General features: G+C 42.3%; 2 protein-coding genes and 1 long non-coding RNA gene across 5 annotated transcripts; 1 reads left to right on the forward strand and 2 right to left on the reverse strand.

Moving 5' to 3' along the window:
- Nucleotides 1-18,932: 18,932 nt before the first annotated feature.
- LOC138793590 (baculoviral IAP repeat-containing protein 5.1-like) lies at nt 18,933-24,675 on the reverse strand. Its single transcript, XM_069972223.1, has 4 exons — nt 24,538-24,675; nt 22,902-23,011; nt 22,307-22,424; nt 18,933-19,055 (listed from the first exon to the last, which is right to left on the reverse strand). Exons 1-4 carry the CDS (start codon nt 24,673-24,675, stop codon nt 18,933-18,935), a joined length of 489 nt encoding a protein of 162 aa, XP_069828324.1.
- A 12,958-nt stretch (nt 24,676-37,633) lies between these two features.
- On the reverse strand, nt 37,634-102,989 carry RAPGEF3 (Rap guanine nucleotide exchange factor 3). 2 transcript variants are annotated; one of them, XM_069970260.1, is made up of 29 exons: nt 102,971-102,989; nt 101,047-101,168; nt 100,305-100,878; nt 70,319-70,372; nt 64,610-64,716; nt 58,879-59,000; nt 58,276-58,453; nt 57,972-58,056; nt 56,459-56,519; nt 54,773-54,849; nt 52,951-53,097; nt 52,741-52,847; nt 52,554-52,642; nt 51,607-51,685; nt 51,206-51,356; nt 50,916-50,998; nt 49,208-49,247; nt 48,955-49,036; nt 48,390-48,536; nt 48,153-48,250; nt 47,729-47,854; nt 45,631-45,812; nt 43,276-43,366; nt 42,041-42,091; nt 41,760-41,847; nt 40,582-40,646; nt 38,980-39,034; nt 38,386-38,457; nt 37,634-38,132 (listed from the first exon to the last, which is right to left on the reverse strand). In XM_069970260.1, the coding sequence occupies exons 3-29, from the start codon at nt 100,407-100,409 to the stop codon at nt 38,011-38,013; spliced, it is 2,664 nt and encodes an 887-aa protein (XP_069826361.1). In that variant the 5' UTR covers nt 100,410-100,878; nt 101,047-101,168; nt 102,971-102,989; the 3' UTR covers nt 37,634-38,010. The 2 variants fall into 2 exon arrangements, with proteins under 2 accessions (XP_069826361.1, XP_069826360.1); XM_069970259.1 differs by lacking the exon at nt 102,971-102,989 and having other exon boundaries at nt 101,047-101,256.
- On the forward strand, nt 78,603-121,531 carry LOC138792621 (uncharacterized). 2 transcript variants are annotated; one of them, XR_011363165.1, is made up of 4 exons: nt 78,603-78,688; nt 80,398-80,505; nt 120,827-120,914; nt 121,108-121,531. It is a non-coding gene; the product is annotated as an uncharacterized lncRNA (long non-coding RNA). The 2 variants fall into 2 exon arrangements; XR_011363164.1 differs by lacking the exon at nt 78,603-78,688 and adding an exon at nt 78,872-79,020.
- The last annotated feature ends 8,737 nt before the right edge of the window (nt 121,532-130,268 follow it).

Genomic DNA, 130,268 nt, shown 5'->3' on the forward strand with positions numbered 1-130,268 from the left:
GTTATGTAAGAAACTGGTGGGAAACTTGTCTCCTTGTACAGTTCACTGTAATGGCTTCTTAATTGGTGGCCGCAGGCAATGGCTGTGTGCTATTCCCAGTGGGAGGGGGTGTGATTTGGGAATTGAGCTTTCATGTTCAGCTTGGGATTGAAACACCCCCTCCTCACACTGATACATACACAAACACACACACAGTCATACACATACGTCCTACAACTGCTTTACATCATGTACCTGTGCTGGAGGCTTCAGTATGTAGTATGAACATTTTACTTATTTATTTACTTATTTATTTAAACTTAATATTGAATGTAGTTTACACTTTATAGTAAGCATACATAGTCCAGAGGTAGCAATGTAATAATAATTCATCCATTGTTCTGTTCCAGTGATGGAGTAGAAGAATAAATAATACAACACAGATGTGAACCCAGCCTTAAAGGGGTTATCCAGAATTAGAAAAAGCACAGCTACTTTCTTGGAAGAACAGTGCCACCCCTGTCCCCAGCTTGTGTGTGTTATCACAATTAACCTCTTACTTTAATGGAACTGAGCTGCAAAACCACATCCAAACTGAGGACATGAGTGGTGCTCTTTCTGGCCATGGACCAAGAAACCAGCCGATGCCCATAGAGAATGACGGCTCCATTCATTCTCTATGGGCATCGGACTCATCTATACAGCGCACGCGCCGGGCTTACGACAAGGATATCTCCGTCCAGGCACCGGCTCCAGGAGTGGGACTTGGTGAGATGGGGTAAGTATCCGGGGCTCTAGTGGGGGGTCGGGTGGCCTTCACGTCGGCACGGGGGGGGGGGGGGGACACAGGTTCCCTTTAAAGTCAGTGCTTTACTCATACTAGGAGTCTTAGAGCATCACCAAGCCAAAACTCTATCCAAAAGCAGTGAAAACCCATCTGTAGACAGCTGTTTTGCCTTTATTGCCCCTTATCAGAACAGAAAAGAATGCTGGCTGGCTGTTGAGGGGCATATTGGTGCTGGACTAAAAGGATAATATTCTCCTTGAGAAGATCCTATGGAGACTTATAGGCCATTAAAGCCCCATTGGGAATTCTGGGAAGAAAGGATATGCAAAGTAGTTCTCTCACACCACCTTTTCAACTTAGCCATGCCCTGGGACTCCTAAGTGGAGTCAACCACTGACTTGAAGGGAAAACCGTCTTCAAAAGGTGGTGTGAGAGAGCTACCTTGCATAGCCTTTTTCATTACACCATGCCTTGGTCACAGCTTTCATACAAAACATTCTAAAGATTCATCCTCTAATTTCTCAATATAAAATGAAATTCCTCTATTAATAATCAGACACGTGTATAGAGCGGAGAATAGCTGTATAATATAAATTTCCCTCAGCCTTAAAACTATCATTGGAATTCTACACTGAGCAATGGAGAAATTCTAATGATATCAATATAAATTATACCATGAATTGCTATTTCTAGAATTTTCTAGCTTAAAAATATATGCTAAACCTAATTTTCACATTCCTGTAGTGCAGTGTCAATGTTTTAATACAATGTATCTTTGTGGAAATATACACTAATAATGTGGAATATGCACTATATGGTACTAAACAGACCAGTCCGGCAGAAGTGAAGCTGGGAGAAGCAGGCATAGATTATACACAGCTATCAGGATCAGCAATACAGCACACATAGCTATAAATACTACCACAATATTGCCCAGGCACCTAAGGATAGGTTTTAAATGCATGCATACGTTCTGCAATTTAGAGGAAAGTAAACTCACCTGAAACCTGTCCCTCAATTAAAGGGTTGGAAAAAATACAAGTGTCCTTTAAGTTCAAACTGTAGCCCTACTGTGTTGAACCAGAGGAAAGCAAAAACCCTCGAGGCAGTTGCCAATTGCCCCATCACAAGGAGAAAACTTCTTTCTGACTCCACTATAGCAATCAGAATAAATCTCCTCCAGAGCCAATGTCACAGCTGATGGACTGGCCGCTCCGCGGAACTGCAGTCACTGATTGGCGCAGCGAGTGTCCATGAGCCGGGACTGGCATTCTTCCCCAAATTTTGATGTCATCACAACTCAGGGGAAAATGCTTTCCGACAGGGATCCCGGGGCCATTCACGCTGCTAATTTTGGGCATGGGGAGAGAAAAGCAAAGGTTGCTTGTTATTTTCTCCCCCCATCGGATTGTTTGCAGAACCGATTTCTCCTTTAATGAATTAGCCATGACAACCTTATGTGGCAGAGAGTTCCATAGTCTCACTGCTCTTACAGTAAAGAATCCCTGTCTGTGCGGACAGTGAAATAGTCTTTCCTCAAGATGTAGAGGATGCCCCCCTTGTCATGGTTAAAGGTCTAGGTGTAAAAATTATCATTAGAAAGATCTCTGTACTGTCCGTTCATATATTTGTACATTGTGATCAGATGGCCCCTAAGACGTCTTTTTTTCTAAATAAAATAACCCCAAGCTTGATAACCTGTCTTGGTAATAAAGCCCACACATTCCCTTAATGTCCTACAAGACATCAATTACAGTGGAGGAATAAGCAGAATAGTGGTAGCCGGGAGCAAAGATCAGGACATGTACAAGGGCCCAATAGCAAGTGTAAGGGCCCTATTACACAAAATGATTATCGGCCTAACTTGGACGATTACCGGTCATTCAGGCTGATAATTGTTTCATGCAATAGGACATGGTAAAAGGCCAAGATCAGCCAACATGCACAATGGTCGTAGTCTTTCAACGTGTTCGAAAATCCTGATAATTCCAGCCACGGCCTGCTGCTCGTCGCTCCACATAATAGAAATAGGAAGAATTTGGGAAGCCTCTTCCACTGCTACCCCCCACAAGGGGGCAGCGAGCAGGGAACATTATCAGCCTTTAGAAACTATAAGCTGACTTATAACCACATCAAAGTTAACTTTTAATTGGGTCATAAGTCAGCTTGGAAGTTGGTTCAAAAGAGAAGAGAAAGTAATAAATTTATGAGAGAATTGCTTCTCTGTTTAATTTTACTGATAACAGGAGCTGTAGAACACACTAAACATTTCATTTTAATAAAGACCTACTTTTGTGCCATAATAAGTACAGTACATAACAAAAAAAAAAACTGCTCATAATGTGTTAAATTCAGTTTTTACAGATGCATTATGCAACATTGAAGTGTTTTTATTGCATAATGATGTTTTCATTTTCATATTGATACAAGTTAACTCAGACCATACCCTCTAAAGGTAATACCAAGAATAGGTTGGCCCTCAGATGCAGTAATGGCACTCATTCCATATTACCATACAGGAAAGAATACGTCCCCATTCCTCTTGGGGGTGTACAGCAGTGCTCAGGTGTGGCCTACACTGGGATATTTCCTGAGAGGTCTGAATCTCTCCCCTTGTGAACACAGCAATAGGTCTAGAGTTCTCCACTGAGTTTTAGAAAACTAGACAGATGGCAGAGAATCAGCTTGGTCCCACCTGACCCCTCCTCTTAATGCTTTTTCTCATAGTGAACCACACACACATGCCTGCGTTTCTCTATTCCATGTAGACACCTCTTTATGCTATATTTTCATGTCATTAACACAAATAAATGTGCCTGCTGTATGGGGAATGCTTTGGCTGTAGCCGAGATTGTTATTTTTATATAATATAGTTTTAATACATGGGACATGATGTATACGTTATAAAAAGTAAGCTTCCGCAATGCTGAAAGAATTAGCTAAAATGGTGCAATCCAATACATTATCACAGGCTATGTTCTCATAATGTCTTTTTTAGACTTTTTTTTATAATAATAATAATACCCTAAAAAGAAGCTGTGGGAACATAGCCTACGTGTACATTAGAAAGAGAAAAAGAGTAATATCTTCTTTTGACCTCCACTTCATGTATAATGTACACCATGGCTTGAATCCAGTCAGTTCTCTCTTGGTCTCCCAATCTTGTAGTCAAAATGCAACAAGTTTAGAGAACTGAGCAGAAAGGCTACCCCAACCTAACTCTTCGGAAGTTAACTTTGAGGATAGGTTCACACTAGCATTATACAGGTACATTTGTTTGCATTCATATTATGATTGCAAGGTCTGACCTGTCAGTTCAGATCAGGTCATCAGACCCATGGTGGGGACAAGACTTTTGCACTTGTATTATGGCTGTAAATGTGCCCATACATATGTGTCCATATTATGCACAGTGGAGGTACAGTATGCATTATAATTTGTTTCAGAGTGCACTGTGTATTTTTAATTTCTGGATACACTCAGTATACTACCTTTCATATCTGGGGGCCATATGTACAGAATAACTAATTTCAGGAGGCACTGTGTATTTAAGAGGTTATCTAGGATTTCTCCATTCACTTCAATGAAACTAAGCTGCAAAACCATACCCAAACTGAGGTCAAAAGTGGTACTGCTAGTGGAAGAAAGCAGACATGTTTTTATAATCCTGGATAACCCCTTTAATCATTTATGAGGCACAGTGTAGATTATCATTTATTTCAGGGCCTGGTGTATAGCACAATTTAGCACTATATAGCACAGTTCATGGCAACTTTCCCGCCTCTCTTGTCGCCAGTTCAGGTGTGGTTTGCAATTAAGCTCCATTTACTTCATTGGAAGTGAGTCTGAATCCCCACAAAATCTGGAGACAAGACAGGGCGAAAAGTGGCCATGTTTTTGTAGCGCTGGATAACCCTTTTAATGTTGCATGTAAAGGTTTCCAGTCTAGCAAAACAGGATCTCCATCATATAAAGAACTGCCTGCACATAACAGGATTATTGGTTGTTCAGTTACACAAATAAAACACTTGTTATAAGTACATATAGTACTGGTCCTTTTCTTTATGTTGGTATTGTGGTACTACTGTATGACTTCATTGTATGACCTACAGGTACCCTGTAGTGTGTATCCAGAATTATATATCAGTGCAATAGATTATTGCCTAAGATTTGATGGGACAAATGAACCCAATGTTTACTTTAGACAGGATCATGTATCATATAAAAGATATCTTCCCCCTCTTCCGCCTCATAGTAATAATTATAGATCCAGCCTGCTACCAATTCATTGAAAATTTTTTGGTCTTTCTTCACCTATTAATAACAAAGGCTTCACTTCTTATACAAGCATGCTGTGGTTTTTAGTTGTTATTTTGGTTTTTGGATCTTTTTTTTTTTCTAATATATACGGGGGAGGTCAGGTCATATTCCTCAAGCTCATGCATACTTTTATACCGGGATACCACTTCCACAAAATGGACTTTAATGCTAATTTATTAGTTATATGGAAAAATTATTAGTTCCTGCACCTCTTGACTGTCTCATCTCCTTTGAGCCCGGCAGCCCTAACAGGACACACAGAACAGATGGCTTAGCTGCAACAGTTTGAGAGGGGGGTGGGCTCCCTGCCATCTGTCAGAGAGGAGGCACAGGTGACTGGGGGCTAGGTTCTGGGCAGGGGAAAGTTGGAGTGTAAATGCCAGAAGTTGATTTTATTTTATAACATCTAGTGACTCTTTAATGACTGTTGAGATTCACAGTCTAGTGTGTATACATCATATCACATAGTATATTATGTATATAAATATTACAGAATGACAGGAACGTGGTGAATAGTATTTTTATTTTTTTATTTTTTTGTAGAACTGTATTTTTATGGAGTTTTCCACAATAGCTGTTGTGTTAATTACAACAGATATAACTAGTTCTATGCTTCCTGAACCATAGGCAGCATGAAAAAATGACAGGCTCCCTTATGACAGTGATCCATTAGTCATTTCGGTCAGCTGTGACGTTTTAGAGTAATCATGTTTGTAACTTTGGATAGGAATAGGTCTTTGAGTCATCAGAGTGGTCCCTTTCCCGACTGATCTCTCCCTTTTGCATAAGTGGGGCTGGGAATTGCTCACTTTGGAGTGAAAAATTGAAAAAAGAAATGTACTCACCTAAACTGGATTCCCTAGCGATGTAATTCCAATAGTCCCAATTCCTGCTACCAAGCTCTTCCTGCTCCCCCTTTAACATTTTTAGTGCAAACCAGCCATCCATATAGCACCCTACATTCATTCATTTTGCATTTAAAGAGACAGATTTTTATATTTGTAGCATGTAATATGTATGTACAAATAACGTATATGTGTTATACAGGTTGTGAGGGGATTAGCTCATGGGATCACCATCTCCTGGGTTAGATGGGCGCTTTTTGGCACAAAACACAGTCCACACCAGCAAGTAAGGTGCAACTGGCCGCAACCAGTTTAATTTTTTTTGGAAGCAGATAAAAAAAACAATAATACAAAAGAAAACCTACGCCGTCTGGCGACTAACTAAACAGTTATTAACTCACTAACCAGAGCTGAGCCTACTGCACAGCTCTCAAACAAAACATGCAGCACTTTGTTACTTACAATGAAGTTTTACCCAGGAGCAGAGAGAGCCATCATCTTTTGTGCTGTCTGCCCTGTTATAGCACACATAGGCTTGCACCTGAGTAACCAGAGTCACTCCCAATACCTGGAGTGGCCAAGTGGAGTAGGAGCCCACCCATCTCTCCCCTACTCCAAAGCAGCCAGGCCCTATTTTCTAGTCTTTGCCAAAACCTATAGCAAGGAAACATATTCTCCTTGCTATCCTAACTCCCTGGCTGCTTATTTAACACACATATGACAGAAACCTAGGTGAAACATACATTCCATCCACTACTTTGCCCCTGGTCCTGTCACAAGGTGTTTAGCTAACATCTCATGATCCCCCTCCTTGACCAAGTGACACTACTCCACTCCAAACCCCCACTCCCATCCCACACTGCCACTGCATAAAATCCACTATATAAAAGGACAAAATTCTCCCTCAGCAGTGACAGTATAGAAGTAGATCCAGCTGTACACAGGTCAAACAGACCTTTGAAGTGATTATAGTGCAGTTATATCCAGAAACTAACAGGGGGCGTCTTCTCTCCTGTGATGTTTTTGCTAATCAAAGTTCTTCACTTTTCCTTTTCTTCTACATCTGGCCTGGCGGCCATCATGAAAACTTCTCCAGTTATGACTCATCTCCAAAGGATCTGCCAGATAAGCATTTTAGGCTCCTTGCTCCTGCATTATCTTAATCTCTACACAAAGTCCCTATGTGTATTGCTGTATTTCTTCACACAGTATCAGTGCCCCTTTGTACCCTCATATAAGCAGTTATGCTAAATATGTGCCTCCAAATAGACAAGCCCCCTCCATACCGCCATACAACCATCGCAGGCATCCTTAAAAAGCCATCCCTTGTCTGTGCCTCCTTATCCAGCTACCACCCCTCTCACTTCTCCCCTTTGCCTCAAAATTTTTTAAACAACATGTCTACCATAAACTATGATCCCACTTTTCATCCAACTCACTGTTCCACTCCCTACCACTCCACAGAAACTTCCCTCACCAAAGTGGCCAATGACCTGCTAACTACCAAAGCCTCACACCAATATTCTGTGCTCCTTTTCCTTGACCTATCTTCTGCCTTCGACACAAGTGACCATTCCCTCCTCCTACAAAGTCTTTCATCCCTTGGTGTCACCAGCTCAGCCCTCTCCTGAATCTCCTCTTACCTCTTCAACAGCACTCTTAGTGTCTCCTACTCCCACACCACCTCCTCTCCTCATCCACTGACTGTTGGTGTCCAAGGCTCGGGTTTCCGGCGTCTCCTCTTCTTCGGCTTTAAGTACCACCTCTATGCCAATGACATTCAGATCTACTTCTCCGGTCTGGATGCCAACTCCCTGCTATCCCGAATTTCAGAGTGTCTATCGGCTAAATCTGCCTTCTCCGCCTACTTACTAAAACTTAACATGATCAAAACAGAACTAATCTTCTTTCCCCCATCCACCCCTCCGTCGAATCTCTCAGTCACAGCCAGTGGCTGCACACTTTCCTCTGTCCCCCATTTTCGCTGCCTTAGGGTCACTTTTCACTCCACCCTTTTTTTAAACCGCAAATCAAATCCCTGACCAACTCCTGCTGTCTTCACCTCAAAAATATTTCTTGAATCTGCTCTTCCCTCTGACTCAACAAAACTGCTGGTCCATGCTCTCATTATCTCCCGCTTGCACTACTGTAACATCCTCCTCTCTGGCCTATCTAACACCCTTGCTCCCCTTAAGTCTATCCTTAACTCTACTGCCTGGCTAATCTACCTTTCCCCTCACTTTGCCTCTGCCTTTCCCCTTTGCCAATCCCTTTACTGTCTACCCATTGCCCAACGTATTCATTTTAAATTGTTGACCATGACATACAAGGCCATTTACAACCTGTCGCTTCTCTATATCTCTGACCTCACATCCCGCTACTGTCCTAACCTCCACTCCTCCAACAACCTCCTTTTGTGCACTCCCCTATGTTCGTATCTCACACAACTGCCTCCAAAATTTTGCCTGAGCCTCCCCCCATACTCTGAAACTCACAACCCCGACACATTCAGCTCTCATCCACCATCAAGTCCTTCAAAAGTAACCTGAAAACCAATCTCTTCAAACTAGGTTACAACCTACTACAATAGTTCTGCTGCACACTTTGACTTAACAACTTAACCTTCTGTCTTCCTGCCCTTACCTCATAGATTGTAAACCCTCACGGGCAGGGTCCTAAGTCTGCCATTTATCTTATTTATGTAATGTGTTTTTGACCTGTAAATGTTCCTGTTTGTTACCTCTATCGCTTGTATAGCATTCTGCAATATAGGCCGCTTTAAAAATAATAAAGAAAATTTAAAAATATATATATTAAAAACCCCTCCCCCAATAGAAGTGTATATCACCACCTTTTCATACTATATAAATAAAAATATGTAAAAAAAATAAAATAACTACACACATCTGGTATCGTAGTGTGCAATATTGTCCGGCCTATTAAAATGTAACAGTATTGTTCCCGCACAGTAAACTGTGTAAACAAAAAGAGGGGGAAACATAACACCAGGATTGCTGATTTTGATTTAGCAATAAAATGTATAGATCACAGGGCAAAAAATAAATAAAATGATGCCCCAACAAGCCCTTTAGGTGGAAAAATATAAATAATATGGCCCTTACAAGGCGTGGAGGAACATTGCTTCAAGACCAGCACGTCCATGCATCAATGACCTTTGCTTATGAAGGGGCTATGAAGTGGGACTTAAAAATGAATGTTTTTTACCAGCTAAAAGTCCCTCATGGTACATCAGCAAGCCAATGTGCAAAATCAATGCGTTTCTGGTGACCACACAACCTTACTCATGAGGGACACAATCTCTGAAGGGTGAGCTGAACATACACTTGTCTAACAAAAACACTTGAAAAATTTAAAGAGACTTTGAAAGGTGTAATTCATGTTCCAAACTGCTGCCGCTAATATACAGCTATTGGGTCTAGGAAGCACATGGTACCTTTCATATATCTATCTGTGCTTCCAGAATGTAGAGAAATGCCTTTATTCTCTAGAACAAGGACTCAAAGCGGCTTTTACAAGCTCCTGAATAGCTACAAGATGGAATGCCGCTTCTCTCCCCCTTCCTGCTTGATTGACACCTGGAAGCTGAGTATGGTGTGGGGGGGGGGAGTAAGGGGTCACTGCTTGCTGCACTAGAGCTTGGAAAAAGCCTCTTCGACTCTTCTTACTATATAATAAAAGCATTTTTCCACATGCTGAAATTACACACAGACATATGAAAGTAATATGTGTCTTCCTGATCTAACAGCATCTAACAGTGTCAGCAGTTTGGAACATGAATTGCAGCTGACAGATTCCCTTTAAGTGGCACCTTTATTTGCACAGTAATTTTTTGCGCGCATTTCACACGCTGTGAAAAAAATCTCTGATCCATGTGCAAAATGTACTCATGAAACTGATAAGGTTTTTGGCTAACAGCTTGGCTAAACCAGGGTCTGACTAAAGTACCGCTGCACACTTTTTTTGCGCATAAAAAATTTACCTGATAAATCTGGCTACAAAAGGTAGGTAACTTAAACCATTTCCCCTGCCATGCCATTGTTTCAAAAAACGATGCAGCTGGCATAAACTGCTAGAAAATGACGCAAACGCTTTGATAAATATTACTTAAGGCTATGTTCACACTAAGTAACGGCCGTACAACAACGGCCGTACTTTTGGCGCGGTGGAACAATGCCTTACTTTCAATGGGATCCCGGCCGGAGCGTATACACATCGTATACGCTCCGGCCGGGATCCCATACGGGGCTGCAAGAAACTGACATGTCAGTTTTCTGCGGCCGGAATTCAGTGACTTCCGGACGCAGAAAGCCCTGTCAGTTCACACAGTGAAGCGAGCGGATCTGCTGCAGAATTCAATTTAACTAAATGTATGCATCAATCTGCAGCAGATCTTGTATGTGTGAAGGCATCCTTGAATTAAAACTATAGAAATGTCTGTAAAATTTTCCTAGAGTGACCCACAAGTTTCCCTCTTTGGTTGTCCAGAAAAGTTGGGGAGGTATGCCAGAAGTAATGCAGGCTGGGCAAAAATCTGGCACCTCTTTAAACTTGCTTAGTTGTTGGTGCATACAGTATCTTAGTATTCAAACCACACACACTTTATGCAAATCTATGCTCACTTTTAAGGGCTGCCCTCCTGATACAGTGCAAAACAATTTATTTTGCCTTCATCAACAAACAACAGCGTACCTTGTAACAATGACTGTAGCAGGGTGCACAACAGATGTGGGTCCAAGTATACAAATTGAGACTAGAGGTATGCAGCATATAGGGTCAATCCAAAGAACAAGGGAGGGGGGGGGATGTGGCACTCAACAAGAAGTTCACTATTTCTTGCTTTATTGCTAGAAACTGACATAATATAGGGAGATATTTACCACACACAGTGGTCACATGTATTAAATTAAGATGCTTTGGTCACATGCCACACCTCAATTAATGAAACCACTCCCCAGTCTAACCCATATAAACTTGCAAAGGGGTGGACCTAAGACCAGTCTTTAGGTTCTGACCTAAAATCGGCCGCTGAGTGCACATTGCAATGTGTAATTGCGATGCACGGCCAACGATTGTGTAAAAAAATAATAATAGTCAGGGAGCCTGACTACGCTCCCTGATGCTTCCCAAGTGGAACTACAGATGGAGCCTCTGAAGTGACAGGCCGGTCAGTCAATCCCTGGCAGTCCTGGGAAAGTGGGAGAAGTATCTCAGGACTACTTTTCCCAGCATCTGGGGAGGAGAGGCAGTCAGTTAAATGGAAGCAGGTTAATGAGTGGATTTCAGAAATAATGGCTACTATTAAAATATATTTAAAAAAAAAAAAAAAAAAAAAAAGAGAAAAGGTCTATGATCTGGCACATTCAATTAATATTACAACTTAAAAGGGGTATTCCGGGGGGGAAATCACTTTTCCCCTAATAGTCAGAGCTCATGGTGGGGGTGGGGGTCCAACCCCTGAACGTTGCATAAAAAAAAGAAGCTGTGTGTAAAGCCACCCTTACTTTTAGAAAAAAGTCTAAATTTGGCAGTCTTATGCTGTGTTTACACAATTATCGCTCAAATTTTCGTGATAACGATCGAATTTGAGCGATAATCATTCTGTGTAAAAACAGCAAACGATCAAGCGACCAACAAGAAATCGTTCAACATGTTCTCAAATCGTCGTTGGCCGTTCGCCAATAATTTGCAGATCGCTTTGTGTAAACAGTCTTTCAAAGATTCACCCTATGTGTGAGATGGGCTTAAACGATCTTAAAATAGCAATAGCAATAGAGATTTTTCTAACGATTTTTCTCTGTCTAAACGCTGATCGTTATAAAAACCAAATAGTTGCTGCAAAGTCGTTAAACGATCGATTGGGCGAATTATCGTTCCATGTAAACGTAGCATAAGTTGATGCTTTATATAAGAATTTTTTTGCCCCTGGTTCATTCTGCTCTGAGAAGTACCTAGACTAGATATACACCTGCTGGAAGAAGTCTGTATGAGACTTCAGTCTCCAAATGTAATTTTTTTATTTTTTTTAAGTTTTCATCCATTGACAGCAAGCAGGTTTAAATGAGAAATTGAAAGTAGTATAGGAGGTTTCAGAATTTAGAAGAAAAAAAAAAGTGTATTTTTCCCATTATAAAAATAGGGCATCACTGTGTCTCAGTGGTTAGCACTGTAGCCTTGCAGTGCTGGGGTCCTGGGTTCAAATCCCACCAAGGGCAACATCTGCAAAGAGTTTGTATGTTCTCTCCGTGTTTGCGTGGGTTTCCTCCGGGTTCTCCGGCTTCCTCCCACACTCAAAAAACATTCAGATAGGTGGATTTAGATTGTGAGCCCTAATGGATAGGGAGCAATAATAATAATAATAATAATAATACAAAAACTATGTAAAGTGCTATGGAATCTGTGTGCGCTATACAAATAAAAGCATTATTATTATTATTATTATTATTTAGAGTTACTCAGCAAACCCCTAAGCAAGCTGGATAGCCAAAGACCTTAGAGACAGTGTACCCCTGCACTGAAAACCACAGTGGCACCTCGGTTTAAGAGTAACTTGCATTGAGAGCGTTTTGCAAGAAGATCTCACCGTTTTTCAAAATTGTAACTTGGTTTAAGAGCATTGCTTTGGTTTAAGAGCTCCCTGTACTGGGTGGGAGGGAGAGTGGGGGAGGGGCATGGCCTGCACAGGGTGGTCTACAGGCTTGTACACCTTCCAAATCATGTAAGATCCACTTCAGGCTGGGGCTTACATTAGGGGACAGGACTGTGGAGGTGATCTCTCCATAGCTTTAACCCCTGCATGTATGTGCCCACATATACCCTGCTCATTTCTTCATGCTCCCTGCAGTCTCTGTCAGCCCTTGTGTTTTCCATCCTCTCCATTCCTGCTATAATGTGCCTGCACTCACACTCAGCTATACACACTGCTGCTATAATTTGCATGCACGTACACTCTGCCATTCAAACTGCTGTATATAAAGTTTCTGTCACTGTTCTCCTGCACAGCTCTGTGATTCTCACTTCCTTATTGGTCCAGGCTGAACACACACACCTTCCCCATTGCTGTCATGTGACCACACAGACCACTGACAGCAGCCCTGCTGTCCTGTTGTACTACAATACTGCATTGTGGCTATCTGCATCTCCATCCTGTATCTACAAACTGCTGCTGGTTTTCAGGTTTATGCACTTACTGTACATTTTACTCCACATGCTGACTGTTATACCGTACAGTAATTTATAATATCACATATTCAGCTGTTTCTCATTGTTTGTTTTCTCTGTTCTACCTGTTATTCAGAATAAATAAAATCATTATTATTGGGGTGTGGAACCAATTGTCTGCATTACAGTGATTCACTGTACTTTGATTCCCTATAGTTATGGAACTCAGCTTGCCATTAAACCCTCTCTCTTGTTAGCAGGTATAAGCACTGCAGCGACATCTAGTGGAAATATTGTAATAGAGAACAGGAATCTAATGAGAAACTATTTTATTTTATTTGGTTCATGGAAATTTACATAATGTTAACGTTCATGTTCTTAGTTAAGCCATACAAGATTATATACAGCATTCACGTGAACTTGTGGTTACAATTCAGCTCCAATTCTGGTGCTCTAGGAGCAACATTTATAGTATAGAAAGAGCTGTGTATATGAATTCTAGGCTCCAAAGCTGGTAAAGCTATTCTGTACTGGGTCTATATCTTAAACTAGTAAGATTGATTGTGTAAATGAAGAATATATTCAGGAAGCAGTACAGTGGCCATATTTTAGAATTCATATTACAGCTGTAATAGTAGGCAAAGTTACAGACTTTATATAGATCAATGGCGCAAGTGAATATAAGTAATTTTGTAATATACTTTATAGACAAAAATGCTTCCTTCTCCTGGTTGTCAATGTAACACAACCAAATGCTGATCATGCAATGACCTGCTGGCAGGGCTGTATTTGGTGGTGGGGAGAATTCCTTGAGACAATATGCAGACTTCTGCTTATGATTAAAACCATAAAAAAAGTGATTCAATGTTTTTACATGTAGAGAAATGCATGTGGCCGAAACCAGGCTCCTATTTCTTCCTAAGTAGTCATGTTCTGTTACCAGGATTATTGGCCATACACCTATTGGTTACCACATGAGGGTCTGGTTTTGGCTGCATGTGGTGATGTACAGTAAATATGGGAAGACTGATCAGATATTAATATGATGTTCAAAAACTATAAAATCATGATGCTAATTGGTGAGTGAAGATGGGGCGTCTTCAGGTTTAGTGCCTAGAGCAGCAGCTGTTAATATGGCCCTGCCTGCTGGGTATCGTAAGTGAATCCTAAGGAGATACAACACACTGTGTCCCCTCCATTACATACTGTGATACCCTTCAATTATACCGCATAGTGACCCTATTACACTGCACTTACCCTCCCCTTTAATGAGGCATAATGTACATAGCCCCCATCAAGCTAGCTCCGCCCACCTTTTACCCAGAAGGGCTGTGCGGTCTCCTCAGTGACAGTTGGTAGTCTGGCATTGCCAGAGTCACATCTAACCTCCCTACGTCACCTCAGTAATCCTGTCAGACTCCATCTTCAACCCCCTAACCTGTTTCCAGTCAGCCATAAGGACTAATACGTGTCTTCAAAGTCTCAGCAGGACATTCTCTGTATTTATTAGTGCCTGCTGTCGGATTGGTGAAGTGATAGAGGGTCTCCCATTCACCATCCACATCTTCCTGGCTTCCAAGTCAATTTGTCCATGCATCTTCCTCCTACATGATAGCGAGCGTTGACAGCATCAAGTCTCTTCAGTAACTTCAAGTACCTGTTCACACGTACCTTATAAAGGCGGAAAGCTATAAAGTCTCTGGAACAGGTCTGTCTCTTTGAAATCCTATTTATCCACCAAGTCTAAGCTATAGTAACCAAGGTAACCCTCCACCTGAAGCAAAGGACTATGATCAAGCCAACAGTTTGCAATCATTAGATGCCCCTGTATTGGATTGTATATAGTTATCCTTCAAGTAGAGTATTGATATACTTTCACCACTATTGTGTGAAGACTTTTATTAAAAATTATATGTCCCTGCATGTATGCTGAAGAAGACAAGGGGCCCAGCACCCTCGGACCCCACCGTGACAGGAAGGTTTCAGAAGGTTAGCCCTAAGGTTGCACTACACCACCCAGCAACAGAATACCCTCAGGAGATTACCATAATACCACCAAAGGGACATGATATTTTTTTTCTTGGTGAGTTAGGTTAGGATCATGCCACAATGAGTGATCCAACATATGGTCCGTGTACTGTAAGAGGCGCTTGGCAGCATTCCACACCTGTGCCGCAAGTTTGTGCAATGGCAGCCATTTACTCTCAGCTTTCCCTTCTAGCACTGGCCACAAGTGTTGTAAACCCAGGTAGTGAGCAAGGGGATGCTCTTTGTTGGACAACACTCCAACTTGGTCCATTCCATTAGGTATCATAATTGCCCTGCCAGGTAATAGACATAAAAGTCTGGCAAAGACATGCCACCTTGTGACTTAAATCCATGTAACGTGGCAAGTTTCAGTTTAGATCTGTTTTGTCCCCAAACAAAAGGAGGGAGCATTTTATGTAATTGTTTAAAGAACATCTCTGGGAAGAAGGAGTGCTCCAGAAGGTAGAAACATTTATGAAGTATGACCATTTTAAGTAAGTTAATGCAACCCAGGATGGCCAGCGGAAGAGTTGCCCAAACTTTAAGCTCATCTCTGACATAAGCCAGGAGTGGGAAGATGTTAGTCTGGTAGTCATTGTCAAAGGCATGGTTAATTATCACTTCAAGGTTCTTGAAATTATCTACAACCTTAAGGCCAGACACCTCCTTCCCCCACACAGCTGGATGAAATTTATATGAAGGCCTGAATGCGTACTGAACCATTCAATGACGTGTATAGCCACTGGCAGCATCACCTCAGGTCTGGCATGAACAGAATTAAGTTGTCAGCTTATAGGCCAACCCTATCCTCCCTCACAGCATTTATAATACCGTGATACGTCTGGCTCTGATGAATGCATAAAGCCAAAGGCTTTATGGCTAAGGCAAAAAGTAGGGGAGAGATAGGGCAGCCCTGACTTGTCCCTCTGGCTAGTCTGAAATAAGGAGATAACATGCCATTAACGGAGATATGAGCTCTAGGGGAGTGATAGAGCAAGAACATCCATCGTACAAATACAGGGCCAAACCCAAAGTGCTTATGGGCAGATATAAGAAAATTCCATTCTATGGAATCAATGGCCTTGGCTGCATCTAGAGATGGCAAGACCCAATCCCAGTTTTCATTCATGCCTACCTGTGTAAGTACCTGTACTCTACGTATGTTATTAGAGGTCGAGCGACCGGGCATAAAGCCACATTGGTCAGAGAGGATTACTTCCAGAATAACTTTGTTAGGCCTATTGGTCAGTACTCTGGTTAGAATTTTGTAATCCGCATTAAGCAGAGATGTCAACCGGTAGGAGCCGCAATAAAGTTGGTCTTACCCGACTTTAGTAGAACAATTATGGTGGCGTTGTAGAAAGGCTCCCGTAATCGACCCTGAAATAACACTGCATGAAACGAGTCAACCAGGACAGGTGACCATTCATATATTTTGCATATACCTCAATCTGAAGTCCGTTAGGACCTCACGCCTTCCCTTTGGCTAAGTCAGAGATAGCCTGTTGTACCTCAAGGGTGATGGCAGCCTCCAAAAGGGTCATGCTATTCAGTGTAAGTTTAGAGAAGTCAATATCAGACATGTATGCATCAATCTGCGCCAATGTGAACTATTCTTTAATCTAATGCTTCCTGGCATATACAAGAGTGAATGCATTGTGACTACCAATGCGGTGTTTACACAGAGCCTTAATTCAACCAATTGAACTATTAACGATAAAGTAACAATGCGTTTTCTTTTATAACGATCAGCGTTTAGACGCATCGATATATCGTTTGAAAAATTCGTTATTGCGATCATTTTAAGATCGCTTAAGCCCATCTCTCATATAGGGTAATAAGTGAAAGACTGCTTAGACGAATGCTAATTTTCAGTGAAGGACCAACGACCATTTGAGAACATGTTGAAAGATCACAATGAACTATCACTTGTCGCTTGATCATACGCAGTGTTTACATGAGCCAATTATCGCTCAAATGCGATCGCTATCGTGAAAATTTTAATAATCGCTCCATGTAAACGCACCATTATTCATGCTCATATTACCATTATACCCTATGCTCCATATAAAGGGGCAATCACCACTTGTAGTGTAGTGATGTCTGAAACATACAGCAAAACCTGCAGAGTGTTTGCAGTCCTGACTTCCTTGCATTCTATATCTGTGTCAAGCCATCATCTTCAGGTCGTGGGGTCACTGAAGTCAGTGGTGTGTAGCAGACAATATCCTTTATGGCCACTCTATAAAATCTGCTGCCCTGAGCAATAAACTAATTTCCCCTTATGGCAGAAGTGGCCCTGCCAAGAAATAAACTATGTAGTGTGTATAGAATGTGTAGTGTCCCAGAGCGGGTGTGCCACTACTGTTCTTAGCATACAAGTCGTCAGATACTGAGTATTTCTGTGCTGCGGGGCGGAAAGTCTGCACTTTACTGTTCACCACTAGATGTCTCACTATTCTAATGTACTTCGCACAGCTGAAGGGAGCATAATGGATTAACCCTGTACTTCTATCTTGTTATGCTTTGCCACTGTTTGTCCAATCCTTGAGCTGGGTACCTCACACCTATACCTATCACATTCCAAGGTTTAGTCCTTTCCAGGAAGTGCCCCCCCCCCCAATGGGAGATTAGTCTGATCCTCTTATAAAGCTCCCTGATGGTTCTTGGTCGGTGTCTAGTCTAAAGATGGCGAGAGAGGAGTTCTAGTTAGCCGTTTTCCTGTGCTAAAGCCTAAAGTGGGAGGAATAAACCTTGCCTACATCTGGGCTGACTATTCTATGAAGTCAGGATGGTCCAAAAACTACAGATTTTTCTGCAGTTAAGCAAAGCGCAGTTACAGCCGAAGTAAATTACAATACAGTAGTATTCCATCTGGTCATCTCAGGTAATCTTGAGAATCTAGCTACACCTGGTTGTGAAAGCCTTCTCACAAGTCTACAAGCCAAACCTAATTTATCAGAAGAAAGATTATTTTTGTGTAGTGCACCTTACTGCCAAGCTTTTGCTATATCATTTTGTATTGAACTGAACCCTTCAGTAAATTGTCCTCCTGTTTAAGTACTGGACTCTGTGGTTACTTAGCTCTTGAACATACACATGTTCTACCTCATGTAGTTGTGTGTCAGTATATTCAGGAGTGGGCAATACCACTCCTGGCCACTGTGAAAAGTGCCCAGTCATATACTCAATGCCTAGCCCCCAGGCAACACCTAGCTACCCCGGGTCACTGCATATAGATTTAGAACAGTGAAAAGTTAATAGAACACCATAATTTTTAAATTATATATATTAGTGATTTATTAGCTCATGGATACACACAGCAACGTTTCAGATCCATCAATAGGATCCTTTTTCAAGCTTGAAAAAGGATCCTATTGATGGATCTGAAACGTTGCTGTGTGTATCCATGAGCTAATAAATCACAGTTTCTACACCATTTGGGAGTGCTGCAGTCATATCCTTCTTGTGGAATATTTATACTACACTGGTGGACCCAGGTGGGACAGCTGGCACCCGATATACAGCAATACAAGAGTGCTGCGGACATTACATACATATACACACACACACTATAGTACACTCATGTTTTGGCTTCACCATGAAAATAGTCAGTCAAGCCTGTTTGAGGATTATAATAAATTTAAAGTTCATACGGGGAAAGAAAACAAAAATCCTAAATGTTTTAAACATTTATTAAACTGTTATTTATAAATTACTGCAATCAAGTTCAGAACCAGACTGAACATAGGACTCTGATTCAGATTAAAAGCTAATACTTGAAATAAATAAAACTAGAGTTCCAGATCCATTTCTAAAGAGCAGTTATGCTGATGGGCAAAGTATTCCACCAGTTTTCTTGTTGTAGACGTCATTTCCTCCTCAACATACTCTTCAACAACTATGGAGAGCCTGCGCTAGAAGAAAAATCAAGAATTTAATCAGTTTTAGAGACTAGCAAAGTTACAGTAATAAAGCAAAGTGCTTTGTTATCGCTGCAATACACTCAACCTGCTGACGTTTAATCACTGATGCTTCTCCCCGGGTCCTAGGAAAAGCTGGATCCAGTCTTGGGAAACAGAAGTTTCCTAGGACTGGATCCAGCTTTTTCCAGCAACCGGGGTCAAACAACACAGAGTGAAACCGAGTTAAAGAAGTCCAGCAGGGAAGTAAAAAAAAAAAAAAAAAAAAAAAAAAAAAGCCATGTCCTGCTCCTGGACCTCGCCAGCTGTCTTCTGAGCTCTCAGCCAGCCATGTCACGATCAGGCCGATGGATTCCCTGCTCAGCCAGTCATTGACTGGGGTGGGGCACTGCTGCAGTCACCAATTGGCTGAGTGGGTTAAATACCACCTGTCTGTGTTGTTGACACAGTAAAGCGTTGATCACAGCTTTATGTACAAAACACAATTCTAGAACTCCTAATAACTTTAGCTTTAGACCACTTTCATATAAATATATTACATTAATTTTTATACAGCCTTTAATATAAGACCAATTTTAATCTATTGGGCTATGTAACGAGCATAATATATAAACTGCATATACACTCACCGGCCACTTTATTAGGTACACCATGCTAGTAACTGGTTGGACCCCCTTTTGCCTTCAGAACTGCCTCAATTTTTCGTGGCATAGATGCAACAAGGTGCTGGAAGCATTCCTCAGAGATTTTGGTCCATATTGACATGATGGCATCACACAGTTGCCGCAGATTTGTCGGCTGCACATCCATGATACGAATCTCCCGTTCCACCACTTCCCAAAGATGCTCTATTGGATTGAGATCTGGTGACTGTGGAGGCCATTTGAGTACAGTGAACTCATTGTCATGTTCAAGAAACCAGTCTGAGATGATTCTAGCTTTATGACATGGCGCATTATCCTGCTGAAAGTAGCCATCAGATGTTGGGTACATTGTGGTCATAAAGGGATGGACATGGGTCAGCAACAATACTCAGGTAGGCTGTGGCGTTGCAACAATGCTCAATTGGTACCAAGGGGCCCAAAGAGTGCCAAGAAAATATTCCCCACACCATGACACCACCACCACCAGCCTGAACCGTTGATACAAGGCAGGATGGATCCATGCTTTCATGTTGTTGACGCCAAATTCTGACCCTACCACTAGAATGTCGCAGCAGAAAACGAGACTCATCAGACCAGGCAACGTTTTTCCAATCTTCTACTGTCCAATTTCGATGAGCTCGTGCAAATTGTAGCCTCAGTTTCGGCACCTGGTGTGGTCTTCTGCTGCTGTAGCCCATCTGCCTCAAAGTTGGACTACTGTGCGTTCAGAGATGCTCTTCTGCCTACCTTGGCTGTAACTGTTGGCTAGTTGAGTCACTGTTGCCTTTCTATCAGCTCGAACCAGTCTGCCCATTCTCCTCTGGCATCAACAAGGCATTTCCGCCCACAGAACTGCCGCTCACTGGATGTTTTTTCTTTTTCGGACCATTCTCTGTAAACCCTAGACCTGGTTGTGCGTGAAAATCCCAGTAGATCAGCAGTTTCTGAAATACTCAGACCAGGCCTTCTGGCACCAACAACCATGGCACGTTCAAAGGCCCTCAAATCACCTTTCTTCCCCATACTGATGCTCGGTTTGAACTGCAGGAGATTGTCTTGACCATGTCTACATGCCTAAATGCACTGAGTTTCCGCCATGTGATTGGCTGATTAGAAATTAAGTGGTAACATGCAGTTGGACAGGTGTACCTAATAAAGTGGCCGGTGAGTGTATAAGCAAGTAGCATGTGCTGCACTTTCTTTTACTGATGGAAGGCCCCATGCATATGACCCCATCAGTTTTTACTCAGGAGGCTTCAGTAAGTCATTAGTATTTCCTGACAGTCAGTAACTATGGTCAGGAAACCATCAGTACCGTCTTAAGGATTTGCTGATCAGAAAAATTAAAGAGCCAGTATGATGTAAGCAACATATCACCCAGCAAGACATCCAGAATTCAAGACCCATTGACTTCTGTGGGCTCATCTGTACCGTAATTCAGGACAAAAATAGGACAGGTTCTATTTCTTTCCAGCTCTGTTTTCTGGAATGGACACCCTTCTGTATTATTCCGGAAAAGTGTCCATGGCCAAAAAACTTATGGGTCTGAAAATTTGTCCGGCTTCCCAGAGGAGAAAACCTGATCCATTTTACAGTTGTGTGCATGGAGAAGGATTAAAATATGGACATATTGGTATTCAGTATCAGTATTTTCTCTTCTTTTCAACTGTTTCACATAGTTCCAGTCTAGAAGACCTCCCATCAGTATTTACTGTTCTGAGACGCGATAGGTAGGCAAAAATAATGCAGTTTTATCTAATGTCCGTAATGTGGATGTTTTCTCTTAGGCTCATATGAATTAGATCTAAGGCTAACATGCCTCTCTATTTACTACCTGCTTTTGCCCAATACAGTTTTTTCACCTGTTCACTCATTATTTTGTTTTGTTTTTATTCAACATTACGGCCATATTCCCACACTATTTTTCAACCAAAACCAGGAGTGGATTGAAAACACAGAAAGGCTATGTTCACATACTGTTGAAACTAAGCGGATAGCCATCATTTACTGGCAAATAACAGCCATTATTTCAAAACAATAGCCTTTTTTTCTAAAACAGCCATCCACTCAATTTCATCAGTGTGTGAACACAGCCTCTGTTTTTAACCCACTCCTGGTTTTGGTTGAAAAATACTAAGCAAAAATACTGTGTGGGAACATAGCCTCAAACAGCATTTTCACAACATTGGCATAGGTTCTGTACACTGAACTTAAAGTGACTGTACCACCAGGCCCAGGCTGAAGCACTGGAGGCGGGCCAACCCACCCTTAGTGAGAAGAAACCCTAGCCCCCTCTATGATAGGGTTCCATTGATTCTAATGGAGTCACGTCATGGAGGGGCTGGAGTTTCTTCCCACTAAGGGCGAGTCGGCCCCCCTCCAGTGCTTCAGCCTGGGCCTGGGGGTACAGTCACTTTAAGGTAGCCTAATTCAACCCCATTCAAATACAGTGGAAACAATGTAGTTTTTAGCAAAGTCCACATCTTACTTTCTCATAGATAAAAACAAAGAATAAAACTTGATAGTCAGAGGTGCATGGAGATGTAGTATGTGCCCCATAGAGGATTATAAATCTGTACTGTGTGCGGTCCAAGTCCTTACATAGAACGTTTTAATGCGAAGAACTTCCAGCCGCAGAAACTCTTCCATTGTCAGGTCACTGGTATTCTTATCGAGAGAGAGGAAGCCACAGTTGATGGAACGCTTTGAGTGTTCAGTGCTATAGAAGCCAAACACATCACATTAAGGATACTTTCACACAGGTTGGATACACTGCAGATTTGTGTGTTCGCGGTGCCCATATAGTCATTCTTTATGCAAGTTTTACTTTATAAATACGCACTCCAGCCAAACCACTGCTTTTAGAGCAGAGTGGTGGTCAGTAACCTAGACAACAAGCCATCAACAATGAGACAGAGCAACATATCAGGAGAAGGAGACAACTTTGCTAAATGAATGTACAGTATTTGCAAAAATATTTAACTTGACAAGTCTTAAAAGTAAAACTATACAAGTTGTGATGGAATACCTAAACTATGGCCACATGACAGCCTTACAGCAAGGCAACCTCCTTGTAAAAATACATTTAGTGATTTATTGCAAGAGATATGCCTGAATGAAAGACTGATGCTTGACCCCCCCCCCCCCAATAAAAAAAAAAAAATATATATATCAACTGTTAAATTGATAAACTTACATGGGATCATCATCTGGCTCCCATCCCTCCAACTCTTTTAGACAGAAAAAACAGCAAGCAACATCAGGCTCATTCTCAGTCGGGCAGTGCACAAAGCCAGCTTTGGCCATCTATTTTATAAAAAAAAAACCACAAGATCATATTCACACTGCTAGGAACCATGTAAATTGCACCAATTTGTTAGCTAACAAGCATGCAGTGTCACTTTAAAATACAGCACCCATTGTGAGATGGGCAACAATGTTAAAGGCCAAAATGTATTTTTTTAGGCAAAGTTACACAAATTCCTAATGTACACTAAATTATGGGAAATGCACATATAGTGCTGACAGGAGCCCTGTAGTGTAACCTCCCCAGGACCCCCAAATTCTCCCCTTCCCTGGCTGCCCCATCCGCATCAAAATTGGCAACAGCCCCAGCCCTGTCTATGGCACACTTGTGGTGCTACTGCGCTTCCCACCCCCCGCATCAGGAGTCCCCATTGAAGGCATTGACCCCCCCCCCCTTAAAGACCCCTCAAACTCCCCTGGCCGCCCGAACCACATTAGGAAAACGCTCACCTCCTGTGTGCGGCGTGTCTCCCTCCCCGTTGTCCCTCTCCCATTGCAGTAAATTACTATGTGCAGCAGGGTGAAGGTCGCTATACCACGGTCCCCGCTGTCTCTCCTCCGCCGCACTTAGTCATTTACTGCAGCAGGAGAGAGACAGCGGGGAAGGAGACACGCCGCACACAGGAGGTGAGAGTTCTCATGCGGTTCAGGCGGCGGTGCCTTCAATGGAGGCAGCTGCATCATAAGTGCCAGCAGGCCTGTCCTATGTGCCATGGACAGGACTACGGCTACTTGTGATGCGGATGGAGCGGCCACGGAGGAGAGAGTTTGGGGGTGGAACACTTCCCCTGCTGGACATTTTATATGAATTACACTCCATTTAGTACCACATTTTTATTTTTTTTTTAGAAAAATTGAACTACATGTGCGTTAACCATAATTAGTGTACATTAGGACTTTGTCTAACTTTGCTTATGTAATAACATATTTAAAGAAATGCACTTTGGCCGGAGTTGTCCTTGAAGGTACAGGTTACTTCCTTCCACACAGTTCCAATATGACCCCCACAGAAATCAAGGGGAACTACAGGATTGCCCGCTATGCTGACCATAGCTCGGAGAGAACCACAGTCAATCACTGCAAATAAGATACACTGCATTCAGTAATAGGTAATCATTTTTTTGCGGGGCCATTCAACAGACGTCCGTCATTTGGCCTCAAAATGACAGAAGTCATCAAAGACAGCCGTCAAAGAGTCAAAAAAAAAAAAGACATTTGGACCTAGCCATAGGCAGCATAGTGCAGCTATTGGTGAGCATGGTTTTAGCCTCATGCATTCCTAGGTATAAGAGGACACTGCCTTATAACTCATCATTCAGTCACAATATAGCAGAGAGAAATAGAAACATTGTTTAGAACTACAACCGTAACAGGCAGTCAGAATATACAGTACCTTGAGTGAAATCTAGAACCTAACCCAATGTCAGCATGGCCAGTAAAATTGTGCATCCATCAGCCACCACATGCAGCAGCATATTATAAATCTCCCCACTGCAGCTCTAGGTATACCTTGGCCCCACACTTACATTCTCAGGTGTACACTTGCAGTTTTCTGTGAAGGGCCAGTCTGTAAATGTGCCCAAACGTTTGTTATAGTCGTACATTAGCCTGAAGTTCTGCAGATGCTGGATCACTTGCATTAACCTGTTCTTTGTTCCACGCATTGTTCTTTTGCTTTTTCACACAGCCCACTACCCTTCCTGCAGAGATTTATGGGAATGGTCATGTGACATGCCTTCATTGGGAGCAGCTGTCAATAATCCCTGCAGTAACTCCAAAGCTGTGTTCACACATGTTGCGGTTTCATTGCAGTAGTGTTGCGTAAGACTAGCTCTGTCACAGAATCCATTGCAAAGTGCCAGACAATAAAACACTGTATGCCAAGTTTTTTTTTTTTTTTTTTTATTAACTCTAATGTTCTCTTTAGACTGGGTTCATACTGCGTTTTTGCAATCTGTTTTTTCTATAAAAAAAAAAAAAAAAAAAAAAAGAAACGGATTAAAAAAACGGATTAAAAAACATGCATTTATGTGCATCCATTTTAAATTGGTTTTTCCATTGACTTCCAATATAAAAAAAAAGGTTTAAAACAGATACTTTTTTTCTTAACAGACACAAAAATGACGTTGATTACTTTTTTTGTGTACATTAAAAAAATTGATCCGTTTTTTTTTTTTCATAATGGAAGTAAATGGAAAAATGGATCAAAACGGATGCACACAAATGCATCTGTTTTTTGAAAGAAAAAAAAAAGGGGGATGAAAAAACAGACTGCAAAAACGCAATGTGAACCCAGCCTTAGGCCATGTTCAAGCACTGTAAAATAACAGCCGTTGTTTTCAGTCTTCAATTATTGCCACTGAAGACTATAGAAAAAATGGCCAAATTAAAGTTTGTGTCATTAATTCACGGCTGTTATTGATTAAATAACGGCCGTTGTTAACACTCATTTTTTTTTCACCATCCTTTCACCGTCATTTACACAATATTAATGGAACTTTAAAATAGCTACACTCAAAAGCGGCCATGTTGAATCTATACTTGAACAATGTAGCATGTTAAACAACGGACATTTTTTTCGAGTGTTTTCAGTAATGGCCGTTGTTGTATCAAATAATGTCCATTAAAAATTATTGTGTGAACATAGCCTTAAAATGACAGAACAGGAAAACCTGATGCATCCTATTAGAGTCTATTGGGTCTGTTGGGCTTTGTTCATCTCTTTTGGTGCAAAATACCAAAATACTAGGCAAAAATACAGTGTGTGAACATAGCCTTACTGTGTTTTCAATCCACTCCTGGTTTTGGTTGCAAAATACTGACCAACATACTGAGCAAAAATACTGTGTGAGAACATAGCCCAAACATGTAAATATTTATGAAGTGAATACCGTATTTTCCGGTGTATAAGGTGACTGGGCATATAAGACGACCTCTGACTTTTAAGAAGATTGTCAGGGGTTCGCCGTTCTGGCACCCGCGCGTCTCCTGTCCCGTTCCCAGCACAGGCAGTGTGACGTACACTGCCTGCGCCGGAGACCCCGAAGCTCTCCTGGGCAGCCGAGTGTCTCGGAAGACACTTAGCTGCCGGGAGAGACTCGGGAGAATGACAGAGGCTTCGGGAACTTCGGGCGCCTCTGTCATTCTCCCGAAGCTCTCCAAGCAGCCAAGCATCTCCAAGCTTCTCTGATGAGACAATCGGCTGCCAGGGAGAGAATACATCACACTGCCTGCGCCAGGAACGGGACAGGAGAAGCACAACTGGCGAAACGGGTCACAGGTAAGTTAACTGTTTGTTTTTATAGTGGCCGCCCCATATGGTGGGGATGCGGCCATTTTTCAGCTCTCCCACTCACTATATGGGGCGGCGATACCCCGCATATAAGATGACCCCTGACTTCTAAGAAGATTTTTGGGGTTAAAAAGTCGTCTTATACGCCAGAAAATACAGTAAATTTAAGAGAATAGTTGGCAGAACAGAATGTTGGCAGAATGCTTAATTGTTACAAAGGAACCCTAGAAAGCAGCTATTGTTGGCGGTATACTGCCATATTACAGAGGAGCCCAGTAATGCAGTTGGCTATTGTTGGCGCAATGCTGACATGTCACAATGGAGCCCAGGAATGCGTGTTGTTGTTGATGGAATGCTGATGTGTCACAAAGGAGCCCCCTTCAGCTGTGCTTAATGGTGAGACAGGAGACAATGACACCAAATGGCAGGAGTCCTGGGCACTTAATTATAGGAAAGGGACCATCACCATGATTGGGACCACCCTGTTAAGGAGGCTGGCACCCCAAAAGGCAGGGAGCAAATATACTGAGTGTCAAGAGCAGGATGCACCTTACCCTCCCTATCCCTTCCATTAGGACCCTCCCGCTGTGTTCTGTGGTGACCTCCGGTGTAGAGGCACGGCCAGTCACTTGCCAGATGGTTAGGTGTGACGCCAGTTTGGTGGTGGTTGTTTGGGGGGTCCCTTGGGCAATTAACACGGTGGTCCAGAGTAGTGACCCACCCGGACTATTGTTACTGCCACCCACAGAAAGGGGAGATGACCCAAGGGAGGTGTACTCACTGTGTAGGTGCTTAGTGAAGAACCACAGATTCCCGTTACAATAAATAAAATCTGTTTACTTGATGTAGGAAGCAGGTAATACAACGTTGCCTTGATATGGTACTTAATACTTGGTAGGCTAGATCTGTACTGAGAGTGGAGCAGAAGATACAGCCGTGCTGGCTGGGTTGCGTGCTGAGAGGTAGAAAGTTCAGAAAAGTAGAGAGGAGGATGTCGAGAGAGTCTTTTTGTGGATGTGTCTCGTTATACTGTATATGTTGTGGACCTTGAGTTTTTAAATGTACTAATTAAAAGTTATATTTTATTCTACTTTATGTCCTTCTGTGGTCTTAGTAGTCAGCGAATTTTGCAGGTGGTGGAAGTGCAAACTGTGGCCTTCTATCCCAGAGCATAAAGACACACTGGTACAGACCTACAGACATGTGCTAAATAGCAGTGAAACATCCACTCTGGGACTCTACAAGTATAGAAGGCATCAGGATTTTACTACTTAAGGGCCCTTGCACACTGTGTAAAATTTACATCCGGTTTCCGCTTGTCATTCTGCCTGACCTATTGCTTTGAGGGGATTTCTCTTGCGCCTCTGCTCTCCGCTCATAGAATGAACATGTTACGTAAATTACACATCTTTTACTCAGTGTGCAAGGGCCCTAACTTTATTGTTTTCTGAAGGGAAACAGAAAATTATACAGATCTGGTTTTAAATTAAATAACCTGGGGTGTAGTTTATGTATATTTGTCTAAAAATTACATATTGTATAACATTTCTTCATGGTTCTGGAGTCATTCCTGGGTAGACCAGTAGGGGGAACTAAATGTCCCATAATTTGATATGCAAATGTTTAGATTCATGCATTTGGAGATGTTTTTTTTATCAGGTGTCCAATACACTGTATTTTAGTTCATTCTAAGCTGTGTCGGTGCCTGTGTAGTTTTTCTGTGTTAAAAGGGTAAAGTGGTGGTAACTTGAGCCATAAATGTAGCCATCTGGAGAGTAATCGAGCCCCCAGGCCTAATGTCATTGTGCCCTCCCCACTCTGATCCTGTGTGGTCAGACATATGTCACTCACTGCTAAGCAATAGGCTTGCACCTAGTCCTGGAGCTCCATGAGGTAATGTATCAAGGTAATGTATATGCTTTCTCTTAAGCCAGATTTCAGATGTTGTTTCCTATTTTTATTTTTTCTGAACTATTTTGTACAGGAGTTCACAGATATCCCAAGTAAGGCTTTCTGGGGGCAGACAAGGACAAGAAATAAAGATGTGATCAGTGACGGTCTTTAGTGTAAGTAAAATGTTCACATATATCCAAAAGCTGGGTTAACACTGGTGTTGCCTTATGGCTTATTTTGTAATAATGTAAAGGCACAGGACCCTTGATAGATTGCCCTGATTTCCATAGGATGTAAAGTGACCCCAGGTTACAGCAGTCTGCATGCATTATGCAATGTCAGGATCCATGCCCCACACTTTCAGGATACAGCACATTTATGGGTCCTTTAATAAATGGTTTATTTTGCTTTATGTTTCTAGCCTTAGATGCAAATATTGACCTCACTTGATCTTTGTTGTTATATGAAAAGCTCAAACAATGGACATGTGGGTTATACTCCAACCTAAGGACTGTTTACACTGTTTTTCTTTTTACATCATACATATACAGGCGATGTAGCAAAAGAGAGAGCTCCTTCCTATATATTTTGTATTCCTTTTGAATTAACTCAAGGCTTTGGTTCTAAAAACTTGCACCAAAAACTGTATGTGTGATCCCAGCTTCAGGTTCACACACAGCATTGAGCTATTTTTTTTATTATTATTTATTATCAATAATCAAAGAACGCTCCAACACACTGTATGCGATCATAGCCCATGAGTGTGTCCAAATACTCAGTTTTTTTATGAAGTTGAAGTCAAAGCCAGGAGTAAATAATATATAGAACACATATAGAGGAAATATTGGGACTTCACTTTTAGGCTATGTTCACACACTGTCTTTTTTGCTAAAATAACAGCCACCAATTTAGTCGCTGTGTTTAGTCTTCTCAGATTTCCATTGATGTCAATGCAGACAAAGACCGTCTGTTCACACAATGTATAGAATAACAACCGTTGTTTGCAGTGGCTGTCAAACTAATGTTCATGGCTTTAATTTGTGTCCGTTATGTTTATTTTTTAGTGCGCACACATTTATTTTCTGACCGTCACTCAATCTTTTTTTTTCCCCCATAAATTCAATGTAACTTTTTAATAGCTACACCCAAAAGGGTGTTAAAAGCGGCCAGCATTAAACCTGAACCTGAGTAACAATGGCCCTTATTTTAGACTCAAAACAATGGCTGTTGTTTTATGTGTAAAATAAGAGGCGTTGAAAAACATTGCATGAACATAACCTTAGGGCCACAACCACACATTGGGGGAGATTTATCAAACTGATGTAAAGTAGAATTGTCTCAGTTGCCCAATCAGATTCCACTTTTCATTCCTCACAGATTCTTTGAAAAATGAAAGGTGGAGTCTGGTTACTAGGGGCAACTAAGACAATTCTACTTTACACCAGTCTGATAAATCTCCCCCAATGTCTTTTGTATTAGCCATTGATTGGCCATTTTCAAGCCCAAATATCAGCCATTGTTTTGAAATAACAGTCGTTATTTGGACTAGGAAAAGGCTGCCGTCCAAAAAAAACACCCGTAAAAAGGTGTTGTGTGGTTGTGGCCTCAGTCCATTTCTTCTTCTCAAAAGAAGTTGGAGATTTGACAAATTAGATTATTGCACTCTCACTATGTTCACACATTGTAAAATGAAAGCAAAATATGGCCGTAATTTTGAGTTATAAAATCAAAATGTGTGAATGGAGCGCATTATATGGCTACATTCACTCTATGTAAAAACAGCAGCCATATTTCATAACAACGGCCATATGTCACAGGCTGCACACATATGTGTGAATGGTTCATTATTTTTAATTTTTTTATGTGCCCACAACTGAAAGGTTGTCTTAAAAGCTCAGCATTTTTTTTTTAAGTTTTTTTTTCTTTTCCAGAAAGCACAGCAAACAGTCTTTGGAAAATCACAAGAAAATTGACTTAGTACTACCACACATCTGCAGCTTGTGAACACAAGCTTCAGGCTATATTCATGCCACTGTCCTTTTGTGTGAGTGTTTCATGCAATGTGTCTATTTGTTATTTTATTATTATAATTTTAGATATATATTAAACAGACCATGTGGCCATCATTCCAGTCCTGCTCTTATTCACAGCTTAGCATCAGCTCATTTATCTAACTTGTTTGTGGCAGGAAAATCTGTGGCTGCAGCAGACTGGAGTGTTGTACCAGAGGGAGGAAGAGCCACAGGTGAGTGTGTAGATAGATGTATTGTGAACGCTCACTTTGTCATTCATTTACAACCTAAGTGCATAAATTTAGTTTATTAATTATAGAATGTTTGAAAATTGGATCACCATCTGCCAAATTCATCTTCATTTCACATGAGTGTTGCTCATATACACACGCTTTTATTATAACTTTGGTTTTTCCTTTGTTGGCACTGACATGTGACTATTATCATTGTACAAATTTCCCTTAAAGGGTACATTTTAAACTTAATGGGGGAGATTTATGAAAGAGCTCAGCTGTCAGCTCTGGTAAAATATAAGAGGAGCTGTGATTGGTTGCTGCGGGCAGGTTACACCAGGTGTATAGTTACACCCTTTCATAAATTTCCCCCATAGTTGTATGTGTTTTTTTTTTGTTTGTTTGTTGCCGTAAATGTTTACCTTGTGAAGCTGTGAATATTCTCTAAGCCCCAAATAAACTAAGTACAGTGTTTTTTGGTAAAATAAGTGTAACTTGCACCTAGCCGCCTTCTTTTTTTTTTTTTTTTTGGGGGGGGGGGGGGGTCTGTAAGCTCATATTTAGTGTTGAACAGACCTGACAAACTCTACAGGCTTGGCAATGCTCTAAGATCCTGAATGATAAGTGTTTTATTCCCTGCGGCTGCAGAAGTTTGATGCCGCCCTTGGGCTGCCAGGCAAAAATGGATACAGCCTGTGGCTTGCAGCTGCAGGGAATCAAATGGAGATCGTTTGAGTTTAGAGAACGTTTCTGAACCAGTACAGTTTAACCTGCTAAACACTACACACATTCGCCCTAGATTGATCACAGCTGTGTTTTCTGCTTCCTTATGTTTTGTTTTTGGTTTTTTTTTGGCAGTTTTTATGCCGTTTTCTCATTTTAGTGTAAATTAGTACAGGAATTTTTAATTCTGGCATTCTATCCAATTTTTTTTTTCCAGTACAAGTCATGTGATACTTTTTTACCCCCCTTCTAGAAGTCTATGGATGAAAAATGCATTGCTGGTGCAATTTTACAAAACTGTAAAAGAGCAGAAAAAATAGCCAAGTGTCAAAGCCAAAAATTTCCTGTGGGTGTTGCATTATATATTTCCCCATTGACTCTAAGCTAACATCCGGCTGCAGTGTTTTTGAGCCGAAAAAAACAATGTGCCAATTTTGGCATTTTTATTAAACCTCTAGTTTTAGTCCAGCCTCAATCCTACAGCTGGTTTAAATACTGATTTAAGTGCTGCTGTGTGAAGGCAGCATAAGGCTATTTTCCCACACAGAATTTTGGGCTAAGGGTGCGTTCACACATTTTTTATAAAAAAAAATAAAATTATATATATATATATTATATAAATTTTATTTATCTACAGGGTAGGTGTTTGCTGTGTGTACGCTGGGAGGAGTATATACGGTGGACCCTTACACCTGTGGGTTCCTGTTGCACCTTTTGTTTTTTGTCTCTACATTCAGGATCCGCAGCAGATTTAATCTAAATAACTGAACACACCATCAAATCTGCTGCGGATCCTGTACGTGTGAACGCACCCTAAAAGTGCCTGAAAAAAAACAGACCAAAAACAAAACCGCCTAAAAAAGAGTTTGGAAACAGTCATTTGGTTGCCTGAGAAATCATTGTAGGGCAGGTATATAAATGTGCATGTCATTGTATGGAGCCTGAGAATTATGGTGCGTTTACACAGACAGATTTATCTGACAGATCTTTGAAGCCCAAACCAGGAACAGACTATAAACAGGGATCAGGTCATAAAGGAAAGACTGGGATCTATCCTATTTTCAAATCCATGCCTGGCTTTGGCTTCCAAAATCTGTCAGATAAATCTGTGTGTAAACGCAGCATTATGTTCTTACCCTAATATACCACAACAATCTGTTCATTATCAGTCACTTCACAAGTCTCTCTAAATCAGTGCCTGCTATAAAGGCAACTTCTTTGTGACTTCTTTAGACCATCTATAGAGATGCAATGCATCTAATCAAGCTGGCATTTTTTTTCTGAGGATCTAAAACACTGGACTTTTGGCCTGGTTCCCCAGATCTGGGCCAAGATAATGGGTGGACATCCATCTAGGGCACCACCAATTGGAAATTGTGTGGAGCACAAGAGCCACCAGCTCCATGCTACATTACCAGGCCAGAGAGAGCCCTGGATGTTTATGTGCTGGGGCAGGCACAAACAAACACTTTCTGCAACAGAGCAGAGGAGAATATAAAAAAATATATATATATATTGTTAATAGGGAGGAGGGTAGTCACTGGATGTGTCTGTACTGTCATCGCTGATACAGTCTGTTTAGCTAGTATCTACCACTATATGGTCTATGTATTATGTATGGGGGGTAATATTATTCTGTGTACTATGTTTTTTAGTTAGTAACTATTTTCCAGCCACTATTAAATGGTTGGCTTCCTGGTAGAGATGAGCAAATTTACAGTATTAGTGAAATGCTTCACTAGGCTCAGTTGTTGGCTTGTCAGCTTTTCCAGGGACCTGGAGAGGAAAGGAGCCGCATTGAATTCAAAGGCAGCCAGCTGACAAGCCGACTGTGGAGCCTAGCAAAACACTTCGCTAGTTAATTTGCTCATCCCTTCCTTCTGGTGTAGTGATATTATTTGGGCCTTGTTTATTGACAATATTAGTAATACTATATATGGTATTGGTATGGGTATGGGTATATGGTTTTGTTAAATATAATAGCTTTATTTTGTCTGTAGACAGTAAAATAGTGGTCAAAAGCCAGAACAATGGACCCAGGACATCACACTGCATACTTGCTGGCCATTCTCATCTGCATCCTCCTGCTGCTCCTTGCTGCATCTGCACTGCTCATGTGCTACTTGAGGTAAACTGGGACAATGAGATAGATATGTGTCATATGAATAATCTAATAGGTGATTGGTAAACTCAAAAATGCTGTTAAAAGTTGTAGTGTCAGCATTGAAAGCATACTTGTGTAGCCCGATATGGAGGAGGTAGCGAGCACCAACCTGTCAGGTTAGCATTGACTGTCTGAGCTATTACATGCACAGACATCAATGTAATTATGTATTAATATCATGCCAGGAGCGGGGAAACTGTTTAAATGATTGCGTGGCTGCGATCAATCAAATAGTTCCCCGCTCCCAGCATGATATTAATACATCATGCCATGTGGGGAAACACTCCAGTTTGTGCTGTCCATGCTTCACGGAGCACACATGGAATGTGTGAATCCAGCCTTAAGGGTATGATAGGATGTTTGTTGTTAATATTAGTTTGTATCTTTGTATTGTGTGCACCTAAAGATTTAGCTGCTATAGGGTGCTCCCAGGCACAGCTTTTTTTTTTATGGTGTTTTTCTGGCCTCCCCAAAAAGTTTTTTGGCTTTTTTGTGGTGTTTTTCTCTGTCTGGTGTTTTGGCTCTGAAGATTTTTCACAATGCAGCATGGCGAGGATTTGAAGTTTCTCTCCTATAGAGTTCAATGGAATTTCTTCTGTTTGTCTCAAAAACGCCAAGGCAAAAAAAAAAAAAAAAAAAAACGCCAAGATAATCTTTGGAAGTTTTTCCTTGAGTTTTTGACTTTAGGTGTTATTTGGGTTGTTTTTTCGTTTGTTTGGTTTTTTTGCCTTTGGCGTTTTTGACAAGGGACGGAAGAAATTCCATTGAACTATATAAGGGAGAAAATCCAAGTCCTCACCATGCTGCATTTTGAAAATACTGCAGAGCCAAAACACCAGAGAGAGAAAAAAACACCACAAAAAAGCCAAATAAGTATGGCATTTCTAAAAATTATATTGACTTCCAGCTAACATCTGGCCACAGCGCTTTTGTATAATTTTAGCCAGTGTGAAATCAGCCTTAGCTCAAATAATTTACCAAATACAAAGAGAGTTCCCTACTAGAGATGAGCGAACCTTGAGCATGCTCGAGTTCATCCGAATCCGAACTTTCGGCATTTGATTAGCGGTGGCTGCTGAAGTTGGATGGATAAAGCCCTAAGGCTATGTGGAAATCATGGATATAGTCATTGGCTGTATCCATGTTTTCCAGACAACCTTAGAGCTTTATCCAAGTTCAGCAGCCCCCGCTAATCAAATGCCGAACGTTCAGGTTCGGATCAGCTCAAACCTGAACCTGGTTCGCTCATCTCTATTCCCTACATAAGTTTTAATTATTACTGTGTTATCCAGATGTCAGATTTGCAGTAAGCAGAGTCCAGGATTCCATTTGTAAGTAAAGGAAACTCATGAGGGTTATCAATAAGAAGTCTGAAATGTTTGCCTTATTTACAATCTCATGAATGTGACTGCGGCAAAACAGTTTGCACTGTGTACATTCTTATAAAATGGAAAGAGTAGATTGGGGAGAAGGGGGCTGCTTGATTCTGCTAAAATTTGAAGAGTGTAAAATATTGTTTGAGATCAGAAAAATGTGTCTACTTTCCTTCCAGAAACTTTGTCCCTCTTGCCAATGAGTTATATCTAGTATTGCAGTTTGACTACACTCACTTGAATGAGATGAAATACTGCACACTATTGAGAGTGGTACTGTTTCTGAGAGAAAGAAGCAGCTGACACCTGTAATTAACTTAGGCCAAGCAAGCCCAAAAACGCCTGTGCTTTATTAACTTGTTTTATAGTTCTTTCTATTAAATATGTATACCATCATCTGTGATATTTAATCTGTTGTATGTTATTTATATACCAACCCTCACTTTATTTAAGGAGGAATCGCCTGAATTTAATAAACAGAAAGTCATCCATGAGGCTTGGAGCAACCATGAGAGATCAGTCAACTTCCATGACCAGTTTTACTTGGAATGTTTTGGACTCGAGACTTCCCGTCTACAATGACCTCAATTATCCCCAAGCAATGTCATTGCCGGTTACAGTGGATAGAAGCAAACAGCCATCATCTCCTCTATCGCCTGGCAGTCATATGTTATGTATGAGTGATGATGAGGAAGGTACCCAGACTTCTCGCTTGGATAGCAAATCCCTTAGGAAAAAAAGTGACACCTCAGGACAGTATTCAGCTCTTAAGTATATGTTGTCATCTGGAGCTTCAATTCTGAGCAGTGTGTGGGAGAAAAGTACAATGTTCAGTCTAAAGGCCAAGCGACGTAGCTCTTCGCTGAAAAGTGGAATTAATATGGATGTATTGATGGTCCCTATGGAGTCTCCAGTGCATATTTCGTCCCTGGACACTCGAGCATGTCAAGCAACAAGTTTACCGACAAACCTAAGCCGGAGCAGCACTCTACTTTGTGACAATTCCTGTGACCAGCAATTTACCTGGGACACTGCTGGCTTGTCTATTCAAAGTGATCATGTAAATCAGAAAGAAACAAGTGCTCTAGAAAGAAAGGCATATATTCCTGAAGAAAGGCCTGTTAAGAAAGACAATGTTCAGTTACGAAATCCTGATTACCTTCAGCCAAAAGCTTGGTTTGTATCTATCGGAGACAGGCCAGTATCAGATGGGGCTCAATTAGAAAAAAAGGAGCTCAACAATGTGGCCAGTTTAGACTCTGGGGTGGATACTGCAGAGGGGCTATTGAGATCTGGATCTGGTGGCTTCAAGACAATACTGAATGTAATACCAACACGTGGAACTGAAAACTATGTTCCACCGAGCAGTTTCAAAGAGCAATATAAAACGAGTAATGGAGACGGAATGCAGGAGATAGAGGAAGCAGATGAAGAGTCTCAAAGGTTGGACCGAACACATCAAGAGGCAGCCAGGAAGCTTAATCCAGGATATCATGGTAGAAGCTTGTGGGAGAAAAGGGAGGAGCGTCCACTAATAGGCGTTAACTAGAATTCATTTGCTTCCAACCTCTCTATGTAAAATTTCGGTTTGTACCGAGTGATGAGGTTTACTCTCAAGCTGATGCATTGCTTTCACTCTGCAGTTGGTGGCTGACTTTTTATACTAGTTTTTTTTTTATATATATATACAATTTGTGTCAATATATTTCTATTGCAAATTTGTATTTAGCCTTAGTTATACTGTACATTTTAAAAATTCTAACACCTATTAGAAAAATGTTTTCATGTTTTACATGTATGACTCTTCGCTATAGCGACATCTTATTTATGTTACAAATACTTGTCATAGTATGCTTTCTGTTTGTCTCTGTTATTTATGATAATAAATTTTAATTGCTAAGCTTTGGAAGTTTGATTTTTGAAGAAAAAGTCAAAAAGGAAAGACTGAGATTTCCCCTCTTTTCATATCCATTCCTGGCTTTGGCTTCAGATATCTTTCAGATAAATCTGTCTGTGTAAAAGTACCCTAAAGGCCCTGCTACACGAAACTATTATCGGCCGAACGATATCGAGTGATCGTTGCAGTCATTTGTCTTTCAACATGTTGAACGCAGAACAGGAGCAGCGGCAGCAGACCGCTGCTATAGGCTGCCCGGACGATCTAGTGATCACCCGGGCAGCTCCCCGTGGCCCCCTCTGCACTCACCCGCTCGCTGACAACGCGTGTAATAGCCCTGGCAGCCAGTGGGGAACAGGGGGCAAAAGAGTGCTGACTGGATATGACCAGGAATCAGACCCTTGCCTATCTAATATCTACCAGATAGGCCATCAATAAGTCTTCAGATTTATAAGGTTGGATAATCCCTTTAAGAGCCAGACCATGAAAAGGTTATTCGGCTGTAATTTATAATAATATATATTGGCTAGGAAAAAAACAAAATGTATTTGGGCATTTTTTTTTCCCTCTCACAACAAGGACACAAAATGGTTTTGTTTAAGTCAGTAAAATGTTGCATATCTGTTCTGAATGTGTTGACCTGGATCAGCACCTATGCAGAAGCAAGCCCAGCTAGAGAAATAATCTCAGGGGTACATCATGTCCTATAACACCATATTCCATCCTGAAGTGTCTGGAAGAAAGTAGCCATGGTTTCTCTGATATTATATACCAAAAAAGTTCTCTTAGTTGGAAATAAGACTATGGTGAGCCAGTAAGGGCCTTTTTCTCATGGGCTCATCCATTTTATGGTTGTATTCCCTCTCTTTATCTTAGCCCATCATTCTCTGCTTTACAATGGCAGTAGTAGCTTATCCATGTGGATAGTAAATACAGTTGTACAATATTAAGTCATTAAGATCAGCATAGACACATTCCTCTTTTATACATAAGTGAGGCTAAACGGAATCTCAGAAAAGCTTTTCTTGTATTTACAAAGATAAAATATTTTAAAATTTACAAAAAAAATACAGAATGGCCAAAACAATACTAACCAGTCGTAAGTCCACCATCTCCTAAAATCCATTTGTAGAGTCAAGAATTGAGTTCATTGCCTTTCAATACATTTCCCTATTAATATGAAGTCCATCTCATATTATTCAGGAAACTCAGGGGAGACATCATGAGCATTGTCTACAGTATTAATAGAGCGGCAGGTAGTGGAGTAAGTGTACACAATTCTACAACTGAGGAGTCCAACTACTGGTCCTGCTGTGGTCCATGGATAGTCTCGGCCCCATTCAGGGATCGGTTTCCTGACCATTTTGTAGTAGCTCCTCCACAAATATTCACATTCATATAGTTTAGATGTATCAGGATGGCTCTAAGCTCCTTGACAACTCTATTAATTTCTTTTGATTGTCGATCACCTTCATGTTCTGGATGTAGGCCCATGTGGCTGCTGGACTTCTGAAATTTACTGAATACTCTGAACCTGAAGAAAACAAGAAAACTATACTTTGTAAATGTCCCCACAACACTTACACAAAAACCTTAACGTATATCACCGTACAGGCATCGCACAGTATATGCCTGTAACGTGTTCAGAAATAGACAACATTGGGGTCCATTGAAATCAATGGACCCAGCACAGATAGACCCGCTCTATACCATTTTGCTGGTATGCCAATATACACCTCAAACATAGACTACTTTAGAGACCAAGACCAATCAGAAGCAGCACTTACATGTGGACACCCGAACTGCAGAGGCTTCCTCAAGGATATGTAGTGGCCGTGACCGCAGAGGAGAAAGAGGAACTGCAGAGAGTAAACATTTTTGTGACAAATTGTTCACAAAGAAATCATATTATACTTTGTGTCTAGCTGTCTACTATTACCGCTTAATGGATCTAAAATATTTAGAGACACGTTAGTCATATACACTAAGTTTAGCGTAATGAGAAGCGTTTTATACTTTCCCACCTTGGCAAGGTGAGCATAGTGTATTTTATTACTTTACACCTGTAGCAGGCTGTCATTAGTTTATTTATCTTGGAAATCTTCTCCTGCTATGCCATATGGATGACATCTCGCCAGTAACATTCTCATTGAGCTAAATCAGAAAGGCACTACAAAGAATAGCACCAGCTTGGGAGGACACTTTGCAATCAAGTATTAAACTGTTGCCTGTCTATGACATGGGGGCATGTAATACTCTTCCCTCTGCATTGACAGATACAGGAGAAATATGTGCACCTCTCTACCCCCCACCATTGTGCCCCTAACCTAACCAAAAGAGGAAAAGAATATTGTCTATGGCAGGGAAATAGGTGTACATACTGTAGCTCTGGCTGCGATAAGTGTGGAACATCTGGATAGTCTTTGCAATCATTCGCTGTCAAAATAAAATAAAGGGTTGTCACTTATTTTACTGTTAGAGTTAACCTGAGTGGTAAAACTATTGAAGACAGGTATTAGATAATTTTATTTTTAGGGGAAAAAAAATGTTAACTTGAATTCAGAGGGACAATCCAATGTGATGTATGAGGAATGTGGATGTCCGGCAGCTATGGAGGAAGCGACTCTGGGTTCATTCTGCCATACAGTGTATGTTTTGTATGATATTAATGGCTGATCATGACTTATTATTTGACAGTCACGTCTTTTTAGGCTTTCCCCTCTGTGTGTTAAATGTGTCCCCTGCTCAGTCGGTTCAATCTAGCATGCTGATTAAGTGGGATTACTTTTTCAAAAAATTCAATGTATAGTTCATTACCGCTAATCTTTATCTAATGGGTATGGGCAACTTTAGGGTACTATTACACGGAACGATAATCGGCCGATTATCGCTCTGTGTAATAAAGACAACAATCAGCCGATGATCGTTGTCATCGGCTGATCGTTGATTTAGGTTCTGACCTATAATTGTTGGGCGCCGACCGCGCACAGCTACGTGTAATAGCGGTGGGCGGCCGGAGACTGACGATATACATTACCTGTCGAGGTTGCAGGGCTCCTCTTCCTCTGTACTTCTCCCCGGGTCCCGCGCGCTCCAGCTTCAGAGTGACCTGTCAGCTGACTGCCGCGGCCAGTGATTGGCTGAGTGGCCTGTCAGCTGACAGGCCCCTCTGAAGCTGGAGCGCGCGGGACCCGGGAAGAGGTACAGAGGAAGAGGAGCCCTGCAACCTGGACAGGTAATGTATAACGTTTTAAAAAGGGCTGTAAGGACATCGTTAACAATGTCCCTGCAGCCCTTGTTAAACGATTATCAGCAGTGTAATAGGCCCAGATCGGCGCTCGTTTACATTTATTATCGGGCCCCCATTGGCTCGTCTAATAGTACCCTTACTCTTTAGTCTAGCCAAAAAGACCATCTGTTGCAAATGGCAGCTTACATGCTGCAGATGGTTTTGTACTGTAGAATACAGTTGGTTGTAAAATGTGGCCTGTATGTATCAGAGCATCTTGTAGATGAGAGAACAGTCTAGTATAAATAACAGCAGGAATAGTAAAAGTGTCTTCTACTACTGCTGCTTTGCTCTATTAGGGTATGTGCACACTGCTGAAAAGTGACGGAAACTCCATCGCGTAATCCGCCGCTCACGGACTGCGGTGGGCCCGCGCGTCTCCGCCCGTGTCATAGACTGCATTCTATGCACAGGCGGATTCCTTCCTCCGTCCAAAGAATGATCAAGTTCATTCTTTGGACAGAGGAAGGAATACGCCCATGCATAGAATGGAGTCCATGACACAAGCAGAGACGCGCTGGGCCACCGCAGTCCGTGAGCAGCGGATTACGCGACGGAGTTTCCGTCACTTATCAGCAGTGTGCACATACCCTCACTTGACTGCTCTTACTGATAGATTGAGGAGCTTCCATCATTAGGAAATTTCTTTATGCCTACTCTTTATATGTACTTTTAGATTTGATCATCAGCTTACCATTTTTTCAAAGTTTACCAAGTTATCCAATGTACTTCTATTTCCCTCATGGATAAATGTAAGGTCTGTAAAGAAATAAAGAGCAAAACCTATTTTCAGAAACAGATGTAAGAAGTACGGCACAGATAACAGAAACACAGACAAAAGGGTATCCCCGTTATAATTAGTGTTATAGCTCTGGGATAACATTTGCAGTGCAGTCAATATGCATATGAAAGTCTTCAGAGCTTTTCACTTTTTGTTATGCTTGACTGTAGGTATGGTATTAGGCAGGTTATGAGCAGTGCCTGGGACCAAACATGATGCTTAGCATTAATATTCAATCTTTGTTTTATTAGACCAGATAATCTTGTTTCTCATAGTCTGAGAGCCCCTTAGGGGCTTTTTTGCAAGCTCCAGGCAAAGCTGCAGTGATGAAAGCTGCAGGTTAACCTTGTGGTTCTTCTGTCTGCACACAGGATCTTTGGAGCTCAGTCAGAGTGACTATTGGGTTCTTTTACTGAAGCTCTTCTCCCCCAATTACTTAGTTGGGCAGGATGACCAGCTCTGGGAGTCTTGGTTGCTTCAAAGTTTTTCCATTAAAGTATTATGGAGGCCATTGCGCTCTTGGTAACTTTCAGTGCAGCAGAATTTATCATACACTTCACCACATCTGTGTCTCTAGCCAACCCTGTCTCTGAGCTCTACAGGCAGTTTTTTCCACCTCTTGGCTTTGTTTTTGCTATGATATGCATTTTTATCTACAGGACTATATATAGACAGGGGTGTATGTTCACATATCCTGTCTAATCACCTGAATTTACCATGTGACTCCAGTCAAGATGGAGAAACATCTTGATCAAAGATGATCAAGAGAAATTGGAGAACCCCAGAGTTAACTGTCAAGTGTGAGAGCAAAATTGTTATACATCGATATGAGGACTCATGATTCACATGATATAGATCATAATATGCATGGTTGTACAGATAACAGTTTTCCTGTCTATTTCTACCTATTCTCCTGAGGTAAACCACACAACCAGCTCTACTCTTGTCAGTGTGGCACTGTTTGGAATTTCAGTTCAGTCCCATTCTCTTCAAAGGAAAGGAACTGTCATAATTATGCAAAACTTAATTTTAAAAAATAATATTAAATTAATCCATAACAGACTAGTTAAATTCAACTTTTCCCATGATACCTTTTAGAATAAGAGGAAGGAATGGAATGAGAGGAGGGCTAAGCTTGGCTACAGCAAGTCTGTAGGATCTATGGTTCCAGGAGGGGTCCTGCAACAACAAAGATTTATACAATGTTATTGTATAATGTTATATATGTTATTTACACAAATGATAATATTTAAAGAGTTAATGTACAATTTACATATATTATTGAATTGAGCTACATGATATAATCACCGCCATCTAAAATGGGCCGGATGAGCAGTAAGTAATAAAGCAGACCTTATGATTATATACTTACCATCAGCCTCTCTAAGATGGAATATAACTTTCTGGTTTTATTAGGCAATCGCTAAAATAAAGAGAAAAAGTCTAAATTAATTTCTTTTCTGTTTTTGTGTATTACATATAAATGAATGGAGAAGACCTACTGTAGCGCATGTACATTTATGTGCCTTTTCCCCGCTATAGGGTGAACTAGTGCTTGTGGGTTGAAGAGCCTACTTTGCTGTCATCTCTAAACTGAGCAGTGTGTCCAGGAACTATTGCGTTACAATTTGAGACTATGAATCTACAGCAAACCAAAGACATATAGTGATGTTATTAGGCCACATGGTGCTCTCCGAAACAAGAATTGTACAGCAAACTCATCTTTTTATGAGTGGTGTACCCCATACACAAAACTAAGACAGTGTTAAAGTTAATAATGTAATGGGCAGCAGATGTGGACCGCTGAGCTACCGAATCAGGTAGACTTAAGTCTACCCTAGGTAGTGGGAGTCTAAAGGCCCTTTTACACTATTTTTGGCCAGGAGTGTTGCTAGAATCCTTAGCAGGTAACCTCTTTTGTAGGGGCTTTAAAATGTATGGCTATGGGCTGCACATCTCCCTGTGTAAATAGAGGATGTGCAGCCTATAGTGATAGATTTAAATGGCCGCACAAACGATAGTGACCATTCGTATGGTTCAGTGACTCGATTCATTGTGCCTTCGGAAGGCACTGCAAATGAGTGTCGATCTTGTTGATCATAATAACACAATGTGTAAAAGAACCCATAATGCCCTCTAGGTCTTCATCCTTTATACCACTCCAGGATGTAGAAGCTGGACTCCTGTGGCTAGAGGACACCATGTTCTCCAAAAGCTTGATTCGGGGGAGGGGGGGGCTTAGTGGCTGGTCCACGCCACCAGTGAGGAGGACCCAGGACCAAAGCACCAGTAAGGAACAGCACACCAACCCAACATCACAATTAGTATTCATTATCAGAGGAGTAAAGTACATATTTGCTACCCCTCAAGACATAGCCCCAAATGCATGCAAATAGTCACAGCAGCTCTATAAACTAAAGATGTGGTAAAGTGCCTAACAACCATTGCTACAAATAACAGGTTTCTTATTTTTTTTAAATGCCTTATGGTATATAGATAGCATTTTTTGTAAGTCACTTAAAACCTTGTCCATTGTAGTAGCAACAATATCATATGTGTTGTTTACCTTCACTTTCTAATCTGTATGTTGATTTGTGACTGACTCACCTGCCACGTCCTAGATAAACGACTAACTGCTGTGTTACTGAGGCCAAACATAACGGCAAAGAAAGAATTAAGATTTTTCTGCTCCTTAAGGCTGCAAATAAACAAGGAAATATAGTTAATATCTGGAAAATTGTATTTCCAAATGAAAAAAAAACAAAACAAAAAACTCATGCCATGGAAAGATTAATCACTGTTAATACTAATCAGTAGATGAGTAGATTTCTGTAAAAAGATCTGGTATAACTTATTAATTGAACTGCCTGCTCTTTCTAGGCTTGGAGTCCAGTGGGTGGTCCTACTCAATGATTAATTGCCTTCTCTGTATAAGTACACATACAGAAATAGCTGTCACTCTCTGTAGGACCGACCACTTGACTAAGCGCAGAATAAGCAAAGATTTAATGAATAAAATACATATTATACTGAATCCACAACACTATATGTCAATCTGCTCAGCAACTTCTACTCTCCTACCCTGTAACTTGTTGATGCTTTATAAGGCAAGCTTTAAAGCGACTCTGTACCCACAATCTGACAACCCCCCTCCCCCCAAATCACATGTACCTTCGGATAGCTGCTTTTAATCCAAGAACTGTCCTGTCTGTTCGGCAGGTGATGCAGTTATTGTCCTAAAAAAACAACTTTTAAACTTGCAGCCCCATGCCCAACGGGCTTAGAGTATCTGTGCCCTAACTTTGCACCACCCCTCCGTCCCACCTCCCCACCCTCTTCATCATTAGGAATGCCACTGGAACATTTTCTCCTGTCTGAACGTTGCACAGGTGCCCTAATGATCCAGCCCATGTGCCATGCTGACACGGGTGATGAATAGTAGACAATCTGCCTGGAGCATTCCTAATGATGAGGAGGGCGGGGAGGAGGGGAAGAGAGGTTGTGCCAGCCTAATGCATACACAATCTAAGCCCCGTCCGTTGGGCACGGGGCTGCCAGTTTAAAAGTTGTTTTTTAGAACAATAACTGCATCACCTGCCGAACGGACCCCAGGACAGATTTTGGATTAAAAGCAGCTTTCCGAGGGACAGATTGTGGGTACAGAGTCGCTTTAATAGAATGTGTATGGAGGGTTAATAGTCCATACTGCATGGGGGAGGGAGGGTTAACCTGGACAATAACCCAGGGTCCTCATCCCTGGGAAGGCCCCAGAACAATTATAGGACTACAAGTGCATTATTGCATTTTGCCATGATGTGAACAAAATCAGCAGATTATAATAATGTTCCTGTGGTTCCATAGCTGATCAGGCTCCACAGGCCCATAGACACACTTGCATTTTATCTGTAGGAAATTGATCAGAGTCGTGGCATGTGCACAAAATTTACTACTGGGACAAGAGCACCTCTGTTCTGGTGATTGGTTGGGGCCCCCATAGATCAGATACTATCTAATGACATGAATAGGGGATGACTTTAAATCTAGGGTTAGCCCCTTTAATTTTTAGATTTGGTCTGTGGCCCATCATTTTGTAGTTATCGCTTGCTGTGACTCTTATCCCCATACTAAGGCGCTATTATATCTGCAATACAGTGTTATTGGTTATTGGGCAGCTGGAGTTATGATAATAGGAGCACAGTAATAGTGATAGCAGCAGGATGGCAATGTAAAGGGTGGAGATTGTCTTGCTATAGGGTATGGGAAAGGTGTAACAACTGAAGGGACACAGATATTTGGAAATTATATGCTACAGTCATAATATATATCTGGGCTGGATGGAGCTGAAAAGAGAGGAGAATGTCTACAATCAGAGAAGGCATTAACAGGCAAATATCCAACTATTCTTGTATAAAGTATACAGCTCTGAGGCAATACAGTAGTGTGAACACAGGCTTAAAGAAGTATCAGTTGTCAGGGGCATTATAATGTTATAAGAGGCAATTTTTACAGTAGGGGTCATTAAAGGGAGAACTATTACTGTGGGAGACCCAGAAGCGACACTATTACTGATTGTCAGCCCTAATATATTCTCTCTTGTAGTGTGGGCACTGTTACTGTATGAGGTACAAAAGATGACACTAGAGGGCTAGCGGTCACATTGCAACCTGCTGATTTCCACAACTAGAAATCCATTCTTTATTTTGTAGGATCACAGTCACAGACGCTTGTAGTTTACATGGCGGGGTGTAATCTTTAGTCTTGCAACCAATGGACCGTCTTTTAATTTTCCCCAGGGCCACAATAAGTCTAAAACTAGCATTGTCTTTTTATTCAGAAAAGATTGTGTGCTACTGTATTATTTTTGCATGTATACTATGTGTATGAGCCTTAAGAACAGATTGGTTAGATCTTATAATAGAAGTGTTTAATCCCTTCTTTATATTGATGGAAGTGACAACTTACTGTGCTGCCAGCTTGATGAATTTACGCAGGAGTAGTGTCCTCCTCTCATCGTCTTGGCACAGACAGATCTCAGTTGCCACCCAGAACTGCACCTCATTGAATCGTCTTATAAACCTCTCCAGATTCGCAGTTGTGCTGTTACGGAACCGCTGTTTCCCAAATATGTGATAAAGCAACTCCACCTAAGTAAATGGGTTAAGAACATAATAATGAGGTGAAAACACATCTGGGCTACTGTGCAGAACATGAACCAGACTTTATAGCTATGTGACTCCTGTGGAGATTATTATCTGAGACATAAAAGAGGCAGCTTAGAAGAATGGTCCTCCAAGGGGGTTAAGGAACATTTAGATCATTTCCGTACTGGGAGTCTTTAGTGTCTGCAGTTAAGTCAAGGACATCATCCTGAGCTTGTGCAATGATCTGATGAACCTCAGGGTTATGGAGTCTTTTTAAGAAAACAAAGTTCGAACACTAGTAGCCATGTTAGTCTGCACACCCCTTTAAATTGTAAGCGCTTTGCTCAAAAATAGCCTGTATTTTTATGACATTGATTTACCATGGTCCTGGAATAATTCCTGTGTTCCCCAACCTGTGGGTCTCCAGACATTGACAGCTCTAAAAACAAAATATTTGTCACGTTCTAAACCTGAGACGTGGAATCTCAGATGCCACAAATCCTTTGGTTGTGGCTTGAATGGAGTGCAAAGTCTAAGGGATCTCCTGGTTGTTACCCAAACCTTCTAAAAAGAAGTGTGGACTTTACTGCAGGAGAATACCCAGGTTGTGGTCCCCAGAAAAGTCAGTAATAGAGAGCAGTAGTGCTGAGGTAAAATCGTCACAAGCATAACAGTTAGGCCAGAAGACAAGATGGAGGCATTGTTGGGAACATAACCAAGGGTAAGAGCCACATGCTCCATTGTGTGAACTGACAGGTTCTCTGCGGCCGCTATTCAATAGCCCATTGCTAGTGTAAAATGCTAGAGTAGGGACCATGTCTCTGAGGACACCGTAGCGTTGGTAAAATGGTACACTCCATTTGATCAAATAGTTTGCTAAGATCCTCATTTATAAATATCTACAGAGCAGGTGTTTATCGTGTGTACACTGGGAGTAGTATATACGGTAAGATCTTCCCCCTGTGGGTTGCTGTTGCACCTTCTGTTTTTTTGTCTGTACTTAAGCCACAAGCAGCGTGCAATCTGCAGTGTGAACAGAGTCATAGATATGCTGGCAATTTTTCCTTTTTTTCTGTTGAATGTGGAGTGTGGGGCTACCACCTATTGGCTTGCACTCCACCCATGTCTTAAGGCTGCTTTAAAACAGATCATTTGGCTCCCACCTGCCCAGTTGTAGGCTTATTCAGCCCAGGAGAGGCCATTGCTAGTGTAAAAATGCTAGAGTAGGGACCATGTCTCTGAGGACACTTTAAGGTGGCGACATGGTACACTCTGATCAAATAGTTTGCTAATATCCTCATTTTTTAATATCTACAGAGCAAGTGTTTATCGTGTGTACACTGGGAGGAGTATATACGGTAAGCCCTTGTACCTGTGGGTTGCTGTTGCACCTTCTGTCTTTTTGGCCGCAGAAAACTGACTTGTCAGTTTTTCGTGCAGCCGGATGGAATCACAGCCGGAGTGTATACCATGTGTATACGCTCCGTCTGGGATTCCATTCATTCACAGTACAATGTATGTTTTGTGTAAATCACGGCCGTTGTTTCAAATTGCAACAACGGCCGTGGTTTATACAAAACATACGTTGTGTGAACATAACCTCTGTCAGTATTATTAAAGAGTTGTAAGAGGAAATGATTAAAGATGCGCGGACCGCCAGACTTTTGGTCCAACGGCATCTGTGCTCGATCGTGATGCCTGTGATCCCGGGTGCATAGTTGCGCTCTCGGGAATATGCGACCAGGATATTCCAGGGAATTCCAGATTGATTTACCGGAATATCCTGGCCGCATATTCCCGGGAGCACAACTATGCACCCAGGATTACAGGCATCACGATCGAGCGAACTGCTTTCGGACCAAAAGTCCGAAAGGTTTGCTCATCTCTAGAAATGATACACAAATGGATGTATACAGTACCTGGTGAACACTCTTAAAGAGGTTCCAGTCATTTTCTGTCATGTGATGTGCAAGGTCCTTGGAGCTAATGAGATCCAGGATATCATAGTTACTGCTACTTGGCCCCAATTGATCAGGTAGAGGAGTCTGAAAGAATATGAATCATAAAACATGGTATTTTAGTTTTTTCTATACTATTTAAAATATAAAAATGGAACTGCTGGTGGTACAGTAGATCAACATTTAGCATTGTTTGCTTTTGCTGGGATATGATGTATTTCTGGACCACTGTACTATCAATTTACAGTTCAAAAACATTTTATCTAATTGCATATACATATGGGAAATATTTGCTATTGGCACCTAGTGACATATATCCTGAACCTAACATTCCAAGTCATTCTCAAACGCCATAGGTACTCAGGTATTTATAGGTCATACTCACCAGAGAGCTCATGTCAGAAGCACTGCAGATAAAAAGTCTTTCGTTTACTCCTAGAGAAGTGTAGACGCCAGTGTCCTCATGTTTCAGACATACTTTTTCTGTCAAAGAGAATAGGTGACATAATGAATGCAGTTCATACTTATCATCAGATATGACCTAAAAAAAAACTATCCAAAATAGCGCTGGCAATAATACCATAAGATGGTCGACTACTAATACAACAAGGCTCCCACTCACCTCCGCAGGAGTTCACTTTAACTAATATCAAGTCTTTATGGCAGCCATTCTTTGTGGCGAGCGAGGATGTCACTTCTTGAACTGTAGCATTTACCGCAAACATAGAAGTAATGCAAGAATGGTCTGGTAGATATATATCATACGGCACTGGGAAAGGAAAACATATTTACTACTTATGTGTTTACTGTGAATACATAAAGCAGCAAATAATAAGTTTCTATCATTAAAGGAGTTGTCCGGGATTAGAGAGAGTCTACCTGTTTCTGGAATAAGGTACAGTGTATACAGTATATCTAATCCCATACAAGCTCCAGCTATTCATTTACCAGGATTCCTGTAAATATGGAGACAGATAGCATTCCTTTTAGCTATTGGCGCATTCTGTGCTTTGGCGTCATGATCTCATCGATCACAATATAAAAGAAGTGATAGTTTAACTGGCAGAATTTGCATAGCTTCCATGTACATTGCCATCACCAAAAAGTGATCAAAGATTAAATAATTAAATAGCTTTTTATATATTTGATGCAATTACATGCTGAGGGGATAAATATGTCATCTGTACCTTTATCATGGGCCTGGATGGTGTATGAATTTCCAAATGGATCGTCATCTTGAATGGGCAGAAGACTACTATAGTTGGAAATCTAGTAAGATGAAGTAAAGATTAAATGTATGAGAAAACATACCATATTTTACCAGTCATCTATGTCAGCACTAGTCTTATTTTTTGCCTACAGTAATGTACTAACACAATGGAGTATTAGGGAAATAGCCTTATAGTATATCTTTACAAGAGCACTGCAAACATGTATTACCTTTATTTGAGGAGAGAGGTTTCCACTACTGATCTCAATTCTGTAATGAGATTAAGAAAGGAGGGTTTTTTTTTGTTTGTTTATTAAAACCAAGCAAAATATATAATCCGAGAAGTAAAGGATTGTATCATCTGGTTATAACTCAGAACTGGTCTCAGGATTGTATCGCCTGGTTATAACTCAGAGCCGGTCTCAGGATTGTATCGCCTGGTTATAACTCAGAGCCGGTCTCAGGATTGTATTATCTGGTTATAACTCAGAGCCGGTCTCAGGATTGTATCATCTGGTTATAACTCAGAGCCGGTCTCAGGATTGTATCATCTGGTTATAACTCAGAACCGGTCTGAGTCTTGTATCACCTGGTTATAACTCAGAACCGGTCTGAGTCTTGTATCACCTGGTTATAACTCAGAGCCGGTCTCAGGATTGTATCATCTGGTTATAACTCAGAACTGGTCTCAGGATTGTATCACCTGGTTATAACTCAGAGCCGGTCTCAGGATTGTATCACCTGGTTATAACTCAGAACTGGTCTCAGGATTGTATCATCTGGTTATAACTCAGAGCCGGTCTCAGGATTGTATCATCTGGTTATAACTCAGAGCCGGTCTCAGGATTGTATTATCTGGTTATAACTCAGAGCCGGTCTCAGGATTGTATTATCTGGTTATAACTCAGAGCCGGTTTTAGGATTGTGTCACCTGGTTATAACTCAGAGCCGGTCTAATGGCAGACAGATTTATCTCACAGATTTTTGAAGCCAAAGCCAGGAATGGATTTGAGAAGAGAAGAAATTTCAGTCTTTCCTTTATGATCTGTCCTCTGTTTATAGTCTGTTCCTGGCTTTGGTGGTAAAAATCTGTCAGATAAATCTCTCTTTGTAAACACACCATTAGAATTGTATCACCTGGTTATAGCAGGTCTTAGGGTTGAGAGCTGTACAATCTAACTTTTTGACATATTTGGACAACATATCAAAAGTTTATATCAATTTACAAAAGCCCTAAGATCTCAGTGAGCACAATCATTATACAGTAGTGATGAGCGAATACTGTTCGATCGAATAGATATTCGATCGAATAGTGAGATATTCGAATATTCGATATTCGTACGAATATCCCCGCTAATATTTGATAAATATTCGATATGCGTTCAAATCCCCCAGCTTCCGGTTTTACCCTCCAAATGGTCAAATAGTAGTGATGAGCGAATAGTGAAATATTCGAATATTCGATATTCGTACGAATATCTCCAGAATATTCGAATATTCGATCAAATATTTGATCCCATTAAAGTCTATGGGAACAAGTATTCGATTATTGAAAAACATCTATTCGACCACTTGGAGGTAGAAACCGGAAGCTGGGGGATTTGAACGCTTATCAAATATTTATCGAATATTTGGTGAACTATTCGATAATATTCGAAAGATCCAATACCTTACTATTCGATCGAATATGTATTAGATCGAACAGTATTCGCTCATAACTATCAAATAGATGTTTTTCATTAATCGAATACTTGTTCCCATAGACTTTAATGGGATCGAATATTCGATCGAATATTCAAATAGTCGCGGGATATTCATACGAATATCGAATATTCGAATATCTCACTATTCGCTCATCACTATTATACAGACATTACATGCATTTACATTCACATGTTCTTACAACATACACATGTAAAGTTAGGCTTATAAGCTTACGTTCTAGTCTTTCTTCGATCCTGAAAATTGTCCTTTACGCATGTAAGCAATCGAGGATCTCTGCTGACATATTCTGAGATTTTCTACAAATACAGAACGGAGGGATATATTGTTAAAATCAACTACATGTCTCTATCTATCTGGACACGGTCAATACATCTCAATAGTCAAGGTAATTGGTTCTAAAAGTATTCAAGGACATAATAAAACATACATAATACATTGGTTCCTGTAGAACAGCCTTACCCTAGCTTATTATGCTGTACTCTATCTGTAACATAAGTCCTTACCTCCAGAAAGCTTTTTGCACTTGGTTCTGCTTCCAGCAGCCGACCATAGAGCTCTACCCAGAGACTGACAAGTCGCACTATATTCTGCCTCTTGTGGAAAGAATATATGACTTTTTCAGGCTCGTTGATTTCAGATGGCTCCACATTGAATCTAAGGTATTATTAAGGATTATCGGAAGGAAGTACACGTTCTCTGAAATGTCAATACAAATACTAAAGCCTGGTGCTACAATGTACAGTATAAGCTACTTCTAATAAGTTCTATAGCGGAAAACAAGTATATGAAATAAGGTGTAGATGCAACCACTAGGCACAGATGTTTCCTTATTGTCTATATCAGAGCATTATACCCAGTATATAAAATGAAGGGTTCTGGCGATAACCTAGTCATCTAAGGATACTGATGGAGCAGCGCTTGGCACAGTTGATTTGTTGGCATGAATACGCTGTGTGTCAGAAGGAATTCACGAGCAAATGAGTCTGGAGAAAAAGGATACACAAATCATATGTAAGTCAAGCAGATATTAATAGGAAGGTTGATCATTTACTTGAAAGCTACATAAATGGTAGTGTAGTGTTATATACTATAAATGCTTAAATTCTACAGGCAGTGGGTAAACTACTAAATGGATCTATACAGTATCACATTCATATACACTATAATAGAATCATATTTTATATACTAACAATTGATCAATTTTGCTAGCAGTTAGTCAGTATACAATAAAACGGATCTATACAGTATCACAATTAGGCTATGTTCACACAACGTTTTTTCAGTTTTGAGTCTAAAATAACGGATGTCATTAAGCTGTCTGTCCACACCTTGACGGCTGTTGGTACATTATTCTAGTTTGGGTTACTAATTGGACTTTGTGTCTTAATTGAAAATTTAATAGTAAAAACGGAGAAAGAACAGTGCAAAAACTAATAAAAAACGTCCACTGTTTGCAAAAGACGACCGAAAATAATGATCATGTTCATAATTTTAACGTCCGCAGTAAAAACATCCGTTATTCAATACATTGTGTGCATTGGACGTCCGTGTTTCCATTGACTTTAATGCATTACCTTTGCAGCCAGTGATAATAACAGACGTTTTTTTTAAATATCAAAATCGGCCGCCCTTTCTCTATTATTGACGTTGTGTGAACATAGCCATAGACTGTATACACTATACTGTACTTGTATACTATAAATAAAGAGATCTTCAACCTCTTTACATTTGCTTGTTCTCTACATTGCCCCTAGTAATTATTCCTAGTAGCTGCATCACCTGCTGCCAGTTAGTGGTAACAATTTCATCATCACTCATATTAATAATGTTTAACAAAATATATACTATTACCCTCTGGATTATTAAGAGATGAATCCAACCTCATTGTCTCCAGCAAATGCTCCAGAATTTTATCAGCTGTTCCAGACATAACGGTGTACCTTAGGACAGGCATTGTAGTGTTAACAATAGCTCAAATAAGGAAAAAAAAAAAAAAACAGCTTATCCTCATTACAGTAGACACATGGGAGATACATACTTATGATTTCCAGGCACTGAAGTTGGTAAGTTATTCCCAGAACTTTTCTCAAGTACTAATACCATTTTGCCATGTTCCTTTAGGCGCACTGTGTTGGCTTCTACGTCCTATAGAAAACACCATAAGCTTATGGATATGTATTTCCCCTATGGATAATCTAAGGAGAAATGGTGTATGGTAGAACACTGTGATCTATTTAGATTAACTGACCCTAAGAATCCGGTTGAAGTCGTGTTTATCAACTCGCAAGAAGTGGCAGTTGTCCTCTCTCAGTACTATGGTTGCAGCTCTTGGGGCATCATTGACTAGAGCCAGCTGTCCAAAGTCATCTCCTTCATGAAGGGTAGCGACCAAACCCTGATATATAAAATGTTTGGGTAAAGGCAAGCAAGTTACCAGAGACTGTAAAGCTCATCATACATGTAGACAGAAATCACTCATAAGTAACATGTGGATAAAGAATAATAATAAAATGCAAGACATTAGGACATTTGTACAGCAAGGAATTAAAGGGCTATACATATCATGGATGACATATAGATAGTGAATTATATGCCTACATGGCACATTAGTCTATATGTACATCATAAAGCGGGTTGCCCTGCTCAGGACCTTCCTTTATGGGCCAGACTCCTGTCATAGCAGTGATCTGCTGCCGTCGCACCGCGGAACATGAGTGGCGGCAGTGGACTGCTGCTATCTTCTATGGGCTGCCCTGACGATGTAGCAATCACCCGGGCAGCCCCACTGCAGCTCCCAACGGCCACCCCTGCACTTACCCGATAGCAGCGGCGAGGAGCGAGCTCCTCTATGTCGCCCTGTGTAATAGGGGCTTGAGCCTCTCCTCACAATTACAGTTGATAAGGGGGCAGAAAAAGCTGAACAAGATCAGAACTTCAAATATATAGTACAGTGATCCCTAAACTTACAATGGCCTCAAGATACAATATTTTCAACATACAATGGTCCTTTCTGGACCATCGTAACGTGAGACCAGACTCAACATACAATGCTATGGACAGTCAGGATCTGCGACACATGTGAATAACCAGATGATTAAGCAATGAAACTGGCCATTTTACTGATAAAACCCCAGTATTAGTGAAATGCATGCACTAGTTGGCTGTCTAGTAGTAGTAGTACAGAGTGATACTACGTCCAGTAGTGCATAATATTTTGGTCTCAACATACATATTTTCAACATACAATGGTCGTCCTGGAACCAATTATTATCGTATGTTGAGGGACCACTGTATCACTTTGTGTTACAGTCTGAGTAAGGACAAATAAAATATAAACTGGATTTGCCTGTGGGTGCCACAATGTTGCAACCTAACATTGTATCTAACCATTGTAGCTTTATGGGTCCTTTTAGATGAAGTGATATGCAGCTGTCCACAGCTGAAAACGAGCCAGGATCAGCAAAATAAATGTTTATTTGCAAAACAATCACTGTATCATTTGTGCAGCCATTAACATTCATTGTTATCGGCCGCACCTCTCCTGCTTACACAAAGAGATGTGTGTCCGATAACAACAACATGTATCGCAGCACAAAAGATCAAATATGCCAATTTTACACAGGCTGATTATCGGGTGAATGAGTATTCTGGGGAATGCTCATTAACGATAATCAGCCATGTAAAAGGGCCTTAAAGGGAACCTGTTCACCACCCGTGGGTGAAGGACGCCCGACCCCCGCTAGAGCCCTGGACACTTACCCCATCTCGCCAAGTCCCGCTCTTGGAACCGGTCCCGGGACGGAGATATTCTTGTCGGAAGCCCAGCGCGCGCTGCAGAGATGAGTCCATCGGATCCACCTATGCAGCGCGCCGGGCTTCTGACAAGGATATCTCCGTCCCGGAACCAGCTCCAGGAGCAGGACTTGGCAAGATGGGGTAAGTATCCGGGACTCTAGCGGGGTGGGGGTGGGGGGTCGGGTGGCTTTCACCTTGGCACGGGGGGTGACAGGTTCCCTTTAAGAAATGTTTTAAAATATTCCAGCTATCCAGTATGTTACAGTGATACTGACCTTGCCATGGGTAACCACATTCACAGAACCTTTCCATATAATGTACCATGAAGTGCCTTTATCACCTTGGCTAAACACTGCAGAGTAAAATAAACAACACATAAGATATTTTACATCTGCAAAATATACAACTCCAAAAGACAACTGTAGGTATTCACAATCACTAACGTCAGTTAAAAGTACTAAATTCACCTTTTTCGAATGTAAACAGATCAGTAAAGTGTAAGAAGCACTTTACTTTCTAAACTTTCACAGGTTTGAGTTTTTTACCTTTAGTTTTCCCTATAATGGGGCTGTTCCCCACTTAAGGCTTTTGTCACACAAAGTAAATTTTCTATTAATCACGGCCCTTGTTGCCGATTTGCAACAACGGCTGAGATTAATAGAAAATGTATGTTGCACTTCAGTCAGAGGGAATACCGGCCGGAGTGTATACAGATGGGGGGGGATTTACGAAGACCAGCGTACTTGTACACCTGCCTCCAGCAGGTGTAGATTGTGGTCATGATTTACGCCTGCAAGCAGGCATAAATCATGATAAATGAGGCACGAGAGGAGGCCACACCTCCTCCCCGCCTTATCACGCCCCGCAAGCTCCGCCAGCCCGCTCGGGCGAGCGGGGCGTATGAGAGGCGTGCGCCAGGGAGAAGGGGCAAATCTGCACCTTCGTAAATCCCCCCCAAAGTATACACTCCGGCTGGGATCCCTAGCGGCCGCAGGAAAAACTGACATGTCAGCTTTGTGTGGCTACTATTCATTGAATAGCGACTGCACAGAACTACTGTCAGTTCACACAATGAAGATTGCGGCTCCAGCCACACTTCCCATTGTGTGCTATGAGGAATTGGGGTGCAGGCACACAAGGATGCGCCTGCATCCCAATTTAGCACAAATTAAATACCGGCCGGGATGATCTTCACTGACACAGGCTGACACAGGCTGGGTCACAGAACTGCTGGTGTTTAACAGCGTGTAAACCCTGCCTACAAGCATTGCTTAGTGATGAGCGAACATCCCGATGTTTGGTTCAGATCCCAAACACGAACATTAAAAAATTGATCGTGATTGGTTTGTGTTCGCTGAACATTCACAAACAAAAAAGAAACGTACGGTAGAAACGTACGTTTTGGTCTACACACATGTGTACAGATTTTCAGGTGCAAAGCATAAATTACATAGTTGGGTACGCTTCGGTCTAGAGTTACACACGTGTACAGATTGTAATGTGCAAAGCTTGAATTGCGCAGTTACGTACATCGTGAGATAAACGTTTGCATGTTCGAATATGTTAAAAAATGATCATTATAACCATTCTGATCATCAAACAAATTGTTCATGATCGGCAAACATGACCAATTGGTGTCATGTTCATGCGAACATACGAACATTCATGAACATGTTCACTCATCACTAATTGCAACTATTGGAAAATATGCAACATATATGTTATGCAACAACATAATAAAGCAACTTTGTTCTGTTATGTTCAGGAAGTGTTACAGTATATCTAAAATTCTAGGTGGAAAATGATTCACTAGCACTTTGCACAATAATCATGCTTCTCATTTACTTCAGCCTTTACTTGAGGTTGTAAATATGTTATCTGTGATAGACATCAGATTGAAGTGCCAGATCACGTCCTTAAAAGAAGCAAGATGACCGTTCAGATCCACTATAAACACTTACATACTGTTCCAGCTTTTGCATGAGATTCAAACACCAATACTGATGCCAACTCCTTTTTTACCTAAAAGAGAAACATAAAACAGCAAGGTTAGAAAACTTAGCAGAGGTGCACACAGGGTGGAATTCATAGATGCTTTACTAAAAAAACAGTAGAAGTGTGGGTTCACACGTACCAGATCGCAGTGGATTTCACACTGTGAGTTCCACAGCAAAATCTGCTGAGATTCTTAGTACTGTCATCTTGTATAGGTTTACATACTCGCAGCAGAATTTTCATCCCGCTGTGAGTATGTAAGGCCCGCCCCCTTAACACACCACTGCCAGGGTAATACTTGACCCGTCCGCGCTCCGGCCTACTTCTGTGGTTCCCAATTCCCTGAAGTCCCGCTCAGCCAATCAGTGGCTTCGGTGGGACAGCGCACTGATTGGCTGAGTGGGACATCGGGGAGCTGGGGGCCACAGAAGCAGGTCAGAGCAAGGACGGGTTAAGTATTACCCTGGCAGCGGTGCGTTAAGGGGGCGGGGCTTTACATACAGCAGAATGTAAAATTCTGCTGCGAGTATGTAAACCCATACTAAATGACAGTACTGGGAATCGCAGCAAATTTTGCTGCAGAACTCGCAGTGTGAAATTCATTGCGATCCAATATTTGTGAACTCACACCCCAAAAAAGTGGCCAATCTATTCACAATGCTGTCAATTTTTTACGCAAACAGGAAAAATGTTAAATTATGAAGCAAATTAGCAGTTTCTCAAAGATTTGATGAATGTTTACACCAAATCCTACCCCAAAAAACATTGAAACATTACCCTCATCGTGTTTAAGAGGTTCAGCTACATTAACGCTGGGTTCACACTATGTATATTTCAGGCTGTATTTGGTCCTCATGTCAGGTCCTCATAGCAACCAAAACAAGGAGTGGATTGAAAACACAGAAAGGATCTGTTCACACAATGTTGAAATTGAGTGGATGGCCGCCATATAACCGTAAATAACTGCCATTATTTCAATATAACAGCCGTTGTTTTAAAATAACAGCAAATATTTGCCATTAAATTGCGGCCATCCACTCAATTACAACATTGTGTGAACAGATCCTTTCTGTGTTTTTAATCCACTCCTGGTTTTGGTTGCTATACAGCCTCAAAAATACAGCCTCAAATATACGTAGTGTGAACCCAGCCTATTATATGGTGTAAAGTTTTCAAGAAATCAGATTATGTACAAAAAAAAGGCAAACACTAAAAATGCGGACATTGTAATTTGTATGGACGGATGACTAAACAAACATATTAGATATACTATTATGTAGGGGAATGCAATGAGCCCTCCTAGGAATTCCAGTTTTTAGTGACAAACAAATGTATGGCAGACTGACAGACTATGGGCATCATTACTATTAGTACTATTACTAGCACTATAGTTCCATACTTGTGGATTCTTTTAGACATTTAGAATTGTTGGTTATGGAAACTCTGCAATTTCTGTCAATTTCTAAATACAGTACTAACCGAGTTAGAAAGATGGGACACTGCCTTTATATGTAGTAACTCTTCAAATATCACTTCAAGTTCTTCTTCTGTGCGCTGAAAAGGCCTAGAAACAATAAAATATTATATAGAAAAACTACTTTTGTCTGTCTTGTTTCTGGTTTCATTATTACGGCCCGTTTACACTGAGCAAAAGTGCTGGAATTTCAAGCAGACCCCGTGCCGTGGACGCCGCTTTAAATTCCGCTTGTTCCAGTGTTTCAATGGAATTTCTTGTGCGCCTTCACTCTCCGCCCAAGGAATTGACATGTTATAGAGAACTTACGGCTTGCGGAGAATCATTGTAAGTAAAGCTGCTGGTCCAAGTTGTGCAAGGAACACCAGAGATTCTTGCAGTTCATCCTCAGTGTCTCGGTCACCGAGAGCTGGCTCTAAAAACAGGTCGACTCGGAAAAATCTGTAGAACTGTGAGTCTTTGTCTTGGAAATTTGGTTCTTGTCTCACTGCAACAAAAGACGCATTTCTTGATGAGTAATGTACCAGTGGTTTCAATTAACTAGTAAAAGGGTTTATGCAAACACTGATACTCTGTGCCCATTCCCTATACAGTAGTGGCTAATAGAGTCTCTACAGGTCTGTATTATGGACCCATATTGTGACTGCAGTAGAGAAAGCCAAGCATGTGCACTGCCTCTATATACATTTAGGGACATGCATTCTTATGATCTTGTGGGGTTCCATTGACCCACAGCCAACCAATCAATATTACTCTAGGGATAACCCTCTTTAATTTTGCCATAAACATATCTAACTTGGGAGAACCCACCAATTTTAATGGCTTTTCTATGATCTTACAGCAACAAAGAATTTATAGACCATCATTATGGCCATTGGAGTAAGTCACTGCCAGAAGTCTCATGTCACTTACCATGTACAAGGGCCCCTTCATCCACCAGCACTTGCCATATTCCTACCGCCTGGGTGCGGGACTGCAGACCGGGACTTACGCCAATCAACCAATCCACAAGCTCCTTTCCTGAACAGCACTGCCTATGGGTAAAGAGGGGCAGGATATGTTTAACGTAAGAGTATATACAGAGAGAGTAACTAAAATAATTATTTTACCAGATCACCATTTACAAAAGTGACAAAAGGCAATGTTACACATATGAATTTTATGTATTAAGAAGCCATAAACATTTAGATAACTCTGAAAAGGATTATGCGATTTAGATATTAGATTAGATTTAGATATAAGATTTAGCCATAGACAAATTTGCCATTAGGCAAGCTTAAGCTTTTAAAGGAGTTGCCCATTTTTGTTTATCCTATTAGGATTTTTTTCACTAAAAGGACAAGGGGTTACAAAAACATCTTTCTTTCTCTGGCTATGGCCACACAACGTTTTTTCAGCTCTGTTAAAAATTACGTTCGTCATTTTGAGTGTAAAATAATTTACGTCATTTAGCTGTATAGCTTTCACTTTTATTATTCTATTCTAGTTTGGGGTTACTGATTGGCTTAGTAAAAACGGAGAAAGAACGATGACAAAAGAAAAACTGTGTGTGAACAACTAATAAAAAAACATCCGCTGTTTGCAAAAGACGTCCCAAAATAATTGCCATGATCATTATTTTGACTTCCAGGGTGATAACGTCCGTTATTCAATACATTGTGTGCATTGGACATCCGTCTTTCCATTGACTTTGACACATCGCATTGCAGTCAGTAAAATCGCAGCAACATGTCATTTAAAATACAAAAGCAGACGCCTTTTCTCCATTTTTGATGTTCTGTGAGCATAGCTACCGTCACTGTCAGTTTCTATGGGTCGAAGCAGGGTAAGGGGAGGGGGATAAGGTATGTAACCCATAAAAACAGAATGTTGCAGCATGAAACTGAACTCATAGTGTGAAACTCGCAGCCTGAAATTTACTGCTATTCCTGTATGTGTGGACCCACCCATAGCCTGATGAAGAAACTGTTACGGTTCAGAAACCTGATTTTAACTATGCTGATTTTCCTACTGAGAAGCCAGAGGGAAAATGACTAAAAAAATGCTTTTCCCAGAGCCTGCTGCATTTAAAAAAAAAAAAAAAAAAAAAAAAAAGGAAAGAATTTTGAAAAAAATCACCAAGTGTTTAAAGTGAGGGGGAAAAAGAAAAAAAACCTGACCAAGATTTAGCTATTCAATTCCCAACATAATTGTGGCTTAGTTCTTATGTTTCTCTGCAACAAAGTTCGAGCAATTTGCCCACAAATTGTGTTTTTAAGCCATTAAAGTGGCATCTTCTTTAACCCTTTGAGGACCAGGCCCTAAATGACCCGGTGGACCGCACAAATTTTGCGCTTTCGTTTTTCCCTCCTCCCCTTCTAAGAGCTCTAGCACTTTCAGTTTTCTATCTACAGGGCCATGTAATGGCTTGTTTTTTACAGGAATAGTTGTACTTTGTAATGGCGTCTTTCATTTTACCATAATATGTTTGATGGAACCTCAAAATTATTATTTAGGAAGATATAAATAGGTGAAATCGTAAAAAAGAATGCAATATGGTAACTTTTGGGGAGTTCCTGTGTCAACGTAATGCACTATATGGTAAAAGCGACATGATACCATTACTCTATAGGTCAGTCCGAACACAACCATATGCAGGTTTACACAGATTCTCTAATGTTATATATATTTTATTTAATGAAATCCTTTTTTTGGCAATTAATTATTAATAAAATGGGCCTATTGTGACGCTTATAACAGTTTTATTTTTTCACCTATAGGGCTGTATGAGGTGTCATTTTTTCGCCATGATCTCTAGTTTTTATTAATACCATATTTGTAAAGATCGGACGTTTCGATCACTTTTTATTGATTTTTTTTTAATATATAATGTAAAATAAAATCGGTAGTCCGCGCACATTTTTCCCTCTTTTCGTGTACGCCGTTCACCATTCGCAATGCTGCTTGTTATATTTTAATAGATTGGACAATTACGCACGCTCAGTATAGTATATGTTTATTTATTTATTTATTTTAATATGTTTTATTTATATAATGGGAAAGGGGGGTGGTTTCAACTTTTATTCGGGGAGGGGCTTTGGGGTAGTGTATTGGTGTTTTTAACTTTTTTTTTTTACACCTTTGAAGTCCCTTTGGGGGACTTTTACATACAATACTTAGATTTTTACACTGATCATTGCTATGCCATAGGCATAGCATTGATCAGTGTTATCGGCGCTCTGCTGATTGAGCCAGCCTGTGCAGGCTCAGAGAACAGATCGTCGATCGGACCACACGGAGGCAGGTGAGAGACCTCCGGCGGTCCGTTTTAACGATCGGGACCCCCCTGTCACTTACACTTAAACGCCGCGGCGCGACGCGATCGCTGCAGCCTGTTATTACCGGTGAGGTGCCGGCTGCTCACTGCAGCCGGCCCCCACCTGCTATGAAGCGCGCTCTGCTCCAGAGTGCGCTTTATAGCTCAGGACGTCCTTGGTCTTCTGGGCACAGACTACAAGGACGTACCGGTACATCCTAAGTCGTCTAGGGGTTAACTGTAATTGTTTTACTAATTTCAAAGTGGTAAGAAAACAGAACAGTGTAAGTATGGAAAATTTTTGTTTTATATTATTATTATTATTATTATTATTATTATTATTATTAATAATGTTAATATTATTATTATTTTCTTAGTTATAATCTTTTTATTTTCTTTCTAAGTCTTTTTAACCCTAATTTTTTTATGATAAAGAATATAATATTCAAAATCCTAAAATTAAAATATTAATGGATAGATGTTTTTTTAAAGAAGAAGTCCGGCGAAAATTATTTTTTTATATGTTATTACTTATGGAAAGTTATACAATTTTCTAATGTACATTAATTATGGGAAATGCTCATATACTGCTATTTCCCTTAATTTAGTGTATCAGGAAGTGTTAGAATTATCTCTGAAGCAGTGACGTCACGACCAACGGTGTAATTCCTATGGAGTGTCCAGCAGGGGGCGCTCTATATATAGAAGTCAATGAGTACCATTGACTTCTATATATAGTGCGCCCCTGCTGGACACTCCATAGGAATTACAGTGTATGTAATGTAATGTAATGTAATGCACTGTACTGTTGTGACTTTATGAATACATTTATGGAATACTTTGGGGAGCAAGTGTCCTTGCTCCCCAAAGTATCCCATAAATGTATTCAATGAATACATTTGCTGGGCACCGAGCAGGGAGGGAGAGAGGTGCCATCTACCTCCCCCCTCCCTGCTCGGTGCTGGGCACATATACACAGTACTACTCCCCCATTATCTGCAGATAGTGGGGGAGTAGTACCTGTGCTATCCCTATCACCGCCCGCGCCGCCGCCGCTCACACAGGGGCTGCTATTCATCGCGCCGCTGATTCCCCGCCGCCCGCGCCGCTCCTAACTACCCGGCCGCTCGCTCGCCCGCCCCGTTCCTGGCCGCCGCTCTCTGCTCATGCCGGCCGCGTCAGCCCACCCCCATCCCGGCCGGGAGCACGGCGCTTCCTGGTGTCCCCGGCCGGGATGGGGGTGGGCTGACGCGGCCGGCATGAGCAGAGAGCGGCGGCCAGGAACGGGGCGGGCGAGCGAGCGGGCGGGTAGTTAGGAGCGGCGGGGGGCATGAATAGCAGCCCCTGTGTGAGCGGCGGCGGCGCGGGCGGTGATAGGGATAGCAAAACGTACTACTCCCCCATTATCTGCAGATAATGGGGGAGTAGTGCTTTGTATATGTTCCCAGCACCGAGCAAGGGGGGGGGAGGTAGATGGCACCTCTCTCCCTCCCTGCTCGGTGCCCAGCAAATGTATTCATTGAATACATTTATGGGATACTTTGGGGAGCAAGGACACTTGCTCCCCAAAGTATTCCATAAATGTATTCATAAAGTCACAACAGTACAGTGCATTACATTACATTACATACACTGTAATTCCTATGGAGTGTCCAGCAGGGGCGCACTATATATAGAAGTCAATGGTACTCATTGACTTCTATATATAGAGCGCCCCCTGCTGGACACTCCATAGGAATTACACCGTTGGTCGTGACGTCACTGCTTCAGAGATAATTCTAACACTTCCTGATACACTAAATTAAGGGAAATAGCAGTATATGAGCATTTCCCATAATTAATGTACATTAGAAAATTGTATAACTTTCCATAAGTAATAACATATAAAAAAATAATTTTCGCCGGACTTCTCCTTTAAAGCCCGATGAGAGCATGGTGCGCCACTTTTATAAGTGAACCACAATTATTCTGTAACATATGCCAGATTAATAAACCGGGTGGGGGAAAAAATAGTTGGTAGAATTGTAAAACAGTGGAAAACAAACAACAATAGTGAATCTGAGCTTGTTGTTTGTACATAAAAAAAAAAACAAGAACAAATTTACTTCAGTGAATCCTGAAAGTATCTCCAAAATAAAGTGTAGGCAATAAAACATGTCTGTGTCAACAAATCTGTCATTTTCTGTATAAAAATTCTCTATGCATACTTCTGCCACTAGATGGGGCACTTTACCTAACCAATGACACACTGACTGAGAGGGTTTATAGTTAAATCACATGAACTTTTTGTGTCATTAAAACAGTTACTAATAACACAGCCCTCTCAAGACAATTATTATTCACACCCTCCAGTTTTATTGTGCAACAATGAATCACATTAAATTTATTGTGTAAGAGCGAAACAAAAATATTTGCTGAGACCACATTTTGCAGGGGGGTGAATTTGCTAACATGGAGCTGGAATAGGAATTAACTCATTGACAGAATGCTGGCATTGAAAATTTTCACAGATTCTTTCATTATTCTTTAATCAAAATAATCCTTGTTTTTTTCAGCTGCTGGTTGCTAGGACTAAAGAAGCTAAACTATCTATTCTTCACTGCAAAATGTTCAGGTTAAGGCTATGTTCACACATTTGTTTTCACCCATATTCAAAATGATGGAAGTCCAAAAATACGACTGAAAACAAACGTTGTGTGAACATAGCCCAATATATAAGTGAACCTGTGGAATATATTGCATTGGTGATTTTCCCCCCCAAAAAAAATGCTGTGTGTGACATCAACCTTATGATGATTATCGAGAATTAGGGTATGTGCACACTGAGGAATAGGCGAGGAATTGAAGAGGAATCCACTCTTAATTTCTGCTTGAAATTTCTTCCGTAAAATATAACAGAACAATCCCTTTGTGTTTAATGGAATTTCCGCTCTGTTGTTCACACTGCAAAATGTCCAAGCAGAATTTTCTGCCACAGATCTGTGTTCGGCCCAGAGAATTGACCTGTCAATTCTTTGGGCGGATTCTGCTAGATTAATCCTTTAGAAGTCAATAGGGGCTCAAATTCTGCTTTAATTCTGCCCCCATTCTGCCAGAGCTGAATAGGGGCTCATGCACACTGAGTCAAAAACGAGGAATTGAAAATGAAAGATTTCTGCTTGAAATTCCTCTTCTGCTCTGCCGCTGCTCTCCGCTCGAAGAAGTGACATGTCACTTCTTTAAGCGGCGAGGGAGGTATGGCTCAGTGTGAACGGGACCAATGCAAGTGCAATTCAAGCAGAACATCAAGAAGAATTCAAGCCCTAAACAAAAGTTTTAATCTGGAATGTCAGGTTATACGGACTGTACCTGTGATTCCGAAAATGGTGTTTTCTATCTCGCATCAATGCCGGTGACATGGCAAGTAGATAAGTACGTAGAACTTTAGCTGCTCTCCAAACCTTGTGTGACACCACCTAGAGGAACAGAAGGAAAAGACATCTTCAGAACAGGTCAGGTCATGTTATGGAGACGGAAGATATCACTAATAACACTGGGAGACTGCAAACTAGATTTTCAAATTTTGGGAAAAAGCAAACTGAGGACTGATCTGATACTCCATGAGACAACGTGAGAAAATATTATTACTGAAAGAGTGGTAGATGCTTGGACTACATTTCAAGCAGATGTGGTTGGTAAATCCACAGTAAGTGAATGTAAACATCCCTGGGATTAATATATATCTATCCTAAGATAAAAGAAACCACTAACGCCTGTCAATTATTCCCGCAGAACGTGCTGACTCCGCGCCCAGATGACTAGTTGCTGCCTCTCTCCCGGCTTCGCACCCCGCAGTAAAACTTTTTCCCCAGAATAAAGTTACCCTGGCAGATGCTGCTCATATGCTCGGGGAGCTGCATCCTAGATCTGTAGAATGCAGCAGGGAGCCATATTAGCACAATCATGCTGATTGGTTCCCTTTAAATTGACTCTGTACCCACAATCTGACTCCCCTAAACCACTTGTACCTTCGGATAGCTGCTTTTAATCCAAGATATGTCCTGGGGTCCGCTCGGCAGGTGATGCAGTTATTGTCCTTAAAAACAACTTTTAAACTTGTGTCAAACTTGTGTCAAACTGGCATGACCTAGAGTGTGTATGCATTAGGCTGGCATCGCCTCTCCGTCACTCCTCCCCACCCTCTTCATCATTAGGAATGCCCCAGGTAGATTGTCTCCTATTCCTCACTTGTCTGAAAACTGCACATGTGCTGTGCTCACACTGCTGATGAATAGGAGAATACCTGCCAGGGCATTCCTTATGATGAAGAGGGCGGGGAGGAGTGATAGAGAGGCAATGCCAGCCTAATGCATAGGCTGCAAGTTTAAAAGTTATTTTTAGGACAATAGCTGCATCACCTGCCAAACGGACCCCAGGACAGATCTTGGATTAAAAGCAGCTATCCAAAGGTACAAGTGGATTAGGAGGGTCAGATTGTGGGTACAGAGTCACTTTAAAGTTTGCTTGGTTCGCTTTAAATTTTGCCTAGTGGAGCTGCTTCACAGAGGGGAGGGGGTTTCCTCCCACTGGGGGTGGGCTGGCCCACCTCCAGTGCCTCAACCCCGGCTGGTGCACGTGAATAGAATGGCACCATACATGGGAATAGGGCCGTGGTTCTCAAAAAAGACTGCTGCACCGGCTTCTCCCCGCAGGCGCCTTTCTATGCATGGGCAAAACTTAAAGCGAGTGTACCTGATGGTACATTCACTTTAAGAAGGAGATGTCCAGTTTACAAACCTATTAACCTGTCAGTCAATATTGTAAGGTTGGTGTTTAAGATTCTCACTTCTTGGCCAGAGTGGAGCGTGATTACACCAAATGTCTTTTGCTCTGGAGGACCAGTCCTGTCCAGCACAACAGCGTTGTTGTTGTTTTTTTTTTTTGTGTTTGTTTTCATGTCACTATAACTCAGGATCCAGAGCTGGCAATAGGTGATGGGAACAGATAGTTAGCCTCCCTGCACAGTGACCACCAAACAGGTCCCAGAGCATGCTCATAGCACTCTTCCATAGAGGTCAATGACACATCTTCTAATTCCAATTAAAGTACAGCTTTATCAACAATTATCCAGATAAATCTTCATTCTAGGCTTTGTCGCTGTTAATTATCGTATGTGATACAGAAGAAATGAGGATGAAGGATACCACACACGTGGGTACAGCCTGTTACTGACTAGATGTCTGTGAGCTGGTGACTGCAATAAACCAGACTTTACTGCGGGAAAACATGTAATTATCCCTTCTGTGTACAGTGCCAATATAACTCTGTACAGAATGTCGCCTTTAATAAAGAGTGAAACTGTGACAATTCCCTTCCTATGCATTCTGCCATCTGGTGAGTTTCTAAATTAGAGGCATACTTAGAAGAAGGGGGACCCCTGTAGCAAGAATCAAATTTGGTCCCCATTGTGGTAAAGATTTGCCAACTAGGACAAAAGAAAGAGCCTGGAGAGCACTTCAACCACAATGTCCTTTTCATGACCCGGTGTCTATTCTCCACCCCCTTGTTGGCTGCCATTGCAGTTCTTCTGCCATTCTGTCTGCTTCTATGGTACGTACGCCCTAGAACACTAGACAAATGCTGCGTTAACCTGGGTTTTAACCTGGGTTTTAAGAGGTGTGGTTTCTTGCCCTTGGGGATAGCATGCCAGGACATCCCAAACATACTTTCCCCCATCTACTGTCTTTGATTTACTCATCTTGTTAAAGTTTATAAGCCTAAGCATTAAACTATCTGAAGAACACTGCAGTAGTAGTAATTGTAGAACTATGGGTATACGTGGTGTAGACCAGTGGTCCCCAACCTTTTGCTTCCCGTGAGTCACATTCAACTTTGAGTGATGGTCGGGGGTCACATCAAAAATAGAGGAGATATATCTGGAGAAACAAGAGGTCACAGGGGAAAGGGGGGGGGGGGGAATCATAAATGTGGCATTTTATGTGCCAGTCTTAAAGTATACCTGGTAATATCCTGTACCATGGGTATGTCAATGCCAGGTGAGTTCCTGCATCTGAATAGGGTTGGTATACAAAACTTTCCCTTTGTGGACCATGGTTACTTGATCTTCTGCCTGCAAAAGGTACTGCACACCCATCTGGAAAACCTTCATAATGACAGGTATGTTTTAAAGAAGAAGTCCAGTGACATTTTTTATTAAAGTATTGTGTTGCCTCACAAAAGTTATACAAACCACCAATATACACTAATTACGGGAAACACACATAAAGTGCTTTTTTTCCCTGCACTTACTACTGCATCAAGGCTTCACTTCCTGGATAACATGGTGATGTTACTTCCTGAAAAAAATGGTGATGTCAAAACCGGAATCCCAGAGCTGTGCGGGCTGTGGCTGCTGGAGAGGATGATGGCAGGGGGACACTGAGGGGCACAGGGCACTGGAGGGACACTGAGCATCCCCCTGCCATCATCCTCTCCAGCAGCCACAGCCCGCACAGCTCTGGGAGTCGGGTCGTGACATCACCATTTTATCCAGGAAGTAAAGCCTTGATGCAGTAGTAAGTGCAGTGGAAAAAACACTTTATAAGCATTTCCCGTAATAAGTGTATATTGGTGATTTGTATAACTTTTGGGGGGCAATACAATATTTTAATAAAAAATTTTGGCCGGACTTCTCCTTTAAATAAATTCCCACCAGTGTATGATCACAGATTTATTAAGCGGCTCATGTATTTTCATAAATCCAGGTATTAAGAATGCCTGTGCAGCAACATTACAAGTCGTCGCCAGCTCTAGGCATAGATTGTAGTAATATGGTCATACTCCTTCACACAAAACTGTTTCGTCTGTGCTAAGCCCCCCCCCCCCCCCCCACCCACTTGGCAAGTGCGTCACAGAATGGCAAAATACTTTGGTTCTACAATTTATGACTTTTTATGTCCTGCACCAGATGCAGACTTTGATAAATCCCCCTATTGTCTATTATACTATCCAGATTACTACCTTTCTGTGGTTAGGATTAGTGCTGAGCGGACATGCTGACGTGTTACCATTTCATACAATCAGCTGCTCGATGACATCTCCTCATACACAGGAAGATGTGTGGCCGATGGCTGATCGCTGGCCCTATTGCACTAGGTGATAAAGGCTGTCTCAAGCAATGTAATAGGGACCTAAAGCCTGGCAGTGGGACAGAGCAGAAGCCTGAGCCACTAATAAAACAAGTGGAAATAAATCATTATTACTGTGCTGTAATGAAGCAGAAATGTAATGAAGCAGAAAATAAGTAGTCTGAGATAGACTAACATCTGACCCACAGCTAGGAATATTGCAGAGTGATAAAAATGAGTACCAAGGAGAATACTGTTCTTAAGCGCACAACTGGACACTTTATATTATTCTAGGACTCCAAGTGTTAAGTGTTTCTTGTACAAGTCTAAGCATTACTTTGCTTTAGACTTTCCGTAGAGCGGCTTTGTATTTAGAAAAAGCCTGCTACAATCTGCCTTCCCATCTCTCCACGCTTCCACTTTGTTATTTGCCAGGTTAGAAGTCAAAGCGAGCCAGTTCATTCTCTTCTGAATCAATTACTCCATAAAAAGACAGCCTGATTTGTATGTCAGCCGTGGCTACCAGTCCATGTTTGCCAACATTTCTGATTCCCTGCTGCCAAAGCCAGACCATGCTCCTACAATGCAACCATTTTGCTGCTTGACCTATGCAGGATTTGCTGGGCAGGGGAAATGGGGGTAGAGCTCTGACTATTTTGAATGAGCCAATCCTGTTTTATCTACATAAATGTAAGGCTCTATTACACAAAGCGATTATCGGCCATATTTGGCTTATTACGGCCGTTAATCGCTTCATGTAATAGAAGTCAACGATCAGCCGACAGAGACGAAGTTGGCTGATCATTGTCTGTCCTTGTCTTTCAACATGTTGAAAGACTAATGACTCATGGTCCGTTTACACAGAGCGGTAATTCGCCCAATCGATCTTTTAAGGATTTTAAAGCAACAATTTGGTTTTTATAATGATCAGCGTTTAGACGAAGAGATAAATTGTTACAAAAATTGTTTTTGCAATCGTTTTAAGATCCCTTAAGCCCATCTCACACGGGTGAATCTTTGAAAGACTGTTTACACTAAGCATTCCGTTAATTTTTATAGAACGACCAACGACAATTTGAGAACATGTTGAAACATCACAATGAACGATTTCTCGTTCGTCGCTTGCTCATTCGCCGTGTTTACACGAGCCAATTATAGCTCAAATGCGATCGTTATCGTGAAAATTCAAACAATAATCGTTCCGTGTAAATGCACCATAAGATGGCAACGCTTTGCTGCCGCCGCTCTGTGTAATGATCGTCCAGGGGAGCCCCACAACTGCCCATGGTCTCCCCGCACTTATCCACTCACTGTTGGTTCGTGCAATAGCACCGGCAGCGAGCGGAGAACGAGGTGCAAGCAAGTGCTGACCTGACAGGTCTAATAGGGGATTTACCTTTCACTATAATTATAGAAACATACAAGATTGTTGGCAGAAAAAGACCACTGGGTCCATCTACTCTGCCCTTTTAGTATTTCCTGTCTCATTATCTTAGTATAGATATATGTTTATCCCAGGCAGGTTTACATTCTGTTATTGTAGATTTACCAACCAGATCTGCTGGAAATTTGTACCAAGCATCTACTACTTTTTCAGAAAAGTTATATTTTCAAAGTATTACAGGAAGAAATTCACCTGTAATTGTTAAAGTATTATTATTATTATTATTATTATTATTATTATTATTATTATTATTATTATTAGTTTCTTAGGTATTGTAGTAGCTCAGGAAAATTATCCCAGGAAATCTATTACTAGGTTTGCAGCAATGACAAGTTAATTGTCTTTTGTCTACTCTATGTTTTTACCTACTTTATTTCTTTGGAATTCCAGATTTAGATATATTAAAAAAAAAAAAAACAGGAGGTAATCCTATCCAATCCTATCTTCAAACAGAATAGAAGCCTTTAAACAGAACAATCTTTTGTACAGAAAAGCACTCTGAGCTACCTGTTTCACCGTTTGGCTGTACTCCTCTTGAGATTCAATATCAGGAAGCGGGGTCTGGAAAAAAAACAGAAAATAATCTCTGTTATATTAAAGAAAAGGCGAATAAAGAACTACTGTGTAAAAGAAGGGCACCAGAAGAATCAAGTGTAACAGTTTCTCTTCCCTGGGATGTTCTTAAGACCAGAACTGATTGTTAACTAGTGTTAACTTGTATCACATATAGAGGCCCAAAGGTAAAACATACAAATATCTCCTTACATAACTGGTACCAGGATTCAATGCAAATATACAAGTAAAGGGAAAAAGAAAAAAAAGGAACTAAACAATAGGACAACAACATATAGATAACATAGAAACAATGCAATATAGATAATTCTACTGGATATGATAAACCATTTTTCTTTTAGGCCTCTTGGTTTACACCCTGTCATTCCCAGAACCGTACAAAAGCTAAACAGAAAAAGAAGATCTGCACAAAGTATGTCAGCATACGTGATACTTTGGGTCAAAACCCATGCAGCCAGATGTTAGCTGAGAGTCAACGGGGACAAAATGAAACCTAATACCCACATGATGTTATTTGCTATGGGTTTTTTACAGTTCAGTTTGCCGTCTTTCAGTGCCATTGCAGTTTTGTGAAATCACAGCAGGATCCGCGTTCTGCATCCCTCCATTGAACCTTGGCGTTTTTTTTCCCCTCATATGCTTCGAGAAGGTTGTAAAAATAAAAAATAAAAATGTCATGTCTATATGCATGTTGGTATTTTTGGTGTTTTTTTTTCCATGAATTAAATGATAAAGAACCACATGACTTGTGAAGGGAAAAAATGCAAGGGATGAAAAAAAACAGGAAAAAAAGCCTATAATCATCTACACTAAAATGAGAAAGCACCAGAAAATAATGCAAAAAAAGATGGAAAAACTGCCGGCCAGTTTTTTAAAGGGCTTTTTTTTTTCAGGCCAAAAATTCACAGTGCAAAAGTTGCGAATGAGGGAAGCTTCAAATAATAATATTTCGACATTTTTATATTTAACCTGATGTAGATCTGATATATGTGAAATCTGACTTTAATAGCAGAGTCAGGATATCTAACCCTTACATCGTTTTACTGCAATAATAGTAGCAGATGAGATTACAAGAAAGAACACAGGTAAGTTTTCTTCATTGTCACTACAGGGACATTTTGCAATTTCACCACACACACCGACTTCACCTAAGATGAAATAATACCAGATTCTCCAACAGTAAAGAATAAGGGCAAAAATTTAATAAAAATGGGGCTTGCAGAAATGTATGTGTATGCTGCATGTATAGAACTGATTTCCAGTTGCACGTTTCATGAAATCTTCCACATATATATTCTTTTTATTTCCTTGACAAGGTCACTGATGCGGGTTTTCCTTTTACCAGCTGTCATCTGGATTTGAGTTCTACCTGAATGACTGTGTTTGCAGAACAAACATGTAAACTGCTTCATTGTGGTAGATATCACAAAGCTGTTATAGTCCAATTAATTTCAATTGCATGTAGCTTAAAGCCTCATTACCACGTTCTATTTGTTTTTTATTCTGGTCCTTACATTGTAACATAGAAACATAGATAATTGTCGGCAGAAAAAGACCTCCTGGTCCATCTAGTCTGCTAAAATGTTTGCTTTCATGTCCCCACTCCACTAAAAAATCTTTATGAAATGCATCCATAGTGCATCCCAATCCAAAAAAATATGTACAGTGCTTGTTAATAAAGTTTAACTGGTTTAAAAAAAGATGCCCAACCCCATAAATAGGTCACATGATTACTTTCAGCCTGTAACATTTCTGCCCGTGCGCTATATGTATGTGTATATATATATATAATTATTATTAACCCTTTAAAGAGAACGTCTGAATGCAGACATTTCAATGCTCTACAATTTTTTACGTAAAAATAAAAGGTCAATGGAAAGACCATGAAAAACACTTCATAAAACTGCAAGTGAACCCAGTTGAATTACATTTGTTCTCCCAAGCATGGAAAACACCTAAGTAAGTAGAATTATCCTTCAGTAGTTACTAGTGTTCCTTTTAAATCAATAAAAAGTCTGCCATTGGTGTGCCCTTGTAGCAGTGTAATGCGGCAGTAGTTAATATCTATGTAATGTACCCGTTGCAGCAGATGTTTGGGTTTAGTAAGCGATTAGCTGCTGTAATCAGGCGTGCAGCAGAATAATCAGGAAAGAGCTATACAAACATGTACTCAGGTATCGGAGAACACACCCTGACTGCCTATGATGTAACGCCACAGCTTCTGTCACCTTCATAGGGCATGTACATAACCAGCCATAGCATTACCATGACCATGACAGGTGAAGTGAAGAACATTGATTAGCTGATTATCATGGAACCTGTCACATGGCTGGATATATTAGGTAGCAAGTAAACAGTAAGTTCCTAAAGTTGATGTGGTTGAAACATAAAAACATAAGGATCTGTTGGACAACTGGATCAGAGTGTCTCCAATATGGGAGGTCTTGAGGGATGTTCCTGGGATAGGGTGGGCTCACACTGAGGAATTCTGGCGGATAAATTCCGCTGAATTCCGTCGACTGTACGCGCACATGGCCGCGCACCTTTCCGCCAGCTGATTTCGCATTCCGACGAAAGAATTGACGTGTCAATTCTTTCAGCGGAATGCGGAATCAGCCGGCCCATAGAATGGTGTCTATGGAGCCAGCGGAAAGGCACGCGGCTGTGCGCACGTACAGCCGATGGGATTCTGCGTAATTTATCCGCAAGAATTCCTCAATGTGAACCCACCCATACAATAGCAGTAACTACCAAAAGGGAGCCAACTGGTAAACCAGCAATGAGCTCATTTATGCTTGTGGAGAGCACAGGCTGGCCAGACCCAAGGCTGACCCAAGTCCACTGCCCAAGACACCTACAGCGAACACATGAGCATCACAACGGGAGCATGTAGCATTGAAAGAAGATGGTCTGGTCTGATGAATCATTACATGATGTGAATGGTTTAGGTGGGTAACTGCAAGCTTTCAGAGGAGGTGTGATTCTATAGTTAATGTTCTATTCACTATGTCAGTACAGTAGCACAAAGATTTATACAGTTTCGGACCTCCCAGCATAATAATAAATTCTGATGCTGGGAGCTCTGAGGTCTGGTCTGAAGAATACTACCCATGCATGGACAGTATTTTGCGGACGTGTCAGTGGCCCCTAAATCTAATTGCATATGCGCCCTTAGGACATGGATAAAATTCAGCGATCAAGGGAATCCTCAGCTTCCAGTCCTGCCATCAGCCATCATATCTGCACATCATATCTGCACATCTGCTTTCATGCGGAGAGATGACATTATCCTGCCACCTTCCTTTCCAGGAGCCAGGCCTGTTTATTCCAATGTAGGTTTTTAAGCTGCTCTGTGTACTATAAATTCTTTAAGGAGTTATCCAGCCTTAGGGTATGTTCAAACTGTCAAACTGTGCAAATGTGGCGGAATTCCGCCACAGAATCCGCCGTCTGCCTCAGTGGGACACTGCTTCTCTATGGGAGGGCTTGCGTGCCTCCGCTCTCTGCTCAAAGAATTGACATTCCGCCACATTTGCTCAGTGTGAACATACCCTTAGAAAAACACGGCTTCTTACTTCCTGAAACAGCACAATTCTTGTCCTCAGTTTGGATGTGGTTTTGCAGCTCAGTTTTACTGAGGTGAAGGCAGTGGAACTGTAATACCGCACACAACCTGGGGATAGAGGTGGTGCTGTTTTTGCAAGCTGTTATTGATGTGTACAGGATAAGGTGCAATTTGATGCCTTCTTCTTTGAAATCACTCACTGCTCTGCAGATCTTTGCTGATGCATACACTATGTATGCAATATTAGTAATTTTCACAGGGTTGTGCTCCATTCTATATGCTTCATTGTATTTACACCAGGAAGTGGGCAGTTCTCCTATACAGAAGAAATGCCTGGAAGCTGCAAGGTTTTTTTTTTTTTTTTTTTCAAAATAATATTTTTAGCTCATAGTTATGCAGGGCCTGTGTGGAACAACACAGAACAATAGCAGCCACGTTGTGCGCCCCATAGGGTTGGTATGAAATTGCAATACAACACCTGCCATCACAGCTAGACAACAAAACAAAAGCTTCTGGGACATAGTAAACCTTGACCCCAGCACATGGTTGACTTTTGTCTAACAGAGCTAAGGTTGTGCAGCTGGAAAAATAGCTAATCCCATACTGAAAGAATGGCAGTCAGAGAAATCATTGACATGAAGACTGCCTTCACACTGAAGTCTGCTATCTATCTCCGTGATCTGTGAAAAGCCATCCATTTTGCATCCATTAGCTATGCTAATTCTGCTAATTTTTAGGGTGGTCCTACTCGGTAATTGACAGCTGCCCCCTGTCAGTGTCCAAGGGACTCAAGCCCAGAAAGAGACAAAGTTTAAATAAAAAAATTATTACTTTTACAGACTTTTTTCCCCCACTAAATTATTGTATATATCAATATGTTCAACTCCCCCCTATAACATGATGCCTGTACACTGGTGTATAGGATTCTAGTCATATTCTAAAGATACATATAAACCTCTAAATGTCCTTCATTATATGGATCACCCACTGTATTATCAAGAGTATCATGAATATACATTTTGATAGGATTCATGGGGCCCCATAGCTAGAAATTGTACACCCCTTCCATCGTATTCACTCTCATACTCACCTGCCTGGCACAGTCCCCCAGCATTCCTTTACTCTCCCAGCTCCCTGGCACATGGGTGAGAGCTGTTACAAACTGTAATTTGGGGGGGGGGGGGGCTGCTGTCAGTGGCGTACAATAAAGACAAACCACACTTCAACGAGCCCCCTCACCGCACGAGCCCCGTAGCAGTTGCATCATCTGATCTTGGCCATTCATGTCAAGTATGCCACTTAGCATTCCCCAGCACAATAAGAGCCAAGGGAATAGGTTTGCTGTTATTGCACTGGCACACCTATATGGCTTACACAGTAATATGGACACCGTATGATAATGTGCTCTAAGCAGCTATAAGCACAACAATTTGTCAAGAGTATTTTTGGCATCGTTGTTCATTTCTACCAATCTAAAATATGAATGTTTGGAAAGTAATAAAGCTGCTAAACCTAGTATTCAGTTTACAATTAAAAAAAATAACAACTTTTGTATAAAAGGTAGCATATGAACTAGCATACAGATTCCTATGTCTTGCATTACACCAAAGTCAAAACCAGCCGCCAGGGGACTGTATCCCTACTTGTGGTTAATCATTACTTATTTCATTGTCAGTATTATTCTAAAACTGTACAGTGGCGTCATAGGACAATCTGATCTGTGGCATACTGAATGATACCTATCTCTGGGCATGTTTGCTACTCTCCGGATGGCATGCAATAAATACTGCCAATGTACGTTTTGTTTGGTCAGTCTGGAGTAGTTTTATTATTTGTGATGTAATGGTGGAGCTGCGGTTCAGCTGAGGACAAATTGGTGGGGTCAAGGAGCTGGGATTTTATCCTCAAGAATTCAAATGCTTGAATTCAAACCAAAGACTTTTCTGACAATTGCTGGGACCTCATTATTGAGTAGGTTGCAGGTCCTTTGTTCTGCTGAATCCTTTGTATACAGGATTACAAATGTAAAAAAAAAATTGACTTTACCATGAATCTGGCATCAAGGCCCAAAACACCAATACTTTGTATTCCTCCCGCTTTGCAAAAATATGATAGGCCAATTGGTCTATTAGATTATCTTTGACCTAAAGGCCCCATACACATTAGAAAAAAATTGTCAAAACCCATTTGGAACTATAGCTGTCAGCTCAATCAACTTTCAGCCAACAGACGGCAACTGAATGTACGGTGGGCACATTTCTTACAGCATTGGCATGGTGAGGGTAAACATCCGGCCTACTCCCGCTCTTACTGGGCAGCTTCATTTCTAATGCTTTGCACGTGCTGAAAACAATAGTTTGGAGCTTGATAAATATGGTGTTCAGCCTAACACCATTCTCTTCAATATGTTCTGCATTGGAAAATATGTCAGTGCTATTTACTGTCAATAACATGCAAAAAAATGGGAAAATGCAGATTTTATTATTTATAGCAGGTGATCTATACCCTTAAGAAGTTGTAATGATTTCATACAGTCCAGCTGTGTTTTCAGTACTCACAGTATATTCCAGCTTCTGGACAGTCCTTAGGATTTCTCATTAAAGGTGTTACTCCTAGCTAGCCAATAGAGCCAGAATATTATACTGGGAATAGCAGCCAGGAATGTGAAATAAACAGCTTTAAAGAATTGGAAATATGCAGCAATCATTACAAAATCACCAAAGGCTTGGTGAGCTATTCCACTGGACGGACATATCTATATGTGCAGTGCTTACATTACTGTTACACTGGCACTCCTACAATTCCTGAAATAAATCTTCAGATCGACCTCGCACCATGCACAAGACTTTTTTTTTTTTTTTTTTACTTTGTTAAAGAAAACATTCTGTAAAGCATTATGCTTCACAACTGGATGATGTTTTGGAAGTCTAATGGTGACCATATTTCTTCAATAACTGCTGGATGAAGGCCTGTTTGGCCAATATCTATTCCCCCGATTCCCCCACTGACGAGAATTTATGTGTTTCAATGGCAAGAGACCTCTGGCAGTGGGGTAGGTCCAAAAGAATTCAACATGCCCCCATGTTTCCCCATACATCATCTATCAGGAGAGAGTCAGGAGGCCCTTAAACAAATACAGCTGGCCATGATCACAAGAAAGCTGTGTGCTTAGCAAGTCCAGGCCCCTTTTAACACATACACACTCTCCCAGGTGTGTGGGTGAAAGCCACAGCCAGAAACCAATGGAAACCTCTTATTTCCCAAAGAACAAAAAGAATGGGCACTTAAAATCCAACTTACCCACTTTCCCACCTTGGGGATAGTTTCTATAACTGAGTTTGCCAGAAACATATGTAATGTTTACAACAGCTTTATATTATCAGCAGAACCTGCTGAATTTGACTTTGCGGGCCTCATACTGCAGTACTGAGGGATTCAGTTGATACCATGTCTTGTTCTGATTTCAGTGATTTTAGTGCTGTCCTTCTATCCATTCAGATCAGCAAATACATAGAGGACCACATGTGAATCCCTATAGATTCCACTATCCAAACCAGGCAGATCGAAAACATTGCTTCCGATCCCATGTTCCTTGCAAGGTCTGCACGATAATAGGATGATGAAAATTACATGACGGAAATCATAACAGAATATATGATCAGACCTGGAAGTAGTGCAGCCTCGGATTTTCATCCTGTGACTTCAAGCATTTATACTCGCAACGTGGAAGATGAGATATTAAAAAAAAAAAAAAAAAAGATTCTAACCTGTTCAAAAAAATTCATAAGATTGTTTATCTGGAAGACCTAATTTAAGGTTGTTCTGTCCTGTAATTACAAGGAATATTGATGACATTTGCCTATTTTTGCAAAAATTTAGTCTTTATCATTTATTGGATAATCATGGATAGAACGGCACTGGCACGGGGGAAGCCGGTGGCGCGGTCCTTTTTTTTAACCGTGGTACGAGAGTATAGTACCATTCTATTCCCAGGCTGGGGCTGAAGCACTTGAGGCGGGCTGCCTGCCCCCAGTGGGAGGAAACCCCCACCCCTCTATGACGCGGCTCCATTAGAAACAAAGGAACCACATCATAGAGGGGCGGGGGGGTTCTCCCACTGGGGGCGGGCCGGCCCACCTCCAGTGCTTTAGCCCCAGCTGGTACCCGGGCCATGCGCTTACCCGCAACGGCACTGTTCTATCCATGTGAAAATTTCAAAGCAAATGTACTGCTGGTACATTTGCTTTAATTATTACTAAGGCTATGTTCACACATAGTATTTCCGTCAGCCTTTTGGTCAGTCTTTTTCCAACACCAGAAGTGTTCCACTCCTGGTTTTGGTTGATAAAAAGTAACCAAAGACTGACAGAAATACTATGTGTGAACATACCTTAAAGGGGTTGTTTGGGATTTTTCAATAAACTAGCATTGCATTGACCTCTGTGGATGTTGCATATTCTACATACACCTCTATTTTTTATTTAGAGCGCTTACTGTGTTCTCAGGCTCAGTCACATGACCACCCTGCCTGTGTTTTCTTTGCTTCCTGTGAAATTCTGTTCCCTTCTGTTTCCTGTTCCTGCCAGTGAGGGAACAGTGAGTCATCAGATGGGCGGGGTTATACAGCCACATTTCTTTAGCCCCACCCCTAACATCTAACTGACATCTGAGCCCAGAAGAAACTGCAGCAGTAAGGACAGCATGACAGGCTACAATCTCTGTACAGCACTGCAGCATAGGTTGGAGCTATAAACAGTAAATATAGGAACTATGGGGGTGATTTATCAAAACTTATGCAGAGGAACAGGGAAGCAGTTACCCATAGCAACCAGTCAGATTCTAGATTTCAGTTTCCAAGGCCTTTTTTAAAAATGAAAGAAGTAATCTGATTGGTCGCTATGGGTAACTGCTCCCCTGCACAGGCTTTGCTAAATCTTCCCCTATATTGTTACTATTGGAGTGTAAGGATGTACAGTGTTAGGGCAGAGCTGCTGCTGTGTGTAATGTGGAGAGGAGAGATGCTACTTCATCTCATGTCAGTCACCATGTCATCTATCAAGCTATTGCTGAGGTAAACATGTAACAGAATGCTGCCTCATTGAGACCCCGCCCACCAGTGGGATGGCTACTGTAGTGTATATGTAATCCAGGACTACAACTCCTATCATGTACATGTGGGCTGGGGTTTGTAGTCCTACAACAGATAAAAGTGTGAAAAAACTAATTTATTTGATAACATAAGTAATTGGCAGCCACTGAGCCACCATGCTGCTCAAAGGACACTTGTAGTAATACAGACATTACCTGCCTATAGAGTGGGCGGAGCTAGATTCAGAGAGGAGGGGGTGGAGCTACACCTGCTGCTGACCTCTGTGACCTGGAAGTTCTTTATGTAAACAAACACAAATCCAAAAAGCAGCAACAGAGGAGGAGGCCCAGGGACACAGAGGCGAAAAAAGGTTAGAGAAAAACACTCAGGGAAAGGGACACATTACAAATTATTCACATTTCCAATAAGAAAAAAATGTTGGGCAACCTCTTTAAGCATTATTTGCATTATCATGTTCTCAAACTTTAATTTTTTCTTTTAATACTCTTTTAATAAGTCTTTAATTTGAACCATTACTATAGTCACGCTCATCAGGTGCCAGTGACACCCATAAAAATATCCTCACTTATGTCCTAAGTACAAATGTTTTGTTCTGTAGAACAGAGTGTCTCGGGACTCTCCAAGGATGTACAAATATAAAACTGGAGAAGGTTAGAGAAATCTAATGTGATAACAGTTGAGCTGGCCATTAAATTATAGGTTATATCTGTGGTGCCAAAATGGTTAGGTTCAATCACTGGGAAACTCGTGAAAGCATTTATCAAATGGGCTTTAAAAGTTTTCTTGGTTGGGCTGAGATATTGATAACTGTGATGATATTATTAATTCTCATGGACAATTATCAATCACTAGATCCAAAGAGTTATACTTTTTATCTAGAATCTGCAGACATAACAATAACAAATGCTTGTAATGCATTTTTCTCGCAAGTGACTTTAAGAGCATTCCAGGAGTAAAGGGATCATTGTTATGCGGTGTTATTTGCCCTCAAACATCACACTGAACAAGTCCGTGTTGAGTCTTGTTCAAAATGTCATCCAATGATGATATGTCCGAAACAATCCAGCAAGTGTGCTTTCCAAATGTGGTGGCCAAATGTTTTGAGATGGATCCTGGTAATGGACAGTCCACTCATACTGATCTGAGATTGATCAGAGAGAATAGCAAGGGGTGAGTACTTTCTTCAAGTTGCTGGGGCCTATGCTGTTTATGGCAGGATAATTGAATAATCTGGATGTACCTTAGATATGTCTTTTTTCAGCCTTACGTACTATGTTACTATGTTATTAAATAAATCCAAATTTCAAGACTCATCACTTTTTTTTCCCTTTTGTATAGCCAAATGAGGACATTATAAGTTACAAGCTAAATACAGAACCTGTAGCCCCAGCTGCCGCTCATGAATATCCTGGACTCCTTATCCTACAGCGTTCCCTACTTAAGCAAGTGAGTTCTCACAAACTACTCACATAACACATTACTATGCTATGCCACCCCCAGCAAGGGCAGAATGACTGAAGTGATAGGTTCCCTTTAATGAACATGATCCCTTTTAACATACACTGTGTTCCTGTCACTTACTATCTAGTATTGTAATAATGTTGAGGGTAACACAGTAAAAAATGTACTATACTGAGAGTTTCCTTTCGCCATACAATAGCAATGCACCCCTCCTTTCCTCCTCTCACATTGCACAGGGTTTCCTGGCCTATTCTGATCCAGAAATCCTGAATTACAGGACACATCCGGCAGGAGTTTGGCCTTTCTCCAGGCCTCACCGCTCTGGTCCCGAGTGGATTTGGCAACAGTCTGCTGTCACTATGGATACACACAGTGTACTTTAAGGCACCCCGCCTTGTCCTTCGTTCTAAGGGAATATTTACAAAGCTTTTCCCATTATATATCATTTCAGGCTCTGACGTTTTCTATTAACCATTTGTCCAGAAGATTCTCGGCTCTTTGCCATAATATATGTTCTAATAGATTTGATGGCAGGGGGTTCCGAATACATCCATTTATGCTGTATCCTGCCTATTGGAACAGAATTCATCTGCTTTCTAACTAGAGGAGCCAAAAAGTTCATCAACCTAATAGCTCAACGGTGTATAATGTGTGCCAGTCAGAAAACAATAGGCAGTTCAGCAGGTTATTCTGCCCTGTGTGGGCCAATTGAAGCTTGTATATTTTGTAGATGGAAACTAGAATAGCCGCAGAATATATATGCACCAGATGAGCCCACTTGACTCCAGCAATATAGTGGTTTGGAATACGAATGAGAGACCTTCAATATTTGTCATTGGGCATTGAGCTTTGTCCTAATTCCTTTTAACTTTGGCTATACAAATTAAACTATTTTAATACATCTTGCTCATCATATTAAAGATTATTTTAAGTTTAGAAAAATATAGCTGCTTTCTTCCAGTTTTTTGAACGCAAAGTTGCATTACTATATACAACACGTGAACAGGAGCAGTGCTGTTTTGGAAGAAGTCAGCCATGTTTTCTAACCTTTTACAACCACTTTAGATATTGAGCAATGTCTAGTCATGGGTATCAAGAGCAAAGTACAGGCCTGGTATAAGACACTTCGTAACAGCGGTAAACGGTCAGGCAAATGATTGAACAACTTAATGGGAACTTCACCAGCAAACTAGAATTGGGCATCTGTATTATTCTCTATGTATGTGAAATAACTCAACTCTTTCCACTATACACTTCAAGGCTGGGTTAACACTACGTATATTTTAGTCAGTATTGTGGTCCTCATATTGCAACCAAAACCAGGAGTGGATTGAAAACACAGAAAGGCTCTGTTCACACAATGTTGAAATTGAGTGGATGGCCGTCATTTAATGGCAAATATTTGCTGTTATTTTAAAACAACAGCTGTTATATTGAAATAATGGCAGTTATTTACCGTTATATGGCGGCCATCCACTCAATTTCACCATTGTGTGATCAGATCCTTTCTGTGTTTTTAATCCACTCCTGGTTTTGGTTGCAATATGAGGACCACAATACTGACTGAAATATACGTAGTGTGAACCCAGCCCAAAGAAGGAGAGGGTTCATTAATTTCCTGTTGTTTATATAACACTAACATACTCTATCACTGTACAGAGATTGCCATTGCTCACATTAAGTCCCTATTACACAGGGCGACTAGAGGAGCAAACGAGCGCTGTTAACACTTGTTTGCTCCTCGTTCCCCGCTCGCTGTTGGCGCTATTACATGCGGCGACAGCGAGCAGGTGAGTACAGAGGAGGCCGGAGGGAGCTGCGGGGGGGCTGCCTGGGTGATCGTTAGATTGTCCGGGCAGCCCATATTCCACGGAGCGATGGCAGCAGATCACTGCTAACACAGTTGTTTGTCCTTCAACATGTTGAAAGATAAACGACTGCAACGATCAGCCGACATCGTTCATGACGGCTGATTGTTGCCTTCTATTACACAGAATGATTATCGGCCGTAACAGCCCATATCGGGGGAATACGGATTATAATCGTTACGTGTAATAGGGCCTTAAGCTCCTGGGGATTATCCATGCTTTTTATCTGGAATCTTGCAAATGGTGGTCCCTGAGTGCCTTGTGTGAATTGGTTATTAGTGCACTTGCATGACTACTGCTCCATTCACCTTCAATGGGACTAATGGGGGAAAAAAAAGAGTATAGCACTCAGCTAACACTGTCAGACCCACAGACAGGCAATGGAGGGCTGGTAGTAACAAAGGCATACTACCATTTACATAAGACACACAGGGACTGCAGTTCTCTTGATCGTTGGGCGTCCACATGGCGAGACCCCAGCATGAAAGCTGTTAGTGGGCCAATGCTGCAACAATGTCAATAAGCAGTCTGCCACTGTGCCCACAATACACAATGAATGGCACCTAAGACAGATAGCTTCATACATTGTGTAGTAGCCCAGCTCCCATTAAAGCAGGGGTGGGGAACCTTTTCCATGTCGAGGGCCGGTCGGGCATTAATAAAATCATTCGAGGGCCGCATACCGTGCGCGGCAGTTAGTAGCGGGGGTTTGCAGCACCCAGGACAAGGCATAGTATTGTTCCCCTAGTGCCCCTGCTATTGTAGTTAACCCCCAGTGATGCCCCTTGTAGTCTAGTTAACCCCCAAGTCATGTTCCTGGTAGCCTAGTTATCCCCCCCCCCCCCATCAGTCATGTCCCTGGTAGCCTAGTTGTCCCCCCCCCATCAGTCATGTCCCTGGTAGCCTAGTTGTCCCCCCCATCAGTCATGTCCCTGGTAGCCTAGTTGTCCCCCCCCCATCAGTCATGTCCCTGGTAGCCTAGTTATTCCCCCCCCATCAGTCATGTCCCTGGTGGCCTAGTTGTCCCCCCCCATCAGTCATGTCTCTGGTAGCCTAGTTATTCCCCCCCCCCCCCATCAGGCATGTCCCTGGTAGCCTAGTTAACCCCCATCAGGCATGTCCCTGGTAGCCTAGTTGTCCCCCCCCCCCATCAGTTATGTCCCTGGTAGCCTAGTTATTCCCCCCCCCCATCAGTCATGTCTCTGGTAGCCTAGTTATCCCCCCCCCCAATCAGTTATGTCCCTGGTAGCCTAGTTATTCCCCCCCCCCATCAGTCATGTCTCTGGTAGCCTAGTTATTCCCCCCCCCCCCATCAGGCATGTCCCTGGTAGCCTAGTTGTCCCCCCCATCAGTCATGTCCCTGGTAGCCTAGTTGTCCCCCCCCCCATCAGTCATGTCCCTGGTAGCCTAGTTGTCCCCCCCCCATCAGTCATGTCCCTGGTAGCCTAGTTGTCCCCCCCCATCAGTCATGTCCCTGGTAGCCTAGTTGTCCCCCCCCATCAGTCATGTCCCTGGTAGCCTAGTTGTCCCCCCCCCATCAGTCATGTCCCTGGTAGCCTAGTTGTCCCCCCCATCAGTCATGTCCCTGGGATCCTAGTTAACCCCCAAATAAAAAAATAAACATCCCACTCACCTTACCTCCGCTCCCACGCAGTCCAGGTCCTCTTCTCTCCCAGGTCCTCTGTGCCGGTCTTCTCCTGCAGGCGGCGCGCGATGAAATGACGTCATCGCGCGCGGCCCGCAAGAGACTAAAGACACGCGCCGCTCTGCTGGGGAAGAAGCCGGCACAGACAGCATCCTCCGGTGTCCGCCAGCTGTCACAGACACCGGAGGATGCAGTGTATGCCGGCTTCTTCCCCAGCAGAGCGGCGAGCATCACAGGGGAGCTGCGGGCCGCGGGCCGCATCGGGAGGTCTCAGGGGCCGGATGCGGCCCGTGGGCCGGAGGTTCCCCACCCCTGCATTAAAGTATATGTAGGTAATCTAAATTAGTTGGAAAGCACCCCCCATTGGCCCTGGAGATCAGTGGGTATAATTTTAGCCCCTTATCTGACCCTGCTACGGTGTGAGACATGTATAAGCTGGCCTTTCTCCCCATGGGCCGGACACCAGTGCAGGCAGTGGGGTCCTTTTTGGAATTCCTACTGACCACCATAATGACACTTCTATTTTTTTAAGCTAAATAACTACACTAGTGTTGAAAACATCTTTACAAGCATGGGCTGTACAATGAGGAAGGAACTTTGGCTCAATCAACACATAATACGGCTGGATGGCATATGTTCCCACAAGGTTCTGATATTGATAGTCCTGGTTCCTAGCCAAGATTATGTCATTGAATTATAATCTGTGGCCTATGCGAGGGTTTGAGCTCTGTTCCTGTAGTTTATGACACCTAAACCGCTTAAAATACACTCACACTTCCTACTGTGGTAAAAATAGATCTAACATTTTATTGTGCAGACGCTCACAATGGAACGGCTGATACCTCTGTGTAGTTTTATATACATAATGCTTATATTTTTAGCCTATAAAAGCCATTTAGGAAGTGCCAATCGAATGCTTGGGGCTGTAACCTCATCATTATTCTAGCATGACAGCTTAATGCCCAGCAAATCCACTTCCTACTGTTTCAACAACAAACAATTATGGGTTTACATAAAGGTTTTACATGAGGCCTTGCACAGCCCCTTCATGTGAAATACTAGTACAGTTTAGTCACGCAGTTATGTGAGATGGAAAGCTTCCTATATCTGTCAGTAACACTAAATACAAGAAATGCATAAAGAATTTGGGGGAAATTTATTGAGGATTTTGCGCCTATTTTTAGGTAAATAATTGGATTTTTCACCCATTTTTGGTCTATTATGAACCAGTATATTTGACGAGTGAATATTTTTTAGATGCAACTTTTTTTAAATTTGCCTGTTTTGAGGATTCACCCAAAAAATCACATAATCCGGGATTAGCGCTCAATTTGTCATTTGCGACTTTTTAAAAAGTCACACAAACTAGTGCAGGTTTACCTCTGGTCAATACCAGGTGAAAATATGCTAGCGCAATTTTTGAATTTTTACAGCTTTTTACTTAGACACATTCACTATGGCAGTGTTACCTTTTAATAAATCAGTCACAAGATATTGGAACAAAATATACACCAATCCTCATTAGAATAGTCGCACACATTAGTAAATGTCCCCCTTTGTCTCTATATATTCCAGATCTGTCAGGCACTTTATTCCCCGGCTTGGTACTTAATCTGAAGCCCCTCTTTTGTATCCAGTAAGACTGAGTGACAAACAGGGGAGTAAAGCACCATGAAGGTCCATAATAAATGAATAGAAACTATGGGCCCTATTCCACCGGACGATTATCGTTCAGATTATCGTTAAATCATTCGAATCTAAACGATAATCGTTCGGTTGAAATGCAGTTAACGATTAACGACCGAACGAGAAATCGTTGATCGCTTTATAAGACTTGGACCTATTTTTATCGTTGCTCGTTCGCAAAACGTTCGCAAATCGTTCGCATTGAATAAGACATCGTTCGGTCTCAATAGATACTAACGCAAGTAGTGAATAAATAGCGAAGAAAAACTATCGCAATTATGATCATAAGTAACGATTATCGTTCCATGGAAATGACTGAACGTTTTCAGGTCTTTCGCAATAGCGGTCGTTTGAGATCGTTAATCGTTAACGATTATGCAAACGATAATCGGCCGGTGGAATAAGGCCCCATGGCTGTATCCATGATTTCCAGGACTCTCTAGGGCTGCATTTGACTTCTCCAGACATAGGGACTCAAATGCTGAGCGTTTGGATTTGGCCAAACCCAAACGTTCAGCAAATTTGCTCACTCAAACTTTCACTTTTGAGTCAAGCAATTACCATTTTTCCATATTTGCAGACAAGGCCAATCCCAAACACCTGTAGTGCCCAACATTTCCATGCCCTACACCAGAGAGGGTAAGGGTCCATTTACACAGAAAGATTATCTGACAGATTATCTGCCAACATTTTCAAGTCAAAGCCAGGAATGGATTTGAAAAAAGGAAAAATCTCAGGTTTTGCTTAATGACATGTTCCCTATTTATAGTCTGTTTCTGGCTTAGGTTTCAAATCTTTGGCAGATAATCTGTCAGAAAAGCTTTCTGTGTAAATGGACCCTAAAAGCTGTCAATCAAATCAGGAGGAGGAGGAGGCAACCAGGGATGGAAAATGATGGACATTAGAGGCAATCTGCCTTGAACTTGCCTTGACCTACTTTAACCTCTCCAGTTATACTTTTTAATATATTTAAGCTCTTAGCTGTGTATTAGCTGCACACAATGACCAGTTAATGGATTGTACTTGTTCTGTGCCTAGTCATAGTAATTGCTGACCTATATTTACCTAAGGCTTTGTATTTTCTGTGCCTTGTTATTCTGACGAGTCAGTGATCCATGTTTCGAAATCTTAACAACTACCTACCAAACTTTGCATATATCTGACCATGGCTGATCTCACTCTTTCATGTACAGAATTGAACATACGTCTGACCATGGCTGATCTCGTTCTTCTGTGTACTGAATTGTACATACATCTAACCATACGCACTCTTCTGTGTACTGAATTGTACATACATCTGACCATACGCACTCTTCTGTGTACTGAATTGTACATACGTCTGACCATACGCACTCTTCTGTGTACTGAATTGTATATACGTCTGACCATACGCACTCTTCTGTGTACTGAATTGTACATACGTCTGACCATACGCACTCTTCTGTGTACTGAATTGTATATACGTCTGACCATACGCACTCTTCTGTGTACTGAATTGTACATACATCTGACCATACGCAGTCTTCTGTGTACTGAATTGTACATACGTCTGACCATACGGGCTCTTCTGTGTACTGAATTGTATATACGTCTGACCATACGCACTCTTCTGTGTACTGAATTGTATATACGTCTGACCATACGCACTTTTCTTTGTACTGAATTGTATATACATCTTACCATACGCACTCTTCTGTATACTGAATTGTATATACGTCTGACCATACGCACTCTTCTGTGTACTGAATTGTACATACATCTGACCATACGCACTCTTCTGTGTACTGAATTGTACATACGTCTGACCATACGGGCTCTTCTGTGTACTGAATTGTACATATGTCTGACCATATGCGCTCTTCTGTGTACTGAATTGTGCATACGTCTGACCATACGCACTCTTTTGTGTACTGAATTGTATATATGTCTGACCATACGGGCTCTTCTGTGTACTGAATTGTACATATGTCTTACCATACGCACTCTTCTGTGTACTGAATTAAACATACGTCTGACCATATGCACTCTTCTGTGTACTGAATTGTACATACGTCTGACCATACGCACTCTTTTGTGTACTGAATTGTATATACGTCTGACCATACGCACTCTTCTGTGTACTGAATTGTACATACGTCTGACCATACGTACTCTTTTGTGTACTGAATTGTATATACGTCTGACCATATGCACTCTTCTGTGTACTGAATTGAACATACATCTGACCATATGCACTCTTCTGTGTACTGAATTGTACGTACGTCTGACCATGGCTGACCCCACTCTTCTGTGTACTAAATTGTAGATATGTCTGACCATATGCACTCTTCTGTGTACTGAATTGTACAGTACATACGTCCCACCCTACTCTTCTGTGTACTGAACTGTTTGATCGCAACAGATTTTGTGCACAAAACTTTACCTAACACCTGACTACAATTGTGAACTCTGCTTTTGCATTCTAGATATGAGATTCAGCATCAGAAGGACTTTCCCAAATACTCAGTTAACAAGATTCTGGTTGAGGGTGTTTCAGCACCTAAGGCAGAAATTCAGATCTGAACCTGTCTAAGCGTCTGTTGACTTTTATGGTACGATTGCATAATTTACAAGAAAAAGGCGTGCAGGACCAAATCCAGATGACAAAGTTGCAATGTTTATTAATATATTATTGAAAATACATAATTCTTTAGTAAAAAGTTTCTGTTGTTGCATCAGTTTACTATTTCCATATATACATTCCCAATTTTCTTTCTATGGAGATTTTTAGGTTACTTCTGCAGTGCATGTATCCCTGCACATGGGCACTGCCATGCCCTCTGCTGGGTGGGTTGGTGATACCTGTGGTAGTGTATGCATTTGCTGCTGGTAACCAATCTCTCACTGCATGTTAGGGTTATGACATGGTTTGACTGGGGACACCTGCCATCATGGGGTTGTTTGGCCTTAGCTGTGCTTTTCCTTCTGTATAAATACAGGTGCAAAATTTAATAGCATTTATGTACAGTAAATAATCTCACTTCTCAAGACCATTCATCCCCAGACAAAGCATGTTATTTGTGGTGGGTCTCTTGATTTTCTATATTATGTATCATACGTATCATACACTACCATCTGGTGCCCTTGATGTATTTGATTTTTATGGTGCGATACTATGTGCCTGTTTTAGCAGCAGTGAGACCAAGATAAAATATGACCAGTGGGGATTGTATGTAGATATTGTTATGCGGTCCTACAGAGTCCTACAGAGGGTCCACGTTGTGTATGAAAGGCAAATGAAAGCTTCCCTCTTATCTCTGACCATCCATAAAGCTTTGGGCAGCTGTTACTGTAAATATATTTGTGTTCTTACTTTGTACACAGCACTTTCCCATGAATATAATCTCGTTTTCCCTCTTCCTTTGGCTTATCATTATCAACACTGCTTAGACCAGGGCTGCTTTTGTGATGCAACTATATGTGATTCTGTTGTTTTCTTTCTGCTCACATAGCAGCTTGCAAACCCAATGCCTCAAATACATCTTTCTGCCTTCACATGCCATCTATACTACTGCACTGTGTAGATCAACACCCAACACTGTGACAGCCTTCAGAACTATATTATGTATACCAGAGAGGAGTAGGTGTTGTCCTATAATTGGCTAGAGACGGGAAAGAAAATCCAGATGAGAGCACTGCTGACAAACAAACCAGAGGACTCATAAGGGTTAGTAATGGAAGTGGGAGCACTAAAACCACCATGTCATCACTCTGAAAGTTGTTTGTTAAAGTACAAGTCAAGTAGCCTTTTTCCTGCCTGCTTTGGGTTTTTCTTTTTGCATTTTTTCGTGTAAGGATCTTTTTAGCCTGCATCTGGCAACATCTGTATATGCATATACATGTCAGAGGGATTCCCTGAAAAAATCCTTTTTATGCATACCTTACACACAACGTCGTCCATTATTTGCAGACTTCCATGTAAAAAAAAAACTCCAGATTACACAGCTATTTTTTATTCACTCCATTTCACAGCTTGCAGTTACACAGCCCAGGCTTTCTCTCTCTCTTGCTCCCCTTCTTCTACACAGAGCACATGGTATGCCCCAACACCACTTTCTGTAATCTATCTTGCTCAGGCTGTTACTAGGGACAGACGTCTGTTAACAACAGACAGTGAACAGTAGATTGCAGAGGAGGGAGACACCTAGCAACCAATAATTTAGAACTGGTTTCCTGGGGTAAGGAGTAATTTTTTGTAAATTAAGTGATTTACAAAAATTTAATTAATTACATAGGCTATCAAATCCAGGAGGCCTTTACTGCATTATAGAAAATGGGGCTTAGGCAAAAAATTAAAGGGGGTTCTTTCCAACTTTTTCTAACTATTGTTTTTCATGTACTTTCTAAAGCAGCATATGTTTTTATTTATTTATTTATTTATTTATATACCACACGTGTGTATATGCACTTTTACTTGGATGTTTATACCTGAATACTTCCATATAATTTCAATAATACAACCAATTAGTGCCCAAACAAAATACAATGCCATACCTAAGCTTTCATATGGTATTTATATAAACTGCCCCCACAGTCTCCTTTGGTCTGGGGCAGTGAAAATGCTGTTCACCTCTTTTGGCTCATTTAACACTCTGCAGAATGAGCTTTGCATGTCTCAGTATAATAATAATTTTCAGCCTTTCTCTAAGGTTCCGACTGGCAACTAAAACTGAAGGGGGAGCAAAATGTTTTTCTACTATACTCAAGGGTAGTTCCTTGGGGGTTCTATACTTAAAGCTGCTCAATTTCGGACCAATCTAGCTTTATGTACAAAAGAATTTAGGACGATCATCTTGTAGCCCAGGTGTTGACAAGCCATCCCATATATGATCAATTGCATTCTCTTTTCTGGGTACTCAGTTGAAATCTCTTTATAATCTTGATTATGATCTGGAACAAAGATGGGTCAGCAATTTATTCAAGTATGTGAATGAGATAAGAATCTACCCAAAACTCAAGAATGCAGCTTTCCCATCAACCAGAACAATTCTGTACTTAACCTATTGACCCACTTATGTTAATATAACCTCCTAACCTTAGGAGTGCAAGCTCTTGTGAGCCATTTCCTCTGTCTTGCAGAACATATAACTATGATAAACCATTGCACTTAATAAGTAACACTAATAATATCTACTGAACTACCATGGTGTTATCAATATGCACGCTTCCTTTACCACTGTCTGATTGGAACCCTGTCGGCAAATGGAAATGACAATGATGTGCCATGCAATCTCAACATAGCTTTGGTTGAGCCATAGAGAACTCACCAATGCGTCCAGAAAATAAGTGAAACAATACATAGTTTGGCTTCTTTCTTCCATAAACATTGCCACACCTGTCCACAAATTGTGTTAGCTATTGTGTTGGGCGCAGCAGTGTTTCTGGAAGAAAGCAGCCATCTTTTTCTGGAATTATGTGTGGGATTTTTGTATTTCCGGTCTAAGGAAGCTATATTTAGATGGCATGGTGTTAATACCAATTAATATTGTCAACATCTATAGTTCTGTCAGATTGAATTTCACTAATAAACATGTCATTTATAAATTCATATTACTTATATCTTTACGGCTAAGTTTACATATATAAGTTGCATCCGTTTCGGTTTTATTGTAAGAAACTGACCACAACTGATGTCACAACTGATGCCAAAAAGGTTTCCATCCTTTTTTCCAATAAAAACCATCAGTTGCCATCCGTTACCATTAGTTGCCATAAGTTTATTACCTCAGTTGTGATCAGTTTTTTCCTCTACATCAGGGGCCATCTATTATAGGGTCAGCTGCTATAGAAGGCAGCATCAGAGCATGTGAACAACTATAGGGTGAAGGGGGGACAACTCACATCGGAACCCTCTACTGTGGGCAGCAGGACATGGGGACATCTCCTATAGGGTGCTTACCCTCCTGCCAAGGGCCACTCTGCTGCAGGACTGAGGTCACAAGGGTTAATGGGGGGTGGGGACACCTTTCCTTGGAGTGCCGGAGGCAAAAGCTGGACAGTGCATAAATGCATGCGTTGTTGCCAGCAAGGCCTCCAGCACTCTATAAACTTCAATGGATGCGGCTGCCGTATCACTGGACCGGCATTACGTCAGGATGCTACAAGATAGGTTCTGCCGCACAACGTGTCCGGTAATGCGGCGGCACTGTTTTCCCACCGCATGCTTTGAACTGTCCTACTGAAAACAATGAGATCAGTTCAAAGATGCTTTTCCCTTTGGCGCTTTTCTCCTGTAGCAGAGGAAAACGCCACTGCACCGCCGGATGAGTGTAAACCCGGCCTAACTGATTATAGAGAACAGCATCAACAACGGATACAATGCCTAGATTACATAACTCTTTCACTTAAAACTTAATATGCAAAACTAAATAGAGACTGAGGGTGAGCCAATTTATTTCTCAGGGTGGGCCCAAGAGCCAATATCCATTTTGGACCCACTGATCTTTTTTGTACTTATCATTTTCTGACAGCTTATTTCATATCTACATTCAAACAATAAAATATAATCCAAGGTTTTAAAACTACAAAAAGATTGTACCAAGTTGTAAATCCATTGTCTTATTGGCCTTCTTTTCAGTTACTGTAGCAGTTCCCCCCCCCCCCCGCCCCCCAGTGACGACAATGCTGACTGACAGCACAGCACAGATCTGGTCAGCTTACTTTCCTGCCGTGACTCAATGGTTACAGGGAGACAAGCACTGAGTGCTTAATATTTACCTGCCTTGGCTCCTCATGTCACGGTTCCTTTGCCTATGAACGTCAGCAGCACCTTGAACAAATACTTTCACTCAGCTGGCTCCCTCCATGCTGACACTCTTAACTCTCTTCAATCTTTTACTATATGCTCGTCTAAATATTTGACATTGCCACATAGCATAGTCCGTGACTTTAATATCACCTCATATGATGTACAAATATAACAACCAGCGTTGAATGCTGCTTTATCAGATTATATACAGGACTTGCAATTTACAACAGGACATGCCGTAGGAAGGAAAATACAAAAATATCTCGACTTTGTTCACATTTCCTTGTCCTCCTACATATCAGTGCACTAGAGCAGGTACTCACTTGTCAAGTAACTTATTGCATTGTTTATCCTGAATATAATGCTAGAACTATTGTATAAGACACAATGTTTTGGTTACCATGCTTTGGGTATGCAGTTATACATGTTTTAGCAAGGGGTAGCAATAACCAAAGTGCATTACATCATAAATGCTAAATTAAAACCATTGTGCTCTGTTCAATAAAGTTTGATTTGAAGTTTAAAGGGGTTATCCAGCATTGTGCGCACACTGACCCATCCCACAGCATTGTAGCTGGACTGTGCTGAGTGCGGGTAAGGAGCTACACACAGTAATGTGGGCAAGTGGGAAAATGGCACTGGTTTGGATTGCGGGACAAGGCCAAGCCAAGACCCATAAGATTATGTGCCTGATGATGTACTGTCTGGGACCATGACGGGTGCCAGGAAAACACAGGGACAACAATACATTTCAGTAGGGTGGACTGAAATTCCAGGGGTGTGTGAGTATGTGGCTCAGTGTGTAACCTGTATAGATTACACAGTTATATATCTCTGTGTAATTTAGGAATACCCCTTATTGGTGTTAACCCACCATTACAATTTGTCCCCTATCCACAGGGTAGGGATGTGTCTTATGGCTGGGGGGTCCAACTGCTAAGATCCCCTGCAGTATTGGGAACTTAATCCCAAGACCCTGGTCATACTAGAGAGACCAGGACTCCATAGCGATAAGGCTTTATGGCGATCTAACTTTGGTTCCTTAATACTGCAGTGACGTCCAGTCCGGGTGTTGTGATCATAATACAAACTTTAAAATTCAGTTGTATTGCATCACCTGCATCATAATGATAACTGGGTTACATGTAAGTATAGGCCTTATTCACGGACGGCACAGACCTGAAAGGCCTGTAGTGGAATCCCCCTGCACTGCACCATCTCCAATATGATGCTGGGAGTGGGGAAACTGTATGAATATGTGCGGCGATGTAATGACACAGCCTAAATAAAGCCGAATAGGAGAAGAGAAGGGTTGAGATTGAGATTGCAAATATAAAGAAAGCTTAAAGGTATGCAACTCATCATTATTCAATATCATTAATTGTTTGCTGTCATTGAATGGCATTTATTTTATGTGAGCAGATTCATTCTTTCCCCTGTCCTGAATTGGAGATTTGATTGTTCTATCATAGGCTAATGTATCATAACAAAGGTTAAGGAAACCTTGAAAATAGTTGGATGGTTTTGTTGGAAAAAAAATTAGTATAACTTATATTTTATTCATTTAAACCCTTGTTCTTTCTGTGCTTAGGAGTCCAGTGGGTGGCCCTACTGAGTGATTGACAGTTTTTCTTATGACTGCATACAGAGAAAGCTGACAAAAAGTGGGTGATACTATTGGCGACTAACAGCCTTCTCTGTATGCAGAGTAGGGATGCACGATGCACCGAAGAATCGATTCTACTATCGATTTTAGGGGCATATTTTCGGTTCGATACCAGGATTTCCTGGTATTCAATACTTTATGATTAGCCGCACTGCTGCACGGCTTATCATAGAGTACACAGCAGGAGACATGGCGGGCAGCGAGCCGAGTGCCTGTCATGTCTTCTGCGCATCCCCTGTACTGTCTTACTCCTCAGCCCGCCCTCCCTCTCTCCGCTTCAGCGGCGCCAAGTTCAAATAGCCGGCACACAGCGATCGCTTGTGCCGGCTATGTAACTGTATAGATGCCGCTGTCACACTGACAGCGGCATTTAACCCTCTCCTAACCCCCTCCATATGCAGCAGGGTCGGCTACTGTGTGTAGCAGACCCCGGCAGCTAATCACTGCGGCCTGAGATCCCGCAGGCTACAGTCATTTAACCCTTGAGGTGGCTGTGAAGTGTCTGATCGGCACCCCCGCAATGTGAGTGTGGGGGGCTGATGGGTCACCTCACAGCCTGAGGTCCGCACTCACCCTCCCAGTGTCTCTGCTAAGTCTGGCTCAGCCACATTCTACTAGCAGAGCGCTGATTTTACTGATGCTTTGCAATGCTATAGCAGTAATATATAGCCTTGCATAGCTCAGGTCAGGTCAGAGCAGGGTCGGCGGCTGCAGAGAGGGAAGAGAGCAGCGCTGCGGTCCGGGAGAGGAGATCGGAAAACAAGGCTGGAGGAGGGGGAGACCGGAGGAGGAGAAGGCTGGAGGAGGGGGAGACCGGAGGAGGAGAAGGCTGGAGGAGGGGAAGACCGGAGGAGGAGAAGGCTGGAGGAGGGGGAGACTGGAGGAGGAGAAGGCTGGAGGAGGGGGAGACCGGAGGAGGAGAAGGCTGGAGGAGGGGGAGACTGGAGGAGGAGAAGGCTGGAGGAGGGGGAGACCGGAGGAGGAGAAGGCTGGAGGTGGGGGAGGCAGGAGGACATGCGGCCACTAGATCTGGACGGGACTGTGAGGTGGGGGCCAGAGGCCCCCATTATCCCCCCCTGATAGCTAGTATGTTACATGACTACAGCGCCCATCATCCCCCCTGATAGCTGGTGTGTGTTATATGACTACAGCCCCCATAATCCCCCCCTGATAGCTGGTGTGTGTTATATGACTACAGCCCCCATCATCCCCCCTGATAGCTGGTATGTTACATGACTACAGCGCCCATCATCCCCCCTGATAGGTGGTGTGTGTTATATGACTACAGCCCCCATCATCCCCCCTGATAGCTGGTGTGTTACATGACTACAGCCCCCATCATCCCCCCTGATAGCTGGTGTGTTACATGACTACAGCCCCCATCATCCCCCCTGATAGCTGGTGTGTGTTACATGACTACAGCCCCCATCATCCCCCCTGATAGCTGGTGTGTGTTACATGACTACAGCCCCCATCATCCCCTCTGATAGCTGGTGTGTGTTATATGACTATAGCCCCCATCATCCCCCCTGATAGCTGGTGTGTGTTACATGACTACAGCCCCCATCATCCCCTCTGATAGCTGGTGTGTGTTACATGACTACAGCCCCCATCATCCCCTCTGATAGCTGGTGTGTGTTATATGACTACAGCCCCCATCATCCCCCCTGATAGCTGGTGTGTGTTATATGACTACAGCCCCCATCATCCCCCCTGATAGCTGGTGTGTGTTACATGACTACAGCCCCCATCATCCCCTCTGATAGCTGCTGTGTGTTACATGACTACAGCCCCCATCATCCCCTCTGATAGCTGGTGTGTGTTACATGACTACAGCCCCCATCATCCCCCCTGATAGCTGGTGTGTGTTACATGACTACAGCCCCCATCATCCCCCCTGATAGCTGGTGTGTGTTACATGACTACAGCCCCCATCATCCCCTCTGATAGCTGGTGTGTGTTACATGACTACAGCCCCCATCATGCCCCCTGATAGCTGAGGTCGTGTAACTTTCCATTACACAATGATTAAACTGTGATAAATATGAGACTATGCAGCTATGCAGACTCCAGGTGACCTCATTAATGCAATGAGACGTCACATAGATCCCCTAGAAATATGACCTACGTCAGGGTTCTGACAAGTAGTAATAGAGGATGACTGATAGGGATAGACATTTACAGTGTAACTTCTATAATTAGAACTCACTCAGCTTGATTAAAACTGGACTCAATATATGATACTATACACTTCTGAATATGGTTTACACGTTTACATACCAAAGAATAAATACTGGAAATGCTTTTTCTCAGGTGATGAGTGAACCAATGACCCCGCATTAGATGAAAGTTGGTTAAAAATCACCAATTCTGGCAGGGTACAAAGACTAGGCCACCAGACTTGTCACAGACAGTCAGGAGATGCCCCATACACTTTTATTAATGGCTGAACCCGCCGACACGTGTGCATTGGGACTTTTAATCTATGGTCCAACATGATCTGTTTGAACATTGGTTATAGCTGCTATAACACACATAGGTGAATTTGGAATTTATACTGTAAAGTGCTGTGGAAGAAGATGGTGCTATATAAATCAGAGTAAGTGTAGGGCCGTGGATAGAGGGATAGAAGAGGGTTGGGACTGACCATTTCAGGGCGCATACCCCACCAATCTCTGAGTGAGGAGGGGTAGATTGATGCACTTATTAGACACCTATAGGGTCCAGTGCTTCTAAATGTGATTTCACCTATTACATTAGATGGACACAGGTCATTCCTGCTACAAGCATCAGTAGGCGGTAAGATAACTTGGCTATTAATGACCTTATGTGTGCCATTATAGACTGGTTGGCAGCTGTGTGCCGTTATTGTTGACTTGGGCTTTTAGTCCAAGATGGTGGAGGAGAGTTTTATCCTGGATACTATTCTGTGATTGTTTTTTTGTTGGTGGTATCCTGTCATCAGTCATGTTTCTGACTAATTCTGTGCTTACTATATAAATAAAGGAATAACCTAGGCAATCAGTCTTTGGCTGGAGCAGTCACATGCTGATACAGCTTGTTATAGATCAATGCAATGTAAACTCCTGAGGTACAGGGTGGGGTTTTTTCAGGGGTCCAGCAGTTATAACATCACATATGTTGTTCATGTGATGCCGCAGTCACTCACTGGCCTAAGCAGTCACATGCCCCTACAAGCAGAGACCACCGAAGCCACTGACTAGCTGTAGCAACACAGGAATGATGCATGTGATGTCACTGCTGCTAGTAACCAGAGAGTGGCCATGGTACCACAACCCTTTAATGTTAATGCATCAAGTGTATATCTTTTTCTAACCTGTTTCCTATTATTTCTTCAGTGATCATTTTACAGGGAAGGGGAGGCTGAGGTGTGAGCTACATGTATTGTCAGTGGTGTCTTTTCTATAATTACTGTCTGTGATGATAAGGAGGACACTACTGGAAAGTGATCTGTTAAGCGATCTTAATAGAATGCCTGATGGCACTCACCTTGATAAAATATTCAACCTCTCCCTTTTTACTGGTATCTTTCCCTCCTCATTGAAACACTCCTACTACCCCCACTACTGAAAAAACTTTCTCTAGACCCATCCTGTCCTGCCAATTATCGACCTGTTACTAATCTCCCTTTCATCTCCAATCTCCTGGTACATTTGGTCTACCCTCTCCTAACCCGCTATCTCTCCGATAACTCTCTTCTTGACCCTCTACAGTCTGGCTTCCCATCCCTTCACTGCACTGAAACTGCTTTCACCAAGGTGTCAAACGACCTTCTGAAGGCCAAGTCACAAGGAAACTCCTCCTTGCTGATTCTCCTGGATCTCTCAGCAGCGTTTGACACTGTAGATCACCAGCTCCTCCTCTCCATGCTCCGCTCCCTTGGCCTCAAGGACTCTGTTCTCTCCTGGTTTTCTTTCTACCTCTCTGACCGCTCTTTCAGAATATCCTTCTCTGGCTCTACTTCCTCTCCCCTACCTCTTACTGTTGGAGTTCCCCAGGCATCGGTCCTGGGTCCCCTCCTCTTCTCTCTCTATACAGCCTCCATCGGATAGACCATCAGCAGGTTTGGTCTTCAAAACCATCTTTATGCTAATGACACCCAGTTATATACCTCCTCTCGTGACATCTCCCCTGCCTTCCTGCAAAATACTAGTGACTGTCTATCTGCTCTCTCTAACTCTATGACCTCTCTATTTCTCAAACTCAACCTTTCTAAAACTGAACTTCTTGTATTCCCTCCCTCTAACCAACCCAAACCCGACATCTCACTCTCAGTCTGTGGTACTAGTATAACTCCTGTGCATCAGGCTCAATGTCTGGGGGTCATGCTAGACTCTGATCTCTCCTTCACTCCCTATATCCAAGCTCTTGCACGCTCCTGTCATCTTCATCTCAAAAACACCGCCAGAATCCCCCATTTCTCACCACTGACACCGCTCAGACTCTGACTGTTGCCCTGCTTCACTCCCGTCTTAACTACTGTAACTCCCTACTAATCGGTCTTCCTTTCTCTAAGCTCTCCCCTCTCCAGTCTATCCTTAATGCAGAAGCCAGACTCATCTTCCTCTCCAGCCGCTACATTGACATCTCCCATCTGTGCCAGTCACTGCACTGGTTACCCATTAAGTCCAGAATTCACTTCAAAGTCCTCAACCTCACCTATAAAGCTCTCCACAACTCTGCCCCTCCATAATCTCCTCCCTCATCTGTACCTATCATCCTACCCGTTCTCTACGCTCTGCTAATGATGTAACCCTAATAGCTTCGATAATCACAACCTCCCACTCCCACCTCCAAGACTTCTCTCGGGCTGCACCAGTTTTCTGGAACACCCTACCCAAAGACCTCAGACTCATTCTCAACACTCATCTCTTCAGGCTTACTTATAACATTCCCTGAACTGGTTCCCCTTCTGTTGTTCCCTCACTCTATATCTCTGACAGTACCTGCACTTTATACGTTTTACTCTCAATCAGACATTGGCGTTGTTACTGGCTCATAATTTTCCTTCCAACTATGTACAATGGCTGGACCATGGACAAATAAAGCACTTGTGCCTGGTGTAGACCCCAGTTGTAGTCTGTAAGCTCCAACGAGCAGGTCTCGTATACACTTTGTATTTTTATTTTTATTTATTCTAATTATTTAACTGTGTATTATGTAACCTCTGTACTGTATGTATAAAAGAAAAAAAAGCACTGTGGAATCTGTTGGCGCTATACAAATAATAATAATAATAATAGTTATTATTATTATTATTATTATTATTATTATTAATGGCTAGACTGAAAACTGCTTGATTTCAGAATTAATTTATAATATAGACGTATAGTTAAATTGTAAAATAAATTAAAAATCCCCCCAAAAAACTTGGTTTACACAAAGGTCATTTTATAATTTCACATCTGGGTTCATATATATCAATTTTATCAAGATAATTTTTATGCAAAAGTAAATTAATCAACTGTCAGACTTTTTTTTACCATTATTTACCAGCAATGTTTCAAGCCAGTAAGGAAAACAGAGCAGGCCACATTTTGCTATCTGGTTTTGGAACAGTCTGGCATTTCAATTGACATGTCGAATTCCAGGAACGATCCTATTAACAACAATAGAATCAGGTCTGGCATCAGTATACAGCTGGCATTTTACTACCATGCCCGAGGGAAGCTAAGTAAAACTGCTGGATATATGGGAAAGAGCCCAAAGAACGCAATACAATCCAAACAGCCTGCATATTCTAGACCTTTATGTCCCACTGACCTTATATATAGGTATATATGGTGCCTTATGTAAACTTATTGGTCTTGACCTATAGGAGCTCCATACAAGACTATACACTCAGCACTGTGTGTGCATTAGATCTGGATGTTACTGACATTTTGTACCAATGCTCTCCACAAATGCCGCCATAACATTTATCTATTGCATTCTTGGAATACAAATCATAATTGTACTTTCCTAATATAGGGTCAAGCAAACAATGAAGGTGTAGCTGCAGTACAATGAACGATAACTATTAGTAAACATGCTTCTTATTATGACAACCGATTACACAGTGACACTAAATCTCACAGCAAACATTGCAATGTCCACAGAATACATACATACCCATCTGATCCCTTGAATGCTGCTGGCAATGTCCTCCGCTTTCTGGTCCACTTGAATCTCATAGGAATAACTCCTGAAAAAATGCATCTTGCTCCTGTGCCTCATGTCCTATACAGTTACTGTAGGATCTGGTGTAGAATCACAAGAGACACACAGTTCTTCATAGTTTTCTGTATCCCAGCATCTTAATGTTCTCCCAGCTCCCTGTAGTCTCCACGTTGACTTATTTAATTGTTGTTTTCTTTGGAAGACAGATTAAGGTTGACACTGCTAAACCAAATAGGTTACAATAACATTTCTAAGGAGTTCCTACAGGGCACAGAAGATATTTGATCATCTTCATCTCTGGAGGACAATCTGGGACACCATAGGTTTACATGAAATGGATACCGTAGGCAATTATATTACAGTTGTATCCAGGCTTAGAAACAAGTTCCAGTAAGGAGTTTTATTAAAAAAAATTCCATCTCCATCCCAATGTTCTAATGCAGAATATGATCCCGGCTCTTATGGAATCTGTTCCTGTCATCCAAATCTTGTGTGGTCTCTGTTCCTTAGCACATAGGAGGATGCACTGAAAATAAAAGATCAAACCCCCTTGTGAGATGTGTCAATCCATATCTATAACTCCTTTATATATAATGCCATAAGGCTCAACTCTAAGCTTTGATCTACACGCTTTAACTCTTTCAGAATAACTACAGATTGTTGCTATACAAACTGCTTAAAAGCTTGTACCTACCACAACAATGCCTGGGGCACCTGTATAGAAGCAGTCAGGCAAGTTAGGAGAGCAGTGATGGGTCCCTTCTGTAGGTACAGGTGGGAAATGTTCTTGGTCCCTTCTGTCCAGTCAGAGCGGAGCTGATGTGACAGTGAGAGGAGTGCAGAGTAGGCAGTGACTTGTACTCATACACACACACTGGCTCTGGCTGCTACAACTACACAAACACTTGGCAGGTCACCTAAGACGTTCTGAAGACATGAACACTCCCAAGAAAGCAGAAAGAAGGAGGGACATGAGCGGGGAGGGAGATAATGTACAAGTGCTGGAGAGTGAAGGGAGAATGTGTGAGATATAAGATAAAAAGCAGAAGCAACACATAGACAGTGAACTATAGAATAGACATTGCTTTACTAATGTGATGGAGAATGTAAACAGCCATTACAGACATATAATCATACGCAGAGAATACTCAGCTCTCAGCTATGGTTCACAGGCTGGTCTTTCTGTTATACATTTCATTTATGCATTTATTTTACTCAACAGAATTCGAATTAGGAAATGAAGTTGTTTTTGTATTTGGGGGTCTTAGGGGGGTTGACAAACAATGAGTAATATTACATATTCCTCCCATTACAGGGTTACAGTGAAATGTTGCTATTATTTGTAAAAATTGTAACCATTGTTGTTAATTTTTTCAGCTTTTAGCATATTGGCTTTTTAAGAATATACGGGAGCTTTTTATTTTGTTGGATCCTGACCCCAAAAGAAAGAAAAATTGTGGTCCAATAGATACTGTATTACAGAGCTAATACGGTTGATACTCAGTTTTTAAATCTGTTTTATGATATACAACATACAATATTATCTCCAAATGTAGTTTTTAGCCCTCTAGCTCTCTTGGTAAAAAAGTGTTACTTTATATAAATAAGCATAGAGCACTGGGGAGGGGGGGTCATTTGTTAACTTAAAAAGTTGTAATTTTTGCCAAAAACTGGGCAGATGCCAACTATCCAAAAATAAAATCTCTATAAGAATAATGAGGCTCTTGGTATACCATTTCCAAATAGTGTAAACCATCCCACCTCAATAAGGTGGCCCTACACTGTACTTTGGCCTCTCAATGCCATATAATAAGCCTATGCTCTGAGCATGCAGGATCCAAGTAATACTGGCAAAAATAATAAACCACCAGGGTGGGTAAAGGCCCTATTATTTTAAACGATTATGGGCCATATTTGGCCGATATCGGCCGTTACAGCCGATAATTGTCTGGTGTAATTAAAGACAACGATCAGCTGACATGAACGATGGGGATCGTTGCTGTCATTTGTCTTTCAACATGTTGAAAGACAAACTACCAGGATAGCAACGATCTGCTGCCGTTAACCTCTAAGGGCATGTGCACCAGCGCGTAATAGCGGCGGCAGCGAGTGGGTAACGAGGAGCAAGCGATCGCTGACAGCGCTCGTTTGCTCCTCAGTATCACCCCGTGTAATAGGGGCTTTAAACAGAGCTGTAATCCTGCCCAGAGAGGAGAGATTACAGCACAGGACAAGCCCAACATGACTAGTTTGGACAGACGGACCAACCAAATGACTAGTTCGCTCTAATTTAAATATGGAACAGGAGATTAAAGTATGTTTTCAGAGCAAAGCAGGCAGGGATAAAGGGAACAGTTATATGTTTGGGCAGTATGTGCAATCATCTATTTGCAATGTTTAACAGCTTTACATTGATTCTGGACATGACTAGTTCCATTGAATGCATAAAAAAATTAACAAGATAATTTAAACAGCCAGATACCACAAGCAGAGGGACAATCTGGCATTGGGCTCCAGATGCTGCATTGCTTCACCACATTAAAAGTCTGACAGCTGTAAATCTCTCCGAATCCTAAAAACAGATTTGGAGCCCCTGGAGTCAAATGCTGATAATATACCTGAATCCAGACAGCCGGTCTTATTACTTCCAACATCCCCAGATAAGGGCAGCTGAGGTGACTGACGCTTCTGTTGTAGTGCCTAGAAATAAGGTCAAAAGTTAAAAGGGCAAACAGAATGATAGATATTCCAAGACAAGAGTTGTTGACTGACCCATTTAAAGCAGGAATGGTCAGATGGAAGTCATTCTATTTCAGAACAATGTAACGCAGCCCTTCCAAAACTCCAGTGTCCCTTTATTCAAACTAGGTATTTTGAAAGTGCTGCTTTGGATTCTTCTTTTTGGATTAACTTGGACCTTGGACCGGGCTGAGGGAGGCGTGCATCCATATATATAAAATCAGATTTGAACATACATTACCTGCTCTGCGCCACGGCTGTGTGAGGCTCCCAGCTTCACTCGCTCCCCATCAGCCAATCAGTGCACGGGCAGCACTGATTGGCTGATGGGAAGTGACGGAAGCCGGGAGCCTCACACAGCCGTGGCGCAGAGCAGGTAATGTATGTTCCGAGCTGGGGGTTTCAGGCGGCGGGGGGTTAAAGTGGGCGGCTTACATATCAGCAGTAGAATGAATATTCCGCTGCGGATATGTAACCCCCATAGACCTTTACACTACATGGATCCACAGCGGATTTAGCTGCAAACTCACAGTGTGATGCGGATCCACTACGTGTGAAGGAACCTTAAGTGTTAATAGAGCCTGCTCTTTGCTTCTATGTGTATTTTTAGGTTTCGCTAAAATAGATTTTTTTCCACAAGAGTGTTTTTTTAGTTTCATGAATATGGCTACGGCTCTATAAAATAGTTGTGGCTATGTATAATGGAGGCAAGGACCACATTTGAGGCCTCCACAAACTGTTGGGTTGACCTCCACTGGCATATCAGATCTGCTAACCAATATCTTGTGTCTTTATCTGGCCATGTGCTTTCACTTACTGTATCTGTTTCCTTTCATTGAGGACATCCAGTTGTTTACATTTACACAGGACACACAGAAGAGTACACATATGTGGTGTAGCCTTCTTCTGTCCTCTGAACTTACTATCCTGTGTAATCCTGCTGTCTGACTGCTTTCCATATGGCCTGTTGATGCAAACTACGGCATGGTGCCATATACAATACACACTTTATTTGCACAGGGTTTGATAACTGCTATGAATGGATGGTTTATGATGGCTCTACAGAGGAGGTTCTCAGGATATGGGGAGTGGCACGATATGGGAGCTGAGTTGGCGTACACTGTTAGCACAACTAGTTACACAAAGCAATTATCAGCCGTACTTGGCCGATTACTGGCCGTTTCGGACGACATGCACAATGTTGGCTGATCGTTGTCTTTCTGCATATACCAAAATGTCAATAATAATAGCGATGGTCTGCTGGCCGCCACACTGCGCGGAAGGAGCGTCGGCAGCAGACCGCCGCTATCCCCTATAGGCTACCCAGACGATCTAAAGATCCCCGCACTTCCCCACTCGCTGTTGGTGCTATTACACGCATCGACAGCAAGTGGGGAATGAGGAGCCAGCGCTGACCTCACAGATCGGCACTTGCTTGCTCTTTAATAATGGTCCGTGTAATAGGGCCCTAACTACCAATAAGGAGTTCTACTACCATAAATATGTATGATACATCAGAAATGTCAAATTGATGGAAAGACAACAGCCGGTTCCAGGGGGATTCTTTGTCCCCTCTTCCTAGCAGAGTTTTGTTTCTCTCTATCTAGGAGAAACAGCTAAGAAACCTTATCCTTTGCTAAAAATCATTGGAGGTGCCACAAATCAATTGTTTCCCAAACAATGCATGTATATTTACTTTTAAAGAGAACCTGTCAGAATAAACAAGCAATTTGTTCAGCATCTTTGCATAGGACAGGTAGAGCTGAGCAAATGAATGTAAGGTTGTGTTGGAAAAGACTTAGCTCCTAAGCAAAGACTGTAGAAAATATAATAACTTGCTCAGTCCTCTGTGTTCCAACATGGTGACCAAAGCTGAAAGAAAGAAAAAAGAAAAAGTAGTTAATTTGATACACTAGCAAGGCAGGCTAACTGTGCTTACTGCTGTATTGAAGGTGACATAGTGTTGGAGTCCTCAAACATTTATGGAATTTATAGACATGTGGTGTCCTACCACAGGTGTTACAGTTATATACACCCTTCACAAAAGTCTATACTTATTGTACTTGTGTGGTGATGAAAGTAGTACTAAAGTTCACCACTAGATGTCACTGTATTATATATGTGTATTTGGAAGCCGCACAGCTAAAGGATGTAAAGGGTTATTGTTTCTTTATGTGCCACCTAAATCTGTAGATCAGTAGGAACCTGTGTTTCTTCTCTCCTATGAACTCTTTTCTTATTTCTTCTGTTGCCCTCTTTACCAAATCACAGCGCACGTTAGTTACGCTAGGGAAGTAGGTCACATGGGTGGAGGAGAAAAGGGTCTTTTCATGTTGGGCATTGTGGAGCAAGGACACAAGCTAGATAGCTCTCCACAGTGGTCCTATCTGGGCCCTGGCCCTCTGCCAGGTCCCCGTACCTCAGTTCAGTCTTAGCTAGAACGCCGTATGGGAAGGACGCAAGACAGTACGCCACAAACAACTTTCTCACAAGTGACGCTACACAGCACTTTGCACTGGTAAACCCCTTAGGAGAGGACAAGCCAGAGACAACCTCAACCCATGCCGTGGACTAGGAGAAGTAACAGAGCAGTACAGTATCCACAAAAGCCAAAGAGCTAGGAACTGATCTAGATAGAGCAAAGTTGCAGTAAGCCTATGAACTGTATCTCGCATCACGGGTGTCAGCAGGAAACCCTCAGCATTCCACCCATCCCAGGTAACAAGGTCTGGGGCCTGTGTCACCCTCTAGGAAGGTTCAGCCGAGTCTAGTGAGCATAAGGTGGTGTGAAGACTAAGTAAAGGTCAATACACGGGCACAGGTGTTGTTGTTGTTGTTGTTGTTCTTCTTCTTCTAAGTATTCTACCTCCAACATCCCGGCAGAGCACAATACTACATGGATTGGGACTCTCACGGCATCCTACTCTCTACTACTCTGCTTCTTTGTATCACTCAGCACACTGCCCAGTCGGTACGACTGTATCCTACATTGCACTTCTACTAGAGATCAGGTTACTGTATTTTCAAGTATTTATCAGAAACTATTGTCAAGTGTGTTATCAAGTGCTTTATCCAGAGAAACCTCATACTGTTGAATCTGTATGATCTGCTGCACATTTGCAACTAGTGAACCAGTCTTCCTTACGTTAAAGAGACTCTGTGATTTCTCGCTATCCACCGACACAGCACACACCGCAACCTTGGGACACTTCCCCTTTCTGTGGGTGGCAGATCCGATAGTCTGGGAGGGTCACTATAACACTTTGGCCATCTGTGATTACTTTAACCCAAGGGACCCCGTAGCAGCCCGGCAGCACAATGACCACAGGGGGAAAAGGTACAACCGGCCTTGTCAAATAAAAGCAGACGTGTCCTTACACCTGTGTGCCTATCCGCCACTGGCGTCCCGAAATAACACTCCAAGGTCCGGTTGTATCTCGGCCAACCGTCTCCGGCGTAGAGTCACACATCACCATCTGGCAAGTGATCGGCCTCTCCTCCGACATAACACCACACCGGGGGTTAACCGCCACAGACCTTTTCAATGAAATAGTGAGGTCTGGCAGACATTTATCTCAAAATGCATCAAAGGAAATCTGGGTTCAGCCATTCCATGGGGAAAATAAATAAATAAATAAATAATATGTATTGTTTCTGTCTGTGAATAGGTTACAGCCACCAAAATAAACAGATGATTGTCTAATGATCAAGACCTTCTATTTATCTGCCTACTCCAAGCCCAGCAATCTTCTCTCATCAAGTTAATTTGTGTTTGATCATCTTAAAGATGTCATGTTTCTCAATTAATCCTGAGCAGTTTGAGACACGCTGAATGTTATTATGTGGCTGCTCCACCCGGCTAGGAATATACACTTTATTCATATACCAAAGTGGCACTCCAAACATCCTGGCAACTTTGTCATCTTAAAGAGGACCTTTTATATCATCATTGCCGTATCTATGGAAGATAACACCTGATTGTATGTATGTTTGGACTTAGGCTATGTTCACACGTTTTTTCAGCTCAGTTTAAAAGGATGTCTGTTATTTTAAGTCTAAAATAACGGACGTCATTTAGCTGTCTGGCCTCCCCTTAGTGCACTGACGGGTGTTGGTACATTATTCTAGTTTGGGGTTACTAATTGGACTTTGGGTGTGTCTTAATTGAAAAGTCCATTAAATTTAATAGTAAATACGGAGAAAGAATGGTGGAAAAAGAAAAACTGTGTGTGAACAACTAATAAAAAATGTCCGCTGTTTGCAAAAGACGCACGAAAATAATGATCATGTTCATTATTTTGACGTCCGTGGCAAAAACGTCCATTATTCAATACACTGTGTGCAGTGGACGTCCGTCTTCCCATTGACTTCAATGCATTGCCATTGCAGTCAGTTAAATTGCGGTAAAAACTGACGTTTGTTTAAATATGAAAATCGACCGCCTTTTCAATATTTTTGACATTGTGTCAACATAGCCTTAAAGGACAACTCCAGCGGGACCCCCCCCCAACAAAAAAAAACACAGACACACACAGACACCATACTCACCATCCCTCCGGTGACGATCGCCACTCCATTCGCCCGCCGTCCGCCTCACCGTCACCTGCGTCCGCCGTCCAGCGATGTCTCCTGCTTCCGGGTCCATGAGAGAGAAAAGGCTGCCAGCGCGCCAATCAGGGCTGAGCAAGCTGGAAGCCATGTGATGCGCTCCAGCCAATGAAAAGACTGCTGGTGCGCATGTGCACCAGCAGCCTTTTCTCTCCCATTCACTCTCAATGAAGACGCCGAAGAGGAAGAAGACCCGGACCGCCCCCCAGCTCTGACGTCACTCGACACCAGAGAAGAGGACCGTGACGACCGTAATAGGTAATGTATATATTCTTTAACTTCCGGGGTGGGGGGTCGGGGGTCGGAAAGTGGGGGAAGGGGGCCAGACCGGGTATTTAACCACATTACAAAGTTATATAACTTTGTAATGTGTGTTAAATAAGCCAAAAAAAATTTCGCCGGAGTTGTCCTTTAAAGACATTGTAAGGTAATTTATTGTTCCCTTACACCACTTGAAACCCACAAATGTTTGGTTCCAATAGTTGCACATATTAGTATGAATATATTAACATCTAATAACCATCACTTCAAAGGAACAGTCCAAGGAAAATGGTTACTGCCACATCACTGAAAATAGGGCACGTGTGACTGGCCGCCTTCCGTGGTTTGTCTCTATTGTACCGATATCTAACAACCACAAATGGCAAAAAAACAGAACACTGAAGTTCAGATAGGTTACATTAAATGTAGTGCCACTAGGCCACCAAATGCCAGGATGGGGGCATAACAGGTCACCTATAAAGCTGTGTTCACACACTCAAAATGGCAGCCATTTTTACTGGGCAACCTTCATTTAACGTCAAATAATGGCTGTTATAATATGAATAATGGCGGGTGGTTTAAAATTATTTACTGTTAAATGACAGCCATCTAATAAAAATGGCCGCCCTTCTGACGGAGTGTGAACAAAGCTTAAGACTGATATCCCAGGTCACCAGGGACTAGGATGTATCAATAGATGGTCAAATATTCCAGCGAATTCTTAGAAAATTAAATTACCAGTTATAAGGAATATTATGTATCATAAAAGATTTTGTCTCACACAGATTTCAAACTTGGGGGGGGGGGGAACAATTTTTTTGTTTCTTTATGTAAATATTAATGTAATTAATAACAAAATGTTTCTGTTTTTAAATTCCTCCTCAATTCTACCTCTGTTTGCTGTCAGTGAAAATGATATAAGCTGCATGCACGCCCATCGCAACCAGCAACACACTGGTTCTTAATCATCCATAAACCCTGCATTCTTGCTGAATCACTGACCATCTGTAAACTCCAGTTCCCTTCTGAATATCTTCTGCCTCCAGATTCAGAACATTGCAGCACACAGATGGTCAGTAATTATAGCTAGGGTCTCATCCAGGGACAGATTTTGGGCTTCACTGACAAATTCAATGCTGCTCTCATATACAGGGACCAATTACTAAAAAATTTATTTATGATCCAATGAGATACTTAGCATGGTCGGTTATTACATCATGTACATTCACAACTTCATTTCAAGGGATTATTCTCAACTTGCGATGATGTGTGATGTTAGAAAAGAGGGGTAGTTTTCGTAACTTCTTTAATGCCAAGTAAAAGCAGTAATTGAATATTACTGGGAACTTGTCTTAAAGCGAATCTGTCCAGCCAGACAGCCCCTGAAACTGCTGGTACTGTTTTCATGTCCTTACCAAGGCGGAGTAAAAGAAAATATTTCTGGCAGCGTGGTGGGATGTCAATGAGGTGGTTTGCTGAAGATCCAGCCCAGGGGCGTGTTGAAAAATAAGGATTTGAGGATTGGAGCTTAGGTAAAGGGTGAAGAAGCAGAGAGGCCAGGAAAAAAAAAAAGGAAGATAAAGAGAAAATGAGAAAAAATAAAAAGCATGCCCATGCAAGTTTACAACTAAAGATGAGCGAATTCGCTAATTTCTATTTACAACCTCTAAGACCTGGCTGGCAGGCTACAATCCTATTGAAGGGACATCCCTATTCCAGAAATACAGTAAGAACAGCATGACTACCTTTCATATCTCATCCACCACACTGTTTACCTTTATCTTCAACTAAGGGTACTATTACATGGAACGATAATCATCCGAATCTGCCCTATCCGGCCAATTATCATTCTGTGTAATAAAGACAACGATCAGCCGATGATCGTTGTCATCGGCTAAACGTTGATATAGCTTCTGACCTATAATTGTTGGGCGCCGACCACACATAGCTACTTGTTAATAGCGGTGTGTGGCTGGCGCTGATGATATGATTGGCTGAGTGGCCTGTCAGCTGAGATAGGCCGCTCTGAAGCTGGAGGGGGTGGACCGGGGGAGAAGCACAGAGCAAGAGAAGACCTGCAGCCTGGATAGGTAATGTATAAAGTTTAAACAAGGATTTGGTTTGGTAACAATGTCCTTGCAGCACTTGTTAAATGATTATCGGGCTGTGTAATAGGCCCAGTAAATGAGCGCCGATCTAGCAGATCAACGCTCGTTTCCATTTATAATTGGGCCCCCATTGGCCCGTGTAATAGTATCCTTAGGGTCCATTTACATGGCCCGATATGGGGCCATGCAAAGACTCGTTTATAGTGCCTTGACTGTTTTTTCTGCCCTTCTTATATTCTTTCTCATGGTAATGCACTTAGGTTATTTAAGGTAAAGTGCCCGCGTTAGTGTTGTTAGTCTTTTTTATTGTATTTCTGTTTGTTTGTCTCACATTGTAATGTGAAAATGGAAAAATAACTTTTTTTTTTTTTAAAGAAGACATGATTAATCACGTGGTCAGGGCGCATGAACATTTATGCGGCTATTTAAATATATTGCTATAAATTTTCTATATTTTAGTATTTTCTGGCTCCTTGGATGTTCGCTGACACTTTTACACAGGCTGATTATGGGCTGAAGGAGCGTTTCTACAAATGCTAGTTGCCAATAATCGACCCATGTAAAAAAGGTTTAGTGAAGGCTACAGCTAGCATTGCCACATACAAATCGCCCATACGAAGGCATCCAGAGCTTGTCCCTTCAATGGGCCAGAGATCTTCTAATCTCTAATGTTTCCCATTCACTGTGGTATCCTTACATCTCACATTGAACATGCTCATTCTTTGAGCGGAGAGCAGAGGCATAAGAGAAATCCTATTGAATAAATCGGACAGGCAGAATTTTGTGCAGAACCCTCCACGCAGACTCCGCTTGTAAATTCAGCCTCTTTTACTCAGCGTCCAAGGGCCCTAAAAAAGTGGTCCCCCTCTGCATACCTTAAGTGTATATAAATAGCACATTTTTTAACCCACCCAATGTATATCCTACCCTATTTTTATAATACATTTATTATCCCTAAGAAATGTGAAAAATTACAAAGCCTCTTTTAAATCCAATACACATAGTGGGACATTTACTAAGGAGTCTAATAAGTGCAACTATTCTAATGGGGAATGGTGTGTATTTTGTTCTAATATCTTGTGACTGATTCATTAACATGTAGCACTGCCATAGAAAATGCATCTAAATAAAAAGGCGCAAAAAAGGCGCAGTTTTATTCACCTGGTACTGACCAGACGTAAGCTTGCGCCTGTTTATACGACTTTTTAAAACGTTGCAAATGATAAATTGGGCGCTAACCCCGGATTATGCGAACTTTTGGTTGAATACTTCAAACAAGCAGATTAAAAAAAAAGTCTCATCTAAAAATATTCACCTGTCGAATACTGGTTCATAAATAGAACTTAGACCAAAAATGGGTGAAAAATGCAATTATTCACAAAAAATTAGGCGCAAACCCCATGACAAATGTCCCCCATAATCTTTAAGGAAAAAGTCCTCCCCTTACTACATATTGAAGTTTAACTGGAAACAGAAGTGGAAGCAGACGTGTGCACCTCCATAATAAATTCTTACAAACAGCTGGTAAAATAATGGCCAAATACGGCCTAAATATTCCCAAAGCACTGCAATGAGAAACTGTACGGAAATGAAACTATTTAGAATAGATGAGTAAACAAGGCTTCAAGAATGTAGGATTCCTTATGTGCTCACAAATGTTTATTGCTGTATTACACCTAAAATATTATAAAGGTATTCTAGGAGTTTTCTTGTGTATACCTTGTACTATATACCTGTTTTAGTAGAAGTGGGTTTTCAGACATCTTAATTCTTATTTCCCCACTAATATAATTTTCTATTTAAAACAAAAGGAATTTTGTCAGCTCACCCACTCAGCCTTGCTTCACCTAATATATGGATCTCCGTGATTTGAGAGCTCGCGGGTGCTGGTATTGGAGGCCGCAACCCGAATCATCCAAGATAGGAAAAAACGTGTGCATCCGCAGCTTCATAAAAATCAATAGCTTTTATTCATCGTCACAAAACATAAAATAACAAACTGGTTAAAAGACACGCCGACACGTTGCAGGGTGAGAACCCCTTAATCATGGCCATGATTAAGGGGTTCTCACCCTGCAACGCGTCGGCGTGTCTTTTAACCAGTTTGTTATTTTATGTTTTGTGACGATGAATAAAAGCTATTGATTTTTATGAAGCTGCGGATGCACACGTTTTTTCCTATCTTGGATAATTTTCTATTGCTGCCACTAGGTTTAAAGAGAGAGAGAGAGGGGTAGTAGTCTCATCACTGCAATTGCTAAGTGCAGTAACTAATATAGTAAGTTCTGTCCCCTTACAGTATAGAAAAGGAATGGGGAACCTTCGGACCTCCAGCTGTTTCAAAACTACAATTCCCATCATGCCTGGACAGCTTTGGATGTCTAGGCATAATGGGAATTGTAGTTTTACAATGGCTGGAGGGCCGAAGGTTGCCCGTACCTGCTTATAGTGTATTATACCATATATGAGATATGGCTGCATCCTCAAGATCGGTGCTTGATTGCAGTGGAGAAGATAAGGGTCGAGAAGCTACCAGAAGGGACCCAACACTGGCCAGACCACTTCTTGGACACATAAGGAAATGTAATTTTCTAGGGGTCTGAGTAGTCATCACATGTAATGAAACAGATGGCACTGCAGGAATAGTGGAAAGGGCAAAAATGAATCGACATTGCAAATGATTATCATTTGGTGTATAATGTATCGTATAAGTATAATGTAATGTATCTATATATGTATAGTATAGTATAATGTAATGTATCTTAGGGTGTATATTGTATAGTAAGTACTTAAACCTGAAAAACAGCAGCAGTTTGTAGATACAGGATGGAACTGCAGACTGGAGAGGATGGGAAACACAAGGGCTGACAGAGACTGCAGGGTGGGGGCAGATGTGAGCACAGTATAGCAGCACTCTCTGTCCGGGGGGAGAGGGGTTAAAGCTATGAAGATTTCCTCCACAGTCCTGTCCCCTTAGGCAACCCGCAGCCTGAAGTTGATCTGCTATGATTTGGAAGGTGAGGGAGACTTTCTGGGTCAGAGTACAGTGCTGTAGACCCCGCTATGCAGACCATGCCCCTCCCCCGCTCTCCCTCCCACCCAGTACAGAGAGCTCCTAAACCAAAGCAATGCTCTTAAACCAAGTTTTCAACTCTTCTTGCAAAACGCTCTTGAACCAAGTTACTCTTAAACCAAGGTACCACTGTATATATTTACCATTTTCAGATACAGCTCCTAAAAAGATATTTTTACAGACCACAAAAATAACCTTTGTGTAGTGTGATCCGGCAGTCATATGTCAGGCCAAATTCACATAGCAGTGTCTTGGTTAGTATTTTGTATCACTGTTCATATCAACAATTAGAAGAAGGTCACCACCACCAAGGAGACACCCAATATTCATGTAATACGAATGTGAGCCAGGGAGGATCACCGGACCAAGGGCGCTTCCAGCACAGTCGGGCGCAGGTATATAGCTTTAATGAGCGATGTAGGATATCGGCAGGTAGTCGCAATGGACCATCCGTACTCCGCAGGTCAAAGAATAGTGAATTTATTGAATGCAATGCATTTCAGCCCTTCATGATCAAGGGGGCCTTTTTCAAGCTTACAGGTATATGGTGGCGATTCCACTATCACTGTTGATATCACTGTTTTGAATCTTTGCTATGCATACTGAAATATTATCAGGTGACTTTTATGGCTTCCTAGTCTGATCCACGCAAGCCTTGGACTACGGACAGGCGGATGACACTGAGCATTTGGCGTACCCCTACGTCTAGTGTGTATGCAGATTCCGCTGTCATGTGCCCTGGACATGTGTGGGGTGACAACACTTTGGTGATCATGTGGATACTACGGAGCCGCCACTCACCTCTACAGATCGTGGAAATAAGTAAGATTATAGACTTGTATATAGCTGTCTTTATGTTTAGGTATTATGTTTCATTGTATTTTATGAAACATGTGTATACAGTAGTACTCTATACCGGCACATCACGCCACTGTGACCCGGAAATAATCGGAGTGCTCATTAAGTGTAGCTCTTTTTAAATGGAATCGCCACCATATACCTGTAAACTTGAAAAAGACCCCCTTGAACGTAGAGGGCTGAAACGCGTTGCATTCAATAAATTCACTATTCTTTGACCTGCGGAGTACGGATGGTCCATTGTGACTACCCCCCGTAATCCTACATTGCTCATTAAGGCTATATACCTGCACCCGACTGTGCTGGAAGGGCCCTTGGTCCGGTGATTCTCCCTGGCTCACATTCGTATTGTCTTTGTACACCTTTCTTAAGGTGTATTCCGGCTGGTGCTGCGGTATCTACCCCTATGTGTGCTGAATAGAGTTGTGCCTATAGACAGGGGCGCTGCAATCATGAGGCGACCTGAATCGTCTGCCTCAGGCGGCGCCACTAGCTGTCACCATGGGGGCGGCATTCAGTGGCAAATTATAATATGAGCGGTTCGGCGGCCGCCCACATTATAATCCGCCACTGACTGTACCATGTACTGGAGCCCCCCCGCCCCCGGGCAGTATCTGTAATGAGATGCTGTGAGCGGGGGGGATTGTATTCATAAGCGCCGCGCTGTACTAAATCAGCCGCGCCGTGCTGATACTACAGTGCGGCGCTTATGAATACAGTCTCCCCCGCTCCCAGCATCTCATTACAGATACTGCCCGGGGGCGGGGGGGCTCCAGTACATGCATTCCACGTCCGTGATCCGTCAGGATCACGGAACGTGGGAATGCAGCCTTTAGTCCCCCGGGTGATGCGCGGCTGCCGGAGGTGTCCCATCCTGTCCCCGGCAGCGCGCGCATCAGAGAGCTCCCCGTGCGCCGGAAGTCACAGCCGCAGGCGCATGGGGAGATCTGTGATGCGCGCGCTGCCGGGGACAGGACGGGACACCTCCGGCAGCCGCGTATCACCCGGGACAAGACCAGAGAGGCTCGACGGGGGAACGGAGGGCAGGTGAGTTGTGTGCTGTTTTTTGTTTTATCTGCTGTGCAGGGGGGGGGGGGGGGGAGAGGGGGACCATCTATAAGGGAGGGGGGAAAGAGGGGGACCATCTATAAGGGAGGGGGGAAAGAGGGGGACGATCTATAAGGGAGGGGGGAAAGAGGGGGACGATCTATAAGGGAGGGGGGAAAGAGGGGGACGATCTATAAGGGGAAACCATCTATAAGGGAGGGGGAGAGGGAAGAGGGGGACTATCTATAGGGGGGAGAAGGGGACCATCTATAAGGGAGGGGGGAAAGAGGGGGACCATCTATAGGGGGGGGGACGATCTATAAGGGAGGGGGAGAGGGAAGAGGGGGACTATCTATAGGGGGGGGAAGGGGACCATCTATAAGGGAGGGGGGAAAGAGGGGGACCATCTATAAGGGAGGGGGACGATCTATAAGGGGGGGGACCATCTATAAGGGAGAGGGAAGAGGGGGACCATCTATAGGGGGGGGAAGGGGACCATCTATAAGGGAGGGGGGAAAGAGGGGGACCATCTATAAGGGGGGGGCCATCTATAAGGGAGGGGGGAAAGAGGGGGACCATCTATAAGGGGGGGCCATCTATAAGGGGGGGGCCATCTATAAGGGAGGGGGAGAGGGAAGAGGGGGACTATCTATAGGGGGGGGAAGGGGACCATCTATAAGGGAGGGGGGAAAGAGGGGGACCATCTATAAGGGAGGGGGACGATCTATAAGGGGGGGGGACCATCTATAAGAGAGGGGGAGAGGGAAGAGGGGGACCATCTATAGGGGGGGGGGGGAAGGGGACTATCTATAAGGGAGGGGGGAAAGAGGGGGACCATCTATAAGGGAGGGGGGAAAGAGGGGGACCATCTATAAGGGGGGGCCATCTATAAGGGAGGGGGGAAAGAGGGGGACCATCTATAAGGGGGGGACCATCTATAAGGGAGGGGGACCGTCTATAAGGGGGGGGAAGAGGGGGACCATGTATAAGGGGGGGAGGGTGACCATCTATAAGGGAGGGGGAGAGGGAAGAGGGGGACCATCTATAAGGGAGGGGGGAGAGGGGGACCATGTATAAGGGGGGGAGGGGGACCATCTATAAGGGGGGGAAGAGGGGGACCATCTATAAGGGGGGAAGAGGGGGACCATCTCCTAAAAGATCAGCACCCTCCTCTCCTGACATCCTCTGTGCTGCTGGGACTTCTCCTATAGGATTAGCACCCTCCTCTCCTGACATCCTCTGTGCTGCTGGGACCTCTCCTATAGGATTAGCACCCTCATCTCCTGACATCCTCTGTGCTGCTGGGACCTCTCCTATAGGATTAGCCCCCTCCTCTCCTGACATCCTCTGTGCTGCTGGGACCTCTCCTATAAAGTCAGCCCCCTCCTCTCCTGACATCCTCTGTGCAGCAAGGGACCAAACATTATGTTTATTGGGGACAGCAGTGGGGGGGGGCAGTAGTGGATTATAATGTGGGCGGATTGACGGGGGGGGGGGGGGGGGGCGTCATTCTATACTTCGCCTCGGGCAGCAGAGAGGCTAGAATCACCCCTGCCTATAGAATAGCACAACTCCTCAAGGTGAGCTCCTTTTAACTCATTTGGTGAAATACACCTGCCCTACATTATTATACCAGGAGGCGCCCCGCCCCCTCTTTTCTTTTTCCCCAATATTCATGTGAAATATTGACCAATGTTAAAGTGGTCTTTCTCCGCTTCTTTTTTTCCTTTATTTTACTGATGGTAAGCCAAAAACAGATGTGTATGTACTGTAGCGTAAGTGACACATATCACAATGAAGGTTATCTGCTTCTTATCCACTTCGCTAAATAACAAACACTAAATGCTAATTATTGTAAAGCGGTAACAAAGTTTAAGGCCTATAATTTAAATTAGGTTTCATGGAAGAGATGTGTTACTAAGATAACATGGAATGTTGCAAGGCCAGTAATCCATAGCGCTCCCAGTGTAACACAATTATTCACTTTTCTTTTTTTTAAAGGAAATATGACTTTGTTTACACACTATTGGTCCTAACTACAAATACAATACCTTTTCTTAAGTAGGCTTTTGTAACAGCTTTTTTTTAAACCATAAGGAGCAATTTTAACAGTTTGGGCAAACACCCAAACCCATAACACACGGCTACTGATGTAAGAATCTTTCTGATAAAAGGGTTTGTCACTTTGTATTAACCTTATTTTTTATATATATATATATATATATATATATATATATATATATATATATATATGTATATATATATATACACACAGTGGTACCTTGGTTTAAGAGTAACTTGGATTGAGAGTGCTTTGCAAGGAGAGCTCACAGTTTTTCAAAATTGTGACTTTGTTTAAGAGCATTGCTTTGGTTTAAGAGCTCCCTGTACTGTGTGCTCCCTGCAGTCTCTGTCAGCCGTTGTGTTTCCCATCCTCTCCATTCCTGCTATAATGGGCCCGCACTTACACTCCTGATTGGTCTATGCTGAACACACACCCCTTCCCCATTTCTGCAGTTCCATCCTGTATTTAAAAACAGCTGCTGTTTTTTTCAGCTTTATGCACTTGCTATACACTACACACCACATGCTGATTGCTATATTGTACAGTGACTTATAATCAGTGGCGGTCTTTGGCACCAAGCAACCCAAGCGATCGCTTGGGGCCCACAACGTCCAGGGGGCCCCCAAGCCCCGCTCTTATGCTCAAGACCGCTGGACAGGGCCGCTGCCCCGCTCGCTGCTGCCATATCAACTGTAACTATGAGCACTCGTAATGAGCGCTCATAGTTACATGCAGCAGCACTGACAGGGCGGGAGACATTGGCTCCCTTCCTGTCAGTAACTCTTGTGGCCGCAGGAAGGGTTTTCCCTGCGGTCACAAGTGGCCGCTCTGTCCTTGTGGTGTCGGTGCTCCAGTGACATCACTGGAGCATCGGCGCCAGGACAAGGGGAGCGTGGCCTCTTGTGATCGCAGGGAAAACCCTTCCTGCAGCCACAAGAGTGAAGAGAAGAGGAGACGCCCGGACCCAAGTGAGTATAAATGTTTGTTTTATTGTTATATACTATATGGGAGGGGGAGCACACAGGGGTCTGTTTAACTGGGGGAGCGCACATCGGGGGTCTATATAAATGGGGGCATCACACAGGGGAACTATATAACAGGGGGAGCACACAGGGGGGCTATAGACTACTGGGGCTTCACAGAGGGGTCTATATACTACTGGGGGCAGCACACAGGGGGTCTATATACTACTTGTGAGGCACACAGGTGGTCTATATATAACTGGGGGAGCACACAGGGGTCTGTATACAAATGGGGCAGCACACAGGGGGTCTATATACTACTGGGGGAACCACACAGGGGGTTTATATACTACTGGAGGAGCACACAGGGGTCTATATCCAAGTGGGGGAGCACACAGGAGGTCTATATCCAAGTGGGGGAGCACACAGGGGGGCTAAATACCCCTGAGGGAGCACACAGGGGGCCTATATACTAGTGGAGGAGCACACAGGGGGTATATACAACTGGGGGCAGCACACAGGGGGTCTATATACAACTGGGGCAGCACACAGGAGGTCTATATACTTCTGGGGGAGCACAAGGGGGGCTATATATAACTGGGGGAACACACATGGGTCTATATACTACTGGGGAAGCAAACAAGGGGTATATACTACTGGGGGCAGCAGACAAGGAGTATATATTACTGGCCGTAGTGCACAAGAGGTATATACTACTGAGGGCAACACAGAGCGGTCTATTGTTTTGGAACGCGCGTCGAGGGGGGGGGGGCAGACATAACTTCGCTTGGGGCCCCAGAAATGCCAAGACCGCCCCTGCTTATAATATGACATATACAGTACATGGAATAATTTCATGTGACATATATGTCACCTAGTGTACTCAATACAGGAGCAGCAATGACATAGAGAGAGATGCATGGTCACATGCTCCTCCATGCTCGGTCATATTATGGACAAGATCACAGTTCAGAGTGTTGGGAAGGACAACACAGCGAGAGGACATAGCCAATGGGGCACAGTGTGAGAAAATGGCAGTAAACAGATATAACCTTATTATGATTATTATTAGTCATAGAAGAATTTTAGTGTAAAGTGATCAAGCCCTTTGAACAGTGGATAGACAGATTCTATCAGTAGATGCAATAGATGATGGCTATTTTTATTGGAAGGCCGTCATTTACCAGGAAATAATGTCAGTCCAATAAAAACAGCCATCATTTTGATGGTGTGAACATAGCCTTGATATAAAACTTGGCGCCTCTTGGGTCCATATTTGGTAGCACAAATAACAGCAATAAGCCATTTTTGTAAAGCTGAAAAGCGTAGAACGCTCAGGATCGATTCCACCAAGCAGAACATTTCCAGTTTCTTAAAGTGTACCTGTCATTATAACTTTCAAAATCTAAATCAACAGTAAATGTGATATTCAAAAAGTTTGCAATTTACATCCATTATTTTTTATTTAGTTATCATGGAAAACACGCCACTTCCTGTTTTCTTACTTTTTTTTTTTTTTTTTTTTTTTTTTTTTTTAAATAGTCTTAAAACAGGAAGACCAGTGTTTCCCAGGTCATCTGAGCACTCACAGAAAGAAGGCAGTCATGTGATTGATGGAAACATTGAGCCGTGACTCTTTGCACTGGCCGGAATTCCTGTGTTTAGTCTGTGTTTTTTTCAATTAGTACAAGTCTAAAAATCTGCCTTCTGGAGACTTGACCTGGATTTCTGGTAAGTATAGCTTTGTTTTACAGCATGATAACAACAACAACAAAAATAATGAATGTATATTGCAAACTTGCTTTATTTCACATCTATTGTTGATTTAGATTTTGAAAGTTATAAGGACAGGTACACTTTAAGGCTATGTTCACACTGCGTATGTTTCCGGCTGTAGTGCGAACCGTGAATATACGCACGTAGTTTTGAGGTTGATGTGTTCGCTTGAAAGTATACGATATACGCCCGCACAGTGCACAATACGTATGAGCTTACAGCCGGATAGTATACGGCGCCATGAAAAATGAACCATACCATTGTTTGAGGACGGAAATGTTGAAACTCACGGCCGTGGATTTCCATGCGGTCCCGTACGGAGTACTTATTTCAGCCAAATTGAACTTGATTTTTCGATCCAAAAGGTTCTGTGTGGTTTACGGGGCTGGGCGAAGATTTCCAAGTAAATGACCTGCCTCAGATCGCTTCGAAACAAGCTAGGGAAGCATAACTGTACTACGGGCGTATGTTCGCGGTACATACGCATCCGGCCGCATGTCTATTTGTCCCACGCCCGTAGTTTCAGCCGCACATGTACGGCGGCGTATGAAATGCGGCCGGACTCATATGCAGTGTGAACATAGCCTAAGGGTTGTCAAAAAGTTTATAGTAAATAGTGCCCCAGCAGTTTGTGTTTACGTGCCCTGCAGTGATATCAGCACATCCACATGACTTCTGCAGCAAATTACTAGCCTTTGTAATTCTGTGGTACACATGGTAGCATCACCTCTGTAATTGGCTGCAGCAATCACATGTCTATACAGTATGTCTTCTCAGAAGGAAAAGAAGACAGATTTCTGGGACCACCTGTGATCACCAAAGATGCATAGGCCATTGGGGGGGCGTACTGGTCCTACACATATGAATTTTGTGAATCCCTACAACATCAATTCTGACTGGGCCAGTTAGACAACACCTGCTTTAGTACCATGCTTCCAAATTACTAAATTATCTATTGTCAACTGTTATTATTACAGGATAATCTGAAGGTCATTTTTGAAAAACTGAGCATTGATAAGTCAGCAACTTTATTTAAGATGCAGCCCACATCTACTCATCTCGAAGGTAGGCCTCTTAGTCTATATATGTTTTCTTTTTTTACTAAAGAAAACAATATCATCAGCAATATTATACAAAGGCTGACTTAGGGTGAAGCTGGTGGAGTTTCAGAAGACAAAACAATTTGATGATCAGTGTCTGTAGTATTGTAAAATCTCAGGACGCCAAAGGGAGGTAACACGCATATCTTCTTTTTCAGCACACCCCTGGGCTGGATGGAGGCGGAAAGAGAGGTGCTGCAGGCCTAGAACATGGCTGCTGTAGACCACACCACATTGACTCTTTGCTACACTGCAGAAATTAAACTACTTTTTCTGCAAAATACAGACACAGGGAAAAAAGCCAACCCCCAAACCAGACAAGGTGTGAGGACCTTTACAACGCGGTGCAGTTTGGGGTGGCTACATGCTGGTACAGATTCGTTTTCAATAACACTTGTCAGCGCCAACACTACAACCAATGTATGGACACAAAATTTCCAACTCCCCCTACATTATATATTTCCAGCACCTCTGACAGGGTCTAATCAGTTATTGATGACATTACATGTCATTTCTTCCAGCAGAATTCCCAGGAGTCAGATTTTAGACAAAATTCACAATAAATTAGAAGCAGAATACAAATCAGCATGGATTTTACCTGAGGTATATGCCTAAAGTGTCACTTTTGTTATAACTTTCAAAATCTAAATCAACATGGATGTGATATAAAGCAAGTTTGCAATTTACATTAACTCTCTATCCTTTTTTTATTATCATGCTGTAAAACAAAGCTAAACTTACCAGAAATCCAGGACCAGTCTCCTGAAGGCAGATTTTTAGTCTTGTGCTTGTTGAAAAAAAAAAAAAAAAAAAAGATTAAACACGAGAATTCCGGCCAGTACAGAGAGTCACAGCTCAATGTGTCCGTCAGTCACATGACTGAGTGTTAGTGTGCCGATAAAACTATAAAAAATAATGAATGTAAATTGCAAACTTGCTTTATATGACATACAGATTTAGATTTTGAAAGTTATGACAACAAAAAGACTTTAAGGAGTATGTTTCATTAGAAAAAAACTTTTGACATATCACAGAGACATGCTAGAAGAAAGTAGGTTCCAGCAGCAATGTGGATAGGAGTCTTGAACACAGATGTAGAAGTGGATGCACTAAGATGACCAGCAACCCCAAATGCCGGTATATCAATGCATAGGAGAAAATTAATCCAACTGCATCCACTTTTTTGCAAAAAGTCTGAAGTTTTTATTGCATTACCGAAAATAAAGCAGCAAATACTTTTTGCAAACAATTGGATGTCATTGTTTTCCTTTTCTCATGTGGCACAGACACATGTTAAAGGTTTTGATTGGTCAGTATCTGGGGGTTCAGAACGACACCGATCAGGAGTACAACCGGGGAAAAGTCCCTGTGCAGTGCATTCTCTCCCGACTCTGTGCTATGTGACCTGGATGGCCACATAATGTAAATCTATGGGGCTGACCCGGTCAGATAGACACAGAGCAGGGAGAGAAGCAGACTGTGACACGTCAAAGTTTTTTCTAAGGACAGGTACTCTTTAAGAAACCACACAAGCTGTCGGGCTCACATAGCCAAAATGCAGCTGTCAATCACAGCAAATATTTGCCACATTTCAGCTGCATGCGGTCATCTAAAAGTATAAAAGGTTCAGACACACCCAGATTTAAGCCTTTTGGCACAGGCATAAATATTTTGTAATACAATGTGCTGTTATTTTGTGTAATTAACTTTTTAAAATAGTCCCAACAGCAACAAAACTATCCACCAAGCATCAATGACCCACCACTATATTTGACAGTAGGTGTTTTTTTTCTACAATGTTTGAGTTGTTTTTTGTCTCACCATTAATCTCACTTTACATGCGGCAATATACCTATCCCTGTAAGTTTACAAGTAACATGTACATTTAAAAAATAAGACACATAAGACAAGCTAGGCATGAGTGACAGACAGTCACGTACCGAGAGGCTTACTGCAGGACTGTCCACATATTGTAAGGCTAGCGTACATACAGTGCAGTTTGTGCTACAGCTCCAGAGTATTTTAGAAACAGCATACCTTCTAGAGAAGAGATAAATAAAATGGCTGTATGTTAATAACTTTCATCACAAGACCTTATACCATATGTTTGGGGGTTTTTTTTGTTTTTTTACAAAGCTGCTGTTCCTATGCTCTGTAATTGTTGGCCATGTTTACTCTCCTGTATCTAATGTGTTTTCCACCTTATCAGTTCCAGCACAGTTTCCGTGTATCGCACTAAAGATCAGCACAAGTCTCTGTTTATGACTCAACACAAAGCAGCTGAACGGCATTATTTAAAGACACAGCATGTAAATGGAATATGGCTTCAGGCTTATAGCACTGCATGAAATATACTTATATAGACAGGTGGAGACCGGTCACCCATATACCGTAAGTGAAACCACTTACAGGTGACGGGAATAACATTGATTACATAGCCCTAACAATGTCACCTGTCTAAAGTGTTTATAATGGACATGTTGGCAAAAGACCTGAAGCATGACAGAAGGTGTCTTGGTCTAATAAATCATGTGATGGCCAGGTGCATAAACCTTTACGATCTGAGGAAGAGACGTATTGGTATTAACATCAACATGACTGATCAGTGTGTAGATACAACTCATAAATTATACTGTCTATGTATAATGCCATTAGTCTCTGGTCATGGAAGCTGCAAACTTTTCATTCAAAACTTTGTCTTTTATACATTCAATGGTAACAGCATCTTAGATTGGAACCAACAGCAAGCAATTAGGAAGAATCCTCTGCCGCCGCTCTCCGCTCAAAGTAGGGACATGTCACTTCTCTGCGCAGAGAGCGGTGGCAGCGGAGAAGCGCGCTTTCCCATAGACAGGCTACGACACATTGGGACAGGCCTGAATTACTCCGTGTAAACATACCCTAAGAATGCATAGAGCTGCGGGTCGCATGCAGGATCTGCAGCTCTATTCATAACAGAGTTGACGAGGTATATCGGCGGGGGGTACAGGGGTCCGATCCCCGCCACTTCCTACTTTTCCCCTATCCTGTGTATGGGCCGAGAGGAAGCGTGCACGTCAGCACGCGAAACAGGCTGTCGCCCGTTCCCTCACCCGACCGCGTCCTGCTCACCTATGAAGTTTGTTTAATAAAGTAACATTATATATGGACGAATGAGTGCCTCATCTCTACCTTCTAATTGAAGTGGTTCTATTCATAACAGAGTTGACGAGGTAGATCGGCGGGGGGTACAGGGGTCTGATCCCCGCGACTTTCTACTTTTCCCCTATCCTGTGTATAGGGGAAAAGTCAATTTTTTTCTGGACAACCTAAGATGTCTACCTATGTGCACTTTACACCCCTCTAGTTGTATGACCCTTGAAGGGGCGAGGGAGCAGATTGAATCCAGTGTGCTGCAATAACCTTTCTAGCTTGGTATAACATTCTTTGGACTACAACGTACACATTGTCTCCCAAATCAATAAGAATCAGGGTACCCAACAAACTGCATTTGGAGTCTGTATGAAGCACAATGGAGTACAAACGCCATATGACTTGGAGAACCACCTTCTAAAAGTTCACAGATACATCTTGGAGCTATTAATATTTAAACCTAACAAATACTCAGTACTCACAAGGAAAATGTTTTACAGAATTGTAAAAAATGTGAAAAGTATAGCATTTCCTGCTATTACATGCTATACAATAGAGAAACAGAGACCACCCTGTAACAGAGAAATGAAGCTATTAAGAAAACAAAGAATAATTGATATCATAGATAATGAAAATGTCACTGCATTTATTGTTTGGTAAGTGAGTTTTAACAGGAAATCTATGATTGTCTGTGAATGGCATTACTATTTTCAGCTTTATGTAACAATAGTCTTCACTTAACAAAACTCTGGATCATAGACAAAGGGGGGGGGGTATAACTTGTAGGTATTGCATCCAGTATAATGAGCCCTGAAGTGGACCTGTCATGACATATTAAAAAAAAAAAAAACACAGCAAATATAAAGGTAATACTTGCATTATGTAAACGTTTTGTCCGTTTTTATTTTTTAATTTGCTCCTCCAGGGGCCTGATTAGTGTCCCATTGTGCTTCTCATGCTTCTGCATGTGTCACGGCCGCGGCGGCGGCCCGTGTTCCGGGCCACCGCCGCGACCTCCTCCTGCCCCATGCAGCCGCCGGCGTCCTTGTGCGGGGACCCGGCGCTGCTGCTAGTTCGGCCCCTGGGGGCGCCTCACCTCTCCTCCGCTCCTGTCTCCGTCTGTGCCGGCCGGCGTGCGCGTCCCTGCCTCCTAGGGCACGCGCGCGCCGGCTGTCTCAGATTTAAAGGCCCAGTCCGCCCTTTATTGGTTAATTGCACCTAGCACTCCCTATAAATCCCAGCATGCCCTGTCCCTTGTGTTGGAGCCTCTACATGCTTCCCATAGCGTTTGGCCCAGCCCCCTGTTGTTCCTGTTTCCTATCCGCTACCTGGTCCCTAGTCCTTGTTCCTGGTTCCTGCTCCCCTGTCACTCCATTGCTCCTGTGTTCAGCCTGTCACCTGCGGTCACGCCTACTGACCTCTGCCAGTACCATCTCCTGCCTACTGCTCCTGCCACGCCTGCCGCCACCAGCAACCAAGCCAGGGGTAGCGACCTGGGGGTCGCCTGCCGCAGCAAAGTCCATCCCGCCTTGAGGCGGGCTCTGGTGAAAACCAGCGGCCCCTTAGACTCCGCTCCCTGGTGAGGTTAGTGCCATCGCTGGTGACGGTCCAGTGGATCCACTACTCCAGGCGTTACAGTAGGCTCCAATCATGGATCCCGGCAAGGTGCCTGATATCCGTGACATAGCCCGAGTGGTCGCCCAACAGGCGCAACAAATCCAGCAACAGTCGCAGCAGATCCAGCAATTCACTGCCGCCTTACAGCAGCATACTACAGCCCAGCACACACCACCTCCTGCTGCTTTTTCTACACTCCGACTGGCTCTCCCAAGCAAATACTCTGGTGACTCCAAGTTGTGCAGAGGATTCCTGACTCAGTGCACCATGCATATTGAACTTTTAAGTAGTCAGTTTCCCACCGAGCGCTCTAAAGGGGCTTTCATCATCAGCTTATTGGAAGGAAGAGCTCTGGCCTGGGCCACACCACTGTGGGACCGTGATGATCCTGTGGCTGCTAATCTCCGAATTTTCCTGGCCGAGTTCCGCTCTGTCTTTGAGGAACCTGCCCGTGCCTCTTCAGCTGAAACTGCTCTCCTCAACCTCTCTCAAGGAACTTCCTCTGTTGGTGACTACGCCATCCAGTTCCGCACCCTGGCGGCAGAATTAGACTGGAATGAGGCCGCTCTAATAGCCACCTTCAAGAGGGGTCTGTCCAGTCGGGTGAGAGACGTGCTTTCCGCCTGAGACCTACCTACCTCCCTGAACGAACTCATCCTACTGGCCACCAGGGTCGATACTCGTTTTTCTGAGAGGGAGGAGGAGGTCTGGCATGAACGGCGACTAGGCCTGTCCCGTTGCCATCACCAGCTGGCGCCGGTCTTCCAATATCCTGACGTTCCGGAGTCCCAGTCGACTCCTGAGATTCCTATGCAGGTGGAACAGGCTCACCTAAACTGGACTGGAGAACCGGGAAGATTCTCAGTTGGGGTCAGGACTGTTCCAACCAGTGTCTGAGGTCACCTCAGCCTAAGCGTTCTATGTTGTCACCCGAGCCCGCCAAGCCTTTGTCCGGCCTACCGGCAGAATACCCAGATTTGCCTGATGCCGCCTTCTGCAGGCAAGAAAGAGGGGGAGGCCAAAGGGGGGGGGGGTACTGTCACGGCCGCGGCGGCGTCCCGTGTTCCGGGCCACCGCCGCGACCTCCTCCTGCCCCATGCAGCCGCCGGCGTCCTTGTGCGGGGACCCGGCGCTGCTGCTAGTTCGGCCCCTGGGGGCGCCTCACCTCTCCTCCGCTCCTGTCTCCGTCTGTGCCGGCCGGCGCGCGCGTCCCCGCCTCCTAGGGCGCGCGCGTGCCGGCTGTCTCAGATTTAAAGGGCCAGTCCGCCCTTTATTGGTTAATTGCACCTAGCACTCCCTATAAATCCCAGCATGCCCTGTCCCTTGTGTTGGAGCCTCTACATGCTTCCCATAGCGTTTGGCCCAGCCCCCTGTTGTTCCTGTTTCCTATCCGCTACCTGGTCCCTAGTCCTTGTTCCTGGTTCCTGCTCCCCTGTCACTCCATTGCTCCTGTGTTCAGCCTGTCACCTGCTGTCACGCCTACTGACCTCTGCCAGTACCATCTCCTGCCTACTGCTCCTGCCACGCCTCGCCTGCTGTCACCAGCAACCAAGCCAGGGGTAGCGACCTGGGGGTCGCCTGCCGCAGCAAGTCCATCCCGCCTTGCCGCGGGCTCTGGTGAAAACCAGCGGCCCCTTAGACTCCGCTCCCTGGTGAGGTTAGTGCCATCGCTGGTGACGGTCCAGTGGATCCACTACTCCAGGCGTTACAGCATGTAACGCTGAGCTGGTGGGAGGGCCTTTTTAACAATTAAGCAGTGCGCGGCGGCTGCCCAATCTTTACTGGGCCATAATCACTTTCTGCATTTGGTCTCTTTTTTTGCTGTCACTAAAGACCAAATAGCCCTACTGATGGAAACCTCACTGCAGTTTTCCATTAAGTGAAACCCCTAGTGGCCAAACATATAGCCTTGTTTTTTTATATAGAAAAAAGAAAAAAAAATGAAGCAATTTACCATTATTTATTAAAATTGGTATATTACTGTGAATTCAGGAATTCTGTGGTATACTCCAGCCTTATTCCCTGCCCGCCCACAGGGGCGTGGTAAGATGTAACCTCATTCCATGCGTTTATCATGATTTACGCGTAAATTGGAGCACAAATCTACACCTGCTCCCTAGCATGAGTAGATCAGGAGCACATTGCCTGTGCCAGGCAGAGAGTCGGATGTATTTACTACAAGGCATGTGTCTCTTAGTAAATCCGTTTAGGAAACTGGTGGTGGGGCTTTATTTAAGACCATTGTACTTGTACCAAAAGTAAAAACAGGAGATGGCTGGAAACAGCCGTACCCGAATGATAACCAGCGCTGCCCAACAAAGTATACAGGAGTAGAATGAGAGTAAAAAATGTAAACATTTATTAGATAATGCACATATAACGCGTTTCAAGAGTACTAGGCTCTCTTCATCAGATTGAGTGCATGGTACAGGTAATAACAAGAAGGTTTAAATACATAAAAGGGCGCCAATCACGCCCACTAGCTGAGAGAGAAAAAAAGAGAGAGTGTAAACAATAACACACTGGACACACATGTGAAAGCAGAATAGCGGGATGGAACTGTATAGTGATCATATGGATACCGGTGATTGTATAGTCTGGGGAGCGGATAGCCACTATATGATATGGATAGAAGGATCATCAGATCTTTAATGTGCCGTGGCTTAGGCAGTGCAAAGAATGATATAAATCTCGGGCCGCTATCTCAGACTGCTATCGGGGCTGACAGCGGTCACGTGACAAGAGAAGACCAAAGGCATTTTTTAGGCATATTATGGTCCTTTTACCTTCATGTATATCAATATATATATAGACTTTTATTTATATTTACTACTCTTTAGTTTTTATATTTATGTTGTGTTCCCTTTACAAGTATATACTTATATGAATCGTGATGTATTCCTGAGTATTTGTATGTCCGCTATTTTTTAGCTCCTATGTGCTATTATTTAGCTTCTATGCGCTATTAGTATCTATGTACTCATTATCTCACCCTTTGCTACTTTCTATCCTTTCATCCATGTAACAGCTCTGGGCCCCTCCACTCCTATTGGCCATTTGGATGTTTTCTTTCTTTTTTAGCTATTGGATTCCTAATATCACGTGTCCCCACTATCTCTGACAGCTATCTGCGAGATGTGGTGTCTGCCGACATGGGTCTCCTGTCTAATCATAACATATAATCCCAACAGATTCTGACATACATTACCGCTTCACTATCATTTTATTTACCCAATTCTGTGACGATTCTGTAGCCGCCCGGCTTAGCCGCATCTCCGTTATTCTCCAGCGTTCATTGGCCACCGCGCGGACACTCCCCTACAGACTATTGGTCACCTCGGGTCACATGACTCCTGTCATCCTAGACAGCGTAATCCCCTGGCCCCCATTGGCTGCCGTACGGACACTCCTCCATCTGCCATTGGTCTTCTCTTGTCACGTGACCGCTGTCAGCCCCGATAGCAGTCTGAGATAGCGGCCCGAGATTTATATAATTCTTTGCACTGCCTAAGCCACGGCACATTAAAGATCTGATGATCCTTCTATCCATATCATATAGTGGCTATCCGCTCCCCAGACTATACAATCACCGGTATCCATATGATCACTATACAGTTCCATCCCGCTATTCTGCTTTCACATGTGTGTCCAGTGTGTTATTGTTTACACTCTCTTTTTTCTCTCTCAGCTAGTGGGCGTGATTGGCGCCCTTTTATGTATTTAAACCTTCTTGTTATTACCTGTACCATGCACTCAATCTGATGAAGAGAGCCTAGTACTCTTGAAACGCGTTATATGTGCATTATCTAATAAATGTTTACATTTTTTACTCTCATTCTACTCCTGAATACTTTGTTGGGCAGCGCTGGTTATCATTCGGGTACGGCTGTTTCCAGCCATCTCCTGTTTTTACTTTTGCTTCTTGTCCACACGGGCCCCTTTTTTGGGAGCATCCCGTTCAAGTACCCTCAACTAGCTTATGCAGCCTGACATCGCATCAGAAGGATCCTCGCCTGGACCTACAATTGGATCACCTTTCTACTTACCTACCCTAACATCAGGGTGATACGCACTAAGCCCAAGGGGCAACAAGGTGAGCCTTGCAACTTCCCTTTTCTTATCACCACCAACATTTGCGGTATCACACGAGGCGCCGCCCTCTGCCTGTTTTTTCTCCCTTTTGCTCATTGTACTTGTACGCAAGTCTTGATAAATGTCCCTCTTAAACCACATATTAGTAGAACAGTTGAGGTGGCTACTGTATATATTAAATGCATTAGAAAACCTTACATCTGTCTATTTTCTAACATTATCATGTTTAGAACTTATTAATAACCTTTCTGTCTATATCCTAATTAGTATTTAATAAAATTCTGAAACTTATTAACAAAAATTTACATAACAGTTACATTATAAAGATTCTACAGCACAGTTTGTTTCTTTTAAGAAATTTTAGCATTGACTGTCAGAATAAGCCCCGCCTTTGCAGAGCCTGCTTAAAGGGGTTGGCCACTTTATAGTAAAATTTCTCAGTGTACAGTATAAGTAGGTGTACTCACTGCACTAACTG

Source organism: Dendropsophus ebraccatus, chromosome 5 (genome assembly GCF_027789765.1).
Source record: "Dendropsophus ebraccatus isolate aDenEbr1 chromosome 5, aDenEbr1.pat, whole genome shotgun sequence".
Lineage (NCBI taxonomy): Eukaryota > Metazoa > Chordata > Amphibia > Anura > Hylidae > Dendropsophus > Dendropsophus ebraccatus.

Excerpts from the sequence above, each read along its gene's own strand:
- LOC138793590 (XM_069972223.1), bottom strand. The coding sequence starts at position 24,675 with ATGCGTGGAACAAAGAACAGGTTAATGCAAGTGATCCAGCATCTGCAG. Across the intron at positions 22,425-22,901 it reads GAGCCAGATGATGATCCCAT|CACTGAACACTCAAAGCGTT; the intron begins GTAAGTTTATCA and ends TGGCTTCTATAG. Across the intron at positions 19,056-22,306 it reads TTCGCATTAAAACGTTCTAT|CGCAGGCTCTCCATAGTTGT; the intron begins GTAAGGACTTGG and ends TTTTTCTTCTAG.
- RAPGEF3 (XM_069970260.1), bottom strand. The coding sequence starts at position 100,409 with ATGAGGCACAGGAGCAAGATGCATTTTTTCAGGAGTTATTCCTATGAG. Across the intron at positions 64,717-70,318 it reads ACAGCCAAACGGTGAAACAG|GTGGTGTCACACAAGGTTTG; the intron begins GTAGCTCAGAGT and ends CTGTTCCTCTAG. Across the intron at positions 43,367-45,630 it reads TTCATCAAGCTGGCAGCACA|CCTTAAGGAGCAGAAAAATC; the intron begins GTAAGTTGTCAC and ends GTTTATTTGCAG.